The following is a 139,126-nucleotide window of genomic DNA, read 5'->3' as shown; positions in this document are numbered from 1 at the left end:
CTATTGATCAGTAACATTTCAAGAACAAATGTATCTCCCTTGAAAAAGCAATCTCTTAGTCAAGTGCAAAAGCTAGCTCAATATGCTATCTCTGGATATGGCAAGGAAGAAATAGACATCTTTAAGAAAACCAACATATATAAGAGCTTAATGAACTTCTGGCATGCTATAGCACCAAAATACATCAATAAAAGAGGACCTGATTATAATAGATCGACATTCAACTGAGAGGAGTCATTTCAAATGAGAACACCCATGCATCCAGCAATTAAAATACCACCAGAATGACAATGATTGCCCTCCAATTCCTTTCAACAACCTCCTAATAATGCAAGTAGTTACTGAGCGGAGACACGCTCAAATTATTAATACTAAGATAAGATGCAACAAAAACCTGCAATCTACCTGAAAGCATTATATATAATAAACTATGAAAGCATACTTATCAAGGGGACCTATATGCTTATCATCGAAATACTCATAAAGCACCTCACGATGCAGAAAGTGTAACTCTAAGTTCAAAGCAGGCTACTTGCCAAATCAAAAGTGCAGGCAGAATTTCATGACCAGTAGCAGAGAAGCTTTAACCACTTCTCCCCTGTCTTCTCTCTTAAAAAAAAACAAAAAGAAAAACAAGAGAGATAGAATAACAAGCAACATCAACCCAAAACAATTTAAACATAAAAAAGGGAACAAATACATATTTAGTGCACTAGCAAAAGCAAAACATATATTTGATGAACATCATGAATTACAAGCGTCAAAACAAACAGATGGCCATACCTAATGTGTCTCTGCCTGATGAGCACTCTAGCATGGTGGATAGACTTAGCCATACCAGACTTGAACACAAGTGTTTGAAGACGGCGCTCAAGGAAGTTCTCAACAGTCAAGGCCAACACGTAATCAAGCTTGTTTTGGCTCTCATCCAAAAGTCCATACCTATTCATCCTCCTCAGAAGTGCTTCACCTTCAAAAATACGACGCTGGTTTTTTTCATCAAGCGTAAGGAGCATTCTTGCAGCATTACGGATACAGCTCAATGCATATTGAACCCTCCAAAGCTCTCTCTTACAACGGAGACCATATTCTCCAACGAGCTTCAGCTCAGCGTCCAACCGCTCCTTCTCATAGGGGCGTCTTGGTTTCTTAAAGGTTTTCCCATCTATTGAAAAATATAGACTTGTTTGTTAAAAGGAAAAGAAAAAGTTGAGAACATGCTAAACCTGAGTATTAAGATATAATGAACATTTAAAACACCTTAAGATAAAATACAACGATGTTCATCCATTTCTCAACCTTCTTTCACTTGTTCTATTTCTCAGCGTTCACATGCCTTTTGAGTTTTGCGAGAAAAGGTAGAAACTTCTATGACCATAATTTCAGTGATAGAAAACAAACAATATTTGCCTATTTCTAGCTGCGACTTCTTTAATTTTTGTAATGTAGCAAACATGGTCAGCAGGTCATTCTTAAGCAGCAGCCCTTTCATTCGTGCTTTTGCCAAAAAGAATCCTCAAATTTTTTGGTTCCTTCATTATTTCCCCCAGAGTTCTAATATTAAGTAGCTTTTGATTGTGACACACGAGTATGTCTCCATCCCAAAATCAAATAGAAATTACTAAACAAGAAGTAAATCAAATGAAACACATAAAATTTTTAACTCAACGAAACAAAGAACATAAGCAGTGCAGAAGATGACGCAAGTAAAAGCAAACCAAAACAGCAAAAAGAAAAAAATAGGTTCTAGAAGATCAAGAAAATGCAGGCAAAAGATGACTGCTTTAAATCAAGAAAATAAAACGAAGTCATACAACTTACAGTTGCGGTAAAAAGAAACGTGCACCATGCTTTGTTAGCTGCCTTTGCTTCCTCTCCGATCCTATTGTGGAGTGACGATTTAACCCAATGGAGAAGTGGAAGAAAGGAATGAGATTTTCTGGTTCAAGAGCGCTTATATATTTCTGTTATTTTTCTTTTAATATATGAAGTCTTGATACAAAACCCTAGCCCTAGACGTTTGATCTCGATTCTTAAACCAGCAAAGCTTACTTCTGTATTTTAGGTGGGCTCAAATATCAGCCCATACTTTTTTTAAAAATAAAAACAATAAAAGCACTCATGCTTTTTTTTTTATTTGTTTTATAGAATTTATGTTTCTCTACTTTTAGTTTTTTATTCTTATCGTATTAAAATATATTTTTATTCTTACTGTATTAAAATATTTTTTAAAATTTTTGATTTTGATCCTTTTTTAATTTAGATTGTTTTCTGGTAATGTAATCAAATAATAATAAATAAATAATTGAACAATAATTAAAAAATAATTAAAAATAACTACATTGTATATCTAAAAATTTAAAAATAATATTTTCAAAAAAAGAAACTTACACAATGTTTTTGATAATAAATATTTCTGAAAATTCCTTTTCTATTTCTTTTGAACCTTCAGTTAATCCATTAGCCGACTATATATATTTTCCATAAAATGATAGGTTGTTTGTAAGTAGAGAACTAATATAGACGACGGTACTGTTAAATTGAAGCACATGATAGCGTGCCGGGCCCTAATGGTAAGTACTAAAACTTACTGCCGATCATGTCTTTTATTCTTTTTCTTAATTGTTTTTATGATTATTTAAAAAGATAGAACAAATTGAAAAATAAAAATAATAAAAACCTAAAAATCTATAAATATGAGTATTATGCAATAATACTGAACTACCATTCAATATTCTAAATTTTAAATTTTTAAATTGAATCAAACGAATACTTTAACATAATAATAAGAAAAAATTTTCTATTTGCTATTTGGAGTTTGATTTCTCGCAATATATAAAAAAGTGATTATAATTTTTCTAACAGTTTACAATTTTAATTGATATTTGAATATAAATAAATACATATTAAATAATTTAGTAATTAAATATGATAAACTTAATTATTTTATTAAAACTCAAGTAAAAATACTAAGAGTTTATAATACTATTTCAAAGTATAAATTTTTTCTAAATTTTTTTTCTCTTTATTCATTTAAATAATATATTGTTCTTTTTTTTTTAATAATAATTTGTAATATAACTAAATATAAGAAAATTTTCTCAATCTCCTCAATATTTTCTATTTCTCCTCTAAAATACCTCTCCGAATGACATTTTATGAACTATTGAGTACTTCTTTTGTTTAAAAAAGAAGAATTATTGAGCACCATTTCGCAAAATAATGTATTCTGAATATTAAGATTTTGAAAAAACAACGTTGAATGGAACGCGACAGCTCCTTCAAAAGTCTACCAAATGTACCAATTATAAAGGACTTATTTGCTAAAAAAAAAAAAAACTTTATAGAGGACTTGTCTGCTAAAACCTAAAGCCAAGTGATGTAATGTCGTTTGGTAGATGGACTGACGTCCCCAGAAATCCTGGTAAACCCTAACGCACAATTACAGAACCAGCAGACCCAAAAATGATATCTGCAAAAGAATTGCTAATTCCTTAAACTCACATCCCCAATACTTTCTCCAATCTAAAAGTTTCGATTCCCGTTTTCCATTTAAAAACCAAAAAAAGGAAAATGCACTGCCTTCAACGGTTAGCATGTACCACCATTAAAAGATCAACACCAATCTATCAATTCACCAAAACCTATTTAAATTCAAAAACTCTTTCCAAATCATTATCTGCTAAAGCCACAAAAAACGGCGACGATGGATGGAATGATGCCTGGGAGACGGCATGGCTACCAGAAGATCTCACAGCAAAAAACCGAGCTCCATGGGAAACGGACGTTAATTTCCCAACGGCTGGTCTGTCACCGGAGGCAGATACTGAGACAAAGGCCTTTGTGGAGGAAATGAATGAGAATTGGAATGAGAGAAGGAAAATGACTAAAAACCATCATCAACGAGAAGAAGATAAAGATAAAGATAAAGAAGAGAAAAAGAAGGGCGGTGAAAACGGGACTGAGCTTTATAGTTTGGAGAATTTGAAGAAAGATTATAGATTAAAGAAGCAGAGAATTCATGCTGGATTATGGACTAAAGAGATTGAGAAGCAGCAAGAAGCTAAATTGGGGGATTCTGCTGATGATATTGATAGATTGCTTGATAGCTGCTCTGAGTATGTCTTGATAAGATTCTTATGTTTTAAAAGATACTTTTTTCTGTGTTTTTCAAAGTTGTAAATTTTGCTTTATGTCCTCCTTTTGAAGTTATTCACATTCTTTGTGAATGCTAAATTTTGAGTATGACTCGTAAAGCTGCTTGTTTGTATATTGGTGAAGTGTGTTAAATAGTTGCTTGCTTGCAGGATTTTTGATACTCCTAACAATGACTTGGAGAACTCAAGAGTGCCAAGCTCTTCTGAGTTTAAAAACAAGCCTGATGGTTGGGAAACAACTTCCAAGGCCCAAGATGGCAATATATGGGAGATGTCACAAAGGGAAGAAGACATTCTCCTCCAGGAATTTGATCGTAGAATAGCATACAGCAAATTCCAGGTGAGTCAGTATCACCATGCCTTTACATGTTTGTTTTTTTTGCCTGGTCATGGCAGTGAATTGTTTTCTTGTCGGCTATGTCATAATGCTCTCCTGTTGAGACAGTGGGTGTAGCAGAACCATAATCAGAACACAGATGACAGTTATCAGGTTGATTAACTAAACTAAACCAAAGAGAAAACCATAATCAGATCAGAGACGACAGTTATCAGGTTGATTGACTAAACTAAACCAAAGAGAAAGGGAAAAGATTATATAGGAAGAGAAGTTTGGAACTTCGATCTTTGTTTGCATTTAGCCATTTCCATTTTTCCAGTGTGTAAGATTATAGTAGACACCTGAAGTGCTAAAGAGATGCTCCTCCTGGTTTATTTTAGGTTTATATTTAGAAAACAGATCTCTGATTTACAATGTAGGAGCTTTCAGATCTGTTCATGATATTCTAATCGACTTATGTATCTTGTTGTTGTGCACTTCTTTCTCTCCTCACTACTGGTTACTTTTCTTACTTGCTTTTTTCTGTAATCCAATGTAGATAGCTAGTTTTATCAAGACTCACATATTTAGCCGGAGGAGACCTATTGATGGGTGGAAATACATGATAGAGGAGCTGGGACCTAATGCCAGGAAAGGAAAGGGTAGTGTTTCAAGGATACCAAGCCTCTCAGACCCAGCAACTCAACCGTTCAAGGAGGAGAGGGCACCAGCTGCCAGCAATTTCATGCCCTTGAAGAGGAAATAAAATAGTTCAGTTCCTGGCCAGACTGAACTTCATTACTTTGTACTTAGCAATGATCACATATAAAAATTGATGGCTCCTTGTTCTGGAATTCACGGCTTTAGGTTCTCAATGCCTGTTGTAGCACCTGATGTAGAAACAAACATTTGCCAACTCATCAACCATACTGGTTAATCCCTCTTATAATACTGAAAATTGTTCATTTCAAATCGAAAAGGGTATGGCTTTATATATATATATATATATATATGTAAAACTTTATATTATCCTTTCAACTTCTACTTCAATTATCAAGTATCACCTTTCATTTCTCGTGTATGATCTGCCTGATGTATGTTCCTCCTGCAATCTTCTGCATACTCTAATTAAAAAAATTTCCCAATTAAGGGCAGATAATTGAATTTTTGGGAGTGGTTTCAGCCAGCTCCAGTCTCTAGTGCTTTTACAATTCTGAGATATCTCTTTGCTGGTTATGGCCTGTTATTTCACCCCAAACCTATAGGGCGCATCAAGAGCCAACTTCTCAGGCATAAAATCATATTCTATAGCATATCGGGGAAATAAAATCCCAGGTATTTCAACCACTTTCAGACGCTTCGGCATATTCTGCAAAGTGCAGTTCCTAGCAACTGCATCGCAGGCATAAAACCCCTACTTAAAACACAAGAAATAGGACCAAAACCACCGGTACGGATATCATGTTAATGCAAGTTTATCCAAAGAAGGAAGTGTACTTGTCAGAAAATCCCTGCCTAGCTCATGAACCTAGCCAGAACCTCAAGCTGGAGACAAGGATTCGATTTTCGGTCCAAGCATCACGACCCAACTCACAATTTTGTTGTCCCTCGATTTCATAGCCTCATTTGCTTATTGAAATTATGCAAACGAACTTCTGAAATCTCTCAAGTTCATGGCTTTATGATAAAAACTGGTATAGACCAGGACCCTTTTGCTACAAGCAAGCTTCTTGCATCTTCAATACAAGATTTAAAATATGCAGCCTCAATTTTTAACCATACTCAAAACCCAAATCTCTTTATGTACAATACTCTGCTTAGAGGCTTTTCTATTGGGGATAACCCGAAACAAGCTTTTGCGGTTTTCAAGAACTTGAGGGCTCAAAGGATTGAACTTGATCAGTTCTCTTTCATTACAATTCTTAAAGCTTCTGCACGTGAATTGGCTGTTAAGGCTGGTCAAGGGATCCATGGAATTGTCGCAAGATCTGGGTATTTGATGTTTGTCAATGTCAAAAATACCCTCTTGCACTTATATAGTGTTTGTGGCCTTATTGGGGATGCACAGAAGTTGTTTGATGAATTTTCTCAATTGAATGATTTGGTTTCTTGGAATGCTTTAATGGGTGCTTATTTACATGTATCTCAGCCCGCTATGACAATAGAAGTGTATGGGCATATGTTTAGGTATGGTTTTATAATGAGTGTTGCCACATCGTTGAGCGTCTTGTCTGCTTTTGCTGATTTAGGAGACCCAACTGGGGGAGAGACAATTCATGCGTGTTGCATCAAGATTGGCTTTTGTTCAAATCTAAATGTAGTCACTGCTTTGATTGAAATGTATGCAAAAACAGGAGGTATTGATTCAGGACGTAGAATTTTCGATGGTATTGTTGAAAAGGATGTTATTCTATGGAATTGTATGATTGACAAGTATGCAAAGGTTGGGCTGCTAGAACAGGCTATAGCTCTACTGCAGCTCATGAAACTTGAAGGAGTGAGAGCAAATTCTTCTTCGCTGGCAGGGCTGCTTGCAGCTTGCGCTGCCTCTGGATCAATAAAACTAGGCTGGCGTCTCAGTGATTATGTAGAAGCGGAAGAATTGGAGGTGGATGCGGTTCTTGGTACGGCTTTGGTTGATATGTTTGGTAAATGTGGGTTTTTGGACAAGGCTATTCAAGTTTTTGAGAGGATGGAGAGCAAAGATGTAAAATCTTGGACGGCAATGATTTTAGGTTACGGAGTTCATGGGCAAGCAAGAAATGCTGTTGCTCTCTTCTATAGGATGGAGAAGGAGGGATTTATACCGAATGAAGTTACTTTCTTGGGAGTTTTAAGTGCTTGCAGCCATGGTGGCTTGGTGGTAGAAGCAATGAAATGTTTTGAGAGAATGGTTCAGGTATATGGCATTTCACCAAAGATTGAACACTATGGATGCATGATTGATCTTTTAGGCCGTTTAGGCTTGCTAGAGGAAGCACATGATTTAATCAAAAGATTGCCCATTAGGAGTGATGCCACTGCTTGGCGTGCATTACTCGCAGCATGCCGAGTCTATGGAAACGTTGAATTAGGGGAATATGCAAATAGAGTATTGGTTGAAATAGACGATCAGCATCCTACTGATTCAATTCTTCTTTCCAATACTTATGCAATTGCTGGAAGGTCGACAGATCATAGCAGGTGGCGGGAAGGTGAAGAAGAAAGGATATGTGCAAACAATGGAAATAGATCAGTTGGAAAGACGGGAAGGACTATGAAGGAAACTGGACGCAGCTCAATTGATATTGATAGTTACTGGTTGGAGCATAGCTGGGACAAAAATGTTCTCGGACAAAGGCTTTTCTTGTACACTAAATGTGTGAACTGGCTACCATAACCAAGATCAATTCTTGTCATAAGTCAGATCAACTTGTCGATCTGATATTACATAATTGACATGTCAAATTTTATGAGTTAATTAATGTAATTAAACAAAATGATTCATTCTTATGCATTCTATTTAGTACTTCAGAAATTGTGCCTCCGAGAGAAATTCATTCCAAAAAATGTATTTTCCTTTTTCTATAACTTTTTGCTTTACTTTTATACTTTTTACCTACATTTACGACGACTACTGAACGAAGGAGAAAGAAGAGGCTGCACAAACTCAATAATGCCAGTCATATTACTCAAAAATGCACTTCCATTATCTTTTTCTATTATACTCTTACATACATTTTCAGTTGTTGCCAAATGCAGACCCATGATCCTGACTCAAAAACTCCACTGGATGATTGTGGCAGAATAAACAAAAAAGAAAAGAAAAGAAAGGAATTTACAGTTTCCAGTGGAGAGGATAAGGCTCATGCACAGTAATGTCAGTCTATCAGACAAGACAAGCCTCCTTGGAGAAAACTGATTGACCGAAAAACAAAAAGAAAAGCTGCCTCCTAATCTGTGTTCTGTATGTTGTGCCGCTCACATACCCTGGTACCATTTTCTGCCCACCACTTCTCTGCTTGTTGTTCTGTGAAGTGTTTCCGACTGTAGAAGATAATTTGCATGAAATGTTACGTGAATAAGAGACATAAAAAAGTTAATTCATTGAGACATGCCGCAGAATCACCAAACATTGTAAACTAAACACATCTTGAAGTAAAGTAGAAAGAAACTGTCTGCTCGGTGACTTGAGTAGTTGGTAAACTAATAGTTTCTAGAAAGGCTGTAAGATTGCATTTGCGTACACTTCAGCACTGGTTCCACAAGATTTAAAGAACAAGAACTAAATGACAGTGAAACTAAATTTTGAAATTGTTCTCCTGTTCTACAAGCAAGGCAATCAAAGTGATCCATGCAATATTACTTCCAGTTCTATTCATGGCTACTTTCTCTTCAAAATTGGCAACTAAAGAAACGTTTAATCATTGGCCTAATGATCGAAAATATTATGAAGTTTACATGTTCTATTTTCTGATTGTATCAAGTCCTTTAATTAAACACATAGCTTCTCACATTGGTATCCATTGTATCCAAGAGCAAGATGTTAAGAATGTCAGCCAATGTATATGTGGACTAATATAACTTGCACCATTTCAATTAAATCCTCAACAATTCATAATCTTTTTTATTTCCAATTGTAGCCATCTATTCAGCCTTTTCAGTTATTGCCTTAAGAAAAAGAAAAAAGAATTACTTGCAACTTGTAAAAAGAGTTCATTACTAATTTAGATAGAAGTTTCTACTATTGTCATTTTACAATAGAAAAATCACAGTCTCTATTTGAATTTATTCTGTGTTGTTTGGTTTCTGACATTTTTTCGAGTAAGAAATTATCAAAAATGCTTTCATTAGAATTAGCAGTAATTTATCATTTTATTATTTATTTTGCGAGTTAGGCAAACAGTTGAAGAAAAAACCATAAAAGACAGGATACAGTTTACAAGGCATGTATAATTCAAGATTTAACTAAGATAGTTAAAATCATTCTAGTCCATGTCATACATCCACATCAGAGACCATATATGCATGTTGGAACTCGCCTTCAACATCTTAGATAGATTTGATGAAAATGCAGATAAGTTATGTGTTTAACTATTAAAATAATAAAAGAAAAGATCGGATATATATTTTTTTTATTGTTATGCCATAGTTGTTATCTAGAAATCTCATAATGGTAAAGCAAAGTGTAATGCAGATTAAAAGTTTGCATTTCATTCCACATTGCATACATATTAACTCAAACCACAGAGCTTAATATTGCATCGATGAACCATAGAACAGAATTCCATATTGCATAACCTAAGCATCCATTTACTCAACTTATTTGCTACTGCCAGTCATGTGCCTATGCATGTTTGAGAGAGACATAAATAACCTGAATGGTGAAAGTATATGACCAAGAAACTTAATGGACAAAGACATTTGATGAGCAATTATTCAAGTTAAAGCAAGTGTAATAAGAATCAGAAGCCAAAAGTAATATGTATGGATGTGAATATAAAAGTCATAGGGACTTCTAACCTAACAACACATATGAACATACAGAAAACAGAAGTTATAAATGCTTTTGACTTAGGTTGGCATCAATACCTGAAACGAATCCGCTTGAGTTCATTAGTACCACCTGGCAAGGAAGACAAAGTGATGTACACCCCTGGTTCAGCTTGAATCACCCATTGTGGTTTATCATTTTGACTTTTGCTTCTGTACAACATATGATGATCTGATGAATTGCCGTTGGAGTCAGTTTCAGGAGAGATGTCACTTGAAGAATGACTCTCACTGGATGATATGTTTTGAGCACTGGAGATATGTTTGGTAATAGAACCTGAAATGGGGCTGGGACTCCGCCGTTCTGGCAGTTTTTCAGCCATCTGCTTCAACTGCAGGCCCATCAATATTAAAATGTTAAAACCAAAATTCTTAGTGCACAAAACACTCAAATGAATAGCCGACCATTAAGCAGCACCCTACCACATGAATGGGTAAAAGTGATAAATGACAGTTAAATAAGATTTGAAAACTGACTAAACTGTTGGCTTGCATTTTGAATATATTTTTTTTTCCAGCTAAATCATTTTGAAGGTTTCCCTGCAAATACTACAGAAAAGTTAAATTTGTTCATGTCTTAGTGCATAGCATGCAGTTTTCCATGTCAAATGAACTGACAAGTCAACTCTGATTACCAGGCATACTAATCTTACAATTTGAGCAATACTTGAACAATGAAAATAGTTTATGCAGAAACATTTGACCTAATGATTGAATCTGAAGAAAGCAGATGGTTCACAATACACTATTCAAGTCTTATCCAATCAATAAGATGACACTGTCTCCTCTATACAGCATTATTTCTTGCAAAAATCAACTTAATTAGATTAAATCACATGCAGCTACCATCTCTGCGTTACATTTTGGTGTAATAATAGAATATCGTAAATCCTAATGTGGACTTCCTCCTTGCTAAAAAAATCTGACTGCAGGTTATTCTTTGTGGGCTCACTACTTGGTGAGCTTCCAAATTACTCCAGATGTCTATTCCAGATGCTGCAATGTCAATCTTCAGCGACCAAACAAGTAATATTCTAAAAAACAGGGCTCTGTATACTGATATTTTTCCCTGTTCGTAGTTTGACATATGCAGGTGAACCATGCAAAGGGTCAGCATTTGGATGCTGGAAGCCTTGCACTTTAACCATACCAGTGTTATATAACATCAAGTTTCAGTATTTTTGCAATTACTGATCATACACAAGACACAATCTTCCACTGTCTCTCTCTGTCACCTGATATATGTGGCTGTATTTTTGCATTTAGTGATCATCAAAAAGACACAATCTTCCACTGTCTCTCTCTGTTAGCTTATATATGTGGCTGTCTCTCTCTGTCAGGTTATACATGCTTATACATTCAGCAATGATGGAAGCGTTGCACATTTAAACACCCTTTAACCATACAAATACTGTAATACATCTAGGTTTCAGTATTTTTGCATTTTTTGATCATAGACAAGACACAATCTTCTACTGTCTCTCTCTGTCCCCTTGTGTATGTGGACAGTTGTGCATGCCTGGATATGCTTATGCTCATGCATTTTTTACTTGTTTTAGGAATCAAAGAATGGAGTTTCAAAAATGTCCAGGGGTGTAACTGAGCCGATCTCATGAACTACTCGAGATTGACTTGGAAAATACTAGAGATTGACTCGACATTAATTGAATCAAGCTCGAGCTACTCAAGTAGACTAAAAGCCAAGCTTAAGCTTCATAAAACTCAACTCGAGAAGCTTGCGAGCTACTCAAGCTTTTACTATTTTAGATTTTAAATTTCAATGTATTTACAACCGCAGATCAATCAAATTTTTTTCATGCTTGATCGAGCCGATTGCACTTTATTTTTCAGGTTCTCAAAAGCCTTTGTTAAAAAGTAATAGTGTTGAGCTCAAATGCTTTGAGTATCTCATTGATTTAAGCTCGAGCTTTAAGAATAAAGCTCAATCGTGCTTGAGCTGGCTTTGAGCTTCAAGTAACCGATTCAAGCTTGAGTCTAGCACTATTTGACTTGACTCGGCTCAATTACACCCCTAGCAATGTGCCATGGAACACACCAATATGCATGTTCCTCAGCATATAGAAGCCATCAGCCTAAAAATCCTATGAGCCATTTCAGTATTTAATATTCTATGCTCCTGAATTGATTGTGTTAAGGATAAAAACTTGAAGTTATACTATGTCCTTGACTTAATTATCCACATAAAAAAGTTCATTCAAAGAAAATTTTAATGTGAGTATCTAAAACCATCGATAAGCTTGCTTCAAAAGCAAATGAAAATGAGTTGAACTAAGCAACTACAACCCAACCTGAGCAGTGAGAGACTTGATAACTTCCTTTGCAGATTTACGTTTTTCAGCTTCATCTGCTGCTATTGCAGCGACCTCTTTAAGTTGCCTTGATTTTCTTTCAAGTTCAGCTTCAAGGCGACAGGATTTCAAAGTAAGATCTTCTACCTGCAAAGTATTCTCAGTCAAATTTGTGAAGGACATACTTGTTCAACAACTTTGTAACTCATACTAAGGGAAAAGATTATAACAACACTAGAAATCACAAACTTTAATGAAATCTGAAATATATGAAACTTTATCTTTCCCCTCTTGTCTGTTATAATCATTCTCTTATTAGTTAGGTCAATGACCAAACAAATCACAAAGACACAAACTTCAATCAAATTTACAATAGTGGCAAATTCTTAAAAAATATATTATAATGGCCAATACAAAATATATAAATTATAATTGTAGCCAATGTCTAATACCTCCCTTTGGCAATGTTAAAAGCCATTAAAATAAGCCGAATTTGATTCCCATTCATGTTCCATGGGTAGGTATTGGCCACATAATCACTTGGAAAAGAATCTTAACCTTTGGCTAAAATTGTAACTGATGCATAAAATATAGCCCATAACAATATGCTCCTGAAGCACATTTGTAAAAGATGGGCAACATTGACAATGATCTTTTTATTGACTGTAAAATTGTAATGCAAGCCACATTGAAGATCTTTCTCTCAAGCACAATCTTCACCTTACACCTTTTGCCTAGGCTTCAAGAGCCCATAATTTCTTAAGTGCAACAACTGAGAGATAATATTTGGATGTGAGCTTGGAGATTTTAGAGGGAGGGGAAATAAGAAAGGAAGGACATAGTCACTGAAAAAGCAACAATTTAGTGGATTACCTGTGCCCTTAAACTTATAATTTCATCACTTAAACTGTCATTCATGTGCTTTGAATCATCAAAAGAAGATCGAGGTGGAGTCGTCCTTCCTGGAAGAGGAGGTGTTGCAGGAGGGGGCATTCTGGAACCACTAGCTGGATTCAAAAAAAAATTTGTTGATGTTCCACCTAGAAAACTTGATCCTTTTGATGAATAAAAGTGCCCCAACTGCCAATTTCCAATGAGAACAGGGAATACTCGGGTAGTATCTGATTCAGATATTCTGTCACGCCTTGAATGCCAACTTTCTGCCTGACTGGCAGAATCCAAAGAGGGAAGTCTGGAGAGTTGTGTCTGTAATTTGGGATCCAGTGTCTCCCTATCTGCTGCCTCATTAGTTTTTTGGTTCAAATTTCCAGCTCTAGATTTAGGAATTCGCGGAACTGTACCAGGTTCAGCAGCCTTCTTTAGTTTATTGAAACAATCATCACAGACCCTATGTGGCTTGTTCATGTTCGGAGCCAAGGAAGCTTTCAGGGATTTTCTACTGCTGCAGGCTTTGCAAAAGACTAGACCACAGTTGTAACAATTGTGACGCTTCCTTCTAAAGCCAAAAGGATTGTGGCATCCGGAGCACACTGAATGATCGGCGCTAGAAACCCATTTATGAAGACATATGATTGCAGTAAAATTTGAACCACATGCTACAGCCCTCACCTGCTTATCTCTTAGAAAATCAACAACTGTAGGTTGATTTCTGTCCTTGTTATCCCCATGGCCTAATTGCCCATTTGTACCCTTTCCCCATGTATAAACCTCTGCTTTTGAAGTCAAAACTGCAACGTGGTAAGAACCGCAGGCAATCTCTTCAATGATTTTGCCTGCTATTTTACCTTCAACGATAGCAGGAACTTTACCAGTAGCTCTCGGATTACCAAGCTGTCCATAAGAAGTACTCCCCATTGTATATACCCGTCCTGCTGCTGTAAGGGCAAGTGTGAGATTATGCCCACAAGCTACTTGACAAATATTTTCATCACCTAGTGCAACTACGCACTCAGGAAAAAGTCTAGGTTCTTTGTCACCATGTCCAAGGCGGTATTCATCTCCATTCCCCCAGGTAAAGAGTTTTCCAAATGTAGAGCTACCAGAACCTCCTGGACTAGATGATTCAGTTGTTATTTCAACAGCAGCAGCAGTGTGCCAAACACCACAAGAAACCCTGATTGTTCTTAGTCCTCTCAAGGTTTCCACTTCTCGTGGAACAGTTGCACTACTGTGATCTCCATGGCCAAGGGCACCGAATGTTCCATCTCCAAATGTAAACAACTGACCAACAGATGTCACAGCAGCAGTATGCCATGGTCCACATGATACATATGATACATGTATACCCTCCATGTCACCCCCTATTCTTTTAGGTATCCAATGACTAGCTTCACTTCCATGCCCAAGAAGACCACAATTATAAGCACCATCACCCCACGTGTAGAGGTCCCCAGAAAATGTAACAGCACAAGTATGGTTCTCTCCACATGCTACTAATTCAATATTCATTCCAGCTAGCGTATCTATAAGCTTTGGGTTGGGAACATCTGCTTTTATGCCATGCCCAAGCCTGCCTCCCGACTCTTCCCCCCAGCTGAAGATCTCACCTGGCTTAGTGACCAACACAGCATGCCTGCCACCACAGGCGATATAATGGACATCCAAAACAACTTTAGACTCCAATGCCTTTGGCAGAAATGCATCCACCTTGGGACTAGATGTAATTCCAGTTATATGGACACCACCACCTAATATTCCATCTCCAACACCTTCTCCCCAAAAGAAAACATCACCCAAGGCATCAAAGTCTTCGTGATAAGAACCCTGGCTAGAAGAGCTTACTGCACTGGATAAACTGACCCTAACTGTATCTGCCGTAGAAGTACGACCATTTGAGTTATCTACACATGCAGCATTTAGTGAGCTAAAAGGACTACTAAGTAATTCTGCTCGACTTGGACTCTTTTCTGCAGCAGTATATGAAATTATATCACAGAATGCCTTTCCCAGTCTATTTGACGGAATACTCTCAAATGGAACAGGACTTCCTTGACCATCTCCATGCCCTGCATCCTATTGTAATTTGGAAAAAGCAAATAGATTAGACAAAAAAATGAACAAGTAATTGTAAATGCTTGGAGCACTCAAAAGCTTTTATTAGAAAAATAGTTGTAAATGCTCAATAAACCCTCAAAATAGAAACAGAGACAAAGACTGCTACGGACAAAAGGTGAAATAGATCGAGAATGTCTCCGTGTACGAATATGTGGACTATCTGATGATGTACTTTCACTTCTAGGCTCTATTCTCCACTTGCTCTGGTAGCTACCACGAGTTATCAATGCTTTAAGGCCAACAAACCAAACTTCCGCCTCATCCTTGTCTTTACATATCTGTCCGCATAGGTGTCAAACCAAGACAAATTATGCCTTTGTAGAGGTGTTGATTGGATCAATATCTAGAGATAAACCAATGAAACTTGTATATCTACATACCCTAGAACCAAAAAGAAAACAAAAAAAAAAAAAAAGTCCTAGCATAAAAAAACTGCAAAGGGGAAAACCTCACCAAGTCCAATGACCTATCACTGTATATAAGAGAAAATGATTGATACTCCTTTTCTGGCCGAGGATACCGCTGAAATATTGCCTGGAAGACAATAGCTAATGTCACATTTTGGTAACATTTCAATAAGGAATAAGAAAACCTTACATGAGATTGATACGAATTCAGTAAAAAGAAAAATAACAGGTGGCATATGGGTCATAGCAAAAATCCAAACATTAAGAAATTAAACCTATATGGTATGAACTTCCATGTTATTATCATGTTATGTATATGCCTTTAGTTGATGATTTCAGAGCCTATCTTCAAAACTTTCTAAGAAAAAAGGAAAAACTTAATCGTACAAACTTACTGTGCGCTGTCCAGGAATAATCTTGGAAACTTGACTAAGTTTTAGCTGTTTCTCTTCTTTCCCGGAGTACCATATCAACATGGATTCATCCTGGGCATCATGAGTAAACAGAACAGATAAGTAAAATTATGACAACCTTACAATAAACTCTGAACCAAATTATGCCTTTAGTGATAAAGGCATTGGTAATTTGAAAAGGAAACTCTATCTTTACTAAAAAATCTACACAAAAAGTTGCATGCATTATTCTAATCGGTTATTTTAAAAGAAACATATTTAATTTCAGCTTCTACCCTCCAAATAGGAATCCAGACATTCTGTCACACCTTCTAAAGGTGTTTTTCTTTGCCATATCAATTGACAGGCTAGGATAGAACTTATGGAGACAACACGACAAGGAAACTTACACTTGAAAGTTGAAACGGACAGAACTTTGGCTTTCCTCTGCGCCCATACTTAAGCAAATATGCTCCTTTCTTAAGTGAAGTGATGGCCTAATAAAACGGCTAAAGAGTGAGGAAAAAGAGGACATTTTAAAAGGTGGCTTCATCACATCCGAAAAAACCACCATAAAACAGATTAGTGATGTTCAGCATCCTATACAGATATTTAGCCGAATTCAGATAAATCTCACAAACGTAAGAAAGATTGAATTAAACCTGCTCTATATCCCTCTCGGCAAGACCAACTCTCTGAGTATCAGCCATTCAAGTTGCTGCTGCTGCTGCCTTTGTATAATAATAGAACCAACGCCCATTTGAGCACCACCAGCCCTTTACATTCACATTTACACTATACCTATAATTATAATCATAAAAATAAACAACTCTCAAGCTTTGCCCCATTAATAATAACACTCATTATTCCTTCACCTACTATCCCATTATACTTCAATTCACCTCTAGAAACAACCTAAACAAAACTATGCAAAAAAAAAAAAAAACAAGAAGAACAAGAAGAAAGAAAAAAAGCCTCAAATTATCCCTCTGTTAGCTCTCAAACAGCTCAATTTTCACTCGTTTTCAAGGACCTCAAACCCTAACAATCTCAATAAATGCAATCAGTGTTCCAAAAATAATAAGAAAAGAAAAAAAGAAGCTCGCCAATTTTTCCTCAAATGTTAAACCAAACGCAGCATACAAATCCAGATAAATCTCGAATTAGGGCATTAAGATACAATGCACCTACATTTAAGAAGAAGAAAAAAGAAATGGTCTAAACTTTTATCGATTTAAAACCAAATCTATTTACGCAAAGGAATTGAATTGATTCCTGGAGAGAGCTTTAAAACCTAAAGAAAATGAAAGGAAAGGAAAATGTGATCTTTGTATTGGCGAAGCGAGGAGGAGAAACGCTGCAGGTCTGCCAGGATCGCTAACGTGCGCGGTGCGCAAAAGAAATTGGTGAGTGTTTTGATCAAAATTTCTGGCAGTTAAAACTGTTGGTTTTTCCGTTTTTCTCCTGAATTCAACAAAATGGACAGATTCAACAAACACAGTGTCGTTTCGTTGTGTGAATGCCACGTTGGCAAGCTGAAAAACTTTTTGGGATGGGGACCGTTTTGGAGACAAATAAAAACAAAAATAAGATTATGTTTTCTTTTCTTATGTAAGAGACGTAATAATTTTTGGTATTTAATAATGCTCGAGAGCTGAAAAAGGACAGGACACACAAAAGCGATGGTTAATTAAATGTACAAAGTAACAAACAGATCGGATATAGGCTCAGATTTTAGGCCTGATGGACTGGGTTTAGGCCCAGTACAGATAAAGAAGATTAAAATGGATTTGAATTTAATATTTGGAAAAAGTTTTCTTTTTAAAGTAGGTGGTATATTTTCTTAATTAATTAGCTTACGTTATTTATTAACTTATATATTATAATGTTATCAGTTTTTACAGACATGGCACTCCTTTTTCTTGTCAATCCATTGATTAAAAATCAAGACATATGATTTTTCAACATATGATAATTACTCGGATGGCTTACTTTCCTATTAAGTTGTATAAGGATCACATTTATAAATTAATAATGTTATAGTAATATATTATAATATATAATCTTTCAAGATAACGATGTGAATGCTATCCCGACCCATCTCAAGGTGTTTAGGTGGTTTTGTTGATACTTTTATTTGGCATTTTGATCTAAAACGATGTTACACGATTAGATCGGGCTATAAGCATATTTCTAACAAGCTACCTCATGAACGCCATATCTTATGTACATTTGGAATTTTAGAGTAGCCCTAAAGTAAAAATAAAAATTTATGGCGAACGTATTGAAACTTTTTACTTACTCGGAATTTAATTATTTGCTAAGAGTATTAATGTGTCAAACATATGTATTTTTTTATGGAGAAATTAGTAAATGCTTTTTGCATTTGTTTATTGATTCCCCATTTACTTTTCAATGTTGACATATTATTATGGCTGATTTAGTTAATAGCATGGCTAATAGTTTTGGGAATGGTCAGCCTCTATGTTTGAGGTCTCAGATACTAATCAGAATGAAAGGATTAATTCTTGCATCACAGACAATATAAACGCAAAGAAATAAAATGCTTTGAACAATTGTGAAGGTTTTGGCTGATTTTTGTGTGTCTTCATGCACGTGCTTTCTTGTGTTTTGGTAGGCTGTAAATGGGGGGGACTATTGCTAATATCCCGATAATGCTTTCAGTACAAGAGGTTCGTTGGACTAGGCGTATACTGGAAAGCTAAAGGTGAACATAGATAATGATGTTCAACCAGGATTAGTGGTTGTTGGGTACGGTTGGATAGTGAAAAATCATATGGAAGTATTTTTATGGTGTGAGGAAAAGCAAGTACAGAACAAATGAACTCCAAAGATTTAAGGGAGGTCTTAGTTTGGATCAGGTCAGTTAACTTGCCTAATATTATTATCAAGGCAGATGCAAAAAATTACCGTCGATCATCTTCATTCCCGTCTAGTGGACAATTCTAATTTTGAAAAAATTATTTGTAATTGTAAAAATATTGGCTTTAATGACCAATATAATGGACATTGTTTTCGCTAAACCACAAGGCTATTAGAGTAACACACATGTTATCTAGTAAAGCAATTGTTGATAATATTTCTATAGTTTTGCAACATCCTCTTAATATTATGGAGCACTTGCTTTTATTAGACATTGCCCATTCTTGATTTCTAACGAAATTTATCTTTTCCTAAAAACAAAAGATGAAAATCAGTCACATTCCACTCAATATTCTTGCACTTTCCTCGTTGATACAAATTCAAAGGCAAAAATGTGTTCGAATTGAAAGTCTTTGATATTTTCTCGTGTTCTTTTTAGCACAATAAGTACGTAAAAGACTATCCTTAAATATATTTCATTCCGTTTTATGATAAACAATCTTGAAGCTATATATATTCCATCAAAAAGGAAAAAGTTCTTAGAACTAAATTAAAGGTGGAGGGAGCAAAGATGAGAGGGTGATAGGAAATGAACTAAACCATACGGTGAAAACAATTGATTGCAGCGAGTCGAGATTCAAGCTGGCTGTTTTTGCTTGACACAGCAGAAAATGGGTAGAAAGCAACAACGGCAATGGCAGTGGTTACTAAAAGGAGAAAAATGAGATCGTGTCTTTTAGGAAAGCATTAAATAACCTAATTCTTTTTAATAATCTTTTAAAATTGAGTTGCACTGAAAATTTTGTTTTCTTTAACCTCGTACTGGTAGAAGTTTAAGGGGTCGTGTTTGTTTGGCTTTCTGGAACTCACGACAACCAGCTGCTACCACGAATGATCACAATCTCCAAGCATTGACAGATGAGCCAATATTCAGGTACCAACATTTCTACTCAAGATTACCACTTGTCCTTTGCTTGTGCACTTGGAATATGTGGTATGATATGTGAATTACATGTAAGATCCCTGACAGGCATATGCAAAACCATTTCAGGAAGCAACCTTGCAATATGTATTGTCAATCCTTACTCTACCCAATATTATACAAGGCACCAGACTCTTTGTCTAGTGCGGGTAATGCCACCATATGATCAGTAAATGGAATTTCAATCTCTAACTCTCTCTCTCTCACCTCACTTCTCTTTTTTGAGATAATTTCTGGCATACAACTGCTTTTCATCTTCTTCCTCGTACACTAAATTGTAACTAAGATCTTCTGTGTTTTTTTTTAAGTTTATTTTTCTGATCGTATATTAATCTGAGCTTCGGAGGGTTTCCTATCTCTTTTGCAGGTCTCCTCTGCTTATCTGCTAGCATTACACTTTCTAGAAATTTTTTTTTATAAAAGTTAATGATTTCTACGTATCCAAACTTCCTAAGAAAATATGGATTATGCCTCCAACTTCTAGTGCTCCAAGTATCGCATTGAGCTTTTTCCTCATCACAACTACAATTTGCATTTTTATTGTAGTATTTACGTATCTTATGTCTATTTTATTATATAACCATAATTTGCGCTTTTATATTAATATTTTAAAATCTTATTTTGAATCTATATTTATCAATAAAAATTTGAACCCAATTAAATTTGTGAACACTAAATGAGCATAAGAGTTTTTAGCTTTTTAGAAGTTTGAAGAGTCTCCATAATTATTCGCAACCTTAATGAATAGAGAAGTTACTTTTTTGAAATAGTTCAAGTGCTAATCATTTTGCCCTTTCGCCATGAAAATAATTATTTAAAGTCAGATACTATTCCTGAACTAGCCAAAGCCTAGAGATTATCTCTAGTAATTTGGAGAAGCTTATATCATCCAATAAAAATAAAAACAGGATGGTTACTCATGTGTTTCTTCACTAAATATATATATAGTAGCCAAGAAGGAATTACTCCACATTCTCTTGAAAATCTAGTTCTTGCATAAATAGTCACACAACAAAACAAATCTAACTTCCAAGCCATGAGATTAAGACAATGTCATGCTCTTTTCTTTTTCTTACTAAACATGTGCTAATTTAAAGTTCAATAAATATAATCATCATCAAAGATCATATAATTGCTGCTCCTCCTAGCTCTTTCCTCTCTATCAGCCTGGAAATTAACAATAAGCAAAATGTGATGTTGTTCAATTAGTGCATAGAAGATCTATATATATATATATATATATATAGCATGATTTAATCTTTCATGAATTAATTAATTCTACATAAGCGTACCTTGGTTATGAGCCTCTCAAAAGCTTCAGTTCCATGCTCTTCCATATATTTCTCAGCAGCTGTTAGAATGTCATCTTGTTTGGTAAACACATCCTTCTTTCTTGGGACGTACCATATTCTTTGAGCAGACGACTGTGGATTCATGTAGAATGGTCTGATGAAATTCTTATATACATATGCTGCTCCATTGAATTGTGGCAACACCAACCAGCATGTCACTATCAGTTTAGCAAACGGCCAGACGGAGATACTGCCATTAACAGTATAAACAACTTAATTAGCTGATTTCAAGTATGTGTTTCTTGGCTGCTATGAAAATGTTCGCCTTGGCTTCGTTTTTAAAGAAAGAGGAACCATGTCTCAGAATGTTCAGAAGTGTAAAAGAAACAAGCTTTTACCATTCCAGGATTTTTGAGAATGTGAGCTCAAATATGGTCATCATGGAATACAGAACCCAATAGGTTAGCCATTGCTGGTCATCAGTGCGAGATTTAGTCTCTATAGCTTTGATTGAAGCATATCTGACAAAATCCACGTAAAGCCATTATCTAGAGAAAATAAAAGGACCCAAAACATATCACTACCGCATAAAATACAATTGTACTCGAGAATACACTTACAAGGGGTAAACAAGAGTCACTAGTGGCCTGCGAATAAGAAGTAGAAACCAATCTTAATTAGAAAAAGAGCCAAATAAACACAATGCAGTGCTAACACGCAAAAGAAATAGAACCCAAAAATTCAATGTTGTGTAACATTTGTAGGATCAGTTACATACAAAGCAAGAACATCAAAATTATTTGCCACAACTTGAAGAAAATTCCCAGAGCCACCCATTTCTTGTTTTTTGCAACTCAGGTTTCTTCTTTTCAGGTGCAGGACTGAGACTGAGACTGAGAGGAAATGCCACTAAACACTTGCTGAAAAGAAGATGAAAAGGTCAAAAAGTGGTATATGTAAAAGTGGGAAAAGGAGACTTTGGCAGGAGCTACATTTTCCTGTCTTTCTATAGAATCTTATGATGCACAAGAAAAGAGGCACCGATTTTTTGAAAAATCATCTAGTGCGGTTCCATTGAGCTTGTAAATAGAGCAAACTGCCAATAAAAACTCGCCAAATCCTTTCACCAAAAAGAAAAATTAAAATAAGAATTTGCCAATTCATGAACATCAGTCCTTGACATTCTGGTTTCTCACTTAATTTGCATCACCTCTACCCGTATCCATCGTAACGAATATAAATATATTGTGGTGATAATTCATTCTTGCTGCTCACAATAATTCCTATAATGGTGTCAGGTAGAAAAAGGAAAAAGAAAACTGAAATAAAGTATTGGCCCCTCTGCACTAGCAATAATGGAGAAGTTGGTCATTTTATGTGAAATCAATTTCAAATATATATATTTTAATCCGGACATATTAATTGAAATATGTGTCATGATTTTCTTTTCTGTTTACTAGAAAGAATCATTTCATTTCTTTACCAAATTATGGGAAAGATTGTATGATATCGTATTACAAGAGAAACTTCTTAAGGGGTATGATTATTCCAGGTGAAACCACACTGTATTGAATAGATTTTATCGACTAAGCCAAAAATATTCATACGCTAAACTAATAAAAACTGAAAAATTCAAACTTTGTTTTAGTATTGTTTCCTGGTTTTTAAATCTTAGAGGAAAAGTTTTTTGAAAAAATAGAGGAAAAGAAAATGTGAATGAATACTGACAGATTTCAAGAATTTGAAGTAAAATATCAAATAAAGGATGGGGCCTTTAGCCTTTACATATAGACTAGATCCATTAGAATGGGTCTCGAGCCCCTTAAGGGCCCATTATTTCCCTCAGTATGGGCTATCCAATTAGCAGAGAGTAACGGGTAGCATTCTGTAGTTCTGCTTAATTATTGGAACTTACACCTAGAATTTGGGGGGATATCCCTACTATTTTAATTAAGAGAACTGTACTATGCTCATTTCTGCTTAATTAATTGCATGGTAATTACTGAGAGTTAAAAAGAACTGAGATGTGCTATGCAAAAGTAAGTACGACATATATATATGCAATAGCCGGTTAAAGCAAACGATTCCATCTGACTACCTATTTGGCCTTTGTTACATATATGCACTATGCTTACTGAAAAGGGTTTACAAATTCTTCACAGTGCAGCAACAAAAACTGGAGAGCAGATACATAGTTAGTACTGGCATCGCCATTTACAAAACGTACCATTTCTTTACCTAATATGAACAACACCATCTTGAAAGGATAAAATTCTGTTTATCAGCTCTATATAGAAACCAAGTAATTAGTACTTGCCCATACACATGATGCTATTTGAATTTAATTACTTGTACCTAGCCACATATTTTCTGATGTCACCATTATATTATATTTAACTCCTCAGTAGGCTAGCTAGTAGTTTAATGCTCGAGTGTTTATTTTATAGTGCAGTAAAAAGAAAATTAAAATCTAGACAATCTTGTTTAAACTAACTTAAAAATATATTTAAAAAAATGTTATAATTATATTATTTTACATGATTATTTATAGCACTCTAAGAAAATATATGATGACAATTACCGGGACCCAAGTGCACGTCCTTGTTAGGGGCTACACTAAAAGGTACTTAGCAAAATGATGAGATGGTTTTAATTAATCAAGTTTTGCAAAATATTAGCAATTTGAAATTGAGTTCCTATTTCAAGTATAAAGTTAGCTCATAGATGTTCGTACTTTGTCCTGCCAGTTATATGATTATGGAAGACAACCTGCAAAATTATCTCCTTAGTGTAACCACCGCTCAGTGTGTGTGTGTATATATATACGAATAATACGATGACAGCCTACCATATTTTGCCATTAATAAATGGAGATAGTAGATCTGCCCTTATTTCATCAAAGCTTGGGTCACAGTGGTGCATGTCCTGCCTTTTTACATAAAGCCTCCAACCCATTACAGACCAGGGTAGTTAGTGCTGTTCTTTATGAAATAAAAGATGCAGTGAAACAAACAGGATGAGAGTAAATTAATATGAAAAATATATTAGTGATTCTATTGGTTACAACCCCGCAGTCAGAGTTACATAATACTAGGAATTCCTTCCCTTCTAATGGTTGCCTTCTCTTCTTCTTCTTCTGGTCGAATTGGCATTTGAAATTCATAACTTTCACAGCTCTAAACGACTGCGATACTATCCAACAAAATGAAGATTTATACATAATATTTGTTTGCTATAGCTGTCATTGGAAAACAAATGAGAGTTACGTCATTTGTTAAGAACCCATTAGAAAGGGTCTTCTCGTAAAATGATATAACTTTAAACTCGATTGAGAAGCTATTTTTGGAAATTTCTTACTTCCATAGAAAACTGAGAATAATGCACACTTTGTTTAGTAATAATTATTTAAAATTAAAAGAATAACACTCGTGTGAAAATATTTCTGGTGTGTGCATTAAGTGTATATAGTTACATTAATATAAATACAAACACATTTCTCAATTAAATGTAGATTGTCGAGGTTCATATATTCAACTTCCGATTCCTGGAATAACGAAAAGCAAAATGAGTTCAAATATTTGGTAGCTGGAGGGAAATTGCGCAAGCTAGGGTGTGTGAGGTAGTTAATGTAAATTATAGAATTATAGTCCCAGTAAATTAAGGTCCAGGAGTGACTACTTACTGACTTGTTAGGTTAATAATTAAGTTCATGATCTTCTCTTAGGAAACATGCAAATAAAGAAAAAGAAAAAAAGAAAAAAAGAAACCCCAACAGAATTGCTGCAAGAGGAAGCCAATAATTATTTAAAATTGGTTAGAAGTTAATAATTAATGCAAAAAGCTAGCAGCTTCAATGTTGATAATTATATGTATGCATGTTGTTTCATTTTCTCAAGACAAAAGTAAAGCCAACTGATATAATCTAGCTAGATCCAACATGACGCATTGCCTATGCAAGAATAAAAGAAATGTTTGATGGAGGGGTTAGAATCATGATTCGAATAAAATGTCTCTGCCCACTTAAGGGTTTGCAAGAGCTAGAAATGCCATCAAGCTGATACAAGACCCAGTTATCAAGTACCGAGAGCGGGAACTTTATACAAATTTCTTCTTTTTTTCTTTCCCTTTTTTTCTTAAGAAGAAGAAGAAGAAAAGAGAGGAGGAATGGTCTTGTTATAGTCAGTGAATAATTTCTGGTTTTAGACAGTGGGCTGGAGCAGAGAGATCTGAACCAACTGCCTTCTGATAGGATGACACCATGATAGCAATAGGCCAACTGCAGAAGTGAAGGCTAGAGCCGGAGGTGCATTTGGCAAAATATAAAGATGAGAAAAACTAAAAAAAATGCATGGGAGCAATGTGAAAGGCAGTGCAATAAGATCAATGAATTAACTTCACAGAGAGAGAGAGAGAGAGAGAGAGAGAGAGATTTACAATTGAGAGTTTCTTAAAACCTAATAAACTCAAGTTGAAGTTAGTAATGAGGCTTTACATTACAACAATATTGCATGCATAGTAATCTATCTTTCTTGAACCAAAAGACATGTTTTAGCCTTTTAGGTAGTGAAAGTTGCTAACAAACCAACATTTTATAATTATTTAAAGAAAAAAGAAAGAGTAAAGAAATGAGGAAAGAAATGTTTAGTGGCACATATTAACAAAAAAATGGAGGCAAATTACTCATCATGTTAATACTTCCTTCATCAAACCCTAACTTTTTTTTTCTGATTAAAAGTCACACCAAAATCGAATACTAAACCCAACTTTCAAAGCAATATTTAAACTTCAGCCCTATATCTCAAAATGCATATGTATATATATATACTTAAGCAATTAATATATAGTAAGTAAAGAAAAGTAAAGCAATTGATCAAACCATAAGCTTGCATTTTCATATCTACGCATGCTGACTAGCTAGTTGTATCATGCTCATCCTTTCCTCCATGGTGTGGATTTGACCCACTTGCCGGAGACTCTGGGGCGCCACTGCCCAAAATCGGCCTATATGCATTGAACGCGGCCAGCATACCTAAGTGACTATCAGTAACAATACTACTGCCACCACTGCCCGCGCCGCCACCGCCGCCGCCACCACTAGTTGGCGAATCCAATTGTTGGCTAGGCAAAAGAGCCATTGGAGTAGGAAAATTCATAAAACGCAAACCACTGGACATAGAACCTCTATACATACTATTAGTACTAGCACTAAATGATGGAAATGTCACCACAGGGTCACCACTAATCACTTGATTACTATTAGGATTAGTCACCATCCAAAATGTTGCCGGAGTCGGACTATGAGTCGTTGGAATTGTCCCAGAACTAGTAGATTGCAATAAATAGCTTCCCATCTGGTGGTAATGACTCTGAGATAACAATTCGTGTTCAGACCTTCGCTTTCTTCCTATACTAGTCTCCACATCCCCATGGGGTACTTGTAAACAAGTACTAGTATCGCGTACTTCTTGCTTACTAACATCGGCAGAAGTAGTAGCAGCTCCTTGTAAAACAACACCAGCACCGGTATTCAAAGTCCCACCTGCATTATTATTACTTGAACTAATAGAACTAAAGCTTAAAGAATCATCAGGGAAAAGAATCCTCCTTTGGTGCTGAGAAGTAGCTTCGTCGATGATTATGCTTCTTTCCCAGTCGGTTCTATTGCGCAGGTGCTGCTGATGGGAAACGAAGTTGGGATTGAAATAAGTGTTCCTTAGATGATGAGAAGCTGAAATGGAAGAACCAGAGCTGCGGAGTGAGATGTTAAGAGAAGTGAAGTTGGCGGGAATAGTACCAGTACCGGTGGCGGCAATAACAGAAGGTTCAGCTTGTTGTAATAACCATTCAATGGTTTCACCGTCAGACTTGTGGCCAAGTTCACGTGTGAGTTGAAAAACCCTAGCAGCACAGGTTGCAGGCATACGGATCCGGCGGCCGCGGCCTTCCACTTTAGTGTGACGGTCTTTGGTGGAGGTACGTTTAGGAGGAGGTTTCTTGGAAGAAGAAGAAGAGGAGATAAGTTGTTGCTGTTGCTGCTGCTGCTGAAGAAGATGATGATCAGGTAATTGCTGTTGATGCTGCTGTTGTTCTTGTTCTTGTTCTTGCTTCTTTTCTAGTAATTGAAGAGGGAAATTAGGCCTGGTGCGGATCCCATTTTCAGGTTCCATGATCATGTGATGTGGGGAGAGTTGGATTATATTTAAAAAAAAGGAAAAAGAAAATTTTTAATTGCTTTTGTGCTGTGTTTGTAGTACTAGTAGTATATCTGTATAATAAGGTGACCCTCAATTCACTCACTTGGGTGGCCAAGTGGGTCTATTTCTTTCTTTTCTTTTCTTTTCTTTCTCTATCAGTAACTTATCTGTTATGTGGTGGTGGCGTTGTTAGGGTTATTAAGAGAGAGAGAGAGAGAGAGAGAGAGAGAGAGATGAAGAATTGAATTTCTTCCCTTAGGGATGGCAAGCTGATCAGTTGATTTGTTTTCTCACAAAGAGGTGAGAGAGATAGGAGAAGAGGCCAAAGGGTGCAAGCTTTAAGCAACATATACAATGAGTGAGAATTATGGAGCTGATGGTGGGATACATTTTTATTAAAAAGAAAAAAGAAAGAAAAATATTGTTACCAAACAAGATCAACAGAAAGAAAAAGGAAAAGAAAAGAAATGGTTTTTTTTAAATTTAAAGAAAAGAAAGAAAATTCAAAGTATATTGTTGCCAGATTTATGGGGATTTTACTTGTTTGTTTTATCAATTTAATTAGAGGCGTTTATTATGGTTGGACAGTGGCTTGGTTCAGACTCCACGTGCGGTGCTATTTATCATTCGATCCATAAAGACAGTGGTGGCCTGAGACTGAGTGTGGGGCCCCAACTCCCCAAGTCAAAAAAACTGAAGAAGAAAAAAAAAAAAAAAGATAATTAATTGTGGTTCCCAGTGCATTTCAGTAATCATTGCTTCTCCTCTCTCTGCCTTTTGCTCTTTTGCCCATTTGCTTTTCTTTCCCTTAATCCATTTTCATCGCATCTCCTCAAAGACTCATTATGTCCAAACTCATTATTTATTCTATTTTCTTTTTACAAAAACAGATAAATAAATAAGGATAGATTAGGTAAAGAGATTACCAGGCGTCAGCTTCCTATTGGAATTTTCTTTTTACTGTCATTTTCGACTAATTATGGACTATATATAGTTTTCTTATATTCGCTATAACATTTGATAAATATATATATGATAACAGAAGTCATTAGTCATCCACAGTATTAATCCATTAATGGGAACCATATATATACTTAAATCAAAAACTATATAGAATATAGATGTTTATTAATCTCCAAATATCAGGGTTTATGGTACGTAATTAGTGGTTCATCCTAATAACTATTGCATGATGCCTTGAATCAGAGCTCACTTGAACGTCAATCTCTCTAACCCTATATTTTCTTTTCTCTCCCTTCTATTATTCAGAGGGATATATATACACATACATATAACACACATGTCAAGACAAATAACAAAACAGATTTGAAGATCCTAAAATCATCTTGATGGATGCTACTCCAACACCTCTACAAACATATTCATTTCAATACATTTAAACCGATGAATATTTGATTTTCTAAAATTTGGAAGGAAAGAAATTACATATGTAAATAGTTAACAATATGGTTATGCAGAATTAGTTTTAGCAGATGTCTAAGGTAATTAATAAAGCCAAAATTTGAGGTCTCAATCATAGGACTTGCGAGCCATCCTACAAAAGGTTTGTGGTCCTCGTTAACAAAATCTTTCTTAAGAAAAGATTATGGAGCACTTCAATTTTAATTTTCCTTTTTAATTTAGTTTAAAAGCTCAAACTTCAAAATTTGCCTTTTCTGTGATCATAAAGATTTACAAGTAGATGTTATTGTATCTCTTTGTCACATACTAAAGATCCAACCTAGTGGATAAACTAAATTCAGAAAGTTACAGATGTCAAACAAAATTTTCCATTCTATTAACAATTTTGGACCATTAGATTTCAAAATTTTTATGCTGCCAAAGAACTAGCTAGGGAGACAATTTCTTCAGATGTATCTGTAGAAAAAGAAAACCCTTATCTATATAATTAATGATCTCAATACAAAATTGGCTGGTCGTACAGACAAAGTTTTACCATCACAGACACTAATATGACATCATTTTCCTCATTCAGGATATATGTATGTTATCACAGTTGATATAGTTACTGGAAAAAATAAAAGAAATTCTCATTCAACTAAAACTGTAATAATTTTTTCTTCTAATTATTGCTTAAGAAATGAAAATTGTAAAAATGTGTCAAGGTCTAGTCCTTGGAGTAACTGGAACTGAAGCAGTTTTCAAATGGAAATAAAGACATTGAATTTTTAACTTAATTCCTTCTAAATTTGTTATACTTAGTTTATCTTTTTTAATTTTATTTCTTCTATAAGAGCAAAACTTACAGTCATATGTTAAATCATAGAATTTCTTTTTTTTCTTTTTCTATCAATTGAATTTCAACTATGGTTGAAATCCAAAACCTCATAATTTTATAATGAATATGGAGCTCAATATGGTAAATAAAAGAGTTGCTTTCTATTTAAAATATAAAATAATATAATATAAATCTTTAAATTATAAATCTCATATTTTCATAGTCTTGTCTTGACCCAATTCGTAAGAACAGTAGTATCAGAAGGGGAAAAAAGTCACTGTGACAAAATTCATTATTAGACCTACAAGTACATCCTTCAGCTTCAGCCTTTTGTGTTGGTCTTTCCTTTTCAATTTCCCATATTCTCTCTCGGATAAGACTAGCTATGTATCATTTGTATACTTTCCCTCTATCTCACCTGTGAAAAATTCACAGTATAAATATATATCAAAACAAATCTTAATTTATTCAAGTGAAAAATGAAAATATAACTGTTGTATTACACATATAATACATATAACAAATTAAGAAAGAGATAGAGAAAAAAAGAAGCATGTCATGTTTAAGCCATGTGCCTGAAGGTCTGAAATGTAACTTGGAAGGGAACAAAAAAATATATTCATGGACATAAAGTAGCTAGCAGCTGGCTTCAGAAATTTTCAACAACCAACATACCTAACCAATGATGAAAACCCATTTCATTTCATCAAGTAATTCTAATCATTAGTTTCTGCTAATAATGTTATCAGCAAATTATATTACATTTATCACTTTGATCAGATTGATAATGAACATTCCTAAGACTGAAAAAAAATAGAATAAGGTTGTGTTTACGTTTGATGATTTTGTACTAAACCTGATTTAGATGACACTTAGTCTTTTCACCCTTTCCCTATTTTGTCTCACGTACACAAATCGTCTATCAGCTTTCTTTCTTTTATTTTCTTTTCTTTTCCATCGTCCTTTTTTTTCATCAATTTTTCTTCTTCTTTTTTTCATTTTCTTATATAAATTTCCTATAATTTTAGAGATGAAACCAATAATATCAAGGTTGTGTCTCATGGAAATGTCACCAAATCTAACGACATAATCACGTTCCCAGTCAAATCCTAACCAGAATTTACAATTATTTTGTGTGTAAGCCTTTAGGTTATCAACTTTGTCAATGGTACAATTCGTATAGGTCATAAGGTAGAATCAAACCCATAATCATTGATGCTCTGACACTTACCATGTTATTCATCTTATTACATTTATCATTTCTTTACATTTTTCCTTTATACCATATTCTGCTTTATTTTATTTTATTTTATTTGGTAAAGAAAACTGCATAAATCTTAAATCTTAAATCATACATTTATAAATAGAATAACTGCTTTCCTTTTATATAAATCTCATTATAAGGTTGACGCAATTCATCAATATGTCGAATAAACAAGCACAGAGTTCGAATAACTTGTACTTTCTATTTTTTAAATATTAAAAAAAGTCGATTGTATCAATTTATTTTAATAAAAAAAATAATATTATATCTGCTTGAAATCTATAAAATTTATGAAATTTATTTGTAAATTTAAAGCTTATTCGCTTTGAATAAAGTGAAAGTTAATTTAGATTTCTACATATTTAAATTTAGGTGGAATTAATTATACTAAATTCTAATAAAATAGATAGAATTTTCAAATGAATTTCATATTAATTTATTGATGCATTTCGTAATATTAAAATATCTTTTTCAATTTTACTATAACTTTATTATTATCATTTTATTTTTTTCATATATTTTTCTCAAATGAACTGAATTCTAAATTGGATTATGAAATTACGAAACATAATTTTTATTAATTGAATCAATCCATTCAATTGAATAAGTATATTCCGATCCATGCAGTAAGAGTGTTTTGAATCCGTTTAATTTGAATTTGATATTTTTTCCATCATAATTATTGTGAAGAAAGATTCAATCAAATATAACATTATGTTTAATATGGTCCTATGAAATTATATTTCAAAATTAGATCTGGTTTTTTCATAAGAGTTTTAGTGGCAAAGATTAATTCCCCACTAAAATTTCACTACAATATATATATATATATATATATATATAAAATTCCAAGCTGGCTAGCTAGAGAGATATAGTCAATCAGAATCATCAATTCATAGGGACCACCTGTATTAATTCTTCCATGTAGTTGGTTGAAGTTTTTTCATTGACAAGGAAATATATCTACAGAGAGAGAGCTCTCTTCTGCCCAAGAAATTAGAAATCAATATGCACATATACGTATATCTATTCAGTCACTAATCATAATTATTTCCATTTTTAATCTCTTATAGATATGGAGTCCATACCTGCTGTTTGGTGCTCTCCAAAATTACCCATGTTTAGATAATGTAATTAACTCAGTAGCAATGCTTAAAATTGGGCAGCCTGCGACTGATTGGAATATAAATATAAGACTAGCTAGGACCCAATAAAGATATATGTATTAAGGATCAAAATCCTTTTTCATGCTAGCTCTAGGCCATGAATTGGCTTGACTACAAATCCTTATTCCATAGTACTATAATATTACATGGTCCCAAAGCTAGCCAAGATGATGTACTATAAATCAACCATGAAAGCAATAAGAAAAAGGTAGCACTACTTTAAAGTGATGATATACCACAGTAGTAGCTAATGGATGGAATTTTTATGTTTTTTTTTTTTTGGGGCAAATGCGTTGCTGAGAAATCACGTGCCTTGCCACCCATGCCGGTGATAAAGATGGCTCACCATCCATTTTGGCTAATCATGCAAACAAATTTGTCGGAATGTTGGCCGTTACTGAGCTACCATTAAGTCATTTTCTCCACTATTTTTGGTCAAGATGGTTTCATCACTTGAAAGTTACAAACTCACTAACCATCATTCATCAAAACTAATGCATGCCTTCGCTCTGTATATCATTCTTTACAACCTTAACATTCCAAGAACTTAGTTTTTCTTTATTATTACGTTTCCTACCACCATTCATTTTATTATTACGGTTTTCATTATAAGTTTTTTTTTTTTTTGTCAGTCACTACTACTAAAATAATTTTTTTAAGTGCTTATGATTATGAATTTAGATTTTGATCGAGAACCCCATTGCTATACTCAGGCGATCAGATAGAAAAAGTTAATTTGTAGATTATAAGCCTCAATTCAGAATTAAAAAAAAAAAAAATCTAATGAAAGATGAAACCAGACAAATTTTAGAACAAATAAATTATTAAAAAAACAAACAAAAAGAGAGTACTCCTTGAAGATATAAAATATTAATACTGGGTTTGGGGTTTTAGATTTTGAAGCATGAGGTTTTTGGATTTGGTATAACAGCAGCGATGCTTGCTTCAAAATTATAATAACTAGGCAAATATCATGAGTTGCACTTATTTTAGGCTTAAAGAAGTCGGTTGATGACCCTAAATCTATATTAGAGGTCCTTCTCTTTCTGCCAAAAGTCAAGATGTATGAAATTTCCAGATCAATTATGTATATGTTTGTGCATGCCTGCACAAGCAAATCTGCCGACATTATTGTAAGATCGGTATATATATGTATATGTATATGTATATGAATAGTCAAATTCTTGATTAATCAAATGTGTCAGTGCAAAATAAAAACAACCCATTGCCAGAATCATCAGGTCAACTCATGGGTATTGTTCCCATCCAAACAACGACTAGTACAAAATTCTTTTATTGTGGCCAACAAACACCTATCTATATCCGTATGAGTTCATATTCCGAGCTAAGCTATGACGAAATGCTACTCCACCTTTTATTAATACGGTGTGGATTGGGCATCAATAGCTTATTCCTATGACCACTGACTGGATTAATTTCTCGTTTACATTACTTCAACAATATCAATAGATTTTTATTTGGCTTTTTTCTTACATTTTTATTCTTCAGAAGAATGTTACAACTGAATTAGTTGAATAATATTGCAGACAATCTGGCCAGAGTTCTTGTATCAGTATTAGAAACAAATGGCCAAAACTTGATGTGGTCTTAAAAGTTGACTTCATATGATTACGACTCAATCTTTGCTCATAAACGAGACTGACCGACCAAGCATCAGTTAGATTATTAATCATTTGAAAGAAGTTCTATGAGTGTGTATATATATATATTATAAGCTGATAAGCTCTAAAGCAGCTATGTCATGTCCTGCTCCTTTGATCAAGATAACATGTAGCTTGGTCCATATATATACCCAAAAATCAAGGCAATTTAATAAATAATTAGTGTAAAGAGTTGCGGGTAAAGAATGACCCACTGACGATAAATATGAATACATTGCTTTTAGTGCAGCAGGGTACGGAAAGTGATGAGGATTCTCTTCTGTCTTTGATCTGATAGGGCTTATAGATCTCTTAAACAAGAGCAGCACAGGGCATCCATTCCATGCATCTATTACACATCCCCATTTTCATCCTTAAGATTATTTGTGCATCTGATCCAACCTCTCATTCTTCATCTTTTATTTTTTTGCTTTTCTTGATGGCCTAATCTGATCCTAGTAGCACCTACTAGAATATACTTAGGTTTTTATTAATTGTCTATTGACTTCTTATTAGTATAAATGCGTGTGCTTTTTGTATACATTTTAAATAACTTCAACAATGCTTTGTGGATATAATTGATCTGAAAAAAAAAAACACACACACACACACACATTTCAGCATTGATAAAAGAAGCCTATCGTCATAATTTTGTTCTTCTTTGATTGTCAGGATTTTTTATGTAATAGAGATATCATATAAAATGAAAGGATAGAAGATATGCTAATTACTACATGTTGTAATTATATTATTAATGATTAATATAACCGTTAACAAGGACAAGTTAGTATAATTAACTAAATTAATCACAAAAACATATTAATATAAATAGATATCTAAGTTATTGATTATCCATGCTCTCTTTGATAATATAAAAAAAAATGAACAAGAATATCATAAAAAGGCTATACATATCATTTTTTAATTTATAAAAGATTCAATAACTCTTAGACTATATAATAAGAGATAACTGATTAAGGTCATCCTTATTTTTACAGATACCAAGAAGAAGTCATTAAAGTTGACCATTTTGTTTGTAAACAGTAAACAATGAATTCTTATATTTAGTTTGTATGATTTCTTTTGCTGCTACCAAACAGACTAAGCAAATGGCTGCAAGAACTGGTCGACGAACAGAGCCAGTACAATTATTTTTTTATTTTTTTATTTTTTTTTTTTGTAAAAGGAAAAAGAAAATATTATAAAAATAAAAAATGAATAAACTAATGCACTTGCATTTGCATTGAAGATGGGACCCACAGTCCAGCTCAGTAAATGGGAATGTCCTTCTCTACTCTCCCTGGCTAAGTTGGTTGTTTAGCTGACAATGCCACGTCGCTCTCGACAGTTGGAATCTTCCTCCTAGGGCTTACGCCATCATTCCCCCTCCCTATCCTTTTGCCACGCGTCCGTTTGCTTCTCACGCTCCCCGCCATGCCCTTTGAAAACTTTCTTCTTCCTTTTTCTTTTAAGGAAAAAGGAAAATCTACGAGCAATTCAAATTCGACTGATTCATATTTTCATCAGAAGATTCGATTATTGCCTTTGAGCTGAATTCCAAGAGTTATTTATTTATCGGATTTTATTTTATAATTCAAGATTAAAATAAAAAAAAGTTAAAATTAAAGCAAAAGAAGAATTATGAGTCTATATTTTATTTGAAATAAATAATTTTTTTATTGTCAATTTCAAATCAACACTTTAGCATATTTTTAACAATATATAGTTTAAGTTCTTAATAAGATAAAGTAATATATCATAATTCTGATAATTTGATTCTTTTATTATTATTATTATTATTATTATTATTATTATTATTATTATTATTATTATTATTATTATTATTATCATCGCTGGTGTTATTTTGAGGTCTAATAAAGTTTATTTTCTTTCTAAAGTTTTTTTTTTAATCTTCAAAATTACAAAAATTGAAACATTATATTTGTGATCATTGTCGACAGCCAATGTCTAGTATTCTCAAATGTGGTGGGAAGTGGTGGTTGGTAGCTAATTAATACATCTTTATATAAATTATATTTTATTATGATTTTGTATAAGTTTAAATATCTTTTTTCTTTAAATGAAAAAGTCAATTTCCTTTTAGAAATAAGTTGATTCTCCATTTAAGTAGAAACATATATTTCTTTGTTGCCAAATTCTACAAGAAGTAGCAAACACCAAAAGATATAGAAAATATTCTCCAATATCTACACTTCATTCATATATTCTAGTGTAAGAATATATATATATATTTAATCGGCCATTTTGATTTCCTATGCGTAGATCATTAGCTTAATATATAGTTATATACTAGTACTATAATGTCCAATATTTAGATGATTATTCACAAAATGATAATTATTATATGATCATTTGTATATATCTATTTTGAAAAAGAAAAAGAAACCCTCTATTTAATTAAGAATAAATGGACCGTTCATCCTTGAAAAGGGGAGGGAGGGAAAAGAAAAGGAGTTGGGTCACATCAAGCATGACTTTTAGCATACTGCCTGCTTTTCTGGACTCAGAAATGATAATAAAAGATAAAATAGAATTATAAAAAAAAAAAAAAGTGATGTGTCTGCTTCTGAATTGGGCTGGGCTATGTTAGCCGCCCATGACCCATTTAGGCTCCGCTCTTCTATTCTATATGTATATATTGTTACTTGCTTCTGTCCTTTTCTTTGTTGCTGCTGTTAATCATTTTGCTTAAGAGTAATGTCTTGTGTTGTTTTACATGGTTATGTTTATGTTTAGAGGCTAAGTAATGTGGATTATCTTTGTTAATTATAACATTTGACCTAGTAATGACCTCATAACTTTTAAGGATGTGTCCTTCACCATTTTTTTACTAACTATTAATGATTTTTAACGTTCACCAAATTGTGACATGTATCATATAAGATGCAAATCAGTCTTTTATTTTTTATTTTTTTTTTTTAAGAAAGGATTTGTGAATAATAATTTAAGGGCAGAATTAATATTACTTTAAACTCAATAGTGTAAATGTTTAATCTAGATTGGGTACTGAATTAAATAGTTAATTGATTTGACCCCAGTGAAAAAATTGGTATTGTTTTAATTATCAAAATAAAAAATAAAAAATATAATATGATAAATTAGTGAGTTCTAGAATTAAAAAAGATGAAACACATGAGTTAAAAATATAAAATCCAGACATGATAGACTCAATTTCCTGTAAATAAAAAGAAAAAGAGAAAATTATGAGTCATTATCCATATAATTACGACGAAGATGCATCAATGATTTGATGTGAATAGGCCACCAAGAATTTGAAAACATAAGTCACCGTCACCATTTATGTGAAAACATTTTATGTCTCTGATAATTGGACCCACTAAATGCTTGATTTCCAAGTCGCTGCTTGCCACGTGATTGACTATTAAACTTCCAAAGCAGAATTGCACTCTCCACTACCCATTTTCAATCTTCCAATTACAATCTTAAATTTCTTTTTTAATTGAAAAGATAAAATCTTAAATTTTAGTATTATCTATAGCTTTTACGAATTTATATTAACGATTTATATTTAAGTTCTATTTCTAAGTGGTAAAGTATTTGTTGTTGAAATTAAAAGGACTTTAAAATCATATCTTTCCTCCTCACTGTCTGAATTCTTATATACATTAACTGTAAGATGTAATTAACTCTTGTTATATAGTTTCCAGCTTATTAAATTTGTTAAGACTTTAAATAAAATATTTAAATTTTATTAAACATTAACTAGATTTGTTTGAGTTTAGACCATTACAAATAATTAAAGGGCACCATAAAATAAAGTCCCATTTGCAAGTCTTAAAAGAATGATATCTCACACCAGCAAACAAGTTAATTAAAATCATTTTAAGTTAGTGGTTTTCTAGTCTACAATATAATCGCCCAATTTTAGGTGTGAAAGGATTACAGGATGAGTGGGAAGACATATAATTTGAATGATAATGTAAAGAGAAACTTGGGTAGCCCCTTGAAAAAAGAAATGATAGAAAGGTGTAGCTTTCAAAGGAATAGGCATTTGTATGAATGTTTACCTCCATGATTGAAGCAGCCTCATCCAAAAGGAACACTTGCCACTAGTACCATAGTCTATTGATAGAGAGAGAGAGGTGAGGTGATTTGATTAGTCTACTTAATATGTCTTTTTGTGAATCATTCGGAACCAATTTTTGTCTAAATCACTGCGCCGACATATATTACTATAGATATCTCCAAAGAAAATAAGGATTATGGGAAAAGATAACAGGTAAACTACTGTCTGTTTCTTTTCTTATTTTCCCCATAATGATTGAGCTATATATACAGCGTATACAACCATTCTTGTTTCTATTGATATTGACCTTTCATCTCAATTATTTGAACCCAGAAATATTCTTGAATTTTCTGGTCCAAATATAATATGGAGGTCCAAGATTTTAAGCTAATGTCTCTATATGTGGATAATGTGGCCGTAAGCTGTGTAGTAAATGAGTTACGTTTACATGCAGAAGATTTTTACATGTAATCTATTTATTAACTGAAATGGTTCCTCCTTAAATTAATTTGCATATCCAATACTATTATACGTATTTTTAATCTTAAATTTTGGTTACCGATATAAATTTCAAAAAGAAAAATGTATAATATTTTAATTAAAGGGACATTTAGTTGAGAGATTAAAAGTAGAAAGAATTTGAGAAAATCACGGCTAGAAGTATGAATGAAAAAGAAAGTGGATTTGATTTTTTAGAAATTCAAATTTCTGGACTTGTCAAAGTTTTGTATTCTAACCTGCTGAAATAACCATTTGTTTGTGCTGCTATCGGCTTCTTGTCGGGAGCAATCTATTTCGTTTCTTTATATAATTTCTCATGTTAATATTCCAAATTTCTCCTTTCTAATGTTTTATTTTATTTGTTTTAGTTTTATGGCTCTGTTAGACTTCAATTACCTAAGTTTTTGGGTCTATGTCTCGTACATTTTTCAATCAAACAATGGAAAGTCTGTCTGATGAAAGCTAAGCTATAACTGGGCCATAAGGCCTACGACGAAACTAATCATGCAAGGGTGCATTGTTGAAGAAGTGCAGTTAGGAAATGTAATATATATATATATATATATAATAGAAAAATCAAAACGCAGACCTTGTTAATATGGCATGCTGCAAGAAGAGTCCATCACGTACGTGCTACTTTATCTCGAACTAATTTAGGTTGTCAAATTAATTAACACAAACACCAAAAGCGAACAAACATGAAACGAAAATCGGCAGAAAGATCCTTTAACACTGTCATTTGTCATGAATAAGAGATTACAAAGTTGTAATCAAGAATCACCAAACTCAAACCAGCACCATTTTGTTGCACATATATAAACAATAATCATAAAAGAAAAGTATGTATTGGCAATGACATTGGTGAAGAGCCAATTGTAATGATAAAGATTTGAATCTGTGGATGACCCTTTAGGCTTTAGTAAAAGTGGGTGATGGCACTTTCTTGCTTTTCATGCAAAAAGGCAAAATACAAACTGCAGCTAGGTAAAGATAATTGAAGCTAAGGCAACACTTTTATATGGGCCAAAAAATTTCTTTGGATTCGAAAATGACATCAACTTTTCTCCATATGCATATACTGATAATGCATCGGCTTAGTCATGTGCCTTTTTCCTTTAAAAGTCATAGAAACGAAATGATTCGGTGTCTAACGAAATCTCTTTAATTTGTTAGACACTCCCTTAATTTGTGAAGTGATAGCGCATTAAGGGACAGTAAGGATTATCTCCCATTAGTTGAGGACACATGATTGGGCAATTATTGACATCATCATCATCATGCCTTTTAAAAAGCCACTAAATTTAATTATTCTTGATTTATTTGTTTGCTACTAACCCTCGTGTTAGAAAGATGGATGATTCGATAAAAGAAACCAAAAAAGAAGGAAACAGAGCGATAGACCTAACTAATTTCAGAAAAAGTGATACAAAATGATTTCATAATGTTTTTGTCATTTTAAAGATATAGCATGAAATCGTTTCACAATATTTGAAGCAAAAGTTAATTTCAAAAAAACTGAAAACGAGCAACAACATATGCTTTTAGTAAATATGTCAATAAGTTGATTTTGAGTACTAAAATTGAGTATGATTGACAGAAATATAATATTAAAATGCCATTTTCAATTTTTTTTCTCACCCGTTTTATTTTATTTCCAATGTATTTTCTTTTCATAAATCTTTTTAGTTATAATTTATTCTAGTAATATATTTTTAGAATTTTCTTTTTAATAAGTTCCAGGCATACACAGGATTATCCATAATCTTCGGTATTATGCTTACTAAAATCTGGCCGTGTGAATATCAAAAACTGCAGGGCTCCAACAATGTTTGTAAATATTCATGAATCACGCGGCAAGCAGAGGTTAGATCCTATTTTTTCAGAGCCGGATTAAATTAACTAATTGCACGTGTTTGTTACTTAGTATTGGTGAAAGTCAAGTAAATGGCTATTTTTACTTAATTGGTTTATTTTAAAAGCTAAAAAACGGAAACATTTACCATAAATATTTTAATTATATTACATATCTAGAGAAGCGAGGGGGACACTGAGCTCCAACACAGGCCATAAGTTTAGAGTCTTCTATTTTAGTTTATGAAGAAATTGTTTGGTATGTCTTAATGTGTATTTTGATCAAGAAAGCGACCGATAATATAATACCCAAGAAAGAATGCAACTAAATCTGTGATGGCAAAACTCACCACAATACTACAGCCATATCACTCCGACACTTGCTTGAAAATCCAAATAGAATTGACAATTCTAAAGGATTCAACAAGAACAGCCAGAATTATTGTTCTCATCAACTTTAAAGAATTGTACAAGAGAGAGAGAGAGAGAGAGAAGGCATAAAAAACTAATCGAGCGAGACTCTGATCCAAAATATATACATGTGTATATACACCTTTGTATGGCTTTGCGCACAAAACCTTGCTTTGTGGAGTAGCTGCTCCTTGAACATGTTCAGACAGCAGCACTGCCGAAAAGATTCCAGTCATTCACTTTGAAGGTAGAGACTGCAAGTTTAAAGACTTCAGACATTGGCAGAAATCCAGATTGTGCAGCAGGAGCTGCCATACCAGCACCAACTGTTCTAGCAGTTTCACTCAGAGGACTGCAAACACACGGCAAACAAGAGCCAAATGTAAGAGGAAACACGCTTAGCAAAAGCAACTTCATTATGGCGAATGAAAATCCACACTGGAAAGAAAAAGCCTGTGGGCCTTGGCCTAGGTGGTGAAAGCAGGACTTTAAGTGTGCAGTAGAAAAACAATTCGCGGGGTTTAAGTACTATATATAACAATTCAACGAACAACTAATAAAAGAAAGGTTTTCCCAAGTTTCCTTGAGCAGCAGAAAAACAGAAGTTATGACGCCTTTCTGTTCTTTGTCGCCAAAGCATGCAAAACTGGTACAAAGTGTGAGGAAAATTTATACACTGCTTTTAACCATATTATAACAAGCAACTTAAAATATTACAAGTACAGAACAAAACTTAGGCAAGAACCAATTGCTGGCATACCAAACTTCTCATGCTTCTACATTGTTCTAATTTCTAGTGGCTTAAATCAGAATACCGATCAGCAACTAAAATCTCCAGTTGTAACTCTCAAAATTCTGTATCTAATGTACAAGCTATCTAAACTAATTTCTGGACAATATAGGTACTTTCAAAAACTCAGTTTCAATCAAAACTCAAAACTATTGGCTATGGTGAATAGTTAGTATGGTTTCCTTTCACATTCATGTCACATAGACAGTAACCATGTTGCTTACTTTATTAGGACAGGTTCGTAGGCAGTTATCAGCACATCTGAGCTAACTCCCTTAAGACGTATATTTGCCAAATAACCTGCATGTATACGTCAAGTCATTGTGTTTAACATTTCAAAACAATTGGAGCACGCGAGAGAGAACATGTAGAGACTTACCCTTACAACATTTTGCGCTTCCCTTCCTTGTCGTCCCTTAGAAATATTCTGTGTACACATCATAATCTAAATTACAGGACAGATTAGAAGGTTTACTTGAAAAAAGACATGCAGGACAAGAACCTTAAAGTTTTATACCAATGTAGGTAAGGCAGTTAAGAAAAAAAACAGCCCCATAAATATATATATTATATATATATATATATATATATATATATGAAACGAATTACTTTTCTTCACCAGACACCACACTAATATGCACAATGTGAGTGGCCACAGTTCTGGAAGTTAACCCATTATCATCATACACATCTCCCATAAACAAGTATAGATTAGCTGCACAGTTTTCATCCTTTTTCAATATGCCCTAACTGAGCAATTGCAGAAAGAACAATCAACAACGTGGCATTGTCAGGACACAGATTACTCTCTCTTTGCATATCATGAAAGATATCTAAAGCTTCCATGCAGTAGCCATTTTGTACGTAACCACTCATCATGGCATTACAAGCAACAACATCTCTATCTGGCATGTTATCAAAAAATTTCCTAGCAATATCAACATAGCCTAATTTAGCATACCCATCAACCATGTTAGCCCAGCCAATTATAGTCCTTTCCGGCATCCTATCAAACAAAGCCTGAGCATCTTCCATCCTCCCACATTTCGCACACCAATCAACCATTGATTTCCACGAAAACAGATCTCTCTCAGGCATTTTCTCAAACAAATTCCAAGCAAGCTCGAATCCATTGTCTGACCGCATATACCCTCTCAATAGAGAATTCCAAGAAACTAAATTTCTCCAATTAATCGGCATAACATCAAACAATTGACGTGCCAGGTCAATGTTACCATGCTTGACATAACCAGCTATCATCGAATTATATGAAACAGAGTCTCTCATGGGCATTTTATCAAACACTTGACGTGCATACTCTATGCATCGACATCTTATATACAACCCGATCAAGCAATTTTGCAAAAACACATCAGACCCGAATTTTAAATTTCTCAATAACCCATGAATTTGCATTCCTTCCTTAACCAACTCCAGTCGAGAACGTGCTTTCAAGACCAAAGAAACCGAAAACTTGTCCACAAAAACCCCATTCTCAAGCATCAAAGAGAAAATTATTAACGCTTGTTTTGGGTCATTTCCACGAGAGTGAGTCTTGATTACAGCATTCCAGAGAAAAGGGTCCTCTTTGGTGAGAGAGAGAGAGAGACAGTATGATTTTAGTAGTTAAAGAAGTGCTTTTAATAAACCCAGTTGTTATCATCCTTGTATGGACTTGACTTGTGTCGCTTGCAGTTTTGCATTTTCGGACAAGAATCAGAGTTGATAGCGGTGAATTCCAGGGCTGTTGATCTGTACTGGCACAGATAAGCATTAATTGAGCTAAACTTCTTCGATCTCTAATTATTCAGAATGAATAGCCTGTTGCAGAAGATAGGATTTAACGGTATTCTAACGCCTATTCCGCGCGTCACTGGATAAGCGATTTGACTGCATAGGGCTGGCTGAGGTGGGCTGGGCATGGCATGGCATGGTAGGCCCAGACGGCTGAAACAGGTCTAGTAAAATACATTCGAGGTAGTCAAGTAATTCTCATACGTAAATAGTAAAAATATATGTTGCATGAGTAATATTTTTCATAAATAAAAATCCAGATTTTTGGAGCTCTGAGTTTTAATGCAACCGGAAATTTGGATTCTGTTCTACTTATTTGGCCAAATAAAAGAATGAGCTGGTTCTTCTAAATACATATTAAAATGCTTCAAATCTCTAACAGTGATATGACTCGAGTAAGTATATATATATATATATATATATAAAAGTAAGTTCCACATGAATTTAATTAGACACACAAATTCAAAATTATATGAGAACGAGATTTTGGATAATATTTACAATCTATAAACGGTAGTTCGTTTCGACCCCTCTATTTCCGCACGTCTTTTAAATGAGTTGTCGTTCCACTAAAATCTAATTATGGTTTGATTATATCTTATTGGTCCTTCATATATATATATATATATATATTTCTTTTTAATTTCAAACCAATAATTTTTATTTAATTCAAATACTATTTTAAATTCAATCAATTTTGTCATGCTTTGTTTGAGACAGAAATATATCTTAGCCTGCCAGCACGGATTTTCAGTAAATAACACGAATGCAAAGTTATCGAATTTTCATATCCTAATTGGATTTAACTAAATACCTCATGATTCCTTGAACAATATTAAGGAGAAGCACTATCTCCGGATCAAACTAAGCAGTACGTGAAAGTGCTTGAACCCTTTAGTCTAGGCCTCATTGCCTTGAATTTTTAGCCGTATATCACATACAAATTTTAATTATTAATCAAGTTTTTCCTTACACCCAGTTCAATGAGAGACCATGTTTCTCCTTAATCATAAAAGGATCGATATTTTATCCATAAAACATGTCCAACCAATTGCAAAAATATTACAAAGTTTATTAGGCAGACGGTATTACAAATAACTACTTCATAGCTTCGATACAGAAATCCGATTGCTTAACATTCTTTGCTTCGCCTTCAATTACAAACAGATGAATTATGCAACTAAACTCCCTCAACCAAGTAATTCCAGCACTAAAAAGCTTCATACTTTCTCATCTAAATACCTAAACAGTCAGAATAGATTACTCCCAAAACTTTCTTCATTTCCTTCAAAAATTCAGAAATCGGTTGTATAACTTGAAAAAGATATCTAGATCAACCTATGTACATATAAAACATCACTCACAAAAATTAAATTCATCAAAAGCTTTAATTCTATTTTTTTCATTCGCCTTTTGATACCTAAATCAATTTCATTCATTCACCATAAGCTCCATGTACGGTGTAGCATGCCAAGTACATGACACAAAACAAGAAGGGCCCCTCGTAACTCCAATCAATCATTTCATGGGTGTAAAAATAATCATAATCATGTTATGTTGGAAACGACATTAATAGTCTATCTGGCCATGACTCGATCTTTTCAAAGTACTTTACGGGCACAACACCATCAAAACTTTCAGTCAAGATCACCCTATTGTCTGATATGTAAAGCTTCATTCCATCTAAAGTCAACAGAATAACAAAAAAGGTTTTAAAAGAAAGAACAACAGTTTTCATTCATGAATTCCTAACTAGCAAATGAAAAGTAGAAATTATTTAACTTGCATACTGTTCACTATGTGCTAAAGAGGTCAAAAGTTAGACTAATCTACCTTCTAGAGCCTTTTTCACATCAAGATATATCAAAACATTCACATTCCGCCTCATATCTGAAAATAAAAGAATCAATTCAATCATCAAAAAATGCACTTTTTACAAGAATCACTAAAATAATTGATCTTGTATTTGAAAAACTATAATATATACTCTGATTGCTACTACAGTGATTCTTCTTGTTTCTCTTTATCAGCATCCTTCAACTTAAACTACAAATGAACTTTAGCATAGATCCACCATTTGACATGTTGAATACTAGACACTGAAGGATCATCTAGTAAGCATGCCCAATAAGCTGTCAGGTGATTGCATAAAAGTTATCAAATAAATGTATGAATTCCGAGGAAATAGAATCCTCACAGGACGTAATACTTAATTAGGGTCTTCAACATGCACAATTAGGGACCCAGTATTATTACTAAGTTTAATAATTATCAAAACAAAATTGACAAAAAATAAGATGGAAGTAACACAGCACGTCTTCACAATACAAGGTTATGAATAGTAAGAGAATAATGAACTATACGATTGAAGAGAAATCCTACCACTAATTACTTCACCATCAGTTGGCAAGCCACATGAGAAGTGAACATGCAATCTTTGCATCCGCTTTAAGCCATACTCCAAAATAAATCCCAAATTCTTTTTATAGGTTCCATGTACGCACACTACAACCGCATGAAAAGATCGCTAAATATATACAAAAACCTTAGAGTATATAAGTAAAAGAAAAGGGAGAAGTATCATATGATAGAACAATGATATTGCATAAATTATTTGTTTTCACCTGGTACTTCATCAGCTAAAATAATTGGCTTCAATAAACTCTCAGATTTAACTGTCTGTGCACTCATAACAAAGGCATTCAAGCATACATTCAATCCAAGAGAAACCAAGGCATGTCAGGATCTTTTTCTCATGTGTTTGTTCAATTAGTTTTACTTTCACCCATTTCCTTCTCAACTGAATAATCTACAGAAATAAAATTGTTTACTGTAAATCACTTTACATTTTAAGCCACTAATAAAAACTTTTTCAATTCTGACTTTGCAATTACACACTAAAGACATCATTTTCGTTCCTGATAATACACAGATACGAAAAGTTTTCATTTTATTGCCAACCGAGCAATGAATTAGTAAACAGTTTAATATAAGAGATTAAATAATATAGCAATATTTAACACATCCAAAACTTAGGAAATTGGACCTGAGAAGCACAGCCCTTGGTAGCACTGGACATTTTATGATCTTTCGTTAACATTTCTATGATCGTTAACATTTTGTGATTGTTCTTTCGTTAACATTTTTATGATCGCTCATTGCCAATTATTGTCTTTTCATATATGTTAATTGATGCTATATAAAGAGGAGTATCATGTCTTGTGTCCAAGAAGATTTTTGTTGAGCTGTATCAAAGAAAAACAGAACCTTTATTTTCTTTTATTTCTATTTTTGAAATATGTAATTGTTGTAGTTTATGCATTGTAGAATTCATGACTGGTACAACATATGCTGATTGTTGGGCATGTATTTTTTCCTGTGCAACTTCAATAAAATTGTACACGTTGATTTGGCATTGTGCTTCTCTTACTGGATGAACTAAAATATTGATTCACTCATGTTTTCACCATCTTTTCCTTTTCCTGTCATTTAAAGGCTGCTTTGTTAAGTCTGTGTGTTTGTGTGTGTTGAAGACGAAAGAAAAGAAGCAAAAGAAGCTGAGGTCTCAGAGGCTGCACAAGCTAAGTTGCTCGTGCAGACCTATAATCACAGACCTCAGGGTAAAAGGAGCATCCTTTCCTGCAAAGCAGGAAAGGTCACTTCAACCCATACCCTTGCAGAAAGAGTCGTTAGGCAACCGTTAGAATAGAACACAATCAAGCAAATTATGTATATATACCATTCTTTTCATTGTAAAAAACTCAGAATCCTTAATATAAAAATCAATCCTCTTCACTGTTCTTTTTCACATGGTATCAGAGCCTGGTTCCTACCAGTGATCATCATCTACCCATTTTTTTTAAACCTCAGCCATGTCTCAAAATGAAAAATTGACCAACATCATCCTTAAAGGAAACTCCAACTATTTCGAATGGTTCAAAACAGTATATATTGCCCTCAGTGGTAGAAAAATGCTGAGATTTATCACTCGGACAAAGCAAAGGCCAAAACCAGAGAGGCTGGAAGCCTCAACAGAAGAAGAAATTGAAAGAATAGAGGAATGGCAGACATCTGACCACTTGGTCATGTCTTTGCTCACAAATATTATGGAGCCCCAAATTTCCCGTTTTTGCATCCTGATGGAATCATCAAAATCGATTTGGGAAAAAATGGAAAGCCTTTATGGCCACCAACATAATTTTACAACAGAAATACTCACACGGTGGGAAGAGTTGCAGAACTATATTCCGCCTTCTATCGATCTGATAGAAATTCAAAAAAGGAGGGAACAAGATCTTGTCTACACTTACCTTGGAGGATTGGACTAAAGCTATGAAAGCCTGAGATCATAGATCCTTCTTGCGTCTGAGCTTCCTCGAATAGACGAAGTGATAGCAAGTGTTCAGTGGAAGAAACGCGGATGAACACCATGAACTCCTCCTCTCCCCCACAACTCATGAAAAATCATGCCTACAAAGCTCGACGAGATGTCACTCGACAGCGAGGAGGGCCAAGCGCCATCGCGCGCTGTGACCACTGCCAAAGGCAAGGTCACTTCCGCGATGTCTGCTGGCACCTACACCCGTATTTGAGGCCATCTCGGGGGTAGGAAGGGGCTGGAACAGTGAGGCGAGAGGGAAGAGGAGAAAGGAAAGGGGGCGGCAAGAGAGAAGGTCTTTACGGGACAAGAGAAGAAGCAGGGTTAGGAATGGATGTGTATGCCGGGGTGGGTGTTTTTAATCAAACTCGACTCGAACCCGGTCTAACGACCCGACCCGACTAAACAACCCGTCATCACTTGGACTCGGCCCATTCAGCCTTTGGCCTAGTGATCCCTCCAAATTGATAGTCTCCCATGGGCTCCTCCGACCACCAAAATTAGCCAACCCACCAAGATCATCCGGCCCAGGCCCAGTCGACTCCTACGGCCCACCGTACCATCTCAGCCCAAATGGTCGACATCTTGCCCAACTTCGTGCCCCGTCCAATGGGTTCAGTTCAAACCCACCCGATGGGTCAGGTTTGGTTCAACCACTATTAATTCATCAAATTACTATCATAATGCTTGGATAGTTGGGATCCCACTCAATTACAAAAAATTCATTCTATCAAAAATTCCCATCGTGTGATAGTTGCCAACGGCAACAAAGTCAAAATTCAGGGATACGGCACCACAAATTTATTTCAATCCGATATTCCAGATATTTTATTTCTGCCTGAGTTTAAATCTAACCTTTTATCTGTTGGCAAAATTACTCGTGACTTAAATTGCAACGTTATTTTCTCACCATCTTCAGTCATTTTTCAGGATCGAATTTTCGGAAAGACGATTGGTAAAGGTCAACTAGAAAATGGTCTTTATTATCTGCATAACCCTCCCAAGACATATTTTGTGTCAACTAATCCTACCCAAGATATGCTTATGCACCGGAGACTTGGGCATCCTTCTGATATTGTTTTAAATAAATTATTTTGTTCAAATTTAAATTCTAGCAATTGTGATGTGTATAAACTTTCTAAACACACGTGTTTACCTTTTTCCTTGTCATCCAGTATGTCTAAAAACGTATTTGATTTAATATATTCTGATGTTTGGGGACTTGCCCCCGTTACTGCATATAATCACTTTCGACACTTTGTTACCTTTATTGATGATTACTCTCGCACCACCTGGATTTATTTATTAAAAGGCAAAAATGAAGTTTTTTTCCGCTTTCAAGATTTTTTTCAATTTCATCAAAAATCAGTATAATGCAAATTTAAAAAATTTTCGCTCCGATAATGGTACGGAGTACGTAAATCAATATTTTTCTAGCTTTTTTAAACACCATGAAATTGGGCATCAAACCACATGTATTAATACTCCCGAACAAAATGGAGTGTCTGAACGTAAAAATCAACATCTTCTCATTGTCGCTCGCACTCTCCTTTTTTAAAATCATGTGCCTTCTATGTTTTGGTCTGATGCCCTCTTAACTGCAGCCTATCTCATAAATCGACTTCCCACTGTCACCTTAAAAAACCCCAGCCCTCTAGAAGTTCTCAAAAGCCGAAAAATAGCAGTAAGTCATCTTTGAGTTTTTGGATGTGTTTGTTATGTACATATCAAGCGCTCACACAAACTAGACAAAAGCTCGGTCAAGACTCTCTTTCTAGGCTATTCCTCCACCCAAAAAGGGTACAAATGCTATGATCCTTTAAACCACAAATCTTATGTTTCTCATGTTGTCACCTTTGTTGAAACTGAACCCTACTACCCACCCCCCACCGGTGTTGTTTTTCCTCATGGACCGTGTCAGTCTTTATTTCCGCTTAACTCTGATTCTTCTCTTAGTAGCTCTGAACAGGATTATCAGCCTCAGGGGGAGTCACCCACTATCTCAAGGCCACTTCCTTCAGGGGGAGAAACTCAACCTCAAGAAGAAGAAGAAATTACCTTGAAAAGATCCACTCGTCAATCCAGACCTCCTGTAAAATTTAGAGACTATGTGTCTCATACCGTAACATATCTAATTCAGAAGTTCATTTCCTATAATGTCTTATCTAACCAATATCGCAACTACCTTTGTCAGATCTCAAATCATACTGAACCCACAAATTTCTACGAAGCCAACACTGACCCTAAATGGTGTAAGGCTATGGAAGAAGAACTCATTGCCTTAGAGAAAAATGATACATGGAGTATTGTTCCTCTTCCACAAAATAAAAAACCCCTGGAATGCAAATGGATATACAAGATCAAGTACAATAATAATGGAATCATTGAAAGATACAAGGCCAGACTTGTAGCCCGAGGCTTCACTCAAACCTATGGAGTTGACTATCAAGAGACATTTGCTCCAGTAGCCAAAATGAATACGGTTAGAATTCTTCTCTCAACAGCAATCAATCAGGACTGGAATCTATTCCAAATGGATGTCAAGAACGCCTTCCTACAAGGCAATTTAGAAGAGGAAGTTTACATGAGACTACCCCCTAGTCATAAGTCAACCTTAGACACTTCTCGGGTATGTAAGCTAAAAAAGACTATCTATGGCCTAAAACAGTCCCCGAGAGCATGGTATGCCAAACTCAGCCGTTTTTTATTAAGTATTAATTTCAGTAAATGTGAATCTGATTCATCTGTGTTCGTTAAAAACACTCTTAATCACACTATTGTTATTTTAGTGTATGTTGATGATATTATAATAACAGGGAATGATGATCAAGGAATAGAGAATGTCAAATAAAGTCTAAAACGAGAATTCGACATCAAAGATCTTGGCCAACTGTCATATTTCCTAGGCATAGAAATAGCAAAATCCAACAAGGGCTTATTTCTATCTTAAAGGAAATATACCCTCGACCTTTTGAAAGAAACTGGAAAAATAGGTGCTAAACCTGCCATCACCCCTATGGAAACCAAAATTAAACTTAACCTAGAAGATGGAGACTCCTTAACCAATATAGGGCATTATCAGCGCTTAGTAGGAAAACTGATTTATCTTACTGTCACTAGACCTGACATTTCATTTGCAGTTAGTATGGTGAGCCAGTTCATGCATGCTCCTCGCACCAGTCACCTAGAAGCTATAGATCGAATCCTCAAATATCTCAAAGGAACTCCTGGACAAGTAATCTGGATGAAGAAGTACAATACTACTAACATAGTTGGTTTTTCTGATGCAGATTGGGCTGGAAGCTATGACAGGAAGTCAACCACCAGTTACTGTGTCTTTGTAGGAGGAAACTTGGTGACTTGGAAAAGTAAAAAACAAAGTGTAGTGGCGATCGTTGCAATGGCATCCACTGCAAGCGAACTCATTTGGATCAAACAAGTCCTCAAAGATATGAAAATTGAAAGTAAAGAACCAATGCAAATGCATTGTGATAATCAAGTTGCTCGACACATAGCATCGAATCCGGTGTTTCACAAACGAACCAAACACATTGAAGTTGATTGCCACTTCATCAGAGAAAAGGTTCAAAAGGGAGAGATTGAGACTCCTTACATCAGAAGTCAAGACCAACTGGCAAACATATTCACAAAGGCCCTGGATAGGCAGAATCATCATTCGATCCTCAACAAGATGGGTGCAATAAACTTATTCGAACCCACATTGAGAAGGAGTGTTGAAGAAGGAAGAAAAGAAGCAAAAGAAGCTGAGGTCTCAGAGGCTGCACAAGCTAGATTGCTTGTGCAGACCTATCATCACAGGCTTCAGGGTAAAAGGAGCATCCTTTCCTGCAAAGCAGGAAAGGTCACTTCAACCCATACCCTTGCAAAAAGAGTCGTTAGGCAACCGTTAGAATAGAACACAATCAAGCAAATCATGTATATATACCATTCTTCTCATTGTAAAGAACTCAGAATCCTTAATATAAAATTCAATCTTCTTTACTGTCTTTTTCACAGTGTGTGTATAACAATGTGTTCAGTTGCATTTACTTCTTATCCTTGTTTAATGCAAAGATCTTTCCTTTTAGAACACCCTCCCTTTAATCTGAGGGAATTGTAAATCCTTGTTCCATGATATGCTGGTAATTATTAGCAATCTGTAGAAGCATGATGCCATGTGGTCACATGTTCTGGCTTAAGTAATCTAATATATGTGTGTGCTATGCGGTCACCTGCAATCCTGAATTTTGTTTTGAGGTTTGCCTTCTTTTCTTCTTAAAACCTATTTTTCTATCATCCCACAGTTTTATGCTTTGGGACTTCGAGTTAAATTGATTGTGGGCTTTGGCTTATAGGATATGAGTGCAGTATGTATGTTGCACTGTGCTGCAATCAGGAATGCTTCCTTCTCATAGTTTTCAGTATCCTGAAAAATAAACATTGTTGGGTTAGTTTGAGCTACACTTCTCTTGCATACTCCAGCCATATAGCGTTTCCAATGAAAACCATGTATTGCATATGTTGAACTTCATCATTCAATTTTAGTTCTTCACTTGCCATATGAAAATATATGAGTTTGTTATTAAGCATTGAATTTTTTGTTATTGAGCAATGAATTTTTTGTTATTGAGTTTCCTACTGCCTTTGATTTGTCTTTCATTAACTGCTTGATTGTTTTTACTTCTAATCTGAGTAACTGGCCTAACTATGTAGGAGACTGAATTGGTCCTTTTTCTTTTCTCTATCTATTTTCCCTTAGACAAAAAGAACCGCTAATCTTTCTGAGCATCAACTACCATCATCCTGACTATAGTCTAGGCTAGAGAGAATTGTGATAAAGTTGGTTGTGCAATGAATGTTCTTTCATGGAAATGTGCTTAGTTCACAAGATAGGAAGAAAAGTTTCGAGGACTGGTATGCACATTCATGTAACTGGAATCTAGTAGCAGGAAACTGTCTTTCTACAGACCTGCACTGTAAAAATATGATAGGCGGAACCTCTTCTTAAAACTTAATATGTATATATATTTATAGTCATGGACGGTATATTGTTGAGAATTTGAGCTCAATCTTCACAGATGCGTAGATTTGTGAGAGGTGCATGGTAGGTACATGGACCATATTTTTTTCAATATTGTAGATCCCGTGACACTGCTAATAGATTTTGCATTTACAAGATCAGGACCAGCTTTTTGAACCTTAACAAAACTACTTACTATCAAGACTACAGGGTTCAATCTGAAATGTAGTATTACCTTTCTTTTTCTCATATTAGCATCAAAACTTTTCAATGGGCGCAATGCATTTTGAATCATCCGTGCTGATTGCATCACACTCTATTCAAATAGTGAGTTCCTTTTTAACATCTTATTGCCGCAGAAGCACTCCCCAATTTCCCGTTTGAACAATGAAGTTGTCTAAACTACATACTAGAGCTCATACTGGCTTTTCATAAATTATTAAGCAAGCATCATAAATTAACTTTTTCATTTCTAAAGTTAGGTGATCAAACAAAACTGTAAATGCACTTTTATGAAGAAACCTATCAAATGCTAAATAAGTAACAATTGCCGCCAACCAAAAATAAAAATCAAGAGAATTTGAAAAAAGAAGAAGCAAGTATTACATATCAGAAATCATACTTAGTTCTACCACTCATTAAAATAAGGCACAACATATCAGAAATGTCAGAAGCAGATCTGAAGAAATTCCATGATTCGAGCATTAAACGTTTCCTTGATCCCTTAAAATGCACCACCTTGACATCCAAAGGCATTCCGTGAAATTGACCTGCTCCCTCAGGTGGTGTCCAATTATATGTAGCACATGGTAGAAAGAGCACTGATGCACCTCCCATCTCATCCATAAAAGCCTGTGCTTTGCGAAATCTCCGCAGATCAAAGCCGGGGTGTGACCTTATGACCCATGCAAGAGCTAACTGATCTCCAAGCATTCGAGAAGCATTCATGTACTTGGAAGTGTAGACTTCTAGCACATGCTGAAGGAAAAGCTTTGCTCTACAGCCAATTTATTTCATGAGCAAGTGTCAAAGATTTAGCAATTTAATTTTCTATTTGCCTAGAATTTGGAGAACATAAGGAAAAAAAAAGGGAGAAAGCCAAATGACAATTGTTTCTCCCAAGTTAAATACCAAAAAACCCAAAAAAAGACCCGATTGAATCACTACCCTAGCTAACCCACAAGGTTGTGCAGGATCAGAATTAGAGTCTGAAGAACCTAGGCAAACCAAACAACAAGAAATATCCAAACAGTTTTTGCAATCCAATTAATCACAGTGAAAAAGGGAATACTAGCAAATGCAAATTACATACCTCAAAATTGACTCGGCAGTCCCCCTTACTGCAATAAACCCAGAATTTAAAGGCTGCTCTTTGTTGTTGCGGAAGGTGAGGGCTATATGGAAATTTGGATATTCATGAAAAATGCGCCCTAGGTCATCAACCACAGCTATATCCGAGTCTGTAAAGATGTAATGGCTTTTATGCACTGGGTTCTTAGCAAGCTCCTTGAGCTTCATGTCTAGAAAATTCTACATAAACAACATACAAAGTGCAAAAGAGAAATTCATCCGCTCATCAGCAGTATGCATATTTTGGAAGAAAATAAGATAAAGCACTGCAATGGAGTTCATTAGGACTTGTTGGCTTGGTGGGAAGTCAGAATATCAGGAAATCTTGTGCAGGATAAAAACAAAAGCAAGAATAAGAAGGTTCACAAAAGATGCCATAGAAACAAAACAACAAATTCAAAACAGAAATATTCTGCTTATTTGGCAATGCGACGAGCCCTTACAATGTAAGATTTGATTCTTTGAAGCATCAATTTTTCTCGAGAATATTCTCCCTGAATAGGATACAGAGTGACTTTATATCTTTGCAGCGAGAGATCAGATGCTGGATCAGTTAGGATGATAACATTGCTTCGAGGCATAGTCACCTGAAATTGTACTTTTGAAATAAGAGTCTCAATAGCTACACAATGGAAGCAAGTGGACATGGTTTGGATTAACTATTACATAGATATGATCCGGTAGATATTAGGCAGAACATACAAAATTGAAAGAAAATTATATAACTTCCAAAAGCTAACAAAATGTCATCACATATATTATACATTTAGATTAAACATTTTCAAGCATGACTTCAACAGAATCAATTACCTGAATGAAATTAATGAATACATTCAAAATGGCCATTGACCTCTCCATCTTACTGTAAGAAACATTCCCAACAGTGACTAAATTTGATGATCTATCATCAGGAATAGAATCCAGTGAAGTGTTGTAAATGGTAAAGACGGTAACAAATGCAACGTTATCTCCAACATTGGAGCCAGAGGAAGAATCTAGCAAATGGGTTTTGTTGAGAGCTTTGGAGCCTAGACAAAATTAAAAACATGAATCACATATACAACAAGCAAAGCAACAGTAATTATGCAAGAAACAATAACAAGTAAAAGAAAAGTAAAGACTATAAGAAACCTTCGCATTGCAACCGATCAGGCAAGCCTTGGCCAGCAGCAGGCCCAAGAACCAGATGATCAGACTTTTTATTCCGATTCTTCTGGGGAGCTTCAGTGACCGAGTTCGAATGCAATTCCAGCACTAAAATCAATTTTTCTTTTTTTAAATTTAAAAAAATATAGCAACAATTTAGTTCAAGTATCGGATAATGAATAAATAGAAAAATAAAACATAAGGAGAAGGGAGGGAGGACAAATCACCAGAGAAGATATGAAAGATGACGAGAAGCAGAAAGAAACAAAGGATGAAACGACGCCATCCACTCCATGTTCTCATTCTTAATCAATATTTCTACTGGATCTTAAAGTTCAAAAACCATAACCATTGAAGTTGTTCCTAAGAAAAAGAGAATATTAAATACTAGAGAATTAGCAAACCAAACCATAAACAAACACGATAGAGAAAGCTGACAAGTCAAGAATGAGTTGATTTCGACCCTAATATTTGAAACTAACTGCAGAATTAAGCAAGTCGTATAAAACGCTAATGATAAATGTAAAACGACATTTATTTTTTTATAAAACAAAAAGACATTGTAATTATAATAAGCAGAGAAATATCGGAACCTCGGATGAGAGCAAAAATGAGCTGACGATACTCAAATTCAGATCTAATAACGCCATTCTGAATATTAGCCGTTAGATTTTGGACAATATTTATAATGTGCAAGCGGTAGATCGTTTTATGGTGGTGGATTGCAAACGGAGGGAATTTATTAGGGTTTTGAGGTTTGCTAAGTTGAGTAATAAAGGTGCTGTTTTAGTACGAAAGAATGCCTATCAAAGTTGTTTTACTGGGTTTAGATGGCATGGAGTGCTAGAGAAAGGGACACGTGTTGTCAGATTAGGGTTTTTGCCAGTCGGTAACGGATTGGATATTGCTCACGTGTGCTCAAGGAGCTTGTTTGGTTTGCCTAGGTTCTTCAAACTCTAATTCTGATCCTGCACAACCTTGTGGGTTAGCTAGGGTAGTGATTCAATCGAGTCTTTTTTTGGTATATAGCTTAGGAGAAACGATTGTCATTTGGCTTTCTCCCCTTCTTTTTTTCCTTATGTTCTCCAAATTCTAGGCAAATAGAAAATTAAATTGCTAAATTTTTGACACTTGCTTATGAAATAAATTAGCTGTAGAGCAAAGATTTTCCTTCAGCATGTGCTAGAAGTCTACACTTCCAAGTACATGAATGCTTCTCGAATGCTTGGAGATCAGTTAGCTCTTGCGTGGGTGATAAGATCACACCCTGGCTTTGATCTGCGGAGATTTCGCAAAGCACAGGCTTTTATGGATGAGATGGGAGGTGCATCAGTGCTCTTTCTACCATGTGCTACATATAATTGGACACCACCTGAGGGAGCAGGTCAATTTCACAGAATGCCTTTGGATGTCAAGGTGGTGCATTTTAAAGGATCAAGGAAACGTTTAATGCTCGAATCATGGAATTTCTTCAGATCTGCTTCTGATATTTCTGATATGTTGTGCCTTATTTTAATGAGTGGTAGAACTAAGTACGATTTCTGATATGTAATACTTGCTTCTTCTTTTTTCAAATTCTCTTGATTTTTATTTTTGGTTGGCGGCAATTGTTACTTATTTAGCATTTGATAGGTTTCTTCATAAAAGTGCGTTTAATAATTATCATAGAATCTTGAATTTTTTAATTAAAAGACTGCCAAGGTAATTAAAATTATCAAGCATAATTGATGATAAAAAGGAATTAATGATGAAAGAGAAAAAGTCGTCGTATAAGGTAAGAAAATGATAGCGAGGGAGAGAAGAGCAGAAAAGGAACGGAAAAGAGAGAGGATGAGAAGAAATTTTCTTATGAACAATTTCATCTTTTCTTTTTCCAAGAAATCCCACTCAAGAAGCAGCTGTATTTTTGGGTTAAAATTAGAGAAGAAGGTAGTAGAGAGACATGATTCATGTAATTTTATATAGTTTTTCTATGCTATATCTTTTATGATCTAAGGCTATTCCATTCATCTGAAAAGCATTATAATGGGAATGCAGCCTCCCCTTAGCACAGACATAAAGATATTTGAAACTATCTCAAACATTCTTTAAGAAAGAAAAGAGAAAGAAACTTGGAAAAAGTGTAATAATTTGCACAGCTACATAAAGCAAGCGCCTTTCAGAGAAAGTGGAACCTTTTCAGTTATCCCACTTTTAAAAAATAGAAATAAAAATGGTATTTGCATATCTTTCTTTAAAAAGAAATTGATGTATACTGTGTGTGTTCATGGCTGTACAATAAAAGTACCTAATGATGGGTATTTCTCTAACTGTACCTTTCTTAGGATCACCGCTTTAGAAAATGAAGTCTTTCTTTTTAATTTCTTAAACATCTTATAAATAAAACCGAGCAAATATGATCAATTTGATTAAATTAGAATTGATGGATTTTCTTGTTTTTGAATTCTAATTAGACTGAACTTGCTCAATTAAAACAGTGCCTAGGATGCTACGAAATGGTCTGGGCTGTGGGGTAAGAATACAAGTAGAAAACACCACTGACTACTCCCCCTTTGAGGAGTTATTATCAAATATAGCTTTTCATTTGAATATGCAATGTGTGCTCACAGCCATACAAGGAATAAAAGGATAGTTGTAAAAGCTGTAAAGACAGAACAAGGAAATAAGCAATCCAGCTAGGATTCTGAGACTGTGGTTCAATTTCTTCAGATGAAAAGGCTAAAGAAAACCATTTCAATCATTTTTTTTTCCTTTTTGCTTTACCTATATTAAATTAAAATCATAACAAAAGAATATGATTTTTTCCCATTAGAGTCACAACTTCGATCATAACTAGTCAAACCTAAAGCTGTTTTCCATGGCAGGTAATGAAATTTGGTGTGTGGGGATCTGTTGAATTATCATTGTCATCTATGACTAATTACATAGTCTAAAAGGAAATAAAGCTATAACAAGCAATAGGAAAGAAACAAAATGATAAAACAAAAGTTGGGTTTAAGGGGAACAATTTCTACATATCCACACACATTATGATGCAATTCTTTACCTTAATCTTTACATGAGATTAACATGGACAGCTAGGTGAACCTACAAAATCTGTCTTTTGAATTGTTCACAAATAATGGGTTTTCACAAGCTGTCAAATGAGAAGCTTGGGTCCTTTAGAGACAAGGAAACATGGAGTCCAAGTTCACATGGAGATGAGACGCATAATAAAGAGTTTCTCAACCGCTTTAGAAATGTAATTTTGGAAGATTAAGCACCTTCTTTATTGGTAAGCATCAATTATTATCTCGTGCAATAAAATTATTATGCTTAGTTCACTTTGGCAAATTTCACACAGATTTCCAAAACTGTGAAGTTTAATTAGCTAACCATAGATTTGACTAGAGATAAATCTGATAACTTCTGATCTACTGTAAAAAAGCGTAACACTAAACAAAGCAAAGTAAACATCCGAGTTCTTATTAGCTTTAAAATTAAGAGTAATGCTTCTTTCAACTCGGCCATTGAAAGAACATCCTTTTTTATCAGCTATAAAGTTAGAATGTAATCTGATTATTAATCCTAAAATCCAGATGTTCTTCAAGAAGTTCTGAAAAAAAAATTAGAAAACACAATCCACCAGAATAAAGAAAACATGAGCCCTCTAATCCTTGTTCAAAGATAAATAACAGAAGCGGCATCCAAAATGATATATGGTGTGGTAGTAGTAGTAAGGGAAAGAAATAAGCCAGAATACTACATCAAGGATGGCTGAATTGAGATTTGAACCTCATATAATCCAGGCTAAAATTAACTCAAAAAGCAGCTAAAACATCGCCCCTTATTTTTAACATATTCCACAACGTTCACTTGATAACTCTCTATGTTCCTGAATTTCATTAGCAACACTGCGAAGCTTACACATTAATGAAATTTCCCTCCATAACGAATTTATTTGCCAGGAAATCGGTCTTAACAAAGCAAAACAGAGCAGCAACAAATTCATAATCTACCACATATAATCCTATTACAAATAACTGATTATGTAACTTTCTTTCCCATTGTACAATTATACCTCAAATCACCAGCAAAGCCAAAATCAAACAGAGTGTACTATATAAGAAACCAGCTTAACTAAATTACGGTCATATAGTTTTTCTATCAAGTTAAAGTTTTTCCTTTCGTTTGTATATACTCTTTATGCAACTAACTAAAATTGAAGCAAAAATACACATATTTTTCCACAGCTTCCTCAGCAACCAAACAGAAAAGAGAAAAGATAATTCAGCAACCAAGCATTATTTGAGGAAAAACCCACCAAAACTCAAGCTGAAAGAACATTAAAAACAAAATATTAAGAGAGAGAAGGGGTTACCTGCGGAGCCAGTTGAGAAGGGAATCAAGGAGACCCATTTGGTAAAACCGAAGGATTAATTTAAAAAGATTGACGTTTTCAAGGAGATATAAACCAAACAATGAAAAGCGGAAAGGAACCCTAAATTGATAAATTGAAGGAAAGGGAAGGCAAGAAGGAAACTTGAGAGAGTGTAAAAGAGAGAATCGATTATTGATTATGGTTTCTACACATTGTATGGAGAAATTTATTTATATTTTTAAATTGAAGAAGAGGGAGACAAAGTGGAAGAATCGCTCAGCAAGTTGAAAAACTGAGGAACTTTCAATTTCATGACATGTGATTGGGCATAGTATTTATAAGAGTGATAAATAAAAAAATAACATTTATTACAATATACATATACAATTAACAAGATATAAAAATAAATATCTTTACATATATTTTTTGATATTTAATTTTTGCTTTAATCTTTAAAATGATAAAATAATTAAATTACTTATATATAGATTCTTTCCAATTCACATGTGATTTCATATATTTTATACTACTCGTATTTAAAGTATAAATCAGAAATAAATTTCACTTTCATTATCTATTGATTTTGATAAGTTTTTCTATTTTTAACATTTTATCATTTATTCTCAACAAAGAATTGTTAATTTACTAACTTTGTGAAGGTTTTACTTTTTTTACAGGAATTTTCATTAAAGAAAAAAGTCAGGGAATAAAAAAATTTAAAATTTATTGTTTAATGAATAATAAGTTATTATTATTATTATTATTATTATTATATTTTTTATTTTAAGATTTTTCATAAATTTATAGATTTTATAATTTATTTAAAAAGTATAATTTTTGAAATCTTTTGGTATATGATAAATTTAATTAAAATTATAATCTTTAAAAAATCTTAATCCAAGCAATGCGATTTTTATTTATCATAATCACTTGGCTTATTTATTACGCTATCTAATATTCCATTAAAAACGAACTTTCAAGTTACAAGACAAAAGAACAAAAATCAACCTCTCAAATTGTACTCCCAGTAAAATCTCCGCACTAGTGATCCCCGAAGCTAGGGATTTTGTCTCAGTTCAAATAAAAACATCTAGGGATTTTGACCCAGTTCAAAATTTAAAAGTTAGGGATTTTGAATTTCCGGAATGTTATTTAAGATTGGTAGCCCTCTCCACTCTCCATACGCAATCACGTGGGGATGAGAATTTTTGAGTTAGGCAAATGTAGGAAATGACAATTGAGGACCAATGTCACATATCAGACCTTACTGTAAAGCCGATTGTACTATAGCTTTCTACGTTCTCTATCTATCACTCACGACGCATCTGACGGTTATCATGGATCAGAAACTGGAACCCAGCATCTCCACTTTGATAATAGACCCACACTGGATGCTTTGGGTCCCACCATTTAAAAATTTACTTTTTAATTTCTATTTTTTTTCTTTAAACTTGAAAAAATGACTTCTAAATTCTATAGAAAAAGAGAAAATGTAGAAAAGAGTTGCTGTAGTTTGTGGATGTGTGTGTGACCAGTTATTTATTTCTACACTCCACCAGTGACTCAAAAACACTTTGCTACTGAACTTAAAGATTCGAATCCCTGCACATTTTCCCTCATTTTCCTTCGCTTTCCTTCAAGCCAAACATGCATAGTCTTCTATTCTACCTTCTCTCCCTCTCTGTCTTCCTCTCACAAACTCTGTCATCCCCAACTGAACTTGAAAGGCCAATCTTGACCCAAATAACGGGTTCTTGACCTCATGGGAACCCAACACTAACCCTTGCAGTGGGTCTTTTTAGGGCGTGGCTTGCAATGGGCAAGGCAACGTAGCTAATATATCTCTTCAGGGAAAGGGTCTTTCTGGTCAGATTACCGGCTGCTCTAGGTGGGCTCAAGAGTTTGACTTGGTTTGTATCTACATTTTAATGCATTGAATGGGGAGATACCAAAAGAGATTGCTCAGCTAACTGAACTTAGTGATTTGTATCCCAATGTGAATAATCTATCTGCCGAAATTCCAAGACAGATTGGTAACATGTCTAATCTTCAAGGTCAGTGTTTTGGCTATTTTTTGAAATTCTGCAAATTTGGTTAGTAAAATTTGTGTCTGTTTCTCAGTAAATCTGAAGTTACTGCGTTTGGATTTAATAGTTGTCCATTGAAAAGCTTCAATCTATAGTTGATGTCAACTTTTCCATTGAAAAGCTTCAATCTTGTATGACTTGCATGTTGTTTTCAGTATTTGTTTCTAACCGGGTTTTGTTCTGTAGCTTGGAGTTATTGATCTTGTTCTAGTTTATTTTTGAAATGGGAGAATCTCAAAATTGAACTGCTTATCATGAAAAAGCTTAAATCTTGACTAATTAGAAGTTAAAAACTTTCTGCGCTTAGTTAAATAATTGACTTGTGTAGAGAATGAAATGAAGCTTTTGCATTAATTTTCCGATGCTGGGTATTAATTGTGTAAACTCTACAGTATTTTAATTTTATTCTCCTTCATCAGTGCTGCCTGCTTTTATTTCTACCTGAATAATTACTTGAATAGTTGGCCCCATTATTACTTAGACAGTCAGGAGGTCCTTATTATTTTACATTATTTTAAATTCCAAAAATCATTGTTGTTGCTCTGTTGGGTCAATATTTCAACTAGCATGCTGGGATCTTTCTTTCAATCACCGGCACTGGGGAATGGATCGATTGGACCTTTATTTCAAATAGAAAAAAAGAATGGCCTTATTTTCTGTTTAGAACTTTCATTGAGCAATCATCATACTTTCAGGTTATAACTGCAAAAATGGCAAACTTTTACCTGATTTATGGATTTTCCTTTGCAGTTTTGCAGCTGTGTTACAATAAGCTGACTGGGAGTATACCAACACAATTGGGATCTCTAAGGAAACTAAATGTCCTTGCTCTACAGTGTAATCAGCTAACTAGTGCAATACCTGCAAGTTTGGGGGATTTGAGATTTTTGACAAGGTTGGACTTGAGCTTTAATGGCCTTTTTGGATCTGTCCCGGTAAAATTAGCCACCGCCCCTATGCTACAAGTTCTAGACATCCGTAACAACAGTCTCTCTGGGAATTTACCTGCAGGTATAATGGTTTCTCAAACTCTGACACATCCTTGCATTTGCTTTGCATTATTTCTACATTGATTTTGCAAAGAATTGACTTGAAATTGGCTTTGACATTATAATTTTATTTTCTTGTTGCTGAAAATTGAAGCTCTAAGGAGGCTGGATAATGGATTCCAATATGACAATAATCCCGACGTATGTGGAATTGGGTTTCCTAACTTGGAAACATGTACAGCTTCTGGTAATTTGAACCCGAATAGGCCTGAACCTTTCAAACCTAATGGTACTTTGCAAAGAGATATCCCGGAATCTGCAAACTTTACTTCTAATTGCGGCCAAACTCATTGTTCAAATTCATCCAAAAACCCACAATTTGGTATCATCTTTGGTGTAATTGGAGTTTTCATTGTTTTAACCATCATTGTACTTTTCACGTTCACATGGTACTGCCGTCAAAAACAGAAAATTGGAAGTGCTTTTGATGCTTCAGATGGACGGCTTAGTACAGACCAGGCGAAGAAAGTTTGCATGAAGAGTGCCTCTCTACTTATTAGCTAGAGTATTCCAATGGGTGGGATCCCTTAGCCATAGGCCAGAATAAAAATGGACTTTCTCAGGAATTTCTTGAAAGCTTCATGTTCAATTTAGAAGAGGTTGAACGAGCGACTCAATGCTTTTCAGAGGTGAATTTGTTGGGGAAGAGTAATTTCTGTGCCACCTATAAGGGAATCCTAAGAGACGGATCAGTTGTTGCTGTAAAGTGCATCACCAAAACAAGTTGCAAATCAGATGAAGCTGACTTTTTGAAGGGGTTGAAGATTTTGACCTCATTGAAACATGAAAATTTGGTGAGGCTGAGAGGCTTTTGTTGCTCCAAAGGAAGGGGGGAGTGTTTTCTCATTTATCATTTTGTCCAGAATGGAAATCTGTTGCAATACCTTGATGTAAAAGAAGGCACTGAGAGGGTTCTTGAGTGGTCTACCAGAGTATCTATCATAAATGGCATTGCCAAAGGTCAGTATATGTGCTTTCCTATTAATTTACATGAATTGTTGCTGTTCTTGTTTTTCCTCATTTTTTTCTTTGATGTATTAATGTTTTTCTAGAACCAGTTACCTATCATGTCATTCCATGTACTTGTTGTTGCGAAGCTCTTACACTGCACATCTGGGGAAAACTAAATAGTAGCATATTGTATGACCATTACAGTAGTGATTATTGTTAATTTCTAAATGATTGCATGGCCAAAATAAAATTGAATGATATAACTTATGCAGTACTAAGAAGTATATAATCATCTTGTATTTATGGCAACTAAAGTTGTTCTCTTTGTCATCTTTTTAAACAGGTATTGGATATTTACATGGGAATAAAGGAAGTAAACGTGCTCTATTTCACCAGAATATATCAGCTGAGAAAGTGTTTATTGACATACGGTATAATCCATTACTCTCAGATTCAGGCTTGCACAAACTCCTTGCAGATGACATTGTTTTTTCCATACTCAAAGCCAGTGCTGCCATGGGATACCTAGCTCCTGAGTACACAACTACTGGTCGTTTCACTGAAAAGAGTGATGTTTATTCATTTGGTATGATTGTCCTCCAAATCCTCAGTGGAAAACGGAACATCACAGCAATGATTCGCCATGCAGTGGAATCATGCAAAGTGGAACTTTTTATTGATGCAAAGCTCGAGGGGAAGTTCTCAGAATTAGAGGCAATCGAACTTGGGAAATTAGCTCTTATTTGCACTCATGAATCTCCTGATCAAAGGCCAACCGTGGAAACTGTATTGAGAGAAGTAAGTGGATTTACTGTTGCTCCTTAATTGACATGCAGAATCATGGGAGTTTCGCCTCAATTTTCAAATGACAAGAGGCGAGGGTTTGATTTGATCCCTCACTAACTACTGGCTGATACTAAAGCTGCATTGCTAATATCTATCTAACTGCATTGTCCTTTCTTGAGGGCTAAAGTTGTTGTAAACATTGGTTGTGTACTGATTTACTGTAATCCAAGTCTCGAAAGTTGTAACGAGCTAGATTTAGGTGCAAGGATGGTTTCTTTTTCTTAATGTTCTGTTCGAAGTTTTTGTATCGTTACCCAACTAGAAAATGTGCTATCGGCCTGGTCCTTCCACAATTTGCTAAGGTTGCAATACTCACAATGTTTCCAACATGTGATACTCTGGAAAAATGTTGTGGACAAAGAAATGGACAATAGATAAATGGACAAAATAATTCCTAGAATGTGCCAAACAGAGCGAGCCTTAACTTTAAACAAGATGGCCTATTTGAATTGATGGAACTAGGCTGTCTAATTTGGCACATGCTACATGAATCTCTCTAAACAAGAAAAAGGGTCTCGAGACACAACATAACGTTTGGCTTATTATTATTTTTGCTCACCTGTGAATATTTCTTGTCTCTTCATCTTTGCCTTTTTCCTTTTTTATTTTCCGTTCTTTTGAAACACAACAAACCAAAAATGCCATTAACTATCAATAGAATCAGCATTTAAAATGTCTGTAATTGATATAGATAAGTATTTCAAAAAGTTCTTTTATTTTACATTCCTAAATTTGATATATAATTTAATTTTTTTCATTAGATTTGCAAAAAGTCAGAAGGGGTATTGACTTGCGCCCCCAAGAATTGGCAAAAATCCAATTCAAGTATAAATTTATTGATTCCCTCCTCCTACGCGTGAAATGGGACCAATCTAATTCCAATTTTTCATAGCTCTAGAACTCCTTTTCTTTTATAATAAAGCTAACCGATCCAATGGACACAAACCCCTGTTGGTAGCTTTAGCCACCCAATCAGCAGCCCTGTTAATGCTAGTAGTCATTATCACGGCTATAATTTAGCTACTTCCCTGCAGCAAGAAGTAAAAAAAGAAAAAAAGAAAAAAGCTCCTTCAACTTGAACCTGGCTGTTTGATTAATTTCCCCAACATGGAAATTGGCAAACCCATTTTATTACCTGAGCGTTAAGGCTAGATAACAACAGCAAATGATTTTGAGCTCTTGTGGGAATGAATTTTTCATTCTTGAATTTGGCAGGTCAGAAGAGAATTCTGTGCTTTATTTACGAGTCCCTGAACTTGTCTTTCAATTCTTCCGATTGGCTTTTTAAGTTTTGAAGCTCATCTTGTGTTGCAAAATGACCTTTCTCCATTGTTTTGGTTGGGTTCGGTTGGACTTCTTTTCCTGCTATTGCCAAGTCATCCATTGACAAGGAACATTGTCATATTAAGCTTTTCTAATTGCAATATAGTAGCGAGTGAACAGTGTCATGGAAGGTTGGTTGCTGTAGATAGATTTATTGTTCATTTCAGCAGTTTAGCTGCTGCTGCTGCTGTTATGTATTGTTGGTTAGTGTTAATGTGTTTTTATTTTCGGCTGTATGGTATATCTGCTTTTCAGTTTTAATAATATAAGAAACAGACGAGTGGGCCAATGAGCCCTTTATCATAGCCAATACAGATGGGTCACCTATAATCAAAAGGTCATGGATTCAAATTTTACTATCCTAAATGGTTTTCTTTGAAGCGTTAATTTATATGTATAGGATTAATAATCGGTTCCATTATAGTTTTTTAGGCTGAATTTTGTATGAAAGAACCCCTAATCTATATAATATCTACTGCAGAACTGCTGTTGGCACCTGTACGACCAACCAAGTAACTAGTTATAATAATTTTGGTATTGGCTTTACATATTCACTTTACTACCACCTTAATCAATTAGTTCGTCCGTTTCGGATTGATGTTATTATTTCATATAAAAATCGTGTTCTACTCTTTATGTTATTTAGAGAATTATTAGATTCATTTTCCACATTCTTCTAGTTATTCTTATGTTGTACGATTAGTGTTCATTTTCCAGTTTATCAAGAGATGGATAAATTATTAGTTAGAGATATAATTGCTTTTTGCACGGTGCACAATGTTCTGGTCATTAACAGCAAATACGAATAGGGAAGCTTGTATAGTTAGCCGGATAAATGAATCTAATCATGGTTTTTGGCTCCATTGATGCTGACGGAATGATCTGGTGCTGTTGATATAACTCTGAAACAGAGTGGCAATGTACTGATCTGGTGTTTTATTTTATGCTGCTGTTGATCCATCTGTTGCTGCTGATGCTGTTCTAATGTTGTTACTGCAATTATGTTACTGGTGCTTTTACTTGCTTTTGCTGTTCTACTGTTGTTGACCGCGTTACTTGCTATTGTTCTTCTGATGCTACTGCTGCTAGGGTAGTTGCCATTGGTTTGGTTTATTCTGCTGCAATCTGTCTGGATTTCTGCTGTCCTTGTATAAGCTGCTGATACAGCTCTGCTGTTGTTGATGCTGTTTTGCTGCTGCTGATGTCGTTGTTCTGCTATGGAGGCTGCAATCTTGGTCCACATTGAGTTTTGATCTCATTTCTGGAGCATTTCGTTTGACAAATTGTTGTTGCTTTCAGTTTTCGTTTTGGAATAGCAAATTTATGCTATTTATACTGACTATGTTTCTTCTTGGGTGCTTCAGCAAAAAGTTGGTAGCTAGTCTGCTATCAATATAAGTTGGTTTTTCCCCCATTTAATTAATAAAAGCTCATCTGTTTATCAAAGAAAATAATAATAATAATGTAGAAAACACCAGGTTTTTAAACAAACCTGGTTATAACATGAATTTTGATATTAATAACCAAATATTTTAAGCTTTAGCAGCAAAAATATACTGAAATTGATTTAATTGGCTTGGATAACGCCTGTCTGGCTCAACAATATTTGTAGCCCAGAATAATGACTAATTTGATGGCCCTTTAATTTATATAGACAAGATAGGTAGACATATACTTAAAATTAATTCTTTTGTACCTTTTTTGAGATGTAAAATTACTTATTAAATCTCTGTATTCAGGTTTAGAAAGTAAATATTAAACATATGTACAGAATAATGAGCCATTAAATCTTGTAAATACAGAATTAGTAATATCTCAACTTAATCCAGTTCTACAACTATATCGTGAAGGACTTACATAGTGACTATTGATAAATAGCACAGCATATTCACTCCTTAAATACAAATACAATTCAACTCGCCTAGAAATCTTTTCAAAAGAAAGTTACTTACTCCATCGTTCCCTGCCCTTCTGGTCCTTGTACAAGTGTAATATGCTCCATCTACTCCACCGTATGTGACTTTGCAAGTCTGGAAACTGAAACTGCGAGCCTGAGACTTATTCCCTTCTATCCTGTTATAATCACTCCCATGATTCACAGTCTTGCTCTTCTCTTCTGCTAGACCAGTCACAATTGCTATTGTTTAGAAGCACATAATTGTTATAAGCAAGAAGGGAAAAAGGATACATATCTCAGTGAAAAATTTCATCTACCATCAAAACCGTCATCGGGATGCTCAACTGATGGTTCATTCTCCAAGCCAGTGTCTGTCTCTTTCTCTTTTTCGCTCTCATCATCAGAGTTTAATTCTTCTATAACTATTCCTTTTGCTCCAGTGGTTTGCGACACATCACTAGTAGCAGAATTTGAAGATTGAAACATGCTCCTAAAAGGGCGAGTAAAGAACGGGTCATCAAATGGATTCCGCCCCCCAAATAGGCTGGGCCTCATGTCAAAGCCACCGAAATTACCAAAAGGGTCAGCCATGCCAAAGAAATCATCTCTCCTTTCTCTTTTCCTCTGCATCCTATAAGAACTAAACTTTCAAATTCAATCACCAGACGGAGAATAATAGTTTAAGCAGACATAGGCACATTTTTAAAAAGATGATCCCCGGAGAATAAAAAAGAAAAGATGGAAAGTAAAATTCATGGAAATTAAATTTCAAAAAGAGAGAATTACTAACAAGAATTTTAATAACCGAAAAGAAAACTTTAATCAGCGATCATCGAATTAACACAGAGACACTTAAAACCATACATCTATTCCATTTGGCTGCTGAGAGATGGCGGGAAAAGAAAATAGAATCTAACAATTTAAAATAATTCTAACGAAATTCCTAAATAAACTAATCAGGCATTAAAAATCTGAAGGAGAAAATTAAGAAGAAGTAAAATGACTGTATTGCATCATCATCAGAAATGATAATTTTTTAAATAAAAAAAAAAGAAAAGAAAAGAAAAAAGAAAAAACCTAGATATCCCAATATTTGTAAGCTCCAAAGAAACTGCGAGGAAAATGGATAAGAAAGCAGATAGTTACCTCAGGTGGCGTCGAAAATTGGCTGAAATTTAGCGAACAGAGATTGTACAGGCGATGGTGAAGGAACCAGATCTCCAACTGTCGTAATTCGAGGATTATATATGGCAATTATTCGGTGTCAACGTAAGTGGTTAACGGAGAAATTTTTTAATTTTAAGAAATTGAGCTCGTGACACGTGTTCATTAGTGCTCTCTTTTTTCTTTTTGAACCATTCCATTACTACTTTCTTTGCTCTGCTAGAATGTTCGGGTCTAATTTTATTTCTATTATCTATCATTATGATTAAAATTTATACATTTTTTGTCATTTGTTTGTTCAATCAGTCTTACTTTCACCCATTTCCTTCTCAACTGAATAATGTAGAGAGATAAAATTATTTACTGTAAATCATTTTGCATTTTAAGCCATTAATAAAAACTTTTTCAATTATGGCTTCGCAATTAGCCACTAAAAACATCATTTTCGTCCCTGATAATACACAGATACGAAAAATTTCCATTTTATTGCCAACAGAGCAATGAATTAGTAAACAGTTTAATACAAGAGATTAACAGCCCTTGGTAGCACTAGACATTTTATGATTTTTCGTTAACATTTCTATGATCCTTAACACTTTGTGATTGTTCTTTCGTTAACATTTCTATGATCATTCATAGCCCAATTATTGTCTTTTCATATATGTTAATTGATGCTATATAAGGAGGAGTATCATGTCCTGTGTCCAAGAAGATTTTTGTTGAGCTGTATCAAAGAAAAACAGAACCTTCATTTTCTTTTATTTCTATTTTTGAAATATGTAATTGTTGTAGTTTATGCATTGTAGAATTCATGACTGGTAGAACATATGCTAATTGTTGGGCATGTATTTTTTCTTGTGCAACTTCAATAAAATTGTACACGTTGATTTGGCATTGTGCTTCTCTTACTGGATGAACTAAAATATTGATTCACTCATGTTTTCACTATCTTTTCCTTTTCCTGTCATTTAAAGGCTGCTTTGTTAAGGCTGTGTGTGTGTGTGTATAACAATGTGTTCAGTTGCATTTACTTCTTATCCTTGTTTAACGCAAAGATCTTTCCTTTTAGAACACCCTCCCTTTAATCTGAGGGAATTGTAAATCCTTGTTCCATGATATGCTGGCAATTATTAGCAATCTGTAGAAGCATTATGCCATGTGGTCACATGTTCTGGCTTAAGTAATCTAATATATGTGCGTGCTATGTGTCACCTGCAATCCTGAATTTTGTTTTGAGGTTTGCCTTCTTTTCTTCTTAAAACCTATTTTTCTATCATCCCACAGTTTTATGCTTTGGGACTTCAAGTTAGAATTCATTTTGGGCTTTGGCTTATAGGATATGAGTGCAGTATGTATGTTGCACGGTGCTGCAATCAGGAATGCTTCCTTCTCATACTTTTCAGTATCCTGAAAAACAAACATTGTTGGGTTAGTTTGAGCTACACTGCTCTTGCGTACTCCAGCCATATAGCATTTCCAATGAAAACCATGTATTGCATATGTTGAATTTCATCATTCAATTTTAGTTATTCACTTGCCATATGAAAATGTATGAGTTTGTTATTGGGCAATGAATTTTTTGTTATTGAGTTTCCTACTGCCTTTGATTTGTCTTTCATTAACTGCTTGATTGTTTTTACTTCTAATCTTCGTAACTGGCCTAACTATGTAGGAGATTGAATTGGTCCTCTTCTTTTCCTTTATCTCTTTTCCCTTGGAGACAAAAAGAATCACTGGTCTTTCTGATCATCAACTACCATCATCCTGACTATAATCTAGGCTAGAGAGAATTGTGATAAAGTTGGCTGTGCAATGGATGTTCTTTCATGGAAATGTGCTTAGTTCACAAGATAGGAAGAAAAGTTTCGAGGACTGGTATACACATTCATGTAACTGGAATCTAGTAGCAGGAAACTGTCTTTCTACAGACTTGCACTGTAAAGATATGATAGGCGGAACCCCCTTTTCATCCCCACTTGCTTAAAACTTGATATATATAGTCATGAACGGTATATTATTGAGAATTTGAGCTCAATCTTCACAGATGCATAGAATTTGTATGTGATATATGGTTAAAAATTCAAGCCAATGAAGCCTAGACTAAAGGGTTCAAGCACTTTCACGTACTGTTTAGTTTGATCCGGAGGTAATGCTTCTTTTTAATATTGTTCAAGGAATCATGAGGTGTTTAGTTAAATTCAATTAGGATATACCCAACATATATAATGACTAAAGATGAAAATTCAATAACTCTACATTCGTGTTATTTACTGAAAATCTGTGCTGGCAAGCTAGAATACACTTCTGTCGGCAAACAAAGCATGACAAAATTGATTGAATTTAAAATAGCATTTAAATTAAACAAAACAATTACTGGTTTAAAATTAAAAAAAAAAAGAAATATATATATGAAGGACCAATAAGATATAATCAAACCATATTTGGATTGTAATGGAATGATAACTCGTTTAAAAGATGTGCGGAAATGGAAGGGTCGAAACGAACTACCGTTTGTAGATCGTAAATATGTCCAAAATCAGACAGCTAATATTCAGAATGGCGTTATTAGATCTGAATTTGAGTATTGTCGCTGATTTTTGCTCTCATCCGAGGTTCCGATATCTCTGCTTAATATAATTACAATGTCTTTTTGTTTTATAAGAAAACAAATGTCGTTTTACATTTATCATTAGTGTTTTATACGACTTGCTTAATTCTGCAGTTAGTTTCAAATATTACAGTCGAAATCAACTGATTCTTGACTTGTCAGCTTTCTTTATCATGTTTGTTTATGGTTTGGTTTGCTAATTTTCTAGTATTTAATATTCCCTTTTTCTTAGGAATAACTTCAATGCTTATGGTTGTTGAACTTTAAGATCTAATAGAAATATTGATTAAGAATGAGAACATGGAGTGGAAGGCGTCGTTTCATCCTTTGTTTCTTTTTTCTTCTCGTCATCTTTCATATATTCTCTGGTGATTTATCCTCCCTCCCTTCTCCTTATGTTTTATTTTTCTATTTATTCATTACCTGATACTTGAACTAAATTATTGCTTTATATTTTAAAATTTTAAAAATAAAATTAATTTTAGTGCTGGAATTGTATTCGAACTCGGTCACTGAAGCTCTCCAGAAAAATCGGAATAAAAAGTCTTATCATCTGGTTCTTGGGCCTGCTGATAGCCAAGGCTTGCCTAATCGGTTGCAATGCGAAGGTTTCTTATAGTCTTTACTTTTCTTTTACTTGTTATTGTTTCTTGCACAAGTACTCAACAAAACCCATTTGCTAGATTCTTCCTCTGACTCCAATGTTAGAGATAACGTTGCATTTGTTACCGTCTTTACCATTTACAACACTTCACTGGATTCTTTTCCTGATGATAGATCATCAAATTTAGTCATTGTTGGGAATGTTTTTTACAGTAAGACGGAAAGGTCAATGGCCATTTTGAAGATCCACTTCTAACCCCGTAAGCCATTAGGAGTTGTCTTAATAGGGAGTTTGCTTAATTCATGGGGAGTAATCTTACAGCCGAGCCAGAGCTAGTTGTTGGAATGATAAGCTAATCCCTAGTTTCCCCTGAAGGGCTTTAGATAAGATTTCCTATTAGGGTTATATATTATATTCATTAATTTCATTTAGGTAATTGATTCCGTGGAAGTCATACTTGAAAATGTTTTAATCTAAACGTATAATATATGTGATGACATTTTGTTAGCCTTTGGAAGTTAATAATGATCAAACTTAGTAATAACATCGGGTCTCTAATTGTGCATATTGAAGACCCTAATTAAGTATTACGATCCTGTGAGGATTTTATTTCCTCGAAATTCATACATTTATTGGATAACTTTTATGCATTCACCTGACAGCTTATTGGGCATGCTTACTAGATGATCCTTCAGTGTCTAGTATTCAACATGTCAAATGGTGGATCTATGCTAAAGGTCATTTGTGGTTTAAGTTGAAGGATGCTGATAAAGGGAAACAACAAAATTCAATATAGTAGCAATTAGAGTAAATATTATAGTTTTCCAAATACAAGATCAATTCTTCTAGTGATTCTCGTAGAAAGTGCATCTTTTGATTATTAACTTGATTCTTTTGTCTTTCAGGTATAAGGCTGAGTGTGAATGTTTTGATATATCTTGATGTGAAAAAGGCTCTAGAAGGTAGCTTAGCCTAACTTTTGACCTCTTTAGCACATAGTAAACAGTATCCAAGTTAAATACTTTCTACCTTTCATTTGCTAGTTAGGGATTCATGAATGAAAGTGTTGTTCTTTCTTTTAAAACCTTTTTTGTTGTTCTGTTGAATGCAGATGGAATGAAGCTTTACGTATCAGACAATAGAGTGATCTTGACTGAAGGTTTTGATGGTATTTTGTGCCTGTAAAGTACTTTGAAAAGATCGAGTCATTGCGAGATAGACTACCAATGTCATTTCCAACATGACATGATTATGATTGTTTTCACACCCATGAAATGATCGATTATAGTTACGAGAGGCCCTTGTTGTTTTGTGTCATGTACTTGGCATGCTACACCATGCATGTAGCTTATGGTGAATGAATGAAATTGATTCAAGCATCAAAAGGTGAATAAAAAAGTAGAATTAAAGCTTTTGATGAATTAAAGTAATACAGCTAAACGCAATAGACTATGAGATGACATAATAGAAGATTTTAAACTAAGCAAGAAATCCTTGAGAGGCTACTGAATGGACTAAACTTGCAAGAAGAGACTATCTGATCCTAAGTATATAAGATCACAGTAAGAGAAATCAATGAAAGAATACGAATGCTTGTCACACATAAGATAATTATCGATTCATCATTCTTGCAGACAGGACACTGAAAAGCAAAGTTAAAGACATGCAAATTTTGGAAATTTCTTTTAGAGCATGAAGTAACAATACCAAGACCAATTGAGTCTGCCAACATTTTCCAAAATAAAGAAAACATACAATAAAATCATTAAATTGATCAACATCATAAGTCAGCCAATGTGAAGCAAGTACAGAAAAGTAATTAATCACAAAAAAGAAGTTCTAGTTCAATTAAAATAACTAACATTCAAGAGAAGCAGCATTCTTACCGTATGCCTTCAATATACGCAAAATCTTGCTGCAAGTAACACTCTTCACTTGAGCAATCCCATGAGAATCACGAAGGATAACACCAATTGTAGAGGGTGTCAAACCTTTCTTGGCAGACTTGCAAATATTCTCATCAAACTGAAACCAAAATAAGTTCAACTTTAAAACATAAACAATATGCTTTAAAACAAAAGAAAATGAAGCAATTGACAAAATCATTAGAGTTAGGGTTAGGATTTCTCAAATTCTAAGAGAAAATCTTAAGCCAACTAGGCGGCGTTCTCTTGTAGGGCAAAGCAGATGCCGATATACCCTTACTGGAAAAGAAAATAAAATAAAATCGAATTAATCAAATTGCACTATGAAAAGGGATTGTCTGAAAACACGATAAAATGAAATGACTAACCCTCTTCTGTGCATGCGTCACATGGTGGCGGGTTGTGTTCATCCGCTGCTTTTTTTTCGCGCTTTCTGGCTCACACAACACAAACCGTACAATCAAAAGAGAGAAAGGCTTCAAAGGATAGGTTAGGGATTTTATATTTTGTTAGGCACGCTGAATGGTTTAATGCTTTCCGGTCCATTTTAGTGTTTTGTTGAAAATCAGCAACCTAAACGTAAAGCCCAATAAGATGCATCAAACAATAACCCAAGTCAATGATAGCTCTCTTGTTTTTTCATATTTTTCGGTGTTTAGCAACTTATTAGCTGATTTTAATATGAAACACTCGAGCCAAAAGTGTTTTTTTATTTTTTAAGAAAGAAAGAACTACAAGTGTTTGATTAGAATTACAAAGCAGTTATTGATGAATTAAAAGTATTACAATTTAAAGCATATCTTTTTAGAGACAATTCAACGCTGGATTTATCATTTTCCTCTGCATTAGATTCCCGGCACGTGGTATTATTATTTTTCCTCTTTCATTTTTATTAGCACTGACATGATTTAAATTTAATAAAATAATTTTATACATAGTCCGAAATCTGTAAAATAACAAATATGTAAATTATAAGATTATACTGATTATGATAGAATTCATAGGTATATTATTACTGTAAATATTAAATTTTATATTATCAATATGTATTGAAACTAGATATTATTTGTTGAGAGATATTTCAATATTTTATTATTAACTATTATTCAATTTTCACGTTTAACTATTTTTTATTTCAATAATTGAAGTAATATTATCCTATATACTAATATTATTATAAGAAATATAATCATCGTAAAATCTTGAATTTTTTAATTAAAAGACTGCAAAGGTAATTAAAATTGTCAAACATAATTGATGGTAAAAAGAAATTAATGATGAAAGAGAATAAATGGTCATATAAGGTAAGAAAATGATAGCAAGGGAGAGAAGAGCATAAAAGGAATTGAAAAGAGAGAAGATGAGAAGACATTTTTTTATGAACAATTCCATCTTTTCTTTTTCCAATAAATCGCACTCAAGAAGTAGTCGTATTTTTGGCATAAAATTAGAGAAGAAAGTAATAGAGAGACATGATTCATGTAATTATATATAGTTTTTCTATGCTATGTCTTTTATGATCTAAAGCTATTCCATTCATCTGAAAAGCTTTATAATGGGAACGCAGCCTTCCCTTAGCACAGACATTAAGATATTTGAAACTATCTTAAACGTTCTTTAAGAAAAAAAAAAAAAAAGAGAAAAAAACTTGGGAAAAGTATAATAATTTGAGCAGCTACATAAAGTTAAGCGCCTTTCAGAGAAAGTGAAACCTTTTCAATTATCCTACTTTCAAAAAATAGAAATAAAAATGGTATTTGCATATCTTTTTCCAAAAAGAAATTGATGTATACCGTGTGTGTTCATGGTTGTACAGTAAAAGGTTTGGCTTCTTTATTTGGAGTCCTCTAGCTTAATAGAAAATAAGTACCTAATGATGGGTATTTCTCTAACGATACCTTTCTTAGGATCACTGCTTTAGAAAATAAAGTCTTTCTTTTTAATTTTTTAAACATCTTATAAATAAAACCGAGCAAATATGGTCAATTTGATTAAATTAGAATTGATGGATTTTCTTGTTTTGAATTCTAATTAGACTGAACTTGCTCAATTTAAATAGTGCCTAGGATGCTACGAAATGGTCTGTGCTGTGGGGTAAGACTACAAGTAGAAAAGACCACTGACTACTCCCCCTTTGAGGAGTTATTATCAAATATAACGTTTCATTTGAATATGCAATGTGTGCTCACAGCCATACAAGGAATAAAAGAATAGTTATAAAAGCTGTAAAGATAGAACAAGGAAATGAGCAATCCAGCTAGGATTCTGAGACTGTGGTTCAGTTTCTTCAAACCAAAAGGCTAAAGAAAATCATTTCAATCATTTTTTTTTCTTTACCTATAATGCAGCATGTCGTATGCTTAAATATAGGCTTCAAAGCATTTAATTGTACATATGGAGAAATTGATCGATATTAATAAGAGCAATGACGAAATTAAAACAAACAACAGTACCAGATGACCACCAAGGGTGGAGGCTTGAAGAAAGATGACCGGGGACTGCTGCGAGGGTGGAAGCGGCTGCAATTGGGGTTTGCGAGGGCAGAGGAAAAGAGATTAGAGGGTGGAGGCTGTGAGGTTGAGACAAAAATAGAATTAGGTTTGTGATTTACGATTTAGAATTACGTTACTATGTAAATGCGAAGAAATGAAGTGGGTTATACACTTTGGGTTTAGCAAGCAATTGAGCCAAGAGACAGGACTAGAGAGTATACATGTTCATGGACCGGGCTTGGACGGATTCGGACCGGGCCTGACGGGGCCTGACTTTTTTCTAAACAAGCCCGAAACCGCCTAAGCCCAAAAATATTTTATATCTCTCTATCCAAGTCCAAGCCCTAAATTCTTTAAAGGGTCCGGCCCGGCCTGGCCCAGCCCAAGATGGAGTCTAGGTTCATTGTCCTATGCGTTCAATTCATTGTCCCAAATTTTAGTTACATTTAGGGTTTTTTATTTTTATTTTTATATTATTAATAATAATAAAACTATAAGTAGAAATAATAGCTAGTTAAGTGGTATAGGACACTTAATTATAAGAAGAGGTCATAGCTTTGAGTGTTGAGTATGACATATTTATTTTAAACCTATTTTTTTAGTAATTATACTAGACATCGGGCCGGCCCGGGCCGGGCTCTCAAGCCCAGCCCAAATAGTGCGGGCCTGGCGGGCCGGGTGGATACCCAGGCCCATAAATAGGTCTACTAGAGAGTTACATATAAATACTGTATACAAATTGAGCTAAGGTTTAACTTAAATCTCTGACATAATGAGAGCGGTTAAAACAATATTAGTTACTGCAATCTAATAGTCATACTCGAATGGTTGTGGCGGTTCTATTATATATAATCCTATAACGGTCCGAGTAAGAGAATGCAACTCTGCTTTATTTCTTTCTTTCTTTTGACCAATAAGTGAATACGTAGATTTTTACTAGCTGGGTAAGAAATGAGATAAAACGTGGGATATATAATATTTGCTTAATTTACAACTCTTATAGTAGTTAATAGCTAACTGATGTCTCTAACATATGTAAGAGTACGAACTGAATTATAGTACTAGTTAGTTTACTGTGAGATCGATCTCACAAGAAATTATAGAGCATATATTATAAAGACAAACAAAATACTAAAAATAAATCTAAACACTCTAAGCTAATGTTTTGAGAATGATTTTAAGATTTACAAAAAAAAAATCAAATAACTATAAAATAAATATGCAACTAGAATGATTAATGTAAATTATATGGTAAAATAGCATTTAGTCTAGTTTATACTTAGCAATCCTTTTATTTTTTTTTTAAGTCCAAATCTAATGAATGAGAGATGGTGATGTGCATTTTTCATAAATCACTCAAGCTAATGACGTATATTAAAGTAAAAATGATGTTTCTAATACTTTTAACCTAAGAATTTTTATAACAAATATTACTATTAAATTGATATGATGATCAACCAATAATAATAGATGAAACTAATACATGTATAAAGGTAAAAAAATCATTCATTAAACTCATAATATATAAGGTTCATACATAAATAAAAAATTCAAATTAAACACTTATAGAACTTAGCCTGACATATTTAATTTAATGATCATTGTAATTAAATAGATTGACATAAGATATATAAAATAAAAAATTAAAACTCCCTTAAAATTCATAAGTTCTTTAAGGAATAAAGAAACTCTCCACGTCCTGAAAAGCTTATATAATTCTTGAAAGAACAATGCAAAAACTAACTAAATGTTGTAGAAGATGAATTGTAGGGAATTTACAGAGAGAAGAATAATTAATCCCCTCTCTTGACTTCTACATTTTGTAGAGATTTATTTTTCAGAGTCATTCTCTCAGCATAACACTATTATAGTTATTCTCTTATAAACAAAATAAACAACTTAACAGATAATTATTCTTAATAACATCATAATTAATTAATTCTCTTCGTTGGACTTGATAAATTCTATCAGACCTGCAATTTTAGTAATCCGTGTTTCTTTATTTCAAGCATTTTACTACTGCAGTCCAATTAAAGCATATTCATGCATTTTTTGGCTCATGTTTTCCATTTTTTATTATTATCACTTGAAATTATATAAGAAAACTAAAGTGAGGTAAAAGAAACACATAAAATACTTTAATTATATATATATATATATATATATATATAATATAAACATATCACTAACTAATATTAAATATTTGAGAAATTATTATTAGTCATTGCCACTAAAATATTCATCAATTAAAATTCTAGTTTTAATAATGTATATCATAATATTATTAATCTATTTATTATTAGAAATTTCAAACCATTATTTCAAGAAAATATAATAAATGACTCTATATTATTATTTTTTATAGAAAATTAAAAAATCACTATAAATTTAAATTTAAATATAATTTAAATTTTGATTAAAGGAGTGATAAAAATATTAAGAAAATGTTATTTAATTAAAAAAAATGTTAGTGAAAGTTAGAGGTTTAAGTTTAGGAACAAGTTCTTTAAAAAAATTGAAAAACACAGTTTATATAATTTCAAATCTATTCACTGAGAACGCTAGAATGTCGGGTCAAACAATATCTAAGGCTGTTGCTTGATTTATTTTGTCTTGGGTTTCTTTTTCTTTTTTCTTTTTTAATTGTTGGCTTTGGCCTCCTCATCCAGAAAAGAAAAGAAAAAAGAAAGAGATAGAGGTTATCTTGAATATTCCTATTAGTCTTATTAATAAAAAGGACAAAGTGATATGACATTTAGATTCCCACTAAATCAACCTTCATTGAATAGTTTGTTTGATCATGAACTTTATTCTATTATACCTTCTTCCTTTATTTTTTTCATAATGACAAATTCCGGATAAAAGTCTTGTTTATCCCTTAATTAAAGAGCTGTTCTATGGATAACTTCAGCCTGACTATAAAACTGAAGCTATTTAAACTAACCATGGTGGACTCCCTAAGATGTCTCTATGCTGATGGAAGAGGAATTAGTAGAGCATGCTTTACTCCTTAATTGTCGTGCTATAGCCTCTCAGTTACCTTTTAGCTTTGGATTTATTGCAAATCCGGTAAGGTTTATGTCTTTTAAGAGTTGGTGTTGGTATAATATGTAGAAACACTCCTTAGAAATATCAGGACGACACACCCAATAGATATATCAGGTCAAAGATCTAATGTATGTCGTGGTGTATGAGGAAAAATAAGAATGCTATAGTTTTAAAGTTCAACTTTTATTCTTTTAGTAAAATGAAAGGAGAAGAAGCGGCTAATGATTGCAATTCTTCTCAAGAGTCACTATACAAATTCTATTTTACAATAAAATATTTATAAAGTTACGGTTAATTTTAATTTATATCAAGTTCAAGCCCGCCATATTAATGTCAATTTCAAAATAAAAAAAAAAATCTAATGAAAACGCAGTTTGAAATCTCGATGACGAAATATTATTAAAAAATTATTCTTTCAAAATTTGAATTCAAAATTTCAAGCCATTTTGCAAAAGTTATCTCACTATACTACTAGATGGTTCTAAAATTCAATTTTGATCCTGCTTTTATTCTCTCAACCAGAAACTCTCACTTGCCCATGGCCTTTATTTTTCAAACTTGTAATTACTTTGTCCAAGCTTTGATACCTCTAGAGGATTGTCCTTAGGAAATTGAATTAGTTCATGATATTATTTCACTTTTATCTTATATTTCTGTTAGTAGATTTAGTTTCGTACAATACATTTTGTCAAAAGACAAGATAATCTCGACAACTTTAAACAATAGAATCTCTTATCATTAGGTCACTATCTTTATCTCTAATTTTCATAAGGGAGTGTATGGTTTGCTAGCAGTTTGGGATTGGATGTCGCAAACACTCGGAGGAATTGATAAGCAGCTGGTTCAAATGTCTTATAGGTGGTAGAATCCATTTAGTGAAGTTGGATAGTGAAACAAAAGGAGCAAAGAGTGAGTTAAATTACATAAAAAGATGAGAGACCCATAAATATGTTACCATTTGGTTGGTTCAGCAATGCTTTTTATTTATTTAAACCAATGCTTAAATGTTAAGTATTTTTAACTCTAGTATGTAATTGTTATTCTTTTAATATTAATTACGTATTGCAATATTGATTTTAATTTGGATATTTAATGAAATATCAATTAAAATTTAATGTTGTGGCTACAATATTGGTAATAGAAAAAAGAAACCGAGTTATCCTTAAACACTTTAATTAAAAAGTTTATTCAAAATCTTAGAAATCTAAAGCTTGAGATACTTTCAATCTTTGAAACAAATGATAAAAAAAAATAGAAATAAACAAAATATTAAATTTTTTTTTTTCCAAATACTAATAATGATGAGTATAATATTAGAAAATTATATATTGCTAGATTATATACTTATTGATTTATATGATGCTGTTGTTGGTTATAAGATTAGCTAACAATTCTGCTATCGACTCAAATCTTTTTATTTATTAATATGATTAATCATCTATAATTTTATAAAATTTAAAATTAAGATAAATATTAAAATATATTATAAAAATTTAAAATTTAAAATTCAAAATCACATACTAAATTTAAAAATATGTATAAGATAGATAATTTAGTTAGCAATTAAGCTATTCAACTCAAGAAAAACAAAATCACCAAAAACAAGTAAAAAGCAATGGTTTAAGAAAAAAATCAAAATTTTGTTTTAAAAGGCACCGAGTGGACCATGGCTGGTGCTGTGTGTGTATTGAACTGTAGACGCGCTCAAAGCATTCAACTCAGAAAGAAACGTATCTATGTGCGCTCCACTCAAATCTAAACTGAACTAAACTACACACCTCCTTAAAAAAAACGTCTTTTGGAACTTCTATGAAACGGCATCCAAAACCCACCGAAAAGGCCAAATCTCTCTCTCTCTACCGTCAATCATCCATTTCTTCTCCACCTAAAAAAAAAAAGTTCAAATAAATTTCTAATTAATAATTTATAACAGTAATAATAATTTGTATTTCTTTTCTCAGAAAAAAAACAAAAACAATAATTTGTATTTTATTTTAATTTTTGCTTCGTAATAATTATTTCCCCTTTTATCTGATTTTGATATATTTCCCTTTCGTCAGCCTTTAATATATTACCTTCCCCTTCCCTCTCTAAAAACCTTTCTGTTTTTTCAAACCCTAATTTCCCCGTCCGTACGCAGACGATTAATAACAATAATAAGAATAATGATAAATATCTGCCGGTTAATCTAACTGTCTACGGTTTTTCCTAATTTCTTTTGCGATTCGTTGTTTAATTGTGGTTTTGGAGATCGGGAGTTTCGGTTTGGGAATCGGATCGGAGAGGGGAAATAAAGAGGATGAGTAATCAGAAGAAGAGAAATTTTCAGATAGAGGCGTTTAAGCATCGGGTGGTGGTGGATCCGAAATATGCAGATAAAACATGGAAGATTCTCGAACATGCTATTCATGAGATTTACAATCATAACGCTAGTGGCCTTAGTTTTGAAGAGCTCTATAGGTTTTCTTTTCTTTTCTTTTCTTTTCAATTCTTGCTTTTAGGATATGCGATTCTTTTGATTTTATGCGTATGCTTAGGTTCTTTGATTAAACTTAATTACATGTTATGCTTGATTAATTAAAAAGCTGTTTAGATAATTATATTTGGTGATTAATTTCAACTATCGTAATTTTACGTTCCTCGCAGATATTAGTTTCGCTAGATGTAATTTTGTTAGCTTTTTGGTGATTTATGCAAACTGTAGAGATTTTTGATGACACAAGGAATTTGCTTACCGGATTACTGCTTGTGGTCTCTTACTTTGTATTGTCTCAGTCTTTTCGTTTTAGCATTTCTAGTCATTAAAATGACAATGGATAAAAGGAAAACAGAGAGAGACAGAGGTTTTAATATTACCTGATTGCCAGTTTGGTAAATATTGTGCGGCAGTGGTGAGTACCATTTTAATGTAAACAATAATGCATTGGTTTCTTAGAAGATGAAACACAATGAAATCAGCATTACAATTAGGAAAATTGAGAAATCGTTTTATTTTTCAAGGTGCAGATAACATCCACTTGTATTTTACACGGAGTATTTTGTTACAATAAGAATTTACACCCATAACATTAATTACTCTGTGTGTGTGTGTTTGTGTGCGTGTGTGTGCGTGTGAGAGAGAGAGAGAGAGAGAGAGGATATTGAAGTCTGTCTAGTGCTCTATTTTGTTTACATGTAAATGTTTTTGTTCTTTCTTAAATGGTTGCAGATTGATTTGATAACCATTCACTCTTTTCTCCCTTGCTTTCCCATATGCAACCTTGTATCTATTTTAGACAGTTCTTATATTATGCATTTTTTGAGACTGTTGTTCAGGCGACTTCAGTTAATATGTATGGTCTATTGAATTCCATTCATTCTGTCTGGATTTTTCAAATGTACTATTATTGTTATTATTATTATTATTATTTATGCCTCTTTCACAATGTAAATCCAAGAAAAGATGGGATGAAGGAGAAAATGCAGACAGTTTGAAGTGGTTGTGTTTCTAATATTACAGTTTTGGCGTGGTTTCAGGAATGCCTATAACATGGTGCTGCATAAATTTGGTGAAAAGTTGTATTCTGGTCTAGTTTCAACGATGACATCACATCTTAAAGAAATCTCAAAATCTATTGAGGCTGCTCAAGGGGATTCATTTTTGGAGGAGCTGAACAGGAAATGGAATGACCATAATAAAGCATTGCAAATGATTAGGGACATATTGATGTACATGGATAGGACATACATTCCAAGCACTCATAAAACCCCTGTTCATGAGCTTGGACTGAACCTTTGGAGGGATAACATCATACACTCCAGCAAAATTCAAACAAGGCTTTTGAACACACTTCTTGAATTAGTTCACAGAGAACGAACAGGTGAAGTTATAGACCGAGGATTGATGAGGAACATTATCAAGATGCTTATGGATTTAGGTTCTTTGGTTTACCAAGAGGATTTTGAGAAGCCATTTCTTGAGGTTTCAGCAGAGTTTTACAAGGTTGAATCTCAGAAGTTCATTGAATGCTGTGATTGTGGGGAGTATTTGAAGAAAGCTGAGAAACGTTTGAATGAAGAGATAGAGAGAGTGACACACTACTTGGATGCAAAGAGTGAAGTCAAGATAACTAATGTGGTGGAGAAGGAAATGATTGCTAACCACATGCTGAGACTAGTCCACATGGAGAATTCTGGTCTGGTGAATATGCTTCTTGATGATAAATATGAAGACTTGGGAAGAATGTATAACCTATTCCGTCGGGTATCTAATGGTCTTCAGACCATTCGAGAAGTGATGACTTCTCACCTCAGGGAGACTGGTAAGCAACTAGTTACTGATCCAGAAAGGCTGAAGGATCCCGTGGAATTTGTGCAGCGTTTGTTGGATGAAAGAGACAAGTACGATAGCATCATAAGCTTGGCATTCAACAATGATAAAACATTCCAGAATGCGTTGAATTCTTCTTTTGAATATTTTATTAATTTGAATGCTCGCTCTCCTGAATTCATTTCATTGTTTGTGGATGACAAACTTCGTAAAGGTCTAAAGGGAGTTAGTGAGGAGGATGTGGAGATTATTCTTGACAAGGTGATGATGCTGTTCCGCTACTTACAAGAGAAAGATGTTTTTGAGAAGTATTATAAACAGCATTTGGCTAAGCGGCTATTATCAGGAAAAACTGTCTCTGATGATGCAGAGAGAAGTTTGATAGTCAAGCTCAAGACTGAATGTGGATATCAATTCACTTCAAAACTAGAAGGCATGTTTACTGACATGAAGACCTCCCAGGATACAATTCAAGGGTTTTATGCAAGCCACCCAGAGCTAGGGGATGGACCTACACTTGTAGTCCAAGTTCTGACGACAGGATCTTGGCCAACCCAGCCTAGTGTTACTTGCAACCTACCTGCTGAGATGTCAGCACTGTGTGAAAAGTTCAGGTCATATTACCTTGGGACCCATACAGGGCGGAGACTGTCCTGGCAAACTAACATGGGCACAGCAGATATAAAAGCAACATTCGGAAGGGGTCAGAAACATGAGTTGAATGTATCTACATATCAAATGTGTGTCCTTATGCTATTTAACAATGCTGATCGGCTTAGCTACAAGGAGATTGAGCAGGCAACAGAGATTCCTGCTTCAGACTTGAAGAGGTGCCTGCAATCCATGGCTTGTGTGAAAGGAAAGAATGTTCTTCGGAAAGAACCCATGAGTAAAGACATTGGTGAAGAAGATGCTTTTTTTGTCAATGATAAGTTCACAAGCAAATTCTACAAGGTGAAGATAGGAACTGTCGTTGCACAAAAGGAATCAGAACCTGAAAAGCAGGAGACTCGGCAGAGGGTGGAGGAGGACAGGAAGCCTCAGATTGAAGCAGCAATAGTTAGGATCATGAAGTCAAGGAGGGTATTAGATCATAACAATATAATTACTGAGGTCACAAAGCAGTTGCAGTCACGGTTTCTGGCAAATCCCACAGAGATTAAGAAACGAATCGAGTCTCTTATTGAACGAGATTTCTTGGAGAGGGATAGTGTTGATAGAAAACTGTATCGATATCTTGCTTGAAGGGATGGCTTGAGCAAGTTACGTTTTTTCTCTTCTTGTGGGGATGGTTTAGCTACCAATTGGACATGTACCTTGGTAAGTGGAGAATTGTTCTATTTCCGCAAGTTTATTGGATTTTAATGAATACCATTTATTTCTGCTTTCACTGTCATCTGGACTATTGTTACTTGTCTGAAATTAGTGGCCAAATCATGCTGTATTTACTCGTTCTTCCAAACTCAAAAGGTTGTCAATAATTAGGGACGACTGCAGCAGTCATAATTTCAGTTGTGTAGATAGCAGGGACCCTGTCAATACACTTTCATTTCAACTAAATATTGATAGCAATTTGTCATGTTTATTATTTGAAATTAGTATTCTTGCAAAGTTATAATAGGTTTCTCTGAAGTTTGCATTTTGAGTTGTGATTTGATCAGAGGCACTGTATTTGATTTTGACAAGAAAAGGAATCTTGAATCATCTAATCCAGTGAAGTTTATTAGGCAACTTGAAGGCTTTGCTCCTGTGTCCAAGCAGCAGGGTTTTTCAAGAACTTCTGTAAAATGTTGCATTGGTGTTATCTGTGCCCGGAATGTTGTATTTCTGAATTTGCTGGTTCAAGTGATTAATATTGACGTTCCTTGATTTTGGTTGTATCCCTTTGATTCACTAGAGAAGAGGGCAAAGAAGTATGCAGGAGATAAGCTTTCCATGAAATGTTGATTCTTGGTTTACCTGAATTAAAGGATTGCATTAAGGTAAACTTGTGTCATTGAGTGGGTTATAGTTAAATACAGTTACATCCGGGTAAAAGTGATGTTTATTGCTGCTTATTCTGTATTTGCACAAGATGATGATCTGAGTGGGGTCATTAAAGAGTTGGCCATTATTGCAGATGATTATGTTGGAACAGTGGTGGCTATTACAGGCGTTTCCTATCAAATGCCACTTCTTTGTTTCCTCTTTTCCACCTTTTTCTGGTCTTTTTAGGGTTCATGGATAGGACTTGAAAATTCGAAGATTTTTTGTTGTCCTTGTTATTTTTACATATATTTAGGAAAATTATACCATTGCTGACGGGGTATATGAAAAGCTGAAAGATACTTGGCATACCATCTATTGAAAATTTCGAAATCCCAATAAGACCACCGATTTGAGTTTCAAAGCAAGTTACGGACATTTCATTTGAAAATGATGTTTCCAACGATAACCAAACAAAACCGTCAATAGAAATATGGAAGGACATTGAAGAGCTTCTCATTTGCATCGTATAACTTCACTCGGGAATAAAAAAACAAGGGCATACAACCATCGGGAATCGATCTCCAAATGTTAGTTTATCTGAGGCCAAAATCATCACAACTATGATATTTATCGACCATACAAAACTCCCAAGTTATTTGAGCACTATCAAAGTCGAAATATCTCAATTATTCTGAATTGCACACCACATCACCAAGAAGATTTGCAATTGACACTTCGGGCCATCATTCAGCAACGAGGATACGGTTTTGTATATCTCTGAATGTACTGACATCTGCTCCCCATAACCTGCTTATTTGTAATATTAACAACTACCAACAAGTATTATGGCCCATAAGTAGGTGTTGCCTGTCCTCACATCGAATCACGAAACTAAAATGTATCTAGTATTTATTATAGTCTCACTTCTTTCCAATAGGAATTTATAAGAGAAAAAGAAAGAAAAAAAAAAAGAGGCCTGAAATACATGAAGTGCAGTGCACTCACCAGCAATCAACTCCAGTTGCATTCGCCCCTTCTTTATCTGCTTTAAGATCATCACCAATGTGTACTGCCTTGCCTGCTGCCACATTTAGTTGATCTACAAAGAGTGCCGAATATTTTGCAGCATAAGATGCAATTCCATATTAGTCTCGATAATGGGATTTCCATACTATCTGTATTTTACTTATGCTGAAAAATCGAAAGGAAAAAGAACAAAGGGTTGACACTGCCCCAGACAGCATATGACCAAAGACATTGTATCTGTCTGTACAACAGTCTTGAGCACCAATACAACATGGTCAGTTTAATACAACTATCTCATAATACATAATGCGTGCCATCCAACATACTTCGAAAAGTTTAAAAGATAATTAGCTTAAACATTCTTGAAGTCTTCCCAATAAGGATGAAAGGCGTACACACAGCTAGTGGATGGGGGTGGCGGGCGCTTTTTTTCCGGGCCATACCTCTAATGTGGTTTCAGCAATTGCTGGTGTCTGATTTTGAAATCCAAAGAACGCATGAACAGTTTATACATTAGGCAAATACAATTTATGCTGAAATTGGTTGTCGCTACTCCTATCTGTCCTTAAAACAACCTATAGGCAAAAATCCCATAACTTCAGATGAAAAGGCAAATGCATGCCAAACATTCTAATAATTTGTCAGCCATTATGTCCACAATGAGAAAGTCTGGTGTCGTGCTACAGTTTCCTTTGTGCTCTCATCCCTACTGCCCCAATTTGTGGTAATAAAACCAATACATACCTAAAGCAGCTTTAAATATGTTTGGATCTGGCTTTTCATATCCAACTTCAGAAGATATAATTAGAGCATCAAACCTGAGAAAGAGACAAGTATTTAAAAAAAATAACAAAAAGAACCTTCAAATCTGATAGAACGGGGCACATCTAGCTGCCCTATGTCTGCTGGCTATTTTCAAAGGTGTTGAAAATGTAAAGTTTCATCATCCATAATTACACTCCTAAAAGCAAATTCTAAAATCTCAATGGAGAAAGAAATTAAGAAAGACATGATTTTTGTAAGCTCATCTACATCATGAGCCTCCATAGAGCAAAGGATCACATCCAATTTTTTGTCCTTCTAGGGGTAAGTTAAGAGAATGAATGCCACCAACATACCATAAGTCAAATATGTAAAGTTACTGTGGACCTTTGCAGTTCAGAAATAGCAGCTCGTTCATGGAGAAGCTAAATCAATGAAAGTGGGAGAGAGAGGAAGAAAAAGGAAGGAAAAGACTGACACTTACAGATTTATAACATTTAGATCCTGTAATAGCTTCCTTAATCGGGTGTCAAAATTGGACACAACAGCCAGTTTAACTGTGCCATTAGTCATGAAGTTGGGAAAAGCAAGAAAAAGTTAAATTCAGAGACATTAGGTGTTGCAAGACTTAGGCATGAAAAAAGAGAATATTTATTGAATATGACCTCCAGCATCTTTCAGAAAGAATAATGTTTCATATGCCCCATCTGGAAGGCGCCATGCATCACCATCTGCAAAGTACTGCATGAAGCAACCGTTGGGACTTGATACAAAGGACTCTAATATGAAATGATTTCATTTTATCTTTTTTCCCTTTCTTAAGTTTTTTTGAATGATAGAAACCAAGAATATATGCATTCAACAGTATCATTGAACGGAGGAATGCGGATGTAGAAAGTGGGTCTCACAAAAAAACCTTATAAAGTTCTTCAAAATAATCATCATTATCACAACCAGTGGCTTCAGAAACAACAAATTTCCAAAATGGCCTTGCATCTCCCTGTTAATAGCAAAAGAAATTCAAGATAGACCAGATTTTAATCAGCGCTTCCAATTACAAAAGAAATTGCTTTCAAGTTTAAGGAAAATAGCTGGTGAGCAACAAAGAACAATTGTCTAATCAAAGGAACATGGCAATCCTTGTTTTCTGCATATTGCTTTGTAACCATTTAGAAAAAGAAAAAAGAAGATAGACCACAAAGTTATGAGTTCTCAACAGCAGGATGCATGTTATTCACCTGACACATTAAGTGGTCCTAGTTAAGAAACTTATTGATATTACTATACAATCAATAACATTGGGAGAAGAATATAGTGAATAAAGAGTTCTAACTTCTAATAACCAGAAGAAGAGGAGATTTTGGATGGCTGATTTCATGAAACAGGAACGGATGTTCATCTGACCTATAAATGTCATTGGCCATATAACAAGTTAGTAAATGGGCATAATACTAATAGCTGCCTAGTACAAATTCAGTAAAATTTCCCCATCAATATCTTATTTTACATTAGAAAAGAAACACAGTGAAAACCATCCACCAGTCTAATGAACAACTGTGCTTGACCAAAGCAAGAATCTTGACCCGTTCACCTATAAAAATATGCCATCCATGCACATTGCTACATCTTTTAAAATATTCATACCTAGCTAAAACAAAAAAAAAAAAAACATTATCTAGCATGTATTTCTTAAGAAAATTAATTGTAAGAATGGGTTAATGGGTGAAATGCAATAGAACATATTCAGTTTACATATCAAAAGAGAAAAATAATTCCCCATCATCTGAAAGTTAAAAAAAAAATGTGAATATCTTTAACATAAAACAAGGAAACGAAGGACAAAATCAGATCATTAACAACAATGACCTGGTATCGGAGCTTTTGAGGCCATGAAGCAGAAAAAGCTCTCTTAAATCCCTTCTTAATTTCAGCGGAACTTGTAGACAGACCTGGAACCATAACCATAAAGAGAATTAGCTGCAACCGAAGCAACATATTATACAACAGATTAATCAAGTTGGTTCAAAAAGACCCAAACTACTTAAACAAACCATGCCAAGAATGCTACTTAAAAGTCACAACCCAGTTCCTCCAACAACGATCAATTCACCAGCAAAAGCAGCAATTTTACGGAGCAGGTACGACCAATGGCAGAACATACAAAAAGCTTCTAACAGATTAAATAACCCACTACTTCTCTAGCACTTAAAACGCAGAGGTAAATTGCTAAAAAATTATTATTGATATTAATTTTTAATTATTATTAATATTGAAACAAAAAAAATACAATACAAAAAGGGGAAACGAGAGAAACCATATTTTCTGCCAATAGAAGCATAAGTTTCTTCAACAGGATGAGGCAATTGCAAAAGGGTGCCACCAGCATCCAACAATAATGCATCATATGCCTTTTTAAGGGACTTGGTTCCTCCTAATAATCGAAAAAATTAGAACCTTTCTGGGGTCAGATAATAAAATACCCACATACATGTACACATGCTAATATGGAAGAAAGAAAGAGAAGTAACAACCAGAACGAATGGACATTGAAGAGCAGCGAAAAGAAGAGCTAAAGAGTTTGAAATTGAGAGGTTTTCTTAATGCTCTATAGAAAGCATTTTTATGACAGCATCTCGTCAAGCAAGCTTCCATTTGCATTGCAACCAGTGAGAATTTGCTTTTGGCTTGGACGATCAGTACTACAAGGCCAGCTGTGGGGAAATTTAAGCAAAAATGTGGAGTTACAAAAACAACCCTTTTCTTTAAAAGAAAGTCTAATTAACTGGCCACATGTTGGTAATTTATAATAATTTATCATTAATCTTTCAGGATAATAAACTCAAATCGTAAGGTAATAGATTTATATGTTTTGCCATCGGCGTTTAAGAGTGAAAAGGCTGGTGAAGAGTCTTTCCACGTTCTGTTATGAGATTGCTTGATTCATACCTCTGCTTGACATACATTCTTCTTCTTCTTTTGTCGAATAGACGACACATATGCTGAAAAAGCCAAATATAAGATATTGGAGGAAATTAAACAAAACACACTAAACAATGCTACTAAATGATTTATTTAATTTCCTCCAATTCTGACGTCCGACTTTGACATGTTCCTGCAGATAAGACTTTTTGCTAGATGCTTAAAGAACAAATGAACAGGTTGGATATGAGATATTGGAGAAAATTAAACAAAATGCATCAAACAAGCTATTTTATTTAATTTTCTCCAATCCTCACATACAACTTAGACATCCTCTATCCAATAAGGGTTGTAATTGTAGCTGAAAAAGCAATTTGAAGGCTGGACATTAAATATTGGAAACAGGTAGCCAAAAAATATAATGCCAGATTGTTTAGTTCCCTCCAATTTTCACATACAACACATACAAAGGAGTTTGAGACTCCTTTTTCCTTGTTTGCCTTTGGCAAAGTATTTATGTAAAGCAGAGCAATGGCCTGAGTATTTATAAGCAGTTTAAAGAAAAGGCCAACACAAATTCTTCATGAAAGAGAATTGTAGAATCTCGAAGAAAGCATGATTGGCATTCTTATTTGATAGTTACAAGTGTCAAAAACTGTGGTCGACCACAAAGTACAAGTCCCAATTGGCTTTTCATACAAATTTCAAAGTATTACACCATATCTCTGTCCATTACAAGTAACAGATCTGTGTAGATAAAGCATGCACTATAAACTGTAACAATCCTTGAACTGTCAAATTAGTACAATGTCAAGATCTTGACCGCAAGATTGAACGATCTTCAGCAGTTGAGCATTTTCCTTCTCTCAACAAAATGTATCCTACCTACCAGCCCCAGGAAAGATCAAATGTATGGAAGGAAAAAGATGAAAGGAAAATATAAAATATCTAAGGCACTGGGCTTCATCCCAACAATTTGTTGGTAAAACCATTATTCAAAAGAAATGTTAAAAGTATAGGAAAAAAGAAATACCAGTCATTAGACTGTGTGTCCATGCACATGGGCACCATAGTATATTAAATGGGTTGGTTTAGTTTTGGAACTTCAAGGATTTAGCCAAGAAATCCCATGCCACATGCTATTATAAATTATCATAAGCCATCTCTACAGCCAAATCATTTGGTCCAAGAAAGCCCCAAGAGAAAATTGTGTAAGATAAAAAAATAAACAACAGCTCCCCATGCTGAAAACCACTTGGGCAATAGAATACAACCTCTTGAAGTCATTTACCATGGTATGAGGGCCATCGCCTAATCAATCTCATCCTCTCATAAGGCAGCTGACTGCACAGCCTGATTTGTGCCAAGCTCCAAAGATACATCAAAGTAGATTCTTGAAGGGGAACTCAGGAATGTAATATTTTTTTTCCAGTCAATACGAATTCCTACAGACAGTGTAAGATCCATTATAGACTTGCGCGGGTTCTTGAGCTATGTATTAATTCTCAAATGGGATACGGAGAGTATGTAATCAACGTCAATATATTGAAATAAATCATTCATGCTATCAGAAGTTTCTTAAATGAAAACATGCACATGAGACATGACTAGAAGAGGTTTTATGTTACATTACATTGTATTGGAAGCACTGTCTATTTGTATGCGTGGCAAAAAGAGTTTATATTGGAGGTTTCTGAATGTAAGAAGTTGATAAATCGATGCCCAGAGGGGGAACCGTCCAGGTCTAAGATAAAAGGTTCACCCTCTGGTGACAAATATACTTTGGGAAATAGTAGGTAATAGTTTTGTAACATCTTATCATCATTAATGAGCATGTAATTCCAAAATTGCTTTAGAAAAAAATTGAAATTATGTTACATTACCATATCAGACAACCAGCAACTGCAGAAATACACTCATATACCAATTGAGCTTTATGAGCTCAAACTTTTGCTTCTTGGATTTCAAAAGGATGTTTTTATTGGTAACTTTACTGGAGCAAAAATACATTAATCTGAGTAGATTAAACTGCACTTGGAGACTATACTTGGATTTATGCCTCCTTGTCATCAATGAATTCAGAAAAGAGAGAAAGAGAGAAAGAAAAAAAAGCCAAAATAAAAATAATATAATAACAAAAGAAAAAGAATAAAATTATAAAAAGAAAAAAAAAAAAGCTGCTGGTTAGACAACAAACTGACCAATTAGATAAATTTAACTGGGAAAATTAAAGAACTTGAAGATATAAGTGAGCAAAATGTACTAATTTCATGTCTGATGACTGAAGTCCTGCAGTCCATTTAATTAGACCTCGTATCCTAGATTCAACACCTACTTATGTATACAAGCAATCATGCTTTTAAGAGAATCAAAGATTAAATGAGTCTAAATTTTAGATGCTCGTTTATGAGGGTGTTTTGGACATTGGGAGTAAAGGTACTAGCAGACTGATATGTGAATATTAAAACTAATAGCAGACCAATCTCTGTGGCATTTAAGGCAATTTAAATACAAAAGGAACAGGGAAGAAGTATAGTGGCTACTGAAGAAAAGGGGTAAGAAATTGCTTAAGCTTAACCTTACCAAGGCTATACATAACTGCCAAAAAGAGTTTCAATGATTTAAGGACCAGGTGGAGTTGATGGCAATGCCCTGTGACGAAATAGCTTTGCTAATGCCCTGCGTTCACAGTCCTGCAGAAAGTAACATAAAGTGACAAAGTACACCAAATTGTTCATAAGTCCCCAGCACAACCTCCAAACAAGATGGACCGCATTAGTCCAATCCTCCACAAATAGCTCAGACAACATTATAGAGATTTTATGACCAGAATAATAGTTACAGTATTACAAATTGGGTGACTAATTGGGTAGAGTTCTGGTATAAAAGAACTTCGCTATACTTATCCACAATATGACCTGATTTACAGTCTAATCAGCTATACATATTTAAAGAGTTATTGAGCAACATATATACCTTGAACATGTTTAGGTAGAATAGATGATCTGGATTCAATCTCCTCAGTTTCAAGTAAGTATATGCAAAGCTAAGTTGATCACGTGAAGTAAATCGATCAACTTCATTAAACCAAAGGCATGAAAATAAATTTGACATTGGCGTATGCGCTCGTACAATAAATGAACCTTCTGGCACATCTGCAGGATATGACAGACAGTGTCGGCATCTACTATTCAGAAGGAAAAACAATCTTCCTAACCAAAATAGACTAACAGAGGTCAGATGCTGAAAGACATACAACTTGGAAGAGGCGTATTTGGATCTGAAGAGTCAAACTTGGTTAGGCCATCAGACTGGTAAAAATTAAACTGCTCATCAATCGCTGTGTGATTATACTTGTTTAGACGCTTATTTTGGAGTACCTCCTCCCAGACACAGTGACGGTCGTAATGGTTTGAAATGGCATACTCTGATCTTGTTCGCCACAAAAAATATTCAAGTATCAACATTGGATCAGTGTTGAGTCGCATCTTACTGTCAAGCCAAATTGAATAGCTGGAACACAAGCATGAAGGCAAGTAAGAATATAATTAATTTATCATAATTACAGTGATGACAATAAGTCCTGGAGCTCATAAACTAGATAAGCAAATAGCAGCGTAACAATCACCTAGAAGATGGGAAGAGGCGATGTGATAAGAATTTTGGCACCTTTCCAGTTCTCCTCATGTCCTCATATGGTAAGTTCCTGACAACAACTAATTTCCATAGACCAATATGTCCACTATCATCAGGTATATGACCATCCGAAGACAGTTTAGACTGTGTACTTTCATCCACAAACATAACAAAACAAACATTTTTCTTGGAAAATTCACTGATCTGAAACAAGCAAGAATATAGAACATCAGTTAAGGAATGAAGTTTAAACATATGAAGTAAACATTCACAATCCAGGTATTATTAGAGAAATGCATAGATGAATAAAAGCTCTAAATTTATTTTTGCAAAATTTTGTGAAAGGAATTACCTTTTTGCTTGTAGGCCTCCGCAGAAAGTCAGAGCTCCCAAAGATGCAGGAAGAGACCACTACCCGACAGGTACTCATGTATGCCCTGTGCTTCTCATCCAAATCAAATCCGGTGCTTGGAAGTCCAGGAGTTCCTTGAACAAAACCACAATGTAGTGTTTGGTTTCTAGCATAGAAAGATTTCTCTCTTTCCTCGAGTGTTTGATGTCCTCCAAATCTAGATTGAAATGAATTTGCACCCAAAGGTTTCTCCTCTGAGGCCACATAACGTAGTGAAAATCGGGTGAAATTTCTTAAATCTTGGGGCTCAATAAGATAATTAACTGATCCTGAAAAACCAACTTCGCAGGGAAGATCTGAAAGCTCAAACATATAAGGAAAAAACATTAACATCATGTTGAAAAAGAAGAAATAATTAGCTAAAAAGAGTATGTCTTAAGAGATTAAGCTCTTCTTAGTGAACAATATGAACTAGAACATTAGTTATGACAGGCATGTCAAAGAAACAATTGATGCGTACATAATTATTCAATACTGATAAATATGCATTACTCATTTATTTGTTATATAGGCAGGGATAATATTTTTGGAGTAGGCAAAATTTTCTGAACTCAATAATTCTTAAAAATGAATTTACATACTACATCCTTAAATCAGCATTGCTTAAAGCTCTATACAGCAAAGAATTTCTTTTAGACCCCCTATTTACCATTGCTATCACAAAATTGGAGCTCAATAAAAAAGCACATGTGATAAAGAATCTTTCTTATTTAGACTAATGAAGGAATTTAATATAATAATTATTTTTTGCTTATTGTGATATTTCTTTGATCTTCCTCTTCTACACTCTGTTTACATAAGCCAGTCCCATACTTCCACTGATATATAACAATAAAAGAACACGATTACATTCTGGAGTTTCTAAATCTAAAACTCAAGAGCACAAAGCTGATATCTTTTAACAATAATAAATATGATTAGAAAACAACCGAAACACAAAGAAGCGAAATCCTCTTACGCTGTTTACGCTTGGATTTTGGAGGATTTAGAATATAATTAGATCCATGAAATTCCTGCTTTACTTCATTTCTAATCTGATTACTTTCCTCAAAATTATCAGCATTGTCTAATTTCTCCAAACTTTCAAAATTACCTATCAAAAAGAAAAACAAAACTTGACATTTATAATTATAAAAAAGAAAAAGAAAAGGAGGAAGCAGTAGTAGCACCTCGGCTGACCTGGAAGTTGCAATCTGAGGCCAAAAACGGAAAGTGAAATCAAGAAAAGAGCAAAAAGCAACAAAATCAAAATCAGGAAACTCGGTTTAGTAAAACGACCGAGCTTCCTCCGTCGAACGACACGAGAAGAAAAGGTATGATCACCGTTTAGAGAATTGAATACGGCACCGATTACGCCTCTCCTTTCTGGTAATAAGTCTCCTCCATTGTATTTAATCACAGCCATTCTCAAAGATGAAAATTATTACATCAAAAGCAACACACCACTTCATTTCATTATCCGTATATCAATGTCAGTTCAATTGAACTAAATTACGATTTAAAACATATCATTAATTAATATAAAGCAAAATAAGGGTTTGCATTGAAGATCGAACGGTAGCGAAGCGGGAAATCTAGAGGTAAACATATAATATACAAATCTATAACATTAACAAGAATAATGTTAACGACAAAACTTTCTTTTCTTTTTTCTTAATTAATGATGGCTCGCAAAACTTCTCCTTTTCTTTTCCTAATTTCTAGCTCGATTTTGACCCTAAAGTTTACTGAGAGTGTCATATTAGTCCCTTATGTTGTCTTTAAGATAATTAAACCATTCAACTTTAAGATTTTAATGATTTAGCCCTTTCTTGAATCACCATTAAAATGCGGGGGATAAGTTTCAGTAAATAACAAACAAATCTTCCAACTGTTTAATGATGGGAAATATATCAGTGCTGTTGATAATAAGAACCGGAGACGATTCTGTTAATAATAACTTCTACTAGCAGAGGTGGTAAACCCTGATTCGGTCACCGGAAATCTTTTTATCTCTAAAAACCTTCAACGAGGATTCTTTCACAAATAACTACCTTACTGTTTTTTCTTAATCATAACGAATTGGTTTTCTTCTAGTGTTGCCAATCTCATTATATATATTTTTAATATATAAAGAACGTTATTCGAAGGAAGTTATTGAGGACAGTTTTTATAAATAAAAAAATTAAAAACGTTATTCGAAGGAAGTTATTTTCTTAAAAATGGTTAATTTCTAAAAAGAAGTGAAATTTATTTGTACTAATTACATATGTGTTTTAATCATATATAGTCATAATCATAATTTATAAGTTGAGATGTTTAGACAAATTTTTTATATATGTTTAATGTAAAATTTTATGTGTTAAAATTAATGATGTGGTATTATTAAAAAACCTAAAATTTTATATATGTTTAAATTGTTGATGTGGCATCATCAAACAATGACTCCAGTCTTGAGAAGTAATTGTTGTACTTTATTAGTATTGATTATAGAATCTTGAAAGATTAAAACAATGGATTAAAGTATTTTAAATACTTATTATTGTGATTATTTTATTATTATTATTATTATTATTATTATTATTATTAAATCCTATAATGATAATATTTGTCATAAATTTTTTTTTTTGAAAATTAGGGATATCTTGTGATTTTGGCTCTTAAAACATGATAAACAATCCTAAAATTTTTAGAAGTTTTTTATTAGGTTAAGAAGCTTTTTCATTAACCGACTCTAAATTGTCACTAATTTTATATGAATTTTCATGTTATTTTTTCAATCAAGAGATACAATTCTAATTTTTTAATTAAACAACATTTATCATTTAAGTAATAAACAATATTCATGCACAACGCATAGAAAATAACCAATTTTAAGGAGTCATATTAACTAATGATACCAGATCATTTGACTAATTAATTTTAATTTAATTATAAGTATGGAATTTAAAAATATTTAAGAGTAATTATAGCATCATTTATTAATGCCGCTCATTTTTACAAAATATATTTATAATGAGGTGATATAATTAAAGAATTCTCTTTTTATCCAAAGTACTACTTTGGACGCTTTATAGAGAATTTCTCAAGCATTTCTGGCTAGGAGAGTTATCAGAGATATGAACATGGCTTCCACGTTTCCTCTTGTAGCCATTCTCTTCATTTTCTTCATCACCCCTTTCTCTATGGCCTCAAAATTCCCTTCTATTCTATCCCTTGCCTGCACACCGCCACCACCCAAAACATCACTAATGAACAACATATCCATCACAGTCCTTGTTGATAGTATTGTTTCTTCAATGCCAAATTACTCAGCCTTCCATGTTGGAACGACAGAGTATAACGGCGTCATGCAATGCCTACCTGATCTCACCCCAGATCTATGCACCTTCTGCGCCAATAATGCTAAACAAACCATTCAAAAACTCTGCCCAAATGCTACCGCTGTAACAGCTTGGTTTGATGGCTGTTACCTTCAATATTATTCCAGGAAAGATGATCTTGATGAGGTTACTAATTGTTCCGGCTCAAAGCAAACCAGTATCCAAGACCGTGGTCACTTTGAGCTAAAACTTGAAGCATTACTTTTAAGACTAAGAGCTGAAATTTACTTGACCACCCATTATAGGTTTTCAACTGGGCATATCGAAAATAGACATGGTGGCAGAATTTATGCACTTGTTAAGTGTATTCTACCTTTAACACTTGAAGAATGTGGAGCTTGTGTTGCTAAAGGCATTGACAAGGTTTATGGGCATTGTGGTGGTAAAGAAGGAGGTACCGCGGCTAATGGGTACTGCATTGTCAGATATGAGAGTTACAAGTTCTTCTCCTACTTCCCCACCAATAATGGAGGAATTAATGAGATTGGCAGTGGCGGACGAGTACAGGTTGCTGTGAGGGATCGGAATAGAGGGGAAAGAAAAGATGATCATCATATGAGTAAAGTTAATAGGGTGGAAGTAGGGTTGTTATTATGGGGAATTGGAGTGGTTTGTTTTGTGGTGATTGTATTTTCTGCTTGGTTACTGAAAAGAACAATTACCAACAAAGCTAAGGTTGCTGCTTTTGGTGATGTGGATCACGGGCATCCTGAAAGAGAAAGAAGTGATGGGACTGTATGATATCATATCATATCTAATTGGAGTAATGATATTCTTTATGAGCTGCCATTATGCTCTGTGTGTTAGTTGCAAAGGTCAGAATTTAATCAATGAATGGGGCGAAGAGAAAGAGGCGTGAGATAGGAGATCCCTAGTCTACACCCTTTAATTTCAAAGGAGATTCTTCAGACTTGATGTATAGACCGAAATTAGCAAGAGAGGGACATATGTATTTTAGTATTAAATGATTGATATATATTTTATTATTTAAAAGTAATAAATATATGTCAATCATCTATAAATTTAGTAAATAATTGAGAATATATATTAAACCTAGAATCTCTCTAATTTTAATTTGGCTCTCTCATTTAAGATTAGGATGATTTTTGTCACGGTCGGTGAATGTCCCCATCTATGAATCAAACCAATAGATTATTCACATATATTTATTTAGTTTTAAATAATTGAATATGTGTCAATCATTAGATACTATAGTGTAAAATACTCATACATACATGTCACATTTCTATTAGTTGTAATGTATACACCAAGCATGTGTAAAAAATTTCTGTAATATTATATTATAAGTTGTCAAATTTATTTTCGGTATAATTCTTTTTAATATAGTGGCATAAAAAAATTAAGAGAATTATGAAAAAATCATAAATGTATTGTTGTAAAATAAATATCAAGAAAGTAAATATTGTACCTTTTTCTCTAAAAATAAGAAAGAAATAAATTGCATGTATTGAATAATAAAAACTCTAATTGTACATAATAAATAAAGAAAATAATAAAAAATTATTGCTTATTTTCATTTATACACTAAACTCATAAATAATTGATATATATATATATATATATATATATATATATATATATATATTTATTTATTAGTTTTAAATAACGGGAATGAGTTAATCATGCAATATTAATATATAAAATTTTCATATATGTGTCATTATATAGATATATATATATATATATATATATATATATATATATATATATATATATATATATATTCGGTCTAAATAAAGTTTGATTGATTGGTAGAATGCACGAGCGTTTAGTTATTTTAACACTTTAATTTTTAATTTAAATACCTGAACTTTAGTTATTTAGTGAATTTAATACTGTAATTTTTAATTTAACTTATCAAACACCTAAATTCAATTCTTATAACCTCATAAATGTTTTTAGTTTTGGATTTAATCTAACAGGCACCTGAATTGAATGAAACTATATATCAAAAAGTATTTAAATATCATAAAAAATAAATTAAGGTGTTTATTAGATTATATTAAAAATTAAAATATTAAAATTACCAAATGGAGAGAGTTAAAGATGCCTAAATATGCATTTAGTCTTGATTGATTTGACATTGAAGTTTATTTTTTCCAACTTTATTTTTTTATTCTCAAAAATTAATCTAAGAATAAATATGATTTTCTTTTTTGAGAAATTGATATTTTAAAAAAAATACAAGTTAATTCTTAAGAATAAATATAAATATATATATATATATATATAATTAAAATAATTAATATATTAAATTACAAGAATTTAATTCAATATTTTAACATCCAATGAATAATAATGAGTTGGTCCTTTTCGACTAATACGGTGATTGTCTTATTATTTGAATTGATTTGATTAAATAAAAGTTAAATGAATGATAAAATATTAGAATCTAATAAATAAATCTTGGATTTGAATCTAACCAATACCAAAATGACTAGAGATAACCACTTTAGTGATTGTACTTTTGTCCTTGTAAAGGTTAGTATTTCTTATTTTTTAATAATATGGGATTTCTAATACTCATCCTCAAGTCCAACTGAGATTTAATTTGACGTTCATTAGTCATTAGAAATTGAGATTCTTCTCCTGAAATTTAAAATTGAATTGAAAGACAAATAGCAACACCGTACCGAACCGCTGGAATTGAACATCCAAATGAAAAATCGAAAAATTAAGAAATCGAGACACACTTGTTCTGATACCGTTTATAATTTGAATTGATTTAATTAAATGAGAGAATATTAGAGTCCAATAAATAAATTTTAAACTTCGATCCAATCAATATTAAAATGACCAGAACTAACCAAACCCATATAAAAAGTTAATATCTTTTATTTTGTAATAATATGAAATCTCTAACAGATTGGACCATATAAGATTGACTCCTTAACAGCGTGTTTAGCCCTCGTGGGAACAAATTAACAATGCTCGGTAGCTGTCATTCTGAAGTTCTCATATATTTATGGGAACTATCGTTCAATTAGGTGTATAGCGGGAGATTACGATTAGAGCAAAGATAACGATGATAATCTTTTATTTTATATAGATAATGCAGGGTTTTGGAAATCTTAAGCTCCGTGTGCTTCAAGAATATAATATGTTTTATTGTTTGATTGTATACCGGAAATCATAAGAAATCTATTTTTGGATATTTAATATATGTTCTAAAAAAAGTATTATTTTCTTTTCATAAAAATTATTGAAGTTATAAATTTTTAAAATTCATCAAAATTTTTGTATTTTTTGGTGGACAAAAGTCGTTGGATGTAACTATTGATGATTAATATATTAATTAGCATATATTTAATTATTTTTATACTTTTCTTTTATAAGTATGTAAAAGTATAAAAGATGAACTTTTGCTTTTAAAATAAAAGTCATTTTCTCAAATTTTCTTTAATCAAAAAAATAATTTGTATTAACTATATTAAAATAAAAAAAACACATAAAAAACTATAAAAGATATGTTTTCTTTCTGAAAAAAATTCCACAAACAAACTTAATATAAAGTTAAAACTATTGACTTCCTATGGTAGAATGAGGGTATATTTACCTAGTTTAGGTGAATGTTTCTATTTACAGAGTAAATGTTAGATAATTAAAATATATTTATTAATTAAAAATTAAATTATGTAATAATTATTTAATATCAAAAAATAAAAGACTGTGTGTTATTCTCCTCTATATATTGCAATATCCCCTAAAGTAGGTAAGAATTAGTTGTGCAATTATGTATGCAGTTATTATCAATTTGTAATCTTCCCATTAGATTTGCTTCCTGCACCAAATCTATCTAAAGAAAATGGGAAAGAGAAACGCTAAAATCCCAATTCAGTCCCTGAACTCGAAGTTAATGAGCTATTTAACCACATTCCGATTTTATAGCCCAGAAACCTTCCAACTGGGGCGCAGGAATTTGCTTCTGCTCCAACGGGAGATTCTCAAGCAGGATGTTCGAAAAAAGAAAAAGAAAAATTTCTACAACATGAAAGAAATTATGATCAAGATCATCCCACACGAAATAAATTATGATTAAGCATGCTAACTAACATTTAACTAGTTTTTCTAGTGGCTAGAGTAACAAATAATATCCTAATAGTGAATTATCTAGGAGACTAGTACAAGAAAACACGTAAAACTATAAGAATGTGCATATACATCGCTGATGATCGATCTGCAGCATCTCCACGATCTTCCATGTACATTTTTCTCTCAATTTCTCCACCTGTTATCCCCATCTTCTGAAGATCTTTGTTGTCCTGATTTTCCATTTTCTTCACTAATTCTTTCTAATTTATCGAAGCTTATCCAACAGTAGTAGTCATCATCATCATGGTCGCTCCCCTCCAATTTCTCTACTATTACTTTGTTGTCTTCTTTCTTTTCTTTTTTGTAAATAAAGATGTAGACGATATATGTTACAGTGAAAGCTGCAAAAATAGCAGCTATGGAAATAGCATCCGCTCTGGCCCTTCCGGAAACTTTTGCTTTTCGAAAGAAATCCATAAATAATTTGAAGATCACGATTCTCTCGAGCAGTATGAAGCAAAGTTCTCTTGGATATACTGTTTCTTTTTTTCTTCTGATTGCAGCCTACAACAAATTAGCGACCTAACATCAATATTTAATCAAGCATTACTATAACTTAATATACAGGTATAAAAACTTCGTGTTACTTAAAAACACAATTAAATCTATATATTGCCCATTAAACATGCATCCTCTATTCTAATTACATTATACTTAAAATAAAAGGATACGGATAAGTTATTTTTTTAAAAAGAAAAGAGAACTTACAAAAGGTTTGGTGATGAGCATGGATAAGAGAATGGCAGCATTACGGATGAGAATGAAAAGCAGGAGAAGGGAAAACCCCCAAAGAGGAAAACTAGTGGCTATGAGCAGATTTGGATTTGATGACTGTACAGTTACGAATAACACATGCATAAATCGTTCTGATAATATAGCCAGCACAACTCTTTCAATACAGAAAATTTTCTCAACTATTGTCGTCTCGCAAACCCCTACGGCCATCTTGCCTGGTCTACAGTTAATGTTAACGAATCCCGTTCCTACCGTCTTTTGCAGTGTGTATGTATATATATAGTGGAAGTGCAGTATAGAGTTTTTTTGGATTTCGGTTTTAGTATTGGAGTAGGATTATGGCTCCGTTTCTGTATTCCGTAAATAAAGCTGCATTCTTAATTACTTTAAGAGAAAAATTTACTTTAATTTTTACATTTTAGTTCCACTTGCTTTAAAAATCTAATAGTGGATAATCTTTATTTTAAATGTAATCTTTTTCTTAGGAATACGAATATTATTTTATATGTTAGGTGATATTTAAAACTTGAATAAACTTCAATTTTTTTGAGATATTAAATTTAAATACATGGTAGTTTTTAACATTTTATAATAACTACTTTAGATTTTTAGATTTTATTTATTTCCTATAACATTATGGATGAGTAGATAATAAATTTAATTCCGAGTTATTCAAATTTGGCTCTTAAAGTACTAATTTGACTCCATCATAATAAAATCAAGTCCAGATAATTTGAATAACGAGTCAAGTTGAGTTCAAATAATATAATACTTGACTTGGAATTGAGTTGAGTTAGATCCCGACACTCCAATTGACCCGACTGGACTTAATTACATTCTCAAAGTCTTAATTCTGAAACAGCAAGGATTAAAGTGAATACCAAGGTAAACCTTAGGGGTGTATTAGTAATTAAATGCATGCTATCACTAAGTTTTGTCCATGTTGTTGTTTTTTTTTCCCAGGAATTATTTAAGTTATTTATATAAAGGAAAAGCGACTCAATACGACAACGTGATTGGGCTCGGCGTGTTTACCCTTAAATTGATGACGTGATTAGAAAACTAAATGACACAGGCTCGTCATTAACGACCTGTCGTTGAGGGCAAGAAAACGCGAGCCCAGAGCCGATATATCACTTCCATTGCAGAACTGCAAAAGACAGCAGCAATGGCGACAGAGCTTGAAGAGTTAGTTGGCTTCCTCTCTTCTCCTTCTTTGCCAGTAAGTTTTCCTTTTGATCGAAGAGTAAATAATTAGAAACTAAAAAACTATTTTATGCAAGTGAAGCTACAAAATTTCGAGTTTATTATTTCGTTTAATTTGATTTTTATAGCTTTAAACAGGTCAGAGTTTCAGTTTCTTAATATCTGATACAGTATTTAGTTGATTATTATGCTTAAATTTCATATTTTTTCTTTTATATCTTCTTATAAGCTTCTTGTGGTTATGGTTTATAATTGCTTTTTTATTACGTCAAATTTAAGAACTTCATTGTGACTTTGCTTTAGTAATGGCGCCAATTTTAATGGATTCAGGTGCAGAAGGCAGCTGTCCTTATCGTTAGGGACTTAACGGGGTCTGAAGATGGTTTACTTTCTCTTTCCAACTATTCTAATAATGTGCTTTCCTCATTGGTTAGACTTTTAAGCCAAAACAAGGTGCTATATATGCTCTAGTGGGCTACTCATTCTTATGCTAACAAGATTTCCCAATGTCTTAATATAATTTTTAATTTTTTTTATTAAGTAATTATTTCGGGATGTTTAGAGTTTTCTTTTTATTGTTTCAAGTTACAGTTAATTGATGAATTTGCAAAATGAGTTAGTATTGGTGATCTACTCTTGGTTGTTCTTTTCATTTTAACCAAATTGATAAAACATTTTTCAGGAGGTTTCTGAGCCTGCAGCAGAAGCCCTAGTGAATCTGTCACAGAACTCGAATTTAGCTGCAAAGATGGTTGAGATAGGAATTGTTAAAATGGCTATGGATCTATTATATAAGCCAGATTCTAGCATTACTCGATTGCTGGTAATGCTCCTAGTAAATCTTACTCAGCTAGATGCTGGTATTTCATCATTGCTTCAGGTGACTTCTTCTGTTTCATGCTATTGTTATCATTGCCTTTTGAATTTATGTTGTGTATAGAAGTCTTATTTTTCAAACGAATTTTATTTATGAAGAAATATTTTTCTTTTTCTTGCTTTTTTTTCTTCTTCAATTGATATAGTAATTATTCTTTTCCATTTGGTGGAAGGTAGTAGTAAAATGATTTCTTTTAATCCTACTCCGAACAAGTAACATACCAGAATTGTAATTAGTTATTATGAGCATTTTCACTATTTGCTAGGCTGACGATGAGAAGATGCAAGGACTGTTTGTTATGAAGCTTGTCAGATCATTCTGTAGATCCTCTGGTGAAACTAGAGGTATGTTGCACAGTTTGCTGCTGCATGCTAGTTATCTGGCCTACACTTTTGAGTTTTGGTGGTACATGACTGCAACGTATCATGATCGAGTAAATTTAGTGTATTTCAAATTCGTACATGTTTGCTTCATGAAAATAACTCAGGGGACCTGATGACGCCATCACCACTCTTTGGTGATCCTAGTCTGGTGTTTCTGTCTGTGCACTGTGTGATTTCCTTGAAAAAGGAAACTTTTTGGGAACATTGTATAAACTAGATTGCCTGATACTCCCTGTTTACAATAGTGGAAGGGCACCTCATTTTCAAGGTTGCATCACCTTGATGTTCATGCATATGATTGGCTGTTACAAAACCATGAATATTTTTTTTTTAGTTTCTCTTTATTGTATATGTTTTTTATGACTTTCTTGTTTCAGTGTTTTATTTTTCAATGATATAGATCTAACATTTGATGTTGATGTGCCAGATGATCCATTTGACCATGTTGGTTCCGTTCTTGTAAATATATCACAGAAAGAAGCTGGTAGGAAAATGTTACTGGACCCTAAGCGAGGGTTGCTAAAGCAGATTCTTAGACAGTTTGACTCAACTAGTCCAGTGAGGAAGAAAGGGGTATGCATACTTTACTAACTCACAGTTCTTGGACCTTTTTGAGCCTCCAGAATTGAATTAGTGGCTATATCTGATTCTCTGAACAGAGAACTTGCTTTTAGACTTTCATAAATAGCACTTGTTTTTGTAAGAAAACAGATCTAGGGCATGAGGTTTGCGAGCAATTTCTGAGAGTTGCACATCATTTTGCATGCATTCCTTTATTGTGGTCGCGCTTTTGATTATTCTAGATATGCAGATCTTGATTCTGTTTGGCAAAATCAGTCTTTTGGGAATATTTTGCTACTTACAATGTGTGTGCATATATTTCTGAATCACTCTTTCATTGTTGAAAATGTACTAAGGCTTCTTTAATATTCAAAATTCATCCATCCACTCAATATGAACGATGAAGCTTGTGCAAATTGCAGGTCGTTCCTCATTGTTTGTACACTGAGAAGGTTGTCCTTTTTAGGAGTGAGCTGTTCTAAGTCTTTTTAAGTGAGTTTGGGTATGATTTGATAAGATAGTTCACCCACTCTACAAGTCCAGTAACAAATAGCTTCCTGACCCTTCCACCTGAAATAAGGAAAAGATTCTGTCTAGCTATAGTAGATTGTTGTTACATAGTTTGGGCAGGAGGTTTTCAGAAACTCCTTGAGAGGACATATCCAATAGAGTGGATGAGTGAAGTGTTTAAACTCTGGTGAATGTTGGATTGACTAGTATGTCTTTTCGATTAGACTTGGTGACAGTCTGATGCTTGCCTACAGCTGCTGAAATAATAAAACAACTGTGTAATACCTAGGATAAGAAGAGCTTCTTTCAGGCCAATCCTAAGTGGCCAGGCTCGATGCAACTCTTGAATAAACCTGTAAATTAGAAAAAGAAAAGATAAAAGTTAATCTGAGGCTTGGCCATAATATGCAAGTAAAATTTATCAAGCCCAATGAGAAATGAAGAAGTTCATGTTTGGATAATCCATTTTTTAGCTCGGAGATAGATATTTACTGGGATAATATTTTAATTACAGGTTTCTGGAACAATCCGCAACTGCTGTTTTGAAGCTGAGAACCAGCTACAAGATTTGCTTTTGGAAGCCGAGTTTCTTTGGCCTGCCTTACTTCTGCCTGTTGCGGGCAAAAAGGTAATTCTTGGATCTTCTGTTCATCCTTTAATTCAAATTTTTTTCATTTGTACTGTCATTTGTCTTAAGACATCTTTCATTTTATAGATGTTTTATGAGAGAGAGCTCGAGTATATTCAAATCCATTGTAATAGCATATTATAATCAATAAACAAAATATATGAAAGGAAGAATGGGAAGAAAAATTAACCATCAAAGAAATAAGATCAATGCTGATAGCAGTCGCAAGAAAGTAACATCCTAGGTTAAGCTGAATATTTGTCAGTTAAGGTCAGACCAATATTTGTTCATCCCAACCATAAATTATGTATATAAGGATCTATGTGAAACTAACTGTTCCACTCAAACAGTTGCATTTGAGGGCATTATCGTCAGAATCTTAGGTATGCTAAAACAATTCTCATAATTCCCTAGCTTCGGAAAAATGCAAAATTATCCCTATGATATCTCTAATTTACCTAAGCATCGTTCTCGATGGGAAAAAAGAAAAAGTGAAAAAAAGTGAATGAGAGATCGCACTGAATTATTTGGGTCCATCAATATAAGAAATAGTGAAAAATCTATTCGTTTTTATCAATTGACCATCAGAAATTTGTTCACATGGATTATCTCCTGTACTTATAAAGGTATCTGCAGCCATTAAATTTCCCATGTTGTCTTGACCTCATGGGTTACTTGGAAGATATGTGATAGAGACTCTTAGATAATGTAGTTTGCATTTCTTTATTCTTACCTATGCCACTTACACTTTTCAAAGTTTATCTCCCCTGCCTCTTTCTTTATTGCAGAAATTTATGAACTTTGTTTTTCTCTTCCCAGATATATAGTGAACAAGACACATCCAAGATGCCTCTTGAGCTCGGCAGTGCACTCTCGATCGAGCGTGAACAGTGTGATGACCCTGAAATTCGTGTTCAAGCACTGGAGTCTATTTACTTGATCACATTACAGGTAAAACTACCAACATTTCTGTCCCTTTCATATTGGAGTTTGTTACTGAGGTCATGTAAAAATATGCTATTGTTGACTGATGAAAAGACTGACAAAATAGCTGAAAGATTTGTAGAAAGCTGTGCATTATGTCTATACTTTTTGCTGTTAATTTTTTTATATAAATGGATTTGGGAATTGGTTATCTGGACCAGTTGTACAGTTGTAGAGTTATAACCAATATTGTGGCTGGATTATGCATCTTGCCTTGTTAACTTATGATGTCAGTTACAACTGGTAAAATTAGGAGTTGAAATTTATATTGACGCGGTGTACAGAACATCATTAATAAAGCTCTGATTCTGACTAAATTAATCAACTTTGGAGCAGTCTGCAGCATAGTTTTAGCATTTCTCTTTTCTCAGAGAAATCGCTTATTTATTTATTTATGCATCATCGCTGACATTCTAATGCAGTTATTGTTGAATAATCACAGGAGGCAGGTCTTAGAGCCTTTTGGTCTGTAAATGGACCTTGTATACTGCAAGTCGGATACGAAGATGAGCAAGATCTAAAGGTTATGGAAGCTTATGAGCAAGTGGGCTCCTTGGTACGTTAATTGCGATTTTCCTTTATGTTTCCTTTTCCTGCTCTTTTTCTTATTCACATATCTCTGAGTGTAATTCCGTTTGTTTTTCAGCTTGTTCATGAAAGTGGGAACACAACGTCCTCAGCTTAATATCATTCATGGTCAGCGAACTTATTATTAAGAGTTTTAACAGCAAAATCACTCAATTTTGATTTGTTTCAATAAGATCATTATTGCTAGATTTTGATAGAAGTGTATCTAACTTTTTACATGGTAACAATAAAGCTGTTGTAATATAGCTCTACAATATACATCAAAATTTTGACTAATTCTATATGAAAACAACCTAATTGTATTAAAATTAAGTCGAGTGATTTTGTTTACATACATCCACATTTGAATATCAATTTCAGTGACCATCTTTGAAAGTTATGCCAATACCCTCCAGCGAAACCTCACAGTAGCAATTCATGCCAACACCTTTCAAATAATCAGGGAATTACTGCTATGCATTGGGCAAGTCGTCTTCTATAAGAGAGGTCATGCATGCTCGCATTTTGACGGAAAACTGTTTTCTGCAATTTGCAAGCGTTTGATTTTAGATCAGTAATCTAGAATTTCAATGGGGAAAAAAGGAAATGTAAGAGGAGCAGAGAGACTTGGTTCTTGTATTCAAGAGGATTTGTTGGTTCAGTGTGGTCATTATTTTATGCAAGTTGTTGTCTTTGTCATGTTCAGCTGTTGTGTCAATTTGTCATCTTCATACAATTATGTGGTTTTTTTGGTTTGTACGAGAAAGAGCAGTGGCCTGGCCTGATGATGGAACTTAAAGCTAGTATTTCACTTCCCTCTATGGCTATGCCCAAATTCCTCCTACAATGAATGATCTTTAATGATTTTGACCTATCTGAATAATCATAACGCCAGCACCTAACCAACCACATAAATATAAAGTCATCGATACAATGCACAGTAAAGTTTGAATTTTGGAACACAATGTTGTTAAGTTAGGTGTTAGCGGACATTTTAATTATACTTCTAGCGAAATGATAATTTTTTTCATCATTAACTCTTGTTCATACAAAGCACCTTATGGATCTGGCCAAGAGCCTGAATCGGCTCTTTGTAAGAAGTCCACTTTATGATTAAGGAGAAACTTTTAGGATTAATTGATGTACAGTTGCTAATATTATTTTGATTATAAAATCAAATTAATAGATACAATTTAATAAAATTTTAATATTAAATATTAATTAATTTTTTTTAAAAAATAATTGTAAATCAATTATTTCTAAATGTCCTTATTTTTAAAATTTAAAAATTTTATTAGTGCAATAATTTAAGAATAAATTATTAATTAATTTTAATATTATATAAATTAACATATCAATATAATTGATATTACTATTTTTAAAATTAAAAATTTATTATATAATTAAATATTTTATTTATAATTGAATATAATATTAAAAATATAATTTAAAATGTTATTTTTTAGGTTAGAATTATTATCTAATTATAAGACTAATTTATTAGTAAATATAATATTAAAATATAATTAATATACTATTTTCTAAGATAGAGTTAGTATCATTATCCGATTAGAAAACTATTTATTAGTTAAATAATATTAAAAAATAATTAAAGTGCTAATTTTTAAAATTATATTTAGTGTTTAATTATAATGTAACTTATGAATCAATAAATTAATAGAAAAAACTATAAAATTATACATAAATTTAAATTCTATATATAAAAAATAAATACACATGTCAATATAAAAATCTTATGTGTCAAGAATTAAGCATAAATGTAAAAGAATATTTTATTCCAAAAATTGATATATATATATATATATATATATATATATATATATATATGTGTGTGTGTGTTTATTATAGCTCTATACACGATTCAATTTTGATTCTGATTCTTATAATTGTAAAATTGAAATTTTAAGTTACAAAATTATGAAGATTATAATATTTTTATAAAATTTAAATTCATCGCATTGTTTATTTTTTTATTTTATAATAACTACATATTTCATAAAAATTAAGAAATATGATTTAATTTAGTTAGCTTTTTAAGTACTAATTAAATTTTGACAGAATAACTAATGGCTAATTACTACTATTATCTAACCATGTTTACATAATATATATATATATATTTTTACTTAAAGTATTATAATATAAAATATTTATATAGCATATAAGTAAATATAAAAATAAAATATAACTTTTTATAATAATATAATAAAGCATAAACAATTTCTTCACAAAAATAAATATTTTACTCAAATATTTTAGCATTATATTTTATTTTTATTTATAATTTATAGAATGCTACCTTTTATATCGACAAGAATCAAAGCTTAAATCAATTTAATTAAGAATTAATATATTTGAATATACTCAATACTCTTTTATATAGATGATCAAATTTAACAATAAGTTAAGAAGCTAAATTTTACTAAATTATTATCTTTTCAGCTTTCTGTTATTAAATATTGAATCAGTTCGAATTATTCATTTAAGTTCAAAACCGATTTAAACTCAATTTATTAAAATTAATATGATATTTGACCTTAGGCGGTCCTTACTTCTTATTTTTACTGTACCGGCTTATAAATCATAATTGTATGCAAGAGGCTCGATTCAAGTATGCTTTTTCTTTAGCCAAATATACTTATAATATTTGCATCTTTTACTTCTTTTTTTATAAATATAATTATGTGGTTTGATGCTTTTACATTTAAGGGACGAAAGTATTTTTTGTATTAAAAATATAATATGTATTTTATTTTTTAACACTCTTTAGATATATTTAATATATTCTTTTATTTTTTAAATTATAAATATTAATAAAAATATAAATATTTAATATAATAGATATATTTAATTAATTTAACATTCAATTAGATATTTTATAATCATAGTAAATTATTAAAAATATATTTTAATTTTAATCAAATCTAAGAAATAATTTTTTAGAATAAAAATTTTAATATATTTATAATTTATTTACTATATTATTAGATAATAAATTACTTATAAAATTAATAATAGTTCATATTAAATATATATAAAATTATATAAATATTTATAAAATATTAAAAAAATAAAGTATATATCATTCATTTAATAATAAAAAACATCTCCCATCCAAAAAAACATCAAACCACGTTTACCCTTTTCTTTTTTTGACAATTGAAGATGCCTAATGATTTCATATACATGGGCGCATTTGCATAAAAATCAGTAAAAGAAGAAAAAGACAAGTAGTAATTAATTAGTCCACATTTTACAAATTAACAATATAATTTGGCGCCCAAAAACTTCCCGGCAATAAGATTCGCTCAACACAGTGCGCGCCAAATGTTCAAATCGAAAACGCTGGAAAAATAATATTTTGCCCGCAAAATCCTCTTTCCCGCCATTTCTTTCAGTTTATCTTTCTTCATGCATTTCTCACCTTTTTCCCTTCAAATGCCAAATAGAAATAGAATTTATTTCTCTAATAATAAGCAACAGAACAACCGTTTTACCAAAGCACAAATGGATCTCTCAGAAATTGCTAAGAAACTTGGTCTCTCTGAATCCAAACACATTGTCCGAAAAGCGGCCGAGCTCCGCCGCCTCTGTGACGTCCAGTTTGACTCCTCCGTCATCGGAATTGTAAGTATTGATTTTATTTAATCTTATAATTCATTCAATCTTTTTAGATTAGTTGATTAAAAAATGTTAACATGGTCTGTTTAATTAATTGTAGGGAGAGGTCTGCAAGGCTATTATTTGCTTAGAAATAGCAGCTACAAGGTACCCATTTCGATTGTTATTCATTTTAAATTTAATTTCTGGATTCATGGTTATGTATGCTAATGGGTCTCGTTAACTGCTACCTGTAGGTTTCAGGTGATTTTTGATAGGCAGGCTGCTATAAGACTGAGTGGAATGTCAGAGAAAGCTTATAATAGATCCTTCAATTCGCTTCAAAATAGTCTCGGTGTCAAGTGAGTTTTTCTATTTTTCTTTCGGGTCTCTGTTTATTTATTAATTTTTTTGTTTGTTTTATATTTGCTATATTATTATTAGCTTACTGTTATGTTGGTTTTTGTTGGTGTAGAACAAAGCTTGATATTAGAGAATTGGGAATTCAATTTGGATGTGTGAGGCTCATTCCTTTTGTGAAAAATGGCTTATCATTGTAAGATCCTCTTTCCCTTTTCCTTTAATTTGCCAACTGAACGAATTGATTTTCCTGTTTTTAATCTGGTACTTGCTATGTGTTTGTAAAAATTCCTATGAGAATAGCATTTCTTAAAATCAGATTGTATGTACTAATTTGCAGATATGGAAATAGATGTCTTGTTGATTTTCCAAGTGTATTAATGAAATGCATTATTGTTACTTTTTTTCTTATTGAGTATGTTGATTTTTACAGGTACAAGCAACGCTTCCTTGCATCATTACCAGCCTCGAGGCGCCCAACTGCTGACTTTACCCGGCCTGTCTTCACTGCAGTTGCTTTCTACTTGTGTGCAAAGAGACACAAGGCAAGTTTACTACTCTCCTTACTGGTGTTCTTGAAGAACTATATGATATTGTGTTTTAGCTCATTTGGTTGAAATTTCTTGCTTCACAGCTGAAGATAGATAAGCTTAAATTGATTGAAGTTTGTGGCACGTCCGAAGCTGAATTCAAAAGTGTAAGAAAAAAACAGCTTTATTGCTTGTCTAAATCTTTGGTGGATCAAACTGCATTATTTTTACTAATTTGGAGTTTAACATATAGGTCTCCACCTCAATGAAGGACCTTTGCCATGATGTTTTTGGGATCTCAAAGGAAAAGAAGGATCCCAGAGAGGTGAAGTGCAACCGAGGTAAGAGCTGATTGGGCTCTTGATGATTATTTATGGCCCTCAGTTTTGTCTTGATTTCTATTTCTATGTTGTCACTAAATAGGAAGGATGACTTAACTGTTTATATTGATTGTTTGATTCAAAATTGACAATTTTTTTCCATAACTTCTTCCTGTAGAACTGCTGGATGTCTTACCTGAGAAAAGAAAATTTGAGGATGGTGGATATTTATCTGATGATGGACCAGAGGTATTACTGCATCACCTCTCATTGTTTTGAATTCTCTATCTGCTTAGCTTCTAGATACACCTATGATACATGTAGAGAAAGTGACGCCAGTTTAATGTGATTTCTGTGAATACTCGAAACACTATTTGAAGTGTTCTATTTACAGAATAAATCAAAGTTCTATTGGCTTGAAGTTTGTGCGTAACATGAATACGAATAATTCTGCAGCTCAATTGACAGCAATTTCTTATTTGATGCATGCCAGTGATGGCTCTGGCTTGAATGTGGTGTTTCCTGCAATATATAGATTAAACCACAAATGACTAGAGGTTGTCTAGACCTATACCTTCATTAGCTTAAGGCTTAGCAGGGATCAAGATGCTCATTAGAGGTTGAAATGCATTCATCTCATCAGTTTCTGGTGATATAAACTGAGGCTAGTGTTTTAACAATGACAATCTGATATCCCTCTGCCAATTGTTTTATCAACAGAGAATCCTTCTTAACTTGGCCAAAGCAGTAAACTCCATGATTCATTAATTCTGCTAATCCTGAATTGCTTAGTTATTACTGTAATTTATCTTCACACCAAGCTTATTCTAAAGTATTACATCCAAATAAGTTGGAACTGACATGAGATTCTGCAGCTTTCAAGTTACAAGAAGCGTAAGAGAGAGGAGAGAGTTGCTTATGAGGATTGGAAATCCTCCGTCATGTCATCCAATGAGAAGGGCAAGGCAAAAGGTAGTGCAGGAATTTTCACCTTCGTTTATTTTCATGCATCCGGAATGCAGGGTCAATTCTTTAAACTGGTTTTCTCTTCTCATATCTTTTCCAGGTTCTTGCAAGCGAACCAAGCAAACTCGCCTTGACTTTCTCAAAAAAGTTCCTGAGACTACAGGTTTGGAAGCTTTGTGAAAGACATATAGGGCCATTTTCTGCTAGATTATGACATTTCTAGTTGAATATTTTTCTGGAAGTTGTTTCGAAGGAAAAGGAAGAAAATTGCTATGTTAATACTGTCACCCTCAGGAAATCAATCACAGTTCTTTGTCAATTACATTTATTTGTTGATGCTCTTGTCACCTTGCTACCATGAACATGAATACCTTGTATAAAATTAGGAGCATGTTCAATTGTAAGCAGTGATATTGTACATATGGAGAGCAAATTTTAATCATTCAACTCCAATGTCTTTAAAATTACAACAATTCCCATTTGTAAGTATGAAGTATTTACATCTCTATGTATGTAAATCCCAATTTAGAATTAGAAGCATTTGTGATTGCAATAAGGCAGTTGACCTGGATTTTAATATATTCCTTCAGCTATTCATTGGTATTTGCCAGGTTGGCCGGTGAAATAGTAAGCGAATTTGGTGCACCAAAAGAATCTTATTCCTTCCTGCCTTTTATCTGCAGCAAATATCTGTCGCCAAGATTGACAATTATTAGAATGTAACATGTCTAACATGAAAAACACTGGACGTGCGCTTAAGTTAATTTTTAACTGGTTTCATCATTCGTGATTAAACTGGAACCTTTGGATTTAAAAATAATGATCCAATAGAAAAATCAAAATACCATTTAATTGGTAAAATACAAAAAAATCATAATCCATCAAGGAGAACGATAAAACAAGTCAAATTGTATAATTGCTTTATATTTTAGCAAACTTGATACAATAAGGTCTTCCAATCCTACTGAATTATTGCGAGTTCATTATTTCTTGTGTATTCGCTGTACTGTTTTATTAGCTAATCTTAATCAACCAACAACGAAATTTTAAAAGATCAGGTTATTAATCTAAAAAAAGTTTAAAATAAAAAGATAAGTGCAATAACAGTATTAAAGTGCCATTAGAAGTCTGTTAAAACTTAAATTTGTTGCATTTTCATCGATAAAATGGCATTTCTCTCTCTCAGAATGATTATTAAACCGGAAATAATAATCTCAGAACCCGCCTCCTCTCTCTGGTCCATTTTGATTCCTACACAATTAATTTAATGAGAAAGTAATGCAATAAAAAGATTTTCTTTTTCGTGATCTTAATAAAAAAGAAAAATAAATTTAATGACGTGTCAATATTAGGAAAAGTCAGGAGTGCGCACGCTGACACGTTCTGCGCGAATTTTCCACTTACTGCATTCACAACAACAAACGGTATTCCTCCTATCCTCTATATCTATCCCCAGTCAAAGGCGGTGTCGTTTTAACCAAACAGAAAAAGAATCAAAAGCTGTGTGGGTTTTTGATTGTTTGATTTTTCTGTTTTCCAATTACAAAAGAAGTTGTGTGTGTTTTGGGTCTCTTTCAAAAGTCACCATTCCTCTTGTCTTCTTCTTTGATTCCAACGACTCAATTATGGAATCTTCTTCCTTATTTTTATTCAAACCCTAATTTCAATTATATAACCTCATCCCACAATTATGCTTTATTTCTATTTATAGAAGAAAAAACCTCAAGATTTTAAATTAGAAATTTGAAAGAAAAAAAGAACTCAATTTAAAAAAAAGAAAAAACTGAAACTTTTATGCTTTGATTGATTATTGATAATTAATTTTAAGACATGGAGTTTCAAATTTCAGATGAATTGCTGGGTACTTTTCTTCCAATTGTAATTTATTGGGTTTATTCGGGGTTATATATTGGTTTAGGATATTTTGATAATTATAGGCTACATACTAAGCAAGACGAAGACGAGAAAAATCTGGTATCTAAATCTACTGTTGTTAAAGGGGTTCTTCTTCAACAAGCAATTCAAGCTGTTGTTGCGATCATCTTGTTTACGGTATGTTTTTATTTTCCCCATTCGTTATTAGATTGATTTTATTTTGACCTGTTCTCTATGATTGTTGTTATTCTATTTATTTTACGTCTGAAACTTTGTTTTAGACATTAAGATGAGCAGTTTTATTTTGTTGCAAAGTGGGAAATCTGGCGATCATTTGCTTTTTTTTCCAGTTTTGACGTCTCTTTTGACTTTGAGCCTTTTCCATTAGTTTTATTATGCCTAGTGAAATCAGAACCTTCTAATAAGGAAAATATTATTCTATTCCCTTCGGAAATTATGCCTGATTTTTTTTTTTCTTTAAGAAAGCATGTTGTTGCATAACATGGTAGATTGCTCAGACGTGCATAACTGGATAATTTCTGCTTTGCGTGCTGTGCTTTCTTGTTGGTAAGTATTTTAGGTCCTATATATGACTTTATGTAGTTATGTATGGTTAACGTATATGCTAACAGGACGCAATTTATGTGTTTGTATTAATTTCTAAGATCAGTTGTGCCTCTAAATCAGTTAAGTGGCTAATCCTGTTCCTTGTAAACTCAAACCAACCAAAAATAAATGGGCAAGGGAAAAGTTTTGCAACACTTAAATATCAATTCTTCTTTTGTATGTGTGTGGTTCGGAGCATGAACAGACAGGAATTGATCAATCAAGTGGAATGGTTTTGGTTATTTATTTGTTAAAATTGTTTCTAGATTGCAATTGTTTGGTTGATGAGTTCAACTTTGATAATCGCAGCTCAAATTCTGTACTTATTGTAAGATTTTCTGAACCAAAGTTTGTTGGTTGTAATGCCTTTTATACCTTTTCTTTTCTGTTTACCTGAACCAGCAGCAAGCTGTGTGTGCCATCTTTTTGTTTCTGTTCTTTTGGGCTTTGGTTATTTATTTTGTTTTCTAGCTGTGATCTTAACCTGCCTAAAGTCAAGTCATTCACAATTCTATACATGATTTGCTATTGATTTTACTTTACAATTGAATCCTGCTGTTCTATAGGTAACTGGAGATGATTCTGAGACTGCTATGGATCAAAAGCCTTCCCTAATGATTCTAGCTAGACAGTTCGTTACAGCAATGTTGGTTTTGGATACTTGGCAGTATTTTATGCATAGATACATGCACCACAACAAGTTTCTATACAAGCATATCCATTCTCAACATCATCGACTTGTTGTACCCTACGCATTTGGAGCATTGTATAATCATCCAGTCGAGGGGCTTCTTCTCGACACAATTGGTGGGGCTTTATCTTTTCTTCTCTCAGGCATGTCTCCTAGAGCCTCCGTTTTCTTCTTCTCCTTTGCCACGATCAAAACAGTGGATGACCATTGTGGGCTGTGGCTTCCAGGGAACCTTTTCCACGTCTTCTTTAAAAACAATACTGCTTACCATGATGTCCATCATCAACTGTATGGTAGCAAATACAACTTTTCGCAGCCATTCTTCGTTATGTGGGATAAAATTCTTGGAACTTATATGCCTTATTCACTAGAGAAAAGAGATGGTGGTGGCTTTGAAGCACGGCCTGCTAAAGAGTACAAGGATGATTAGATAATGCCTGATGAAGGCACTGATTGTTGCAACGATGTAGCACAACTATCAGTTTTCCCATTTTAATTAACTACATCGCTTTTGTCATTTGTATGTAAATATATTGCTGTGCGTTACTTGTTTGGTCTATACAGTTAACATCAAGAGGATGTACCAATATAGATTTTGGCACAATGGATTATGTATCTATATTTTGGGGCTCTATATTAATTGTGGCCTTTTGTTGGATAGTTTGATCAAATTATTATTATTTATCGCAGGTACCTTTTTCATATCTTTTACAGAGTCGTCTGCCACATATTCATGGTGCTGTTGATTGGAATCATACAGAGATGCAGAGACTAGAAAGTCATAGATTATGTTCAATGGGTTATTTGCGTCACTTTGACTGGAAAAGTGGGGTCTGTTGTTGATCTAAGCTATTATCTTTTTACTAGTTCTTTTTAATTTTTATCACAAGTGTTATCCGTGAAGAGAAAACTGATTCCCAATGGCTTCTACAGCTTTGAGACCAATCCTCACGGACCGTCATCCCAAGGTAACATTCCAACAACCCAAAATTGTAGAAAATGCAGGGAGTTTCAAACAAAGACGTGTGGACTCCCATTGGTCTGTTATTAATAATCAAACATACTAATAAACTTCTGATAGAGAGATGATAGACTTGGAAAAAGATAGGTTTTGCAGACTTAACAGAACTTTTCCTTCCATTAAATTTAGTTTTTATCAATCATTATAGCTTGAAGGTGAATTGTTTCTCCATGTTAGTGACCTAATCTGATGGCCTTTAATGCATGTCTCTCTCATTTGGCCCTTGACAGAAGACATTTCACTTGTCCTTGAGCTTTTACACTATGCGGGTATCCAACGAACTTAATATTATGGCAATTTTGGTTAATCTTAGATCTGTCGTCCTTCATCTGTGCCACAAGTGAGCGTCTTCCAGCTAAGATAATCTGCGTGATCTTGTTCCCTCTTTTGCTGATTATCAATGGACACTGTACTTTTCACATTTATTCTTATATACTTTTGCCCGATGAGTTATTTTTTACATCATGCACATGGCAAGCTTTTCATATCATTTAATTTTATCTTCTGATTAGGTAAATCGAATGTCTTTATGATTCTTTGTTCATCTTCTCAAACAATAAAGGCCAAGTTGCTTACTATCAAAACTTCATACAGGGAAAAAAAAGGGAGTAAAGCTGCAGGTTTTATTTTCTGTATCCATGATTTCAGTATTTTCCTTGATGGACAAGAACTTTCTTGAATATATATCTTCTGTATAATATTAGTAAATTCAAAGGTGCACTACTTATGGATGAAAGGAATAGTATGAAACCATGGACCAACCTCATTAATATGGTGGTTGTGGAATTGATGGAAGAAGCCTACCTTACCTTATAATTGAATGCAACAAATAAATGAGTCATTTTAATAGACATTCTTGATGAAATGTCATTAATATGGAATTTGTGATGGAATAGGCATTGCCACTCCAGTTCACCTTGAATTGTTCTAGCAGGAATAAAACCTTATATGTTGTCAGAAACATGTAGCATCTTCGGCACTTTCTGGGACCAACAGCTGTTAATGTCTTGTAAAAGTACCCTGCAACAACTTGCATTATGCACTTTTTAAAACTGAGACACGTATTGGAAGCTTCAAAAGGGTAATGAAGTGTTCTTCTTTGCTTTTTCTTTTACTATTTTCTCATTTCACTTTTCCTTAATGGTCCGAACAAAAATATCTTCTAATACATGCTTTTACCCAGATTGTACGGCTCAAAACTTCTGTTTCAGTAAGAAAAACATTTTTATTCTTCAGGTTTATACTCATCAAAGTACAGGATGATGAGACTAGATTTATGCAAGCTGAAGCATTAGCAAACTAGAAAACCAGATAGATTTTGAAACACATGCATTCTTCCTTAACTTACAGGCTTACATTGGAAATAAGGAATCAAATTAGAACTGCAAATCAAGGGCATATATAACTTACATTGCCTTGTAACCTTGTAAGAAGTAGCTAGATTCAACACATCCAGATGCTTTTAATCAAATAAAATTTCCACAAGCAGCAAGAAACCAAGAGCATCTTTAGAAAACATTAATATACTAGTCACCTAGTTTCTAATGTTGATCACGGAAGGGAATGGACATATAATTAGGAATAACTTTCAGCTAAGAGATTTTGACTTATTGAATGTACAAAAGATGAGAACTTTGAGGTGGGTGCAACCGAGGGAGTGAACGGCTGGTGCTACTGAGTGCACGTTGATTTTGTCTTGAACCGAACCCCATCAGCTTATTTTCAACTGGAAATTTTGGGACTGGCACGTACAAATCCGACACGCGACGCAATCTTGGATCAAAATTTGCCTTGTCATCGCTTGTTCTGTATATATCTCCTGCAATTTTTACAGCCTTGTGACTGTTGCATCCCAGCAAAATGTTGGGGCGACGTCTTGGTGTCTCTTTGCCAGTTCCACTAGTTTTAGACTTTGCTGTTATAGGAAATATCTTTATTGGACTTGGTGCTGTTGTGGATGGCCTCATCTCTTCATAATCAGACATTACAGAGAAATCTGCAGCACTAGCAGTGACTACACTCCACTCTATGCTAGCCTCGCTTGGTGCATAGCAAGTTGTTGGGGTGATACAGCCAGAAGTTTCATCTGATCCTTGCCTTGCCAGAAATGGAGTAACTTTTCCTGTCAGGCTCTCAATCTCAAATAAGTCTGAACTTGCATCGCTCTCATTATCGTTGTAAACTACACCTGATGATGTAGCGGAGTAGGCAATCTCTTCCATTTTTGGAGTTGTATCCCAGGACAACATTGACAGCCTCCTCTCAATTCTAAAAGACTTGCTTTTCTTGTCATGTACTGGGGAGCCAAACACCTCCAGTGATTTTCGCGGATTTAGTTCTTCCTCTCGAAGTCTCAATTTATTAGGAAGATTTCCTGCTACATGATCTGACATTGGGAAACTAAAACACTTCTCTCTGTTCATGCCAATTCCCAACTTATCCAAACCCTGACAGCAACTCTCCTCGGATAGTAAAGATCCTGAGCGTGGTGTATTAGGATCAAGATTGGTCTTGGTGAGTTCTTCCGTAATTGCTTTGTTTTGAAGCATACCTGAAGCATTAGGACTTCTTTTGAAACTGATTTCGCCGACATGGGCATCATCAACATCAATAGAATCTTTATCAGAACAAGAACATTTGCAACCAAGACCAGCGAGAAAATTCATTCCACTACTTCTTCCATTTGCTTTATTACTTGTTTTTCTTTGCAGAACAGTCTTTCTTTGAACGTTCTGCAGCAAAGCGGTCTGGCTGTTCCAACTTGAATCAGAAATAATACTTGGAGATCCAGCTGGAAGAACTATTGGTTTTCTAGAGATTAAATCGTCCTGTTCATGATCTTTCTTTGGCTGATTGTACTTCCTTGGAATAATATTGGTAAGTCTTGGAGTACTATCTTCTTCAATTCCTCCGTTGAAATACTTTTCAGCACTAAATACTCCAATTTCTCCATCTTCTACTTTCTTTCTTCCCAAGAAACGATGCTGTTCTTGATCTTGTTGACCAGCAAGTTTACGTACCTCGCCGTTGTTCAAGTAGGAAGAGAAGGAAACATCGCGTAGATTGTTATTAATAGTACTGCTATTTTCCAAAGGCAATGTTTGTGCAATGCTAGTACTGAAAGTTAAATTAGCCATAGCTATTAATATATATATTCTTTCGCACAAAAACACAAAGAATAAGAGAAAATGACACCAAGAAGTAACAAGAAATGTATCTGGAAGCAGGAAAACAGGATACAGGAGGCACAAAGCTACAAAAGGAAAGGAAAAGGACCCAACAAAGAAGGTAGAAGTTGAGACAGAAGAATTTGGAATTTTTGTATTCAAGTACTTGAAGAAAGCAAAGCCTTGAGGTCCCCTTATAAGATGTTTTATCTCTACCAAACTGAAAGAAACTAAACAAGGGCTGAAAGTAGCAGATCAGAAGAAGAATGAATGGAAGAAAGGAGTGTTTGAAACTGGAGAAACTTTGTATAGCGTTGGGTTGGCTTATCGAGAGATGGGGTAGCTAGTCCTATATGTAGGCAAGTGGAGAAGAAAATGTTAAAAAGAGAAGGGCCAGACATGTTAAATTCTGTAGGATGGCAGCATTTCTAGTGTTACAAACTTGAAAAATTTTCATAAAATTTTGTTCTTATGGAATCTTACTCACACAGCGCCTAAACTAAATTGAATTTTGCAACATGACAGCATTTCTAGTGTTACTACTTAAAACTTCCATAACATTTTGTTCTTATGGAATCTTGCTAAAACAGTGCATAAAATGTATATTTATAAGATAAATTTTTAAGAAAAAAAAAAGGGTGCTTTAAGTTTTATATATAAATATTTTGTGGATACGATAGTTTGTTAGATTTATATGGAAAGTCATCTTGAGTACTGCCCAGGTTTTTGACAAGTTTGGAATAACAACTTGATAGGATGATCTGAGACAACATGTAATGCAATAGGATTTCAGATTAGCAAACCGCCAGAAAATTTAATTTTTATATATATATATATATACTTTGACTCATCCATACATAAATTATAAATAATAACCACCATAGTATATTGGATCGTTATAATGTGAGTATTTTATCACAACTTTGATCTTTGATATTAAGCTAATTATATTCTTAATTTATTAGTCAATGCTACATGTACTTATATTATAAAATTTTAACAAGTTCGTGTAAGAGAGTCAAATGCTAAGCACATATTTACAGTTAAAAAATAAAATTATAAAAACTATTTATATTTTAAATTTAAATAATTATATTTAAGAGTCAAACTTGGTCCGAGAAGAAATAAAAAATGACCTTAAAATTTTAAAAATAAAATATTCTGAATGAAAATAGACAAAAGCTTTAATATGGAGACTTCAAGTTAGACCAAATATCAAGAACTTATATGAAATGATTATGGAGTAATTGTAAGGATTAATGATTAAATTATTAAAGTTAAATAGATCGATTATATTATCATAATCATATATAAAACAAGAAAAATAATGATATATGGATGATAATGAAAATAAGATAAATGGTTAATCATGTGAACATCATGAATCGAACAAGAGGCTAACAATATTGATGAAGTCATGTGAGAAGATAAGAGTCAAAATCAATCGAGTACTAATTGACGGTCCTTAATGCATAAGATTTAGAAATATAAAATTAGAAAAATTTATTTAAATAATGATTAGAATACATAAAAGTTATGCATCAAAACAACTTTTTTAAATACCAATAAAGCCAAAAAAACTGTATAATTTAACATATTAATGTAGTCTTTTGTGATTAATAAATTATATATATATATATATATATATATATATATATATTACATTCATTTAAATTGATAATAAATATAAAAGTATGTTATTTGTTATAAATATTTCAATATTGAGAATTATATTTGTTAACCACCTCTTATTAACCGATGGATTTTTAACTTTTATTTTACCAAGTTAACAACTCAACCTATTTCCTAGCCTTTTACTATTATCAAAAGACATTTTCTGTAGCTATTTAAAAGTAGCTATTATTATTCTTGTTCCATGAGATAATATCTTTAACTAACTTGTGTTATTCTTTCGCTGGTTAAAGACACTGTAATGTTATCTTTGACAGTTTAAGAAAGTGATCTTCATGGCTGAGATTACTCCATCTTTTTAGGCTATCAACGGTCATCTTCTTTTTAATATAAAGAAATAAATCGCTTTTGATTACATACATAAAAAAATATCTTTTTTCTGTAGAATTTTTTTTTCTTTCTTTCTTCTACTGGATTATTATTTTAATAAAATTATTAATATTATTCTTGATTCCTACATTTGTTAGAAGACTTGTTTAATCCTGGAGAATATAAAAATAATCCCTAAGGACAGTGCAATTTTGCACAACTCAGGTTATTGTCTTTTTTTTTTCTTCTTATTTCTCATAATTCTGATTACAAACCCAGAGTTGCTAATGACAATCCTCCTAAACCAAAGGCAAATTTGGAAGGCCAAGTCATCATGCACCTCAGTGCAGGAAGAGAGCGAAAAATGACAATCCTCCTAAACCAAAGGCAAATTTGGTCGAAGGAGATGATATTATTGCTGCTGTTATTTCTCAAGTTAATCTTGTGGCCGATGTGAAAAACTGGGTGGTAGACTTTGGTGCTACTAGGCATATTTGTGCAAACAAAGATGCTTTTACCTCCTACACACCAGTAGGGGAAAGAGAAGAATATGTGTACCTTGGTGATTCCCGAACTGCTAATGTTCTTGAAAAAGGAAAAGTTCTTTTCAGGCTCACATCCGGCAAGATCTTCGCTCTCCATGATGTGCTTCATGTGCCAAATATTAGAGCTAATCTAGTATATGTTGCACTTATGAGAAAAGGTGGAGTTAAGGTGTCATTTGAATCTGACCAAATTGTTATGACAAAAAATAATATTTTTGTAGGAAAGGGTTATTATAATCAGGGATTTTTTGTACTTAATGTTTCTGAAATAATGAAAGGAAATACATGTTCTTCTGCTTACTTGATTGACTCTATTGATTTATGGCATATGCTAGATTAGGACATGTGAATGCTAGTTATATAAATAAAATGCAATCGTTTGGTATTATTTCTGGCATAAACAAAGCTAATATGGATAAATGTCAAATATGTGCTGAAACAAAATTAACTAAGAAAACATGTCATTTTGTTGTTAGAGAATCTGAATTACTTAGTTTAATTCATACTGATTTAGGTGACCTAAAACAAACAATGACTAGAGGTGGTAAAAAATATTATGTGACTTTTATTGATGACTGTTCAAGATATGCTAAACTTTATTTGTTAAGAAACAAAGATGAAGCCTTTGACATGTTTTTGATATATAAAGCTGAAGTTGAAAACCAACTTAATAAAAAGATTAAAAGAATTAGATATGATAGAGGTGGTGAATATATAGCATTTAATGAATATTGTGAAGAAGAAGGAATAATACATGAAGTGACTCCTCCTTATTCCCCTGAATCAAATGGTGTAGCAGAAAGGAAAAATAGAATCCTAAAAAAAATGATGAATGCATTACTTGTCAGTTCTTTTGCAAATGATAATCTTTGGGGTGAAACTATCTTATCTGGATGTCACTTAAGAAAACTGGTAAAACACCTTATAAGTCATGGAAAGGCCATATACCTAACCTTAAATATTTAAAAGTATGGAGGTTTCTTGCTAAAGTTATATTGCCTGATCCTAAGAAAAGAAAATTGGTTCTAAAACATCTGATTATATGTTCATTGGTATGCTAAACATAGTGCTGCATATAGATTTCTTGTATTAAAAAGTGATGTGCTTGATTGTAATACAATTGTTGAGACTAAAAATGTAGAATTTTTTGAGAATATATTTCCGTTAAAAACTGAGTCAATTTCTCATGTGCCTATTGAAAATGATACTGAAAACTCTATTGAGGAGTTGAGCCGGAGCAAGAGACAAAGAATACAAAATTCTTTTGGAAATGATTTTTATACATATCTAGTTGAAAATGATGCTTTAACTTATTTGGAAGCTATTTCTTCTTCTGATTCTGTATTTTGGAAAGAAGTAATTAAAACCGAAATTGATTCTATTAATCAAAATAAAACTTGGATTTTAGTTGATTTGCCCCTGGTGCAAAACCTATTGGTTGTAAATAGATTTTTAAAAGAAAAATTAATCCAGATGGTTCGATTGAAAAATACAAAGCTAAGTTGTTTGCAAAAGGTTTTTCTCAGAAACAAAATGTTGATTATTTTGACACTTTTGCCCCTGTTACTAGGATTGCATCTATTAGAGTTTTAATTGCCTTGGCTTCCATTTATAAACTTTTTATTCATCAAATAGATGTTAAAACAGCATTTTTAAATGGTGATTTGGAAGAATAAATTTATATGACACAACCCGAGGGTTGTATTGTTTCTAGACAACAAAACAAAGTTTGCAAACTTCTTAAGTCTTTATATGGTTTAAAACAAGCTCCTAAACAATGGCATAAGAAATTTAATCAAGTGTTGATTGGTGATGGCTTTTCCTCTACTGATGTTGATAAATGTGTTTATACTAAACTTATTGATGGTGAGTATGTCATTATTTGTTTATATGTGGATGACATGCTTATATTTGGTACTTGTCTTAGTATAATACATGAAACAAAATCTTTTCTTGCTTCTAAATTTGATATGAAAGATATGGAAGAAGCAAATGTAATATTGGGTGTTAAAATCATAAGGAAGGGTGATAGTATAATGCTATCACAAGAGCATTATATTGAGAAACTTCTTAAGAAGTTTGGACATTTTGATGTCACACCTGCGAGTACCCCTTATGATGCTAACACTCAATTAATAAAGAATAGAGGAGATCCAGTTGCACAATCTGAGTATGCTCAAATAATTAGGAGTTTAATGCATTTAATGAATTTCTCTCGACCTGACATAGCATATGTTATGTGTAGATTGAGTAGATATACACATAATCCTAACCGTGATCATTGGGCTGTCGTAGTCAGACTAATGAAATATTTGAGAGGAACCATGAATTATAGTTTACTATATAGTGGATTTCTTGCTGTGTTAGAAGGATACAACGATGCTAACTGGATTTCAGATTCATATGAGATAAAATCCACAAGTGATTATATGTTTACACTAGGAGGTGGTGCAATTGCTTGGAAATCATCTAAGCAAATAATTATAGCAAGATCCACTATGGAGTCAGAGTTTATAGCTCTAGAATTAGCTCGCAATGAGGCTAAGTGGTTAAAAAACTTCTTAGCTAGTATTCCTTTGGGAATAAAACCAACTCCTTCAGTGTCTATGTATTGTGATTGCCAAACGGCAATAACCATTGCAAAGAACAAATCTTTTAATGGTAAAAATAGACATATCCGTCTAAGACATAATGTAATTAAGCAGCTGAAAAAAGATGGAGTTATATCCATAGATTATGTGAAGTCAGAAGTGAACTTGGCCGATCCACTGACTAAACCATTGGGAAGAAAATTAATTTTTGAAACATCGAGGGGAATGGGACTTGTGCCAATTTGAGAATTAACCATGATGGTAACCTGACCTTTGTGATTGGAGATCCCATGAATTAGGTTCATACGGATAATAATAAATCATGTGTTAATCATGCTAGCACTATAATTTTGTCTATTCCTATGATGTGAGTTGTGCTATAATGCAATTAATGTGAGGATGAGTTAATAACTCTTAACGAATTTCATATTCCTCATGGATGGTGTATATAATTGCAGTATACACTTGATGAAATCACCTATATAAGTATGAAGTGGGGTTGCTTCTATGAGATTGTGGCATAATTTCTAGAGCACTCATGAAATACCAGTCGCGCGCACGCACTTATTAGCGCAATACAACGTTGAACAATAGTATTAGTAGGGGTATAATGTGATCAATAATATGTTAACATAAAATTTAAGAATTACTTGGTTCATAGAAGCTATATGCTTCACCAAATTCTTTATATTATGTCTTATTTTTCTAAATTTAGTTCATAGTCTAAAAGACACCAAATTGATGCATTATACACTAAAATATTTAACCCAGTAAATAAAATTAATTTTGAAATATTGGGGGGATTGTTATAAATATTTCAATATTGAGAATTATATTTGTTAGCCACGTCTTATTAACGAATGGGTTTTTAGCTTTTGTTTTACCAAGTTAACAACTTAACCTATTTCTTAGCCTTTTACTATTATCAAAAGACCTTTTATGTAGCTATTATTATTCTTGTTTTATGAGATAATATCTTTAACTAACTTGTGCTATTCATTAGCTGGTTAAAAACACACTGTAACATTATCTTTGACAGTTTAAGAAAGTGATTTTCGTGGCTGAGATTACTTCATCTTTTTAGGCTATCAACGGCCATCTTCTTTTTAATATAAAGAAATGAATCTTTTTAATATAGCTTTTGATTACATACACAGAAAAATATCTTTTTTTCTGTAGAATTTTCTTTCTTTCTTTTTTCTACTGGGTTATTATTTTAATAAAATTATTACTATTATTCCTGATTCCTACATTTTTTAGAAGACCTGTTTAATCCTGGAGGATACAAAAATAATCCATAAAGACAGTGCAATTTTGCACAACTCACGTTATTATCTTTTTTTTTTTATTCTTATTTTTCAGGTCAGCTTCAACATTATTTTCATGACAAGTTTTTTATTATTATTTTAGACTGGATTAAAAACAAAATATGGCATCTTTCAAAATATAAAATTATTAATTTAACTAGAGAATAAGTAATTATTATTTTTAATAATTTACAATAACTCGGTAACAAAAATAATTGTAATAATTCTATTTTAGTGTGAATAGATATTGACATGATAGGTTCTTTAATGCTTATAAAAAGATCGGCCCTCATTAATTTTCATAATATATCCATTTCCTCTTTTTGAATTTTGATCAATAGAAATAAAATTTATAATTAAAATTTTAATCAAATTAAAATATGTATTTATAATCAAACAAAATTTACAGATATGCAAATTAAAATATGCATTTTTAATCAAACTAAATTTACAGATATGCAACATTACTAATTTGATATCACTATAATCAAGTTATATTTGCAACAAATTGCTCAATAAATTCTCTTTTGAAGTAATATAGATTTATAATAAATGAGTATAATATACTAAATAATTATTATTGTGTCTAAGTTAGCACTCGCAAGTGTATGAACCGTTCTTAAAGTAACGGTAAGTTCGCCAAGAGGTCAATTTCTCAGAGAACTATAAGGCCACTTATTATAAAGATTAATTATCAATACAAAACAATAAAAGTAAATCTAAACACTCTGAATCAGTATTTTTTGAGAGAGTAATATTTATAAAGTAAAGTAACCAAACAATAAATAAATATGCAATGTAAATGCAAATGCTTATGATTTAAAACTATATGCTAAAGACAGAATTTAGTCTAGCCATTTAATTTGTAATCTCTTTGTTTTACTTTAAGCTTAGATATAATGAATGAGACGGTGATGTGCATTTTTCTTTAGTCACTGAAATTAATGCTACAACTAAAATTTCTTTTACCAATATAGATTGAAACAAGATTAGTGTTTCTAATACATTCAACTTAAATATGTTTATAACAATTACTATTGCTAAATTAATATGATGGTTAACTAACAATAATAACTGAAACTAATAAATATATGGAAATAAAGAAATTATTTATTAAATAAATAAATAACAAAATTTATACAAAAATAAAAAGTCTAAACTAAACATTTATGAAAACTAGCCTAACATATTTAACGCAATGATCATGGTATTAAATAGAAAGACATAAAACAATAAAATAAAAGCTCCATATATGATAATATTAATAGGTTTAGTAATAGAATTGTTAACTTTAATACTAAGTAGGTATCGTTTCTCTTAGATTTAATTATTTTATTTGTTTGAATTTATTATAAATTATTTTAACTTAATTTTTGTTATTGTATTCATTATGATGAAGAAAAATAGATAACGTGACCATATTTATAAATCAAAAAATATAAAAGATGATTTTAAAATTTAAAGGGAGAAAACTCAATTAGAATCATAGTATCATATACCTAAAATAAACTTGTTATATACTTAGTATATACTTTTCACTGTATCTTTTAAAAATTATTTTATATATTTTAGATGATAATTTTTCTATATTATGTATAATTGATATATTTCTTTTATATATCTATCTCATATAATAATCAATATATAAAAATTTTACTAAATATAAATCAAACACGCATAATATAAATATAAATTTATTAAATTTAAAATATATACTTATAAAATACCTATATATATATTTATTATATACCCGTAATATACTCATGAAATACTTTATACAATTATAATATATTTATCTATTTTCTTAATATTTTGAATTTTATTTTTAAAATTAATTTAACAATTTCTTCAAGCATCTAAAATCAATAATTATAATCTAATAACATTGATGTAACAATTTTATAAATTTTAATTAATTATGAAATTGTTATAGATACTCATTATATACTCATATTATATTCAAAATACTATATACTGTTACATGTTCTTTATCTTCTTTTTTTATATATATTTTTAATATTTTATTTTTATATAGTTTTTAATTTGTGCATGAATCATATTCTTATAATAATTACTTTTTATTATTTAAGCACTTTTTATATATGTTTTATTATACTTAAGGAATAGTTATAACTTTTTATTTTTAATTCAATTTTTAATGTCATTTTATGCTTTTATTTTATATTTTAGTTGGAATTTAGTTAGAGATTTAGAGAGAACTTTGGTTGTTACTTATAGGCACTAAGACCTGAACTTCATGTCATGCTCTCTATTTTTTAAAAACCTTTATTGTTATTGTTTTGATTTTAGTTATTATAACCATTAATAGTAGTAGACATGCATTATATACTTATAATATACTCAGAGTATAGTATATAATGTTAATTGCATTTTTTTGTGGCTTTTGATCTTATTTTTGTATTTGCTTGAAAATCATTGCTTAGTCAATTCTAATTATTGATTAGAAACTTAGACAAAAAGTTCAGTTTTTTCTATTCATGTGATATGATCTTATTAGACTATATTAATTCATGCATAAGACAACTACAATTTTGAATTTTAAAGAAGTAAAATGCAAATCTTGTTAGATTTTTTTTAATTAGATCTTTAAAAATAGAGACTTGTGATTTTCTTAATTCTTTTTTTCATTTTACTAGTTTTACAAATGTATGGTTTTTTATGGAGAAAGATCATGTATAATTATGATTTTTAAACAAGTTGATGAGCATTAGAAGAGGCTTGTGATTGTATTGTTTTCTTTGTATACTCGAAATAAAATTAGTATAAAATATATACTCATAATAAACTCAGAGTATACTATCTACTATTAACCATGAGATTTTAAAAGTTATTATTCTTCGATATGAGAATGCATATTATATCAAAGTTCATATATCTTTTTTTTTTCAGTAATCACTATGGTGAAGAAAAATAGATATTGTGTCCATATTTAAAAAAAAAATATATGAAATATGATTTTACAATATGAATGAAGAAGCTTCATTAATAACTAGAGTATTATATACCTAAAATAAACTCATTATATACTCAATATATACTATTTACTGTATTTATTTGGGTCAGTAATAACAATAAAATTTCATACAGATATTTTATCAAACATCTAAGCTGCAATATCTGATTCAACAAACAAAAAAAAGCTTAAAGGCAAATAACAATAGCGATGGTGCTTTATAAACTCTCTTCTTCTGCTGACATGACTATTCGTCTTCTCTTCAATGTTATTTTTCTTTTTTTGCAGATTATTTATTATAGATTGTTGCAGATTTTTTGAGATTTTAGTGTGGCGAATTTATTTGAATTAGTTACTGTGATTTTTTGCTTTCGAATATGTTGCTTTTGAGTAAAACAATGTTTTATATGGGTTGCATAGAAGTAAGTTTTTGTTGACTTTAAAGCGAATTTTTATAAGATTTTGGAAATGAAGGTATAAAAGTTAGACACCTCTTATATTTAGACATTTCTATAAATTTTCCTTAGTTTTAACGATAGAATATTTCAGGCGGGAAGGATCATTGTTGAATGAAATATATGAGAATGATAAACGAATCCTGAATTATTATGACATATGATATGAAAAGATTGGTTTTCCTCACAAAAACAATGAAAAGATTATTGGTAAGTAACCAGCAGCAGCAGCAGATGGGTGTTTCCCCTCCTCAATTAGCAAAATAAATAATTGCCATCAGATCAGTGGCGTCATTTGATTGGCTACAGGAAGTGAAAAAGGAAAACAGGAGGACACAAAAAGAGGCTACGAATCCACCACGTCTATCGTTGCATGCTGGAGTTTCTAATAGACACAGACACAGCATTTCTGGATTAATCTTTCTTTTTCAGTGTTTTAGTCCACACAAAATTTACCTTCTTCAGGAGCCAAGCTGTACTCTGCCCCTCAGGACTGCCTCTCTATATTTCGTATCAACAACTTGTAGGGCCAAACTCTTCGTTCAAACAGGACAATTTTAGGTTTCATTTCGCAAATCACAACACCCAACTATTCACAATATCCACCTTTAAACTAAATTTTAAAAGCCATTTTCTCTTAATATTAATCCCAATTTTCATTTTTTTCAGCAGAATTATAATGAGAATTTCTGTTTTCTTTTAGGGTTTATAGGGGAGAGGAAGAAAACTCAAACGGGAGTCACTTCCCAAGTCGAAATAAATTCACAGTTCTTTTTACTTCTGTTGTGAAATTGAAAATCACAGTCCAATATTCTGTTGATTAAACTATAACATTTAAAAGAGTAAAGATTTTATATTTATGTCAAACATGCCTTCGAGTTTTCTTCTGTGCCGATTGGAAATTTATATTCGATATCCTTTTCTTTTCTTTGATTATATTATATCATTATATTTGTTTCCTAACGAAACTGAATTTGATAATATTTGAATCATTAGACCTCTGACCCTATACCTAATAATGCAGATCATTTGAGGGTGATAAAAAGCTTAATCATGTGGGCTAAAATGTTATAAGATAAGGCCCTATGCCCATTTTGCCCAAAATAAATCCATGTTTCACCCAACGCATTTGGAAAGAAGAATACTCTTGACCGGTTTACTTATTTTGCATACCTTGTTCGCATTACACTTACATATACTCTTTCGCATAGTTCCAAACACTAAAGAGCAAGGTAGTAAATTGAGAAAGCAGCATTTGGGTGAAAAATTAAAAGATGGAACCAAAAAATAATTTGATGATTAATGTCTTAAGGGCTTACAGGAATCGGTCCATTGATAAATTACCACTACAAAACAACATGGCCGATCTTTATAGTTAAAACTCCAAAATAACATGGCCAAATTTATAGTTATAACTTATATCGTGTGGACCTTCCTCCCCGTGCTAATGGGAACTCACTCTGCAGGAAAGATGCTTATGCTTAAAACACCACATCATTTCAGGCCTTGTATAACATGAGCATTTCCTGCAGCACTGAAGCAATTCTCCAAGGTTTCACACCTTTCACTATTCACCATTTACTGCGCGGATGTGGAGTTTCCACCTGTGACCCAGTACTGCTTGACCGCAACTAGTATCTTCTCAGGAACTAGAGGACCATCTTCATGGTCCACCATTTTAGTATCCCATCTCATTCCTGCTACTATTTTCCTCACTTTAATTAGCACATCTACTTCATCGCGGAATATAACTGCACCTTCTGGTCTCAATATTCGGTCCATTTCTAGAAGAATGTCCTCAAAATTACATCTGCATTCATTTGTTAACAACATGAGTTACAATGGCATGGGAAGTGAGACTCTGTATTGACTATCAACTAATTTTCAGCTATTGACGTGCACAAGGAAACCGAGAAGTTAAAACTTGGTCATGAAGACAATGATGATGATGATGGTATCTAAATGCACACAAGGCCTACAGAATAAGCTTGACAACAAGGGAGCAAAGTTTATCTGGTCTGTCGTAGCTGCAAAGACTTTAGCCCAAAAGTTTATGTCATGTTACAATGAACTGATTTTCATGGACCAGGTGCCCTACCACGCCTAACCTATCTTATAAGGGGCAGGATCAGAACAAAAATTACTTAACACACATAGTGGATTGCAGAGTGATCAAAGATCAGGACATTGTTTTTAAGATGTGACTCTGACCAAGGTTGTTACTTGTTAGCCATCAGACAACACCACATTCATTTGTTCCTCAATTTCTATCCCATTCTATTCATATTCTTCATCACAGATAAGAAAGAAATTTTAAAAACTGACATGATTTATTAGTTGAAACTACACAATAACTGCACATTATATATTTATTTTCTAGTAACAAATATGGTAAGATAACTAAGACTAATGATTACAAAGTAAAAAATTAAAGCAGAGGCTCTCAAGACATTCCCATCTAAGTCACTTTAAGAGTAGGAGTAGCTCACCCTCACTTGCACTCTCACATTCATAGACATGCACAACTATTTTACTATCTGGTAATAACTAGCTTTCCCAACATAATGGCAATACTTGCAATCTACACTCTAGTTATGCCTTGAACCATTTCATTTTTGCATAGACTGTGCAAAATAAAGGTAGATTAAATCTGTACTTATCCAGTTAACTATGCCATCCATATTTCTATGATTAACCATTACATTCTTCTTATCCGATCCATGAGAGAACCATGCTATTAAGAGGAATTACATGGTAATATGAAACTAGATGCAAATAAAACAAGAAAAAAGGTTAGCCTTGTAATCTAACAAAAAACTAAACGCAAAACTTACTTTTCCTTGTACAAACTGAAAACACCATTAGCATGAATAAGGTCATATGTCCTTGGGTAAGTGGAGAAAGCTTCACACCTGAGACAGAGAAAACAAATTACATGATCACAATTGATATATAGAAATAAACATTTAATAGAAAAGGACTTTGGTCTTGTTGAATATATTAGTGAACCAACAAATGGTAGATCATTTCCCCTAGAAAAGCCTCTGTGAGGGAAAAATACAGTAGTGGGTATTTTGTGAACAGTACCACCAGGAATAAGGCATCTAAAGAGTTAGCCAAACAACAAACATTCCCAATTCTGCAACATGACAATGTTGAACATTACTGAGGTACTCTAAAGAATTATGGAACTGCTACATGCTTAGAACATCTTACCAATCATGATAGATTCCAATCAATCCTCTCTCATAAATGACGCCCAATGTGCTTTTCTCAGCTATAGTGGGCACAACATTCATAACCCATAATTTTGGAGACTGGAGTGCAGCAGCAAATCCTCCCAATCCAGCATTCATATCCATAATGTTGCGATACCTTCCGGAGTCAATTAGCCTATTGATTTTTTTATAAGCACTTGCATGCTTTTTCCAATTCTTGTTGTCCTCCTGGTATGTCTCAACAGAAACTCCAGGAATAGAACCGCTGGAAACTCTGGGAGGAACAGCATAAAGTCTGTCTGGAAATGCCTTCAGTCCACCACCAGCAACTTCATCTTGACTACCGACTTCAGGATATGGAGTAATGCATGCCTCCATTTTTTTGTACCTATGAGCCATAACAAACAAAGTCCAAACAAATGAACATACATACTAGTTGTTAAATTTATATTACAATTTTCAACAATGCTTGAAAGCTATGGAATCATAACATGTTGCTTCATTACCAACAAAATGAAATGAAATTAGAAAAAGTACATACCACACATCATCTGAATCTGCAGACTTGCAGAAAGTAGCTTGAGAGTTGTCTTGTCTACTAGCACATGATTCAGCATTTACTCTCTTTTGCCATACAGCCATTTCACCCTGTTCATACTTCTTCTCCCAGCAAAGAAGTTTAGCGAACTCTTCAATCTTTCTCTGTTCCTCCTGAAGTTCCTCCTTGGGACGCTGCCATGCTTTGTAATTAGTTTTCCAATTGATTGGAGGTCCAGAAAGCACCCAATAACCACCAGGTCTAAGAACTCGGTCAACTTCCATCATGTACATTCCCTCTGCAAGGAGTAAAAGAAAACATCAAATTAACTGCAACTATCACAATTTAAAAACAATCAAATATCACTAAAAAGAACAAAAATGAGAAAATCAAGAAAGCAATTTCTTTACACGGTGAGGTTCTCACCATTTGACCACCATTGGATGAGACAACGAGAGCAGTGAGCCATATCAAAGGCTCTAGATGGATATGGCATCTTTATGGTACCAAGAACACCAATAACAGCAGGTACACCTCTTTCAAGAGCAAATTGAACCTGTGCTTCATGTGAATCTCTTGGTGCAAATGACATGGCAATGACATTTCTGCTCCAAAGGTATGCACCCCAACTGGCAACCTGAATGCGACAAGCAAATGAAAAGGAACTGTCAATATGTTCACATTGTCAAATCGTATGAGACAAACAAATAAAGATCAAGTAATATAACATACCCCACAACCAGTATCCAGTGCAGTCCTTACTGTCCCATTAGCAATTGGTATCACTGAAGCTAGCTGATCAATATACTTATCTGCCCCTTGTGGAAACTGTGTTCCTCCACCTGGAAATCTAAATACATTGCCCTCATATTGGACCCAATTCTGAATAGCCTTCTCAACTGTTAAGCTCTTATATGGTGCATTAGCATACGGTACATAGTCACGACTCTTAGGCCAAGGAAATGGAGTCACATAACCTTCAGGTGCTGGGATCAGACAATGCAGCTTCTCTTCCTGCGGAGGGCAATGCCTCTCTCGATACATCATATTTTCTCTAGGGAAAGTCATAGCACGCCTCTGATCCTGGCAAGGTGTATAGTCAGTATAACGGGCTTTACAAGGCTCGAACACTTTGGCTTTGGATTCAGAATCTCTGATGGTACCAATTTCACCACCATGATGGGTCTCAAAATTGAGACTCGGAACTAAATTGCAATCTCCTGTATTCTTAGTGATCTCCATAGCAAGGTTGTCTGCCTTCCCAAATCCACTCCTCTGCCATGCTCCCAGTATATAGAAGAAACAGCATAGCCCAACAACTATAAAGATTTGTATAGAACTCCTAGTTCTATTATCAGCTGAATTAGTTTTCAGTGCCATTTTAAACCCTGAAATCGTTACCAGATCGATTCAGTTTCAGTGTCAAATGCAATCAAAGGAAAGAAACCATGCCTAAACTAGCTAGATCCACTATCCATATAGAGCTAAATCATCAGCAGGAAACAGTCTTTTTTTTTCAGAGAAAAAAATTAAGCATGGTTCTTGTATTGACACTAGCTGTATCATGTTTATGGTTCAATGACTAGGAAGCGGAAAAAAAAGAAAAAGCATCCATGATAAACAAAAATCGAGTCTTTATTTGAAATAAATGCATTAGATGAGAGTCACACCAACTAAAATTGACACTAAAATTATGGCTTTTATGGATGGAGTAAATCTGCAAGTACCTTTCTGGAATAACACAATTCAGTTAAAATCCTATACTTTATGAGCAACTGAATACTTGTTTTTAAAGAAAGATGTGAACTTTAAACAGCAATGATCCAAATCTGATCTCAAAAACCCACCTCAACGAACGCCAACAAAACAAAAACAAAAGAGCGAGAATCTTTGGTTAAATAGAAAGATCAAAACATACCCATTAAATTGGAAAAAGCATATCTACTGAGAACATAGAGCAGCAAGAGAAAAGAAAAAGAAATCAAACTCACCAATCGCATGAAGCAGCGTCTGAAGAAAAGATACAAAACTCCACTGAGAAAGAAAAGAAGTGATACTATTATTATTATTATTATTAATTTATTGCGCGCTGAACTTTAGCAAGCTTTGGGCTCTCTCTGTGCTGAGCAGAGAACAGAAACACAATGATGAAATGTAAAGTGAGAATATAGAGATCTCTACTCTCTAAATCTCTGATATCTAAATGCCGAATGAGCCGTGTCTCTCTCTCTGTTATTAAATCTCTGTAAATCTCTCCGATCTCTCTCTTCCGTTTTATTTATTTTTTACAGATAAAAATTTATTATAAAAGAAGAATATCGACTAAAAAAAAATCTATAAATGGAAATAAGACTTTAAGAGTGTGTGTGCAAGTTATTGTTGCAACTTCCACTACGTCGTCATGTAGAACAAGTATGTGCATATATAATTAATAAACCCACCCCACACGTGACACGTCTTCTCCTTTTCTCTCCTTCCCTACACCTATTTTTACATTTTCTTATATGAAAAATATCTGTTTACCATAAATACATAATTTAAAAAATTTGATATTGTATTACAATAAATATATATTCATAATTTATTAGAAAATGTTTATTAACAAATGTTAAATATCTTACCGTTGATTAATTCCAAAAGAGTTTAGTATTACATCTGCTGTTCAGGGGACTTAGTCTAGTAATATGCTTAATTAGTAATAGATGTATTTTTTTAATTTATATAAAATTCTAGATTTAAGGTTTTTGATTTATAATAAATTTCTAGTACTAATTAAAAATTAAATTAATATTTAAAAAATTGATATCAGATCTCCCATTTATCATTACTATTTAATAATAATGAGTAATGTTTTTTTGCGCGTTCTGCCAAATTGCGTACCAGTGGGGCGATGCAGTATGGTGTATGCCCACTGCTTTTCTTTATTTGTTTTCGTGTATGTTCTTTAACATGGGCCAGAAAGGGACCCACGCGGTAACGATTATGCGATTTTGATTTGACTAATGCGTCAATTTACTGAATTTAGACTCAAAGTAATTAGCTCATACTTTAACCTATAAGAAAACTTCATATTAAATGATAAAATGTATAAAAATAAATTTTTGTTAATTTATAATATACTTACTTAATTCTAATATTTAGTAAAAATAATCAAATTATATTTATAATTAAAATTTCCTAATCTGATTATTATTATCAAAAGCATATAAAATTAGAATAAGTTTTATATTTTAATAATAATTAGCCTTAGTTTTATTTTATTTTTTATTTTGGACTCTGGACAAATTTTAACACAGTAAGATACTGAGATGTGGGTGCTTGGTTGAATAAGTGGATTAGTTGTTCAACCATTAAATCTTTTATAATATATATATAATTTAATATTTTTATAAAATATTTATTTTATTATGCAAAAGCTTATTTGAAGTATTTATATTATAATTTTTAGATTTATTATTTATATTATTTGTATAATGCTAATTAGTTTTTATAAATATAATAAGTTATTATAATTTGAAATTGTAAATAATTAATTTTTATTAGACAATGCAAAGTTAAATAAATCTTACTCTAACCCAATTAAGAAAAGAATTTCTTTTGAGTTTCATAGTTATTCAAAGACTAAATTGATAGTTTTATGTATTAGTTTAATTAAAGTGAACTGTCCACTTTTGATAAATTATCATATAAAAAAGTCACAAAATTAAAACATGGGTGAAATTGCTTATTGCCTCTAATTTAAGGGACAAATGAATTCTATAGCCATTTTAATTGAAATGCACATACCTAAATCCATTTGAAGCATATGACAGGTGTACTGTGTACCCGTTGTACCTTATAATAAATGTATAATGTACGAATATTATTCTAAAACTAAATAATATTCTTAAAACTTAATTTACAATGGAATATATATGTAAAAATAATACA

At 33.2% G+C, this 139,126-nt stretch overlaps 22 protein-coding genes, 1 long non-coding RNA gene and 1 pseudogene across 34 annotated transcripts in view; 10 read left to right on the top strand and 14 right to left on the bottom strand.

Moving 5' to 3' along the window:
- The window catches only part of LOC8260597 (40S ribosomal protein S9-2), a 3,160-nt gene extending 1,129 nt beyond the window's left edge, over positions 1-2,031 (bottom strand). The window contains exons 1-2 of the mRNA XM_002522352.4: positions 1,822-2,031; positions 784-1,165 (exon numbers count right to left, since the gene is read on the bottom strand). Coding sequence (XP_002522398.2) covers positions 784-1,165; positions 1,822-1,849 — 410 coding nt within the window. The 5' untranslated portion in view covers positions 1,850-2,031. The remainder of the gene's footprint in view (positions 1-783; positions 1,166-1,821) is intronic.
- Positions 2,032-3,331: 1,300 nt separating this feature from the next.
- On the top strand, positions 3,332-5,445 carry LOC8260600 (protein GAMETE CELL DEFECTIVE 1, mitochondrial). The gene is made up of 3 exons (XM_002522353.4): positions 3,332-4,118; positions 4,308-4,497; positions 5,033-5,445. The coding sequence occupies exons 1-3, from the start codon at positions 3,574-3,576 to the stop codon at positions 5,237-5,239; spliced, it is 942 nt and encodes a 313-aa protein (XP_002522399.1). The 5' UTR covers positions 3,332-3,573; the 3' UTR covers positions 5,240-5,445.
- Positions 5,446-5,555: 110 nt separating this feature from the next.
- Positions 5,556-7,986, top strand: LOC8260598 (pentatricopeptide repeat-containing protein At1g26900, mitochondrial). Its single transcript, XM_015721366.3, has one exon. The coding sequence runs from the start codon at positions 5,996-5,998 to the stop codon at positions 7,850-7,852; it is 1,857 nt and encodes a 618-aa protein (XP_015576852.2). The 5' UTR covers positions 5,556-5,995; the 3' UTR covers positions 7,853-7,986.
- A 124-nt stretch (positions 7,987-8,110) lies between these two features.
- LOC8260599 (PH, RCC1 and FYVE domains-containing protein 1) lies at positions 8,111-17,724 on the bottom strand. 2 transcript variants are annotated; one of them, XM_048373973.1, is made up of 10 exons: positions 16,791-17,724; positions 16,539-16,625; positions 16,132-16,221; positions 15,783-15,863; positions 15,440-15,607; positions 13,188-15,287; positions 12,315-12,461; positions 10,283-10,337; positions 10,045-10,177; positions 8,111-8,499 (listed from the first exon to the last, which is right to left on the bottom strand). In XM_048373973.1, exons 1-10 carry the CDS (start codon positions 16,836-16,838, stop codon positions 8,406-8,408), a joined length of 3,003 nt encoding a protein of 1,000 aa, XP_048229930.1. In that variant the 5' UTR covers positions 16,839-17,724; the 3' UTR covers positions 8,111-8,405. The 2 variants fall into 2 exon arrangements, with proteins under 2 accessions (XP_048229930.1, XP_015576845.1); XM_015721359.3 differs by having other exon boundaries at positions 10,045-10,337; positions 16,791-17,722.
- A 3,193-nt stretch (positions 17,725-20,917) lies between these two features.
- Positions 20,918-22,498, bottom strand: LOC8260603 (HVA22-like protein c). The gene is made up of 5 exons (XM_002522358.4): positions 22,064-22,498; positions 21,906-21,932; positions 21,684-21,806; positions 21,286-21,535; positions 20,918-21,160 (listed from the first exon to the last, which is right to left on the bottom strand). The coding sequence occupies exons 1-5, from the start codon at positions 22,120-22,122 to the stop codon at positions 21,092-21,094; spliced, it is 528 nt and encodes a 175-aa protein (XP_002522404.1). The 5' UTR covers positions 22,123-22,498; the 3' UTR covers positions 20,918-21,091.
- Positions 22,499-25,845: 3,347 nt separating this feature from the next.
- LOC8260604 (transcription factor TCP14) lies at positions 25,846-28,287 on the bottom strand. The gene has a single exon (XM_002522359.4). It carries the CDS (start codon positions 27,456-27,458, stop codon positions 26,196-26,198), a length of 1,263 nt encoding a protein of 420 aa, XP_002522405.1. The 5' UTR covers positions 27,459-28,287; the 3' UTR covers positions 25,846-26,195.
- A 12,220-nt stretch (positions 28,288-40,507) lies between these two features.
- On the bottom strand, positions 40,508-43,462 carry LOC8260605 (pentatricopeptide repeat-containing protein At2g45350, chloroplastic). The gene is given in 4 exon segments (XM_048379447.1): positions 40,508-40,972; positions 41,635-41,710; positions 41,790-43,004; positions 43,006-43,462. Coding segments are annotated over 2 exon segments (1,047 nt in total). The 5' UTR covers positions 43,185-43,462; the 3' UTR covers positions 40,508-40,972; positions 41,635-41,710; positions 41,790-42,136.
- A 1,294-nt stretch (positions 43,463-44,756) lies between these two features.
- LOC8260607 (putative tRNA 2'-phosphotransferase) lies at positions 44,757-47,662 on the bottom strand. The gene is made up of 5 exons (XM_048372049.1): positions 47,515-47,662; positions 45,829-45,879; positions 45,587-45,709; positions 45,038-45,094; positions 44,757-44,887 (listed from the first exon to the last, which is right to left on the bottom strand). The coding sequence occupies exons 1-5, from the start codon at positions 47,660-47,662 to the stop codon at positions 44,757-44,759; spliced, it is 510 nt and encodes a 169-aa protein (XP_048228006.1).
- Positions 47,663-53,166: 5,504 nt separating this feature from the next.
- On the bottom strand, positions 53,167-59,762 carry LOC8260608. Of its 3 annotated transcripts, none has more exons than XM_015721321.3 (7): positions 59,459-59,762; positions 55,326-55,461; positions 55,084-55,221; positions 54,763-54,980; positions 54,396-54,539; positions 53,915-54,132; positions 53,167-53,599 (listed from the first exon to the last, which is right to left on the bottom strand). In XM_015721321.3, exons 2-7 carry the CDS (start codon positions 55,399-55,401, stop codon positions 53,212-53,214), a joined length of 1,182 nt encoding a protein of 393 aa, XP_015576807.2. In that variant the 5' UTR covers positions 55,402-55,461; positions 59,459-59,762; the 3' UTR covers positions 53,167-53,211. The 3 variants fall into 3 exon arrangements, with proteins under 3 accessions (XP_015576807.2, XP_002522409.2, XP_015576809.2); XM_002522363.4 differs by having other exon boundaries at positions 55,084-55,206; positions 59,459-59,761; XM_015721323.3 differs by lacking the exon at positions 59,459-59,762 and adding an exon at positions 55,692-56,070.
- On the top strand, positions 56,085-56,744 carry LOC125369539. The gene has a single exon (XM_048372311.1). It carries the CDS (start codon positions 56,305-56,307, stop codon positions 56,641-56,643), a length of 339 nt encoding a protein of 112 aa, XP_048228268.1. The 5' UTR covers positions 56,085-56,304; the 3' UTR covers positions 56,644-56,744.
- A 1,034-nt stretch (positions 59,763-60,796) lies between the features above and the next one.
- On the top strand, positions 60,797-64,684 carry LOC8260610 (annotated as a pseudogene).
- Positions 64,685-67,490: 2,806 nt separating this feature from the next.
- Positions 67,491-68,914, bottom strand: LOC8260612. 3 transcript variants are annotated; one of them, XM_015721325.3, is made up of 3 exons: positions 68,758-68,914; positions 67,929-68,242; positions 67,491-67,833 (listed from the first exon to the last, which is right to left on the bottom strand). In XM_015721325.3, the coding sequence occupies exons 2-3, from the start codon at positions 68,239-68,241 to the stop codon at positions 67,610-67,612; spliced, it is 537 nt and encodes a 178-aa protein (XP_015576811.2). In that variant the 5' UTR covers position 68,242; positions 68,758-68,914; the 3' UTR covers positions 67,491-67,609. The 3 variants fall into 3 exon arrangements, with proteins under 3 accessions (XP_015576811.2, XP_025013745.2, XP_015576810.2); XM_025157977.2 differs by having other exon boundaries at positions 67,491-67,830; positions 68,758-68,913; XM_015721324.3 differs by having other exon boundaries at positions 67,929-68,251; positions 68,758-68,911.
- Positions 68,915-71,260: 2,346 nt separating this feature from the next.
- Positions 71,261-73,359, top strand: LOC125369418 (tRNA 2'-phosphotransferase 1-like). Its single transcript, XM_048371580.1, has 4 exons — positions 71,261-71,288; positions 71,869-71,991; positions 72,893-72,949; positions 73,099-73,359. Exons 1-4 carry the CDS (start codon positions 71,261-71,263, stop codon positions 73,170-73,172), a joined length of 282 nt encoding a protein of 93 aa, XP_048227537.1. The 3' UTR covers positions 73,173-73,359.
- Positions 73,360-73,739: 380 nt separating this feature from the next.
- LOC8260614 lies at positions 73,740-76,584 on the bottom strand. 4 transcript variants are annotated; one of them, XR_003079515.2, is made up of 3 exons: positions 76,366-76,584; positions 74,281-74,485; positions 73,740-74,012 (listed from the first exon to the last, which is right to left on the bottom strand). It is a non-coding gene; the product is annotated as an uncharacterized LOC8260614 (long non-coding RNA). The 4 variants fall into 4 exon arrangements; XR_003079514.2 differs by having other exon boundaries at positions 74,281-74,345; positions 76,366-76,562; XR_001535437.3 differs by lacking the exon at positions 73,740-74,012 and adding an exon at positions 74,019-74,191 and having other exon boundaries at positions 74,281-74,345; positions 76,366-76,567.
- A 4,810-nt stretch (positions 76,585-81,394) lies between these two features.
- On the top strand, positions 81,395-85,151 carry LOC8260615 (cullin-3A). Its single transcript, XM_015721331.3, has 2 exons — positions 81,395-81,912; positions 82,969-85,151. The coding sequence occupies exons 1-2, from the start codon at positions 81,752-81,754 to the stop codon at positions 85,004-85,006; spliced, it is 2,199 nt and encodes a 732-aa protein (XP_015576817.1). The 5' UTR covers positions 81,395-81,751; the 3' UTR covers positions 85,007-85,151.
- A 986-nt stretch (positions 85,152-86,137) lies between these two features.
- Positions 86,138-90,675, bottom strand: LOC8260616 (haloacid dehalogenase-like hydrolase domain-containing protein 3). 3 transcript variants are annotated; one of them, XM_015721332.3, is made up of 10 exons: positions 90,464-90,655; positions 90,049-90,228; positions 89,832-89,948; positions 89,384-89,466; positions 88,434-88,517; positions 88,183-88,258; positions 88,002-88,074; positions 87,500-87,573; positions 86,735-86,828; positions 86,138-86,559 (listed from the first exon to the last, which is right to left on the bottom strand). In XM_015721332.3, the coding sequence occupies exons 1-10, from the start codon at positions 90,474-90,476 to the stop codon at positions 86,553-86,555; spliced, it is 801 nt and encodes a 266-aa protein (XP_015576818.3). In that variant the 5' UTR covers positions 90,477-90,655; the 3' UTR covers positions 86,138-86,552. The 3 variants fall into 3 exon arrangements, with proteins under 3 accessions (XP_015576818.3, XP_002522417.4, XP_015576819.3); XM_002522371.4 differs by having other exon boundaries at positions 86,138-86,536; positions 90,464-90,645; XM_015721333.3 differs by lacking the exons at positions 86,138-86,559; positions 86,735-86,828 and adding an exon at positions 86,888-87,228 and having other exon boundaries at positions 90,464-90,675.
- Positions 90,676-91,035: 360 nt separating this feature from the next.
- LOC8260617 (probable hexosyltransferase MUCI70) lies at positions 91,036-96,141 on the bottom strand. Of its 2 annotated transcripts, XM_048379616.1 has the most exons (9): positions 95,808-96,141; positions 95,654-95,677; positions 95,443-95,577; positions 94,425-94,780; positions 94,065-94,276; positions 93,693-93,949; positions 93,413-93,591; positions 93,020-93,129; positions 91,036-91,881 (listed from the first exon to the last, which is right to left on the bottom strand). In XM_048379616.1, exons 1-8 carry the CDS (start codon positions 95,887-95,889, stop codon positions 93,058-93,060), a joined length of 1,317 nt encoding a protein of 438 aa, XP_048235573.1. In that variant the 5' UTR covers positions 95,890-96,141; the 3' UTR covers positions 91,036-91,881; positions 93,020-93,057. The 2 variants fall into 2 exon arrangements, with proteins under 2 accessions (XP_048235573.1, XP_002522418.3); XM_002522372.4 differs by having other exon boundaries at positions 95,664-96,140.
- Positions 96,142-97,419: 1,278 nt separating this feature from the next.
- On the top strand, positions 97,420-98,783 carry LOC8260619 (putative cysteine-rich repeat secretory protein 25). The gene has a single exon (XM_002522374.4). The coding sequence runs from the start codon at positions 97,583-97,585 to the stop codon at positions 98,585-98,587; it is 1,005 nt and encodes a 334-aa protein (XP_002522420.4). The 5' UTR covers positions 97,420-97,582; the 3' UTR covers positions 98,588-98,783.
- Positions 98,784-101,887: 3,104 nt separating this feature from the next.
- On the bottom strand, positions 101,888-102,912 carry LOC107261507. The gene is made up of 2 exons (XM_015721295.3): positions 102,668-102,912; positions 101,888-102,463 (listed from the first exon to the last, which is right to left on the bottom strand). Exons 1-2 carry the CDS (start codon positions 102,902-102,904, stop codon positions 102,083-102,085), a joined length of 618 nt encoding a protein of 205 aa, XP_015576781.3. The 5' UTR covers positions 102,905-102,912; the 3' UTR covers positions 101,888-102,082.
- An 827-nt stretch (positions 102,913-103,739) lies between these two features.
- On the top strand, positions 103,740-108,743 carry LOC8260620 (protein HGH1 homolog). Its single transcript, XM_002522375.4, has 9 exons — positions 103,740-103,916; positions 104,231-104,353; positions 104,583-104,780; positions 105,043-105,121; positions 105,588-105,733; positions 106,746-106,859; positions 107,679-107,810; positions 108,286-108,399; positions 108,490-108,743. The coding sequence occupies exons 1-9, from the start codon at positions 103,863-103,865 to the stop codon at positions 108,526-108,528; spliced, it is 999 nt and encodes a 332-aa protein (XP_002522421.2). The 5' UTR covers positions 103,740-103,862; the 3' UTR covers positions 108,529-108,743.
- A 3,042-nt stretch (positions 108,744-111,785) lies between these two features.
- On the top strand, positions 111,786-114,843 carry LOC8260621 (origin of replication complex subunit 6). Its single transcript, XM_002522376.4, has 10 exons — positions 111,786-112,058; positions 112,153-112,199; positions 112,289-112,393; positions 112,507-112,587; positions 112,825-112,936; positions 113,026-113,088; positions 113,175-113,262; positions 113,420-113,490; positions 114,117-114,213; positions 114,308-114,843. The coding sequence occupies exons 1-10, from the start codon at positions 111,843-111,845 to the stop codon at positions 114,385-114,387; spliced, it is 960 nt and encodes a 319-aa protein (XP_002522422.2). The 5' UTR covers positions 111,786-111,842; the 3' UTR covers positions 114,388-114,843.
- An 833-nt stretch (positions 114,844-115,676) lies between these two features.
- LOC8260622 (sphinganine C4-monooxygenase 1) lies at positions 115,677-118,039 on the top strand. Its single transcript, XM_002522377.4, has 2 exons — positions 115,677-116,259; positions 117,255-118,039. The coding sequence occupies exons 1-2, from the start codon at positions 116,038-116,040 to the stop codon at positions 117,807-117,809; spliced, it is 777 nt and encodes a 258-aa protein (XP_002522423.1). The 5' UTR covers positions 115,677-116,037; the 3' UTR covers positions 117,810-118,039.
- A 1,675-nt stretch (positions 118,040-119,714) lies between these two features.
- On the bottom strand, positions 119,715-122,114 carry LOC8260623 (protein PHYTOCHROME KINASE SUBSTRATE 1). Its single transcript, XM_002522378.4, has one exon. It carries the CDS (start codon positions 121,535-121,537, stop codon positions 120,008-120,010), a length of 1,530 nt encoding a protein of 509 aa, XP_002522424.3. The 5' UTR covers positions 121,538-122,114; the 3' UTR covers positions 119,715-120,007.
- A 10,593-nt stretch (positions 122,115-132,707) lies between these two features.
- LOC8260624 (probable methyltransferase PMT2) lies at positions 132,708-137,582 on the bottom strand. Its single transcript, XM_048370479.1, has 7 exons — positions 137,188-137,582; positions 135,929-136,584; positions 135,623-135,833; positions 135,200-135,494; positions 134,657-135,046; positions 134,275-134,352; positions 132,708-133,250 (listed from the first exon to the last, which is right to left on the bottom strand). The coding sequence occupies exons 2-7, from the start codon at positions 136,574-136,576 to the stop codon at positions 133,019-133,021; spliced, it is 1,854 nt and encodes a 617-aa protein (XP_048226436.1). The 5' UTR covers positions 136,577-136,584; positions 137,188-137,582; the 3' UTR covers positions 132,708-133,018.
- Between the last annotated feature and the right edge of the window lie 1,544 nt (positions 137,583-139,126).

This window comes from Ricinus communis, chromosome 1 (genome assembly GCF_019578655.1).
Source record: "Ricinus communis isolate WT05 ecotype wild-type chromosome 1, ASM1957865v1, whole genome shotgun sequence".
Lineage (NCBI taxonomy): Eukaryota > Viridiplantae > Streptophyta > Magnoliopsida > Malpighiales > Euphorbiaceae > Ricinus > Ricinus communis.
This window is presented reverse-complemented; position numbering and strand designations above follow the sequence as displayed.

Coding starts and splice junctions, on each gene's coding strand:
- LOC8260600 (XM_002522353.4), top strand. CDS start 3,574: ATGCACTGCCTTCAACGGTTAGCATGTACCACCATTAAAAGATCAACA. Junction 4,119..4,307: donor TTGCTTGATAGCTGCTCTGA/GTATGTCTTGAT, acceptor GCTTGCTTGCAG/GATTTTTGATACTCCTAACA. Junction 4,498..5,032: donor TAGCATACAGCAAATTCCAG/GTGAGTCAGTAT, acceptor AATCCAATGTAG/ATAGCTAGTTTTATCAAGAC.
- LOC8260598 (XM_015721366.3), top strand. CDS start 5,996: ATGAACCTAGCCAGAACCTCAAGCTGGAGACAAGGATTCGATTTTCGG.
- LOC8260599 (XM_015721359.3), bottom strand. CDS start 16,838: ATGGCTGATACTCAGAGAGTTGGTCTTGCCGAGAGGGATATAGAGCAG. Junction 15,864..16,131: donor TTATTCCTGGACAGCGCACA/GTAAGTTTGTAC, acceptor ATTGTCTTCCAG/GCAATATTTCAGCGGTATCC. Junction 12,462..13,187: donor TTATAAGTTTAAGGGCACAG/GTAATCCACTAA, acceptor AATACTTTGCAG/GTAGAAGATCTTACTTTGAA.
- LOC8260603 (XM_002522358.4), bottom strand. CDS start 22,122: ATGGGTGGCTCTGGGAATTTTCTTCAAGTTGTGGCAAATAATTTTGAT. Junction 21,807..21,905: donor GTGACTCTTGTTTACCCCTT/GTAAGTGTATTC, acceptor GGATTTTGTCAG/ATATGCTTCAATCAAAGCTA. Junction 21,536..21,683: donor TTCTCAAAAATCCTGGAATG/GTAAAAGCTTGT, acceptor TGTTAATGGCAG/TATCTCCGTCTGGCCGTTTG.
- LOC8260604 (XM_002522359.4), bottom strand. CDS start 27,458: ATGATCATGGAACCTGAAAATGGGATCCGCACCAGGCCTAATTTCCCT.
- LOC8260607 (XM_048372049.1), bottom strand. CDS start 47,662: ATGAGTTGTGGGGGAGAGGAGGAGTTCATGGTGTTCATCCGCGTTTCT. Junction 45,880..47,514: donor CTTTAGTCCAATCCTCCAAG/GTAAGTGTAGAC, acceptor GTGCACAGACAG/TTAAATCTGAGAGTTTATTG. Junction 45,710..45,828: donor TTTAGCTGATGAAGTACCAG/GTGAAAACAAAT, acceptor ATGCGGTTGTAG/TGTGCGTACATGGAACCTAT.
- LOC8260608 (XM_015721321.3), bottom strand. CDS start 55,401: ATGAGAACATGGAGTGGATGGCGTCGTTTCATCCTTTGTTTCTTTCTG. Junction 55,222..55,325: donor CATCTTTCATATCTTCTCTG/GTGATTTGTCCT, acceptor ATTTAAAAAAAG/AAAAATTGATTTTAGTGCTG. Junction 54,133..54,395: donor AAAGAATCAAATCTTACATT/GTAAGGGCTCGT, acceptor TTGTTTATGTAG/AATTTTCTAGACATGAAGCT.
- LOC125369539 (XM_048372311.1), top strand. CDS start 56,305: ATGAATGCTTCTCGAATGCTTGGAGATCAGTTAGCTCTTGCGTGGGTG.
- LOC8260612 (XM_015721325.3), bottom strand. CDS start 68,241: ATGCAGAGGAAAAGAGAAAGGAGAGATGATTTCTTTGGCATGGCTGAC. Junction 67,834..67,928: donor TCCCGATGACGGTTTTGATG/GTAGATGAAATT, acceptor TGACTGGTCTAG/CAGAAGAGAAGAGCAAGACT.
- LOC125369418 (XM_048371580.1), top strand. CDS start 71,261: ATGGAAGGGTCGAAACGAACTACCGTTT. Junction 71,992..72,892: donor TAATCGGTTGCAATGCGAAG/GTTTCTTATAGT, acceptor TTTGTCTTTCAG/GTATAAGGCTGAGTGTGAAT. Junction 72,950..73,098: donor TGTGAAAAAGGCTCTAGAAG/GTAGCTTAGCCT, acceptor TGTTGAATGCAG/ATGGAATGAAGCTTTACGTA.
- LOC8260615 (XM_015721331.3), top strand. CDS start 81,752: ATGAGTAATCAGAAGAAGAGAAATTTTCAGATAGAGGCGTTTAAGCAT. Junction 81,913..82,968: donor AGTTTTGAAGAGCTCTATAG/GTTTTCTTTTCT, acceptor GCGTGGTTTCAG/GAATGCCTATAACATGGTGC.
- LOC8260616 (XM_002522371.4), bottom strand. Junction 89,467..89,831: donor TTCTATTGGCAGAAAATATG/GTTTCTCTCGTT, acceptor TTATGGTTCCAG/GTCTGTCTACAAGTTCCGCT. Junction 88,259..88,433: donor ATTTTGAAGAACTTTATAAG/GTTTTTTTGTGA, acceptor TGCTTCATGCAG/TACTTTGCAGATGGTGATGC.
- LOC8260617 (XM_002522372.4), bottom strand. CDS start 95,889: ATGGCTGTGATTAAATACAATGGAGGAGACTTATTACCAGAAAGGAGA. Junction 93,592..93,692: donor AAATACGCCTCTTCCAAGTT/GTATGTCTTTCA, acceptor CATATCCTGCAG/ATGTGCCAGAAGGTTCATTT. Junction 93,130..93,412: donor TCTACCTAAACATGTTCAAG/GTATATATGTTG, acceptor TACTTTCTGCAG/GACTGTGAACGCAGGGCATT.
- LOC8260619 (XM_002522374.4), top strand. CDS start 97,583: ATGAACATGGCTTCCACGTTTCCTCTTGTAGCCATTCTCTTCATTTTC.
- LOC107261507 (XM_015721295.3), bottom strand. CDS start 102,904: ATGGCCGTAGGGGTTTGCGAGACGACAATAGTTGAGAAAATTTTCTGT. Junction 102,464..102,667: donor TGCTCATCACCAAACCTTTT/GTAAGTTCTCTT, acceptor AATTTGTTGTAG/GCTGCAATCAGAAGAAAAAA.
- LOC8260620 (XM_002522375.4), top strand. CDS start 103,863: ATGGCGACAGAGCTTGAAGAGTTAGTTGGCTTCCTCTCTTCTCCTTCT. Junction 104,354..104,582: donor GACTTTTAAGCCAAAACAAG/GTGCTATATATG, acceptor AACATTTTTCAG/GAGGTTTCTGAGCCTGCAGC. Junction 107,811..108,285: donor TTTACTTGATCACATTACAG/GTAAAACTACCA, acceptor GAATAATCACAG/GAGGCAGGTCTTAGAGCCTT.
- LOC8260621 (XM_002522376.4), top strand. CDS start 111,843: ATGCATTTCTCACCTTTTTCCCTTCAAATGCCAAATAGAAATAGAATT. Junction 113,089..113,174: donor CCGAAGCTGAATTCAAAAGT/GTAAGAAAAAAA, acceptor TTTAACATATAG/GTCTCCACCTCAATGAAGGA. Junction 113,491..114,116: donor TATCTGATGATGGACCAGAG/GTATTACTGCAT, acceptor GAGATTCTGCAG/CTTTCAAGTTACAAGAAGCG.
- LOC8260622 (XM_002522377.4), top strand. CDS start 116,038: ATGGAGTTTCAAATTTCAGATGAATTGCTGGGTACTTTTCTTCCAATT. Junction 116,260..117,254: donor TTGCGATCATCTTGTTTACG/GTATGTTTTTAT, acceptor GCTGTTCTATAG/GTAACTGGAGATGATTCTGA.
- LOC8260623 (XM_002522378.4), bottom strand. CDS start 121,537: ATGGCTAATTTAACTTTCAGTACTAGCATTGCACAAACATTGCCTTTG.
- LOC8260624 (XM_048370479.1), bottom strand. CDS start 136,576: ATGGCACTGAAAACTAATTCAGCTGATAATAGAACTAGGAGTTCTATA. Junction 135,834..135,928: donor CACTGGATACTGGTTGTGGG/GTATGTTATATT, acceptor TGTCGCATTCAG/GTTGCCAGTTGGGGTGCATA. Junction 135,047..135,199: donor GCAGATTCAGATGATGTGTG/GTATGTACTTTT, acceptor TATGGCTCATAG/GTACAAAAAAATGGAGGCAT.